Below are 108310 nucleotides of genomic sequence, written 5' to 3'. Positions count from 1 at the left end.
TCTTATGTTGTGAAACAACACTACAGCCCGTGTCATCTGCCAGTGTCATTTCACACATCGCTGAGTGTGAATCAGTTTCATTCCTGGGAACAATTACTCCACATTTCTCTCTCTTTCCCCTCTCCTCTCGCAGTGAGATAGTCTTGTTAGCAGGCCCATAGCCAGCTATGAGTCCAGACCTCTGTAAATGTTTCATGTTCAAAAATAAAATTTTCTCTCTGAATGACTAATTTGCTGTTAAACTCCTCATATGAATGCCTGCATGACATGAATAATTCATTTTAGACAGTTTGCAAGACTGTTTAGCATCCCTGGTATGAAAATGATCGCTGCGAGACGCTGGCAGAGTGAACTGAACAATGCTTCAGAGTGAGGGCGCGAGCGCAGTTTTGCCAGATCCAGCTATTATAAGCGTTTTTGAACTTGTCTTTTCCACTTAATATATTTTTACACTTTTACACTTTAGAAAGTGAATAAAGTAGGAAGTTGCAGTTTTGAGTAAGTGATTATCTTATTTGCAAAACATTGGAAATAATTTCGGTTTATTTTGATTTATTTGTAGTTTTTTTTTTTTTGTAGCAATATTGGCAACACTGCATCGCCGGCACTTAAACTGACAGCAATCAAAAAAGCCCATGGACAGCTTTTAGCTGATAGGACATGACATTCGGTAAGGGAAACGCAAAAACTATCATGATATTATGTCATAAACATTATCAACGTTGTCAAAAGCAGTAGCATTTAACACTAGTACACACAGATCTGTAGAACAAGTAGGTTACAGAATTAAATGAAATACGCAAAAACTAGCCATGAAGAAGTCTATGCTATGTCATTCAGTATAGTTAATTTTTCACAAATCATGCTAAAAACTTTCAGAAGAGCACTAGACAAAGTTATTGGAGCTATGTATTTTTGTATGAATAATGAACAACTGTTAAAATTATCCACCCTTAAATATAGTAAAATATTAACAAATTTTGATGCAATAAATAGGGCACGATTTAAAAATAATCATCCCTCCAAAACAGAGAAAACATCTTTCACAAACATGCACACACCCCACAACCCCCCACCCCCACCCCAACTCACTAACCTCAATAATTTTCAAATCCTGGCTATGGCCATGCTTGTTAGTGCCGCATCGTTGCTTAGACCTACACAGACAAGTCAACAGAGCATTCTTATGGCATGACAGGTCAGACTCAGCCTGCCAAGGTTTGATTTCTTTTCCTCTCTCCATGTATTTGTCCTCTAATCTGAAAAGCTGCAGTGAAAATTTTCACTCTGTTATTTCTTTCGTCTTTCTCCCCCCAGGCTAAACAGCACCAATGACCCCTGTGAACTTCATGAAGAATTTCTTGGGTTTACATAGCAGGAGAAAGTAGGCTAGCTAAACAAGAAAACAGCTGAAGGGATGAGAGCTCTCCAAATGCTAACACTACAACACACATAAAGAATGATAGCCTAGGGGTACGAGAAAGGAAGAGAATGAGAAAGAGAAAGACTGACAGTTACAGCTTTGTCTGTAGTAAAGATGAGGAGTGTCAGGAGTTGCCATGCTTCAACAGCTAAAGAGGTTAATACGAGAAACTGTAAGAGATGCCGAAGACAACAAAGAGAAATATAGAGAAATAAAATATCAGCACAGGCCTGGAACTTGTGGCAACATTCTCGTCTAAACTCTCTTCTTCAGAGAAAACTAAAGTGTTGAGCAAAAACACATCTGTGTGATGAATCGAACGGATCGCAGTCTGAGCGTAGGCGTGTGTCTGTATTTATGCATTTTGAGCTCTGCAATGTTGCAGTACTTGTCTTTAAAACGGCCTTAATTTATTGTGCATCGTGTCACAAGCGCCATATTTCTCTCTATTCTGCTGGGCAGCTTTACAAATAGATGAAGTACAACAACATGACAGTTTTTGTTCCTGAATTAGGCCTACTCTGCTATAGCAGACCACGCGAGTTAAAAAACCAACAAACCATAACTTTTCCTGACGTTTCCCTCCCCCTGGTGACCATTGATGGATTCTTCCTGACAAAGCATTCATTATCGCGCACAGCAGAATGTACCTTTCTCTTTCCCCAGACCACTTCCCCCATTGCTTTCCTCTCTCGCTTTTCACCCAGTTTGTCTAAACTGAGATGATTTCCAGTAGAAAATGCAGTGGATCCTCGTCTGTACCCTATCAGCCAGCAGGATTTGAACTCGATCAAAAATTAGTACCTAATATTTCCACCTTATAATCACTTTCTCCCAAATTTTGCCACAAATTGGGATGTCCAAAGATCAGTGCATGCAATCCTCACCCCTGACCTGTTTACATGGGTCACAGAGGCAGGTGATTTCAGGGGGACCCAGAGGGAGTTGTCTGCAGAAAAATGTAAAAGGTAAAATGACTTTAAATATATATTTTAGGCCAGACAAAGTTAGATTAGGATATAGCACAACAGTCTTAACAGCCTATTCACTGAATTTAAGCATTTCAAATTGTGTTTTAGATATTGGTTGTTGTCAGATTTATCACAATTAGGTTATTTCATTGTATTGACAGCAATAGTTTGTAACAGTAAGACATTAAAACCAAATGTGCATATAGTTTTATGTAAAAGAAAAACTTATTTCTAAGCTTTTTGTTGTATTATTTCAGGGAGTTTTTCCACACCAGTCACCTTTAGCTGCGCAGTGAGGATTTTATGTTAAATAAATGAATGTTTCTCTTCAACCTTAGACATCTAACATACTCTAGTAGTGGAGGGGGAAAAAAGGTCCACTGCCAAAAAAAAAAAAAATTAAATAAATTAATGTTTCTATTAAAAAAAAAAAAAAAAAATTAAAATAAAAAAATAAAATAAATTTTTTTAATATAGTTTGAATTAAATAAAATAAATAAAATAAAACTTTTTATTATTGGTTGGTTTTGTCTGATAGTATAAATAAGACCTTATACATAAATACATAATACAAATATATGAATATATAACTGCCTTTATATATTTTAGGAAGAGGGTCCTTCTCAAGGGGATCATAATATTTGGGGGTCCTTGACATTAAATGGTTTTAACCCCCCTGCAGCAAGGGAATGTGATGAATATGGTAGTTCATACAGCCTTTGAAATATAAGGATGCATATTACTGATAATAATTCTTCAGTGTGAAGAGGCGATCTGCTGTATCTGAGGCAATTCTTCATGCTCAACATTTTCAAGTAAACAAACTGCATTATGAGAAAAGCTTTAAGCTCAAATTCATACATCAACATTCAGAACATCCCTACAAAACTCCTCAGCCTCTGAAGCTTATTTCTGCAGACACTGTTACAGAAAAGAGTTGATTCTCTGGCATACCTTTTCAGCGCACACAGTCATTCTTCCAACCAGTCTATCCCAACCAATTCAGCTCTAGCTGAGAGCTAGCATTAGCATTCTACACTAGCTACCACAGCATGTAGCCATGCTTTAATCACACATCTCTCTGACAGCTCTAATAACGGACACAGGCTGATTTTCCCCTCTAGATAGCTGATGAATAAGCATGTTAACCTATGGCCATATAAAGACCTTAAAAAAGGAACATTTCAGGTGAATTATGAGGCCGAAGATGTTTTTAATAGACTGAGAAATACGGAATAGTTGTGAATAATAGATTAATGTTAGGGAATACATGCCAAAGCAGTTTGCAAACTGACAACTGATTATCGAAAACCTCTCCACTGTTTACTGTAATATTTTGTTTACTACATGGTTTTGACAGCATGATTTGTGTTCCCCACAGTTCACAATTTTCTTGCCATATATAGAAGGTAAAATGTTCTGATATCACAATAACTTCAGCAAGATATCTATGTGATAAGCTCATTTTAGTCTGGATGATGGATGTTATTTGCTCATCTGCAATACTTCTTTCTCATGGTAGAAACTGTATATTGACATTCATAGCATTTTACAAGGCATGCAAATCTGCTTTTAGAAACTGTATATTGACATTCATAGCATTTTAAAAGGCATGAAAATAAAAAATATCTTATAGTTGCTACAATCAGGAATAAATTACATTTTAAAATATGTTAAATAGAAAACAGTTGTTGTAATATTTCAATATTACTGTCTTAATGTATTTTTGATCAAATAAATGCAGCCTTTGTGAGTATAAGAGACTTTTCTCAAAACATAAAATTTTGAAGAGTAGTGTACACAAATGAAACAAAATAGAACACAATGTTCCAGATAATGTTCTCTTTCACAGTCTGGCTGTCGTCATATGCCTTCATCTTTAGCAACACCAAACTTTGTATCACAACAAACCTGTTCTCAAAACTACTGTATGCCTAAACAACGAGACCAGAATACTGAAGAACAACACTATACAAATCCACTATGGCAGAAACAGAAAGAAAGAAAAAAAAACCCACAGGCTAAATGAACAATCATTGAATCACATATTTAAAAATAAATACAGATATAGAAAACAAATAAATAAACAAACAAACACATATAACTCACAATCAAGGAGCAGGCAGAAGTCAAACGCTGAGATAATAATGATCCGAATTACAGAATTAAACATAACAAAAAGCCATCAAGGGTCATCAAATTGCTCTGCATATCTGGTTGGGAATAATTTCAGTCGTAACAAAGTGAGTCGTAATGTAATAATTCACTGTGTAATTATTTTGAGCCAGTGAGCAGAGCAGAAGAGATGCTCTCATTTAGCCGGGGTCCAGTGAGACTGCAATCAGTACAACATTACACAAATATAAACACATTATCTCTCATTACAGACCTCAGACATTCTGACTTCATCATAAACACACACACATGCACTGGATTTAGTCCAGCTTGTTGCCATGGAGTCATCAGGGACGGAGACTGAACGACGGAGAGACTGCACATACTGTAACAGACATAACAGGTGTGTTGTTTGCTCATGTCACACCGCTGTATGTATTCTGTTATATCTGTTTGCATTATGCTCATGTGCCGTTGTCCTTGTTTCTCCTGAGCAGCAACACATGGTTCATGCTCTGTGAGTTTATCTTAGAAGACGGGGGTAATGTTGTCTCTGAGCCCGGGGGGCCACAGACTGACTTCTGTACACATACAGACCCACTCAGTGTACGAGAGTCTTGATGACAAGTGCCCTTCTGTTCAAGGGCACTAATCAGGTCACTGTGATCAAAACGCTCCGGACAGGACCACCATATCAGAAGATCGCAAGCAGAGAGTGGATGTCTGCCCAGTGTTTGTCCAACCCTCAAAACCACATCTGACATCAGGCCCAGAGACACAACATCCAACTGATAACAAATGACAGCTCATGATGTAGTACGCTCAGAAGACAATAACATTATTTGATTTTAATGTAATTAATCATTAGTCTTGAGTTTTGACTCCTTACTATTTCACTACTAAGTACAAATTAAGTAATAACATCATTAGTTATAACTCTTTAGCATCTTATCATTTAAGTCTTTCAGCGCTGCATTGAGGAATAAGGGGACTGAGATTGTCATAATACGAGTATATCTTTATTTTGACATTTAGACCTCTGGAAGGGCTCATACATGTTTCCCTAGAGTGCTCCTTCTGGAGCAAACCAGCTACAATGTGTCTGCCTGCACAGGCTAATCTATTAATTACTGACCCGTTAGGTCTCACATGGGGCTGATTTGAAAGAGCTGTTTGTTTGTCTTTTCAGCTCACAGACTGTCTAAGCAAGCCACTGAGTTCCGGTATGAGACTATGAATATGATCTGATGCATTGATCTGGCTCATTTTTAAATAGAAGTAAATATTTTCTGTGGCACAATACTTCTACCGTTCCTTCGGTACTACCCCATGACCAAATTCTCTAAAATCAGTTCACCAAATGAGTAGTATTCATGAAAAGTAGATGAAAATTGTTGCTGTTCAAAAGTTTTTTTTTTTTTCAGCAAACATGCATTAATTTGATCAAATGTGACATAAAATTATCATTTTATAATATTTATAATGTTACAAAAGAATTTTATTTTAAATAAATGTATTTTGGATGTGATTAATCGCGATTAATCGTTTGACAGCACTAAAATATTAAGTTATACATATTCTAATAAAGGTAATCACTTCAGATTTTGAAAATCATGTTATGCAATTACATTTATCATACAAATAATTCATACAAATAAACATTTTTGGTTTTGGTAAAATGATTGATGGTGGATTTCTTTTTCATTATTTATTTTATTTGTTTATATAAGTATGTTTATTAATGATAATTCTTTCTGATTTATATTTTTTTTTGTAATTTGTATGGGTAACAAAATAAAGGTAACTGATAAGACATTTTATTTTTGGATAAACTATTTTATTCACAACATAATCTCTCTTAAAACACCTTAAAGGGTTATGAGAATCAAAACAGTCCTGAGCTAGATCAAGCTTTGATCTCTGCAAACCAAACTATCACTTTAATGAAATAATATATTTTCTCACTAATAAAAAGATTGTATCAGCTCCACACTGAAGAGCTGCTTTACTATATCTTTATTGAATTGATATATTTTTTAGGTAATGAAAAGATTTTATCAGCTCCAGAGGGTGCTCTCGCACGGGAACTCCAAATACACCTTGCAGAAGAAACCCAGGAAATCCCTATAGCTGTAACTGAATAAACAGAACATTTAACTGCTTTCATTGATTCAGTGTGACTAATAAACACAGGGCTATGACAATATATTATTTATCTGAGTTCTTATTATAATTATTATTATTATAATTTTCATTATAATAAAGTATGTAATAATGCAATACTAATTGACTAATTGAGCCTTTATTACTGCTTAGAATACTGTGAAATATGTTGCGTGCCTTATTCTGTGTAACAAGTAGTGGTCAACCGATATTGGTTTTTGACAGCCGATGCCGATATCTTGGAATGCAGGGGGGTTGATAGCCAATATAAAGCCGATGTAATTTTTTTCAAATTTTAATTAATATTTGAGAAATTTTAAATCATTTTACAATGGATTAAAAAATAAATGTGTAAAATAAACATACTTATACTTTAGATGACAAAGTATTTTTCACAAATAAATAAATATTTATTAAAATTATAATTAAAAAGGAAGTAAACACTGTAACCAACAGGGCACTCGGTATTCTGGGAAGTTTGTGTGCATTGGGAATCATATTTTTCAAATAAAGCCAGGGTAACACTCATTTTACAATCCTCTACATTGCTGGTAAATCACTCGCATATGCGACTAAATCTTCATTCTGGTTGACTAAATTATGTCTAATATTAGCCAATGGCTAATACATTCTCAGATTTTACTCGCCAGTGAGTGAGTTGGAGGCTAAGTATAAGTTTAGCACATATATGTTTTTACTCGCCGAACACACTAACTGAGCGCTTCACTCTCCGTCAAGTGATCTGTGCTGTTTTTCAGTTCATCTGAATGGATGTGCAACGCACTTGTATTTGACGTACCGTGAACTCTAGTGTGAAGTTGCACGACTCGCCGTCGCTTTGTCTCACACACACGCAGAGAGAAAGAGAATTGACGCGCTACATGTAAACGATGTTCTTTTGGAATTCTCCAGCTTTTAAGAACTGCCGGGTTTTCTGGTAATGGGCGGAGCTAATGCGCAAACGACAATCTTATTGGCTGACGCTCACCTATTATTGTCCCTGTTTTGATTTCAGCAAATCAGTTCGTTATTTGCTGAAATATAGGCTACAGGAAGTTGAAGTCGGCCGCGTGCCCCCATCTTGTAGCAGAACTTCACTTGCGTTAGCATCCCATTGACTCCCATTCATTTTTGCGTCACTTTGACAGAGAATAACTTTACATCTGAGGCGTTTAAAGACTCCATTTGTCCTTTATTTATTTCTAAAGATACACGACAATGTATAAAGGGCTCCATTACCTTCTATGTTACATTATGGCCCCGTAGAAACATTTTTTGTAAAAATAGGCTAACGATTGCGTCATAACCACTCGACTCTCTGTCGCACAGTAGAGAAATTACCGTACAGACAGGAGGAGACGCTCGCAGGCAATCGGGGAGACGTCAAGAGATATGGCGTACTTGCGTTACATTTTAAAATACTATACAAAATAATTAATCAGAATACTTACTCCTGCTCACTCAGGCCAAAGAACTCCACGCGCAAGCTCGCCGTCTCTGCAAGATTAACGATGGCAGTTTTCACGCACAGCTACTAGAAGATTTACATCTGTCAGGCAGGTTGCTGACGTCATCAAGCTTGGTTTGAGTCTGCGCGTCAGAAACGGAAGTGCTAAAAATCGCTAAAAATGGGCTTCAACTTGTCTCAATTGAGTTCCAATGGGTTCGCTGTGTCCATTTCTTTTACTGTCTATGTGTGTATTTGTTTTGATTTGGTTAGATGTGGCAGCTCATTAATCTTTAGTGATCCTTAGTGCGTTTTATAGTTCTTGTTAGTAGAATTCGTATCATTATTATCTTATCAGTATTTTTGTTAATATTAATATATATTAGGGGTGTGACGAGACATTTATCCCACGAGACGAGACAAGATTTTTAAACTTTTTTTTAAAGAAATCCTCAATGATGAAATATATAGGGAAAATTTGTCTTTTATTCAACTGAAAAACGCAAAATGCAAAAAAAAAATAATAAAAAAATGTAGGTGCATTCTGAAATCAAATTGTACTTTGTGAAATTAAACATCTACTTTAATTTTATGCAGGTACCTGTATACACAATTTGTAAACACTGCAGAAGGTTTTGCCACAAACTCAACTGACAGGCAAGTAATTGCACAAAATTATATAGTATACGTAAAAATAATAAACAACACAAATATCCCTTTAAAGTAGCAGTCAGTCAAGTTTATTATTTTGTAAACAGTGGCATGGCCTATTTCTCTCAAATGTTGTTCACAAATCTGTCTAAATCTATGTTAGTGAGCACTTCTCCTCTGCAGAGATAATCCATCCACCTCACAGGTGTGGCATATCAAGATGCTGATTAGACAGCATGATTATTGCACAGGTGTGCCTTAGGCTGGCCACAATAAAAGGCCACTCTAAAATATGCAGTTTTACAGTATTGGGGGGTCCGGAAACCAGTCACTATCTGGTGTGTTACATAGAGTTGATCAGGTTGTTGATTGTGGCCTGTGGAATGTTGGTCCACTCCTCTTCAATGGCTGTGTGAAGTTGCTGGATATTGACAGGAACTGGAACATGCTGTCATATACGCCGATCCAGCTCAACATGCTCAATGGGTGACATGTCCGGTGAGTATGCTGGCCATGCAAGAACTGGGATGTTTTCAGCTTCCAGGAATTGTGTACAGATCCTTGCAACATGGGAGGTGATGGTCGTGGATGAATGGCACAACAATAGGCCTCTGGATCATGTCACAGTATCTCTGTGCATTCAAAATGCCATCAATAAAATGCACCTGTGTTCGTTGTCCATAACATACGCCTGCCCATACCATAACCCCACCGCCACCATGGGCCACTCGATCCACAACAGTGACATCAGCAAACTGCTCACCCACACGACGCCATACACACTGTCTGCCATCTGCCCTATACAGTGAAAACCGGGATTCATCTGTGAAGAGAACACCTCTCCAAAGTGCTAGACGGCATCGAATGTGAGCATTTGCCAACTCAAGTCGGTTACGACGACGAACTGCAATCAGGTCGAGACCCCGTTGAGGACGACAAGCATACAGATGAGCTTCCCTGAGACGGTTTCTGACAGTTTGTGTAGAAATTCTTTGGTTATACAAACCAATTGTTGCAGCTGCTGTCTGGGTGGCTGGTCTCAGACGATCTTGGAAGTGAAGATGCTGGATGTGGAGGTCCTGGGCTGGTGTGGTGTGGTTACACGTGGTCTGCGGTTGTTTGGCCGGTTGGATGTACTGCCAAATTCTCTGAAACGCCTTTGGAGACAGCTTATGGTAGAGAAATGAACATTAAATTCACGGGCAACAGCTCTGGTGGACATTTCCTGTAGTCAGCATGCCAATTGCACGCGCCCTCAAAATTTTCAACAGCTGTGGCATTGTGCTGTGTGATAAAACTGCACATTTTAGAGTGGCCTTTTATTGTGGCTGGCCTAAGGCACACCTGTGTAATAATCATGCTGTCTAATCAGCATCTTGACATGCCACACCTGTGAGGAGGATGGATTATCTCGGCAAAGGAGAAGTGATCACTAGCACAGATTTAGACAGATTTGTGAACAATATTTGAGAGAAATAGGCCTTTTGTGTACATAGAAAAAGTCTTAGATATTTGAGTACAGCTCATGAAAATTGGGGGCAAAAACAAAAGTGTTGCATTTATAATTTTGTTTAGTGTATATATATATATACTGTATATATATTGAATTGTATTCAAATAAATGCAGACTTGGTGAACATAAGAGACTTCTTTCAAAAACATAAAACATCTTACTGACCTTAAACTTTTTAACAGTATTTTGTCTATTGAGTATTTTGGCCTGATCACAAAAATCGCCACGATTGTTTCACGATGCCCATCTTTCGTCTGGGACAGCCGGAAATCGTGCAGTGTGTCTCGGGCTTAGAACACACTGCATCCACTGAGATTCTGAAAAGAGCTTCTGAGGAACACTATTCCATGAACAGTCAGATAAAAATCTGTGCTGTAGAGTTCAAGGGATATTGAAATGGAATAAAACAGAACAGTACAAAACAGAACAGAACAGAAACCATCAACAGGGCTGTGTCCCAAAAGCATCATAAACCCAGTTAGGACTGATGATTTTTATAATCTACTTAAGGCAACTGATTTTAAGAAATACAGCCCTGAACAATCAAACAGAACAAAAACCGAACAGAACAGATACTGCAGACTGTCTAAGAAACAAAAGAGCTGTGTGTCTGTAAGTGGGCGATTCCACCTGAATAGTTCTCCAGACAGAGTTTGTTTGGTGATTTTGTGGAAAAGGTCAAAATGAGCCTGGTATTGAAATGCATTGGTTTTTATTTCACAGTCTATTGCCTTCCACTTCCATTACTACTAACTCACGCAGTCTCTCCATCTCATTTAAAGCACAGCAGAACTGACAGGATGCTCCAAATGACTTGTGCTCCGCTCCCAAACAGAACGCACAGAATGCTCACAGCTCCAAACAAAACACAGATAACAAATGAAGCTGTAGCGATAGAGCTATCAATGAACACAATCAAAAAGATAATATACACTGCAAATGCAATTGTGCCACAGATGGGGGAAATATGTATTACTGTGAATAATGAGTGGTGAATAGATTTCTCCAGTCTCTCTTTAATGTTTTGTCTGTGCTCATGGCCAGCGGGCAAACGACGCAATCACATTTCATCAAAACAAGCTCAAAGAAAGGTTTTTTTTTTTTCTGGTTTTAAGGAAACAATGTGCTCGATGAATATTGTTGCTGTGGCTGATTAATACAAAGCACTGCCTTCATTACATTCATGTGCGATATGATGTATTAAACAGCAGCTGATGCAGCATCACCTCTAGTGTTGTATTATGACATATTCCTAACTGTGTTTTCTTTCTCACTTTACCTTATCCAGAATAGCCTCTGGCTTCTCATTTTAGCTCCGGCAACAGCTACACATTTAATGGGTTTTTGAACTGTCAAGGCCTCGGGGTCAACACTCCACAGAATGAGCAAGATATTTGAATGGAGCTTGTTCACTCTCTCTCACACACACACACACACACTTCATCTGCACTGCAGTGTTACATTGAACTGTGTGTGTGTGTGTGTGTGTGTGTGTGTGTGTGTGTGTGTGTGTGTGTGTGTGTGTGTGTGTGTGTGTGTGAAAGAGAGTGAAATGAGCAGATGTTCTCAGCTGTCAGTTCTCAGATCCAGAGGGAAATCAGATGAACTACAGTACATACTATAAAATTAAAGTACTGTCAGAGCAACATGTTCTCATTAACTATGTTTTAGCTACACCAATTCCTGATCTGTTTAAACATACAGTTAAAGTACCACCTCCAATAAAAACTATTTATAAGTTCATATACAAATTTATTATACAATTTAATTCTGTTATTCCATGCTTGATATATATTCAGTGTATCAAACAATTTAATAACCTTTTATTTGTCTGACATTTGCTGTCACATGGTTATGCCTATTGATTGCATTTGACTCATCTCTTCTTTATCTCACTCATCCTGCCTTAGATCAGTGCTGTTGCTCATTAATCTCAATATTTATTCAATTATCAGTGTCAACATTCTATTGGTAAACAGCTTGGGCTCAATATGGGAAGCTGTCTGATTTCTAATGAGATCTGACAAAGACTGACCACTGATAAGGCATATTAAATCAAACAAATATGGTTTACCCTAAATCTCAGGACAAATATTAGATCTGACAAATATTGTTTACTGATAAGGCATATTAAATCAAAATAAATGTTCATTTTGTAATATACAGAAATAAAAAGAAAAAATGTAAAAACCTGCAGACACACTTCAAAATTATATATATATACACACACACACACACACACACACACACACACACACACACACACACACACACACACACACACAGTGTAGTTATCAATTTATCAATATGCATTTGCTGTAGGAACTCTCAAAACTGTCTGTATAAAAGTATGCCCTTTAATTGGGGCTGTGAAATACAAAAGAGTTTAATAAAACAGATTGTTCTCATTGTCTGCCTCTAAAACTTTCTCTTGGCTTCTTTTTATTTAATATCTGTGAGGAGACTGGGGAATGTTGGAATTATTTAGTTTCAACATCTGTAACAGTTAGTGTTCATTTTCACTGCAGAATGTGTAATTTTGATAGCTTCACATACTTACAGTATCTGCTTCAAATTAGTTTGGAAATCAACATTTACACACAGTACTACTGTACCCCCTACCAGGGTGAGTTAACAACAAAATATGGATATAATTTTAATTTTTGCACATTTGTTTATGGTGACAACCTAAATAATTAATGATTGTTCAAATGAATCGTTATGCAATCTGCCTCGTCTTAAATACTTTAATTAAAAACATGAAGAAAACATGTTAGTCATTCTCACCATTCTCAAAATGTGTTATAACCCTCACCATCTGCTCAGAGATATTTCTAGATATTTTTCTAACACATAAGTCTCCCATTTGCTTTTCATCTACAACTTCTACTGTCACCTCAAGAGTATGGTGGTCATGTATGATAGTGAAAGCACCCCGTAGCTCATTTCTAATTGGTTAAACTGATGCCGTTGCAACTCACGCCATGTTACAACACTCCTCGCTTTTCTCTATAGTGGAAATTGGAGAGAATATGAAACACAATGAGACAGACAAGAGCAAGATAGAGAGAACAATCATCTACAGTATGTGATTTACTATTATGATTCAACGTTAGAAAAGACTTATGTCTCAAAGAATCTTAAATCAAATCTTAAACCAACATAGAAAATGTAAACACTGAACGATTAAACAAATTATAATTGTCATTTATAATGTTACAAAAGATTTCTATTTCAAATAAATGCTGTTTTTCTGTTCATCAAAGAATCCTGAATACATGCTTTACAATTCCCACAAAATTATTAATAAGAATCAATATTTCTTAATCACCAAATCAGCATATTAGAATTATTTCTAAAGGATCACATGACACTGAACACTGAAGGAATTGCTGTTAAAATAAATTGCATTTGTAAATATATTAAAATAGAAAACAGTTATTTCGAACTCTTCGAATATAGTATTTCATAATATTACTATTTTTGATCAAATAAATGTAACTTTGGTGAGCATAAAAGACTGCTTTCAAAAGCTTTTTTTGTTGTGTACAGTATATCTTTCCTGCTTCTTCTGTATTGCTTTGGCAAGGCTATATAATGACAACCATGACAGCCAAAGCCTCACTAAGAAAGAGAGAGAGAGAGAGAGAGAGAGAGAGAGAGAGAGAGAGAGAGAGAGAGAGAGAGAGAAGGCATCTGGGTTGATTTTCCCTTGTTATAATATCTTGACTCTTTGACTGCTCTGGTTAATAACACACAGTCCTGTCATCATTCTCCAGCAAACTGGTCTTCTGGATTGACCATTTCTAACCCACCCCCACCTCTGTGGAGCTACAAGCGAAGTAAAGGGTTTTAAAGGATGTAATCCTATTGTAAGGTTGCAATGGTACCATATGAGTAATTTTGGGCAGTGTTTCAGCTGCAGCACTGAAAGGATCTTAAATGCCTCGTGCTAACTGATGCCATTTGTTTCGGAGTAATCTGATATTTAACAGGTGGGTGTGCTATTGCATGGCTATATGATACACTAGGGCTGTTCGACATAATGGAAATCTGACTCGAGTCCAAACTAAAATGCCCTCAAATTCAATCACAGGTAGTTTGGCCTCTGCTCTCTTCCTCTCTCTTCTCAAACAGAGGACAGAGAGAGTTATTTATGATTGGACTCTAATGGTTCTCTCTCCCCCTGAAATGCACCTATTCTCAAAGAGACGAGAGAGACAGTCACATGTCAAAAGCCTCTCCACAAGCAATTTGTCCCCACAATATTCTGGCTTTTGCATCATTTAGCGTAATTGCTTGTGACTAACTGGCCTGCGGGACAAGTACTTGATTTCTTTGAGACGAGAACATGAATGTTGTTCCTCTACATTAAAAATGTAAATATGAAAGAGCACTAATGACGTTGTAGAGTGCTCTCTCCATCTCTCGCTTGCGCTGTCTCTGTCCTCTCCAGTAGAGCAGAGAGGTCTATATTACTTCTACATGCTGATGCTCACCCACCCACTCACCAACACACAAGTTAATGACATTCCTCTCAGATGAGGCTCTGCCAATGCAAAACTCATATTCAAGTGCATACAGAATCATGCACATCGACAAGCAAGTACACAGCCTGGAAATTATATAGAAACATGGTACAGTGAAAGGGAAAGTTCACCCAAAATGAACATTCTGTCATCATTTATTCCCCCTCATAACATTCCAAACTTGTATGACATCCTTTCTGCTGCTGAACACAAAAGATGATATGGTCTCCTTTATTTTAAGGTCCAATTCATTGTCAGGCAAAATACAGTATCCCTTCAAATGAGGATTTGTTAATGAGCTCAAACAGTCGAGCATGGCGTTTGCAACGCCAAGGTCATAGGTTCAAATCCCAGGGAAAGCAAAAACTGAAGAACTCATAAAATGTGTATCTTGAATACACTGCAAGTCGCTTGGGATAAAAGCATCTGCCAAATGCATAAATGTACATGTAAATGAAAATCCTATGAAAGCAATAACCACTTTTCCTAACTGTCTAAATTGTTCTTGTTTCTTAACCATCCAATTCCGTGCCAATCTGGCCTAGCTGGTACAGTTACGGTTTCATTTCCACTGTGGGGCTGATAACAGATCTTGTAATACAAACGCAACAGTCATTGCTTTGGTAAAACAAGTGTTTAAATATGGTATGAGACGTAAATAGTCAGATATTTTAATTTACTTTGCTCAAATAGCACACTTGGCCAGTTACAGATAGAAACTAGTAGCCAGACAACAAACAAGTGACCAATCTCGAGTGGCAATAGCACTAAATGCTTTCTACCAGCATGATGAGAATTTTGGGCCAAGAAAGGTTATTCTGTGCCAAACCAAGCTCAAATGGAAATATAAATGGTACCATTCTTTATGTTTTAGAATGGTTTGGCTAATGGCTAGTATGGATGGGATAGTGTATGTGGTAAATACAGAAATTAACTCTGATGGCATAATAATGTAAATGAACAACATCAGTAGGGTTTATGGCTCAATAAAACAATCAAATAGAGATCCATCTGTTTTTGTGTTGATGAGGTGCAACAATGTATCCCTGACAACTGCATATTCACCCTATAATTACAAAATTACTTGTTCTAGGAAATGCATGCTGTTTCCATGACTCATGTAACTATTGTACTGAAATTACAACTGAGAGAAAGATTGAGGGGTGAGAGAGAGTGATTTGATACTGTTATATGAGCTCTGAGAGGCTTACACAAGGGGGACAAAGTGACATGCTGTGGCCTTCAATGTACCAAAGCTGGAACAACTACTATACACACACACCCAGATACTACTAAACATACACTAAACAAAACTTTCTCACACACACTCAGAGAACTGGAGCTAATAACTCAGGGCCTCCATTGTAATTTTCTACGGACCCCTCATTGTTTAAAAAAAAAATCTAATTATGTTTTATGAATCAATACCCTGAATGACTACATATGCTAAATTATTTTCACTCACTTGATCTTCACATTTTGTATACATTCCACATCTCAAGCTCTCCACAATAACAACACAGCACCACAATACCGCACCAAACAAGTAAAAGCGTTTCATTTGTCAGCAAACTCAGAAATTGCATTAAGGCTAACATCAGTGCTGGCAAATTTGCAGACAAGCTGCTGACACAGTGTAATGGGTTGCTGTTTTTATAACAGTGTACTGTATTTATACATGAAAGTGGAAAATTCGTTTTCAAGGATTTGTAACTATACAACGGTTATTTTAACAACTACAAACCAGCAGCACTGGTTTGGAAAAAAGGGGGCAATGAACACACCCTCAACTAATGCTGTATGTGGCAGAAAATCAAATGATTGATTAAAATACTGCAATGACAGCTTTAATATTATTCATGCACTAGCTAAATTTGAGATTTTGGGCTGTTTTGCATCTTTAACATGTCATCTTTCAGACTAGGGGAAAGAAAACATCCAAAATATACATTTAAGTGTTTATTTTATTACACATTATGTATTTGCATATATTTCTTTTACAATACATATCAAAACAATACATGTACAACATATATCTAAATGAGCTAGAAGTGCCCATAATATTTTTACTGAGGAGTTTGATTATGTATTATTTGCTTTTTATTCCTAAAATAATGTGGAAAAAACTCTAATGTCAACAAAATGAAACAAATTTTGGACCTGGCTTTATCCAATGTTCAGATTACTGTAACTGAAATGTATGTGAATTTATGAATGCTTCTTTTGCATATTTAATATATATATTTATTTCAGAAAACCTGCAATACAAAACAATTTACTGTAATCAATGAGCTGAGCTGGGGAAATATGATGACACATTAGTTACATTTTGCATTAAATCATAAACAAAACAATACTAATACTATTACAAGATCATTTTCATCGGCATCTTCACAGCATATCTTTGCATGCATCAACTCTATTGATTAACTACGTATTCGTAATAGCAAATTAATAAAACTTGACTCTAAAAACAACTAAATAAAGCATCAACGCATCTCTTTTCCACCTCGCACGTCAGTGGACATTGTGGCTAAGAAATCATCAAACATATGCTCTTTAACGTTCTCATAACGAGAAGTTGTTTTAAACACACTATTTGATTCCTCAAAATAATAAAAGTAATCATTCTATGTAAACATAGTGATTCACACCATGCTACATATTAAAAATACTGAAAAGCCTGTTCACCTTTACAAACAATAAAGATGGGGCAAGTGTAGGCCTACTTCTTGTGAGCTGGACCAAACCTGCGCAATATCCCCACTAGCGCTAATAAGTGCTACAGGTCTGTACGACAACATTTTTGAACGCTTTCATTAGTAAACAAACAAAATAACGTATTATAATCAGTGATGCTGTCAGTGAGGCAAGTAGACACCTGAGAGACTTTTAGGCTACAGTTTAAATGTATCTGAGCAGCATAGCATGGGAGAGAGGACACTTAGCCTTTTATGTCCATTTAAAGCTCTGGCAATGTGTTATCCAGGGAATTGGGATCCAGACTGTTTAGGATGAATAAGTAAATAATAATTGTAAAATACAAAAATCTTAGACAAGAGTGAGCAACGATGTATAGTTTTGGGGTTTTACGACTTTGGAGCTCCTCAGTTAATGAGTGTAATTCACTGTCATAAATATACCACTGGTATAGTGGTATATTTATATAGGCTATACATTGGGTAGCTGTACATGTGCATTTGTTGCTGCTGTAAAGCAATCCGCACTTCTCACGTAACATAACGGCTTACCAGACAAGAACACAGAAGACAGACAAGGGAAAAACATTCATTCCTTCTATAAATGAGTAAATAAACAAACAAACTAACTTGACTAATGGGGAGACCATATAGCCTAACAAAGACTGCACCTCTGGATCCAAATCACTTTATTGGTAGCCTATCTGGCGCTAACCCTTAAGAGCTCTATATTGTCCCTCCGATGTCTTTGGTCTTGTTCTTCTTATTATTATGTTTATTTATTTTTTTGTTTTATTAATTGTAATAATCAGTGAGATTTTTGTTTGCACAAGGAGTCTGACAACAGCCAGCAAGATGCAAGATGCTTCACGAAACCCACCTGCAAAGCTACAGTACTGTTTCTTTCAGGTCAGCTCGTGTAAAAGTGCTGTAAAATGAGGATGCTGTCAAAAACAATGTCCTAAATAGATTTTCCTTATCAATTAACTTCTGTTAATTACATTAAATCAACATTTGGTGTGACCATATTTGTGTTTAAAGCAGCTTTTGCTCTAGGTGCACTTGCATATAGTTTTTATGCTTTAGCTTTGCAGGTAGGTTTCTTGAAGCATCTTGGAGATGTTGCCACAGTTCTTCTGGATTTAGTCTGTCTTAGTTTGTACTGTTTTTTTCATGTCATTCAGTCAGTTTTTGATTTATATTATCCATTTTGATTTTAGTTTTATTTTATCTTTAAAAAAAAAAACATATCTGTGTAGATTATCTAGTTATTTTAGTACCTCAAGTTAAACTAAATAAAAATGAGAAATGTTGCCTTGGCAACTATAGCTGATATAAAACACGTTTTTGAATATTTTATCAGTTAAGGTTTATTTTGTTTCAAGTATCAAGAAGGCTTTTAGGGTTTTAGTTTTAATTTATTTATTATATTAATAATAACCATATCACACAGTGCATGATTTGTGAATTCATTCATTTCTACTGTGACGCAGAATGCACTGTCACTACATCAGTAATGCAGAAAATGTGGCCCCCTGAAGCTGTGAGCCTCCGGAATCAGTGCCACCCTTTCACCCCATCACTGATGGCCCAGCACACACACATATACACACACCCTTTATGTGGGCTTCATCTCTTATCAAAATGTGGTATTTTACAGGATTCTCTTGTCCACATTTACAACAAGGGATAGATGATATTTTAAGGTCAGAGTGACATGGTGGCTGAATGAATGACATTTAGAATATGTTTTCCCATTTTTCTCCATTTTCCCTGAAAAGACTTCTCTCTGCCTCAGCTCTGAAAAAAAAAGAAGAAGAAGAAGAAAAAAAAAACTCATCTGGGAGATGAATGGCTACACCTGCCAGGCAGGCATTTTATATACACACACCAACAGCTTTCACATAATTACACTGCAGCTGCCAGAGAGCTGCTTTCACTCTCATTCACCTTGAGACAGAGCAGCACACACTCCACATGTACAGTCAACACACACATGATGCACATACATGGAACCAGCTTCTTTGTCTCACTCACCTTGAAGCAAGACACAGATTAATCATACAAAACTAGCTCTACTATAAACACACTGTATGCACGGAATTATAATTATTATTAATGTGTAGTTAAATTTAACTTTACAGTCTTAATGAGCTAAGTAAATGTATGTGTATACACTCAGTGGACACTTTATCATCACACATTACATCTTCAGATTCAACGTGGTGCTGGAGATGAAGAGATTCTGTCAGGTGACTGTGGAGGCCATTTAAGTACAATGAACTCATTGTGGTGTTGTTGTGTGATGAGCCCAGAATGACGTGTGCATTGCGATGGGTGAGTTGTCCTGATACAAGTGGCCATTTGAAGATGACTGTGTGTGAAATGGATGCACATGGAAAGCAGAACTACCATAGGCTGTGGCATTTAAACAAGGTTTTGAAGAAAAAATCTAGAAAATATCCTAACACGACCATTGATATGAACCATAGAGTACTGCAGTGATGAGTTTTTTTTGTAGGCCAAAACCCGGAAATGAGTCAGCATTTTAGCACTTAGCATTTTAAATGCCTGAAATAAGGTCTGTGGTAAAAACAAGCTTAAAATATTTTCATGTTTTGTCCTACAAAAATAAAATACATCAGCAATCAATTTTTAAAGCCTTTAAAATAAAATACATCAGCAATAAATTTTTAAAGTGCTATTAGTATACTTCTTTTAGACAAAAAAATAGGAAAGTATGCTTTTAGTTTACTTTTTATGTACTTCTCAGAAATGGGCTTTATGTACTTCTCAGAAATATACTTAAAATGACATTTAAGTATACTTGACTTATACTTACAAAAAGTCTAAATATACTTGAACTATACTTAAGTATACTTAATAAAAATAAACTTGAAGTATACTACTTTTTGGTAAGGGTTCCTACAAAAATAAAATACATCAGCAATAAATTTTTAAAGCCTTTACGTGCTAACAAGTGGCTAAATGGGACTACAAAGATATGATCCTATATATTCTGTAGAGTCATTGTTTATAATCACTCTCTTACAAACTATTCCAACTGAAACTTTCAGGGATGTTTTTCAACGTTTCAAATGTTTTCTAAGTAAGGACTGAAAGACTTGTTGGAAGCTTAATGTTGGTGATGTCGAAGTCATGTGACTGTGATGCATTTTGTTTATAGCCTATGTTTAGCTGTTTACTTCTGGTTATTGTATTTAGGCTTCAGAATGCATAAAAGTTGTGTTTGTTTGTGAAGATTATCGTAATGAACAAAACATGTAAGAATCATAAAGTTTGTTGTTCACAGAGCTTATTTTCTGTAATAATCCAAAAGCCAGTGGAAAAATATTATTGGGTTTGTGTTGAGGGAACCGGGATGATGCAAACTTCCAGACTGGCCTACAAAAATACATAATCAGGAAATCCAAATTTGAGATTTATCAAACCAGACGACGTTTTCTAATCTTGTACTCTTTTCATTTTTTTTTCTCATGCATTTCTCATTAACAAAGGCTTTCTGCTTCAAGAATGGTGATAATTTTGCTTTTGGTTTTGGAGTCTATTTCATCATGTATGACTTTTGCGTGTGAAAATCCCATCTGCAGATGCTCTTCCTCATTCTCATGTTTGGTTTGAACAACAAATGAATCTCCTGCCCATCTGCATGCATCATCTGCGTGCTGTTATGCATGCTGCCACATTTAATACGGTTAGATATTTGCATCAACAAGCCGATGTACATGTCTAATCAACTGACTACTGATTGTATATGAAATATTTGAAATAAAGAAGAAGAACCCTGTCAGAGACAATAGTATGTCTCTAACCTCCCAAAAACATCCCAGTATCCTCATTCCTCCAAGACCATCTTGCCTTATTTAACTGATATGAAAAATGGGATATTTTAGGAAAATAGATTTCATTTTGCAGAGGTGTAAATTGAATCATCTCAGATCCAGATGTTGGTCACACTGCATAAAGAATTACCCAGTGAAGCGATATTTCTCCAGCCAATTGTCTGTGACAACAATTAAATTAAACTGATGTCAATCAATGGCTGCACTAGACTACGCTCCCACAGAGGAGTGCGTGTATTAGCATAACATTTCGTTAACATCAATGGATCATTTGGTTTAATGTAACCACAGAGATAATGGGCATTTGAAGCATTCATATTAATTAACTGATAAAGAGAAGATAAGACACCGGCTCACTGCAGGTGTGTTTGCTCTCATCGATACTAAGAGGAAACGGCAGGAGAAACACTCCTTCTTTTCACGCATCGTGTGAAATTAAAAAGCTATTAGGTGCTACATTTTCTTTAAAATGCTTTTCATTTATCTTCTCAAACATTTTATTCATTCACAGTATCCATTTGCGTAATAATAATATTTTGCAGCAATTTCCTGCTGTCTTTCTGATGAGAGTGTGAGACTGGGCTTTACAGAATAGCTTTTCTGTGAGCTCAACCCACTCTGTGCTAATAATCCTAAAACATACATTTCACATTGAATGCTCTCAGCAAGGGGTGGAAGCTGGAGAAAACGCTCATTTCGTTATAGAGCACTTGTGCCCCCTAGTGTTGCCTAGCTGTACGCGTAGTATGGAGTCCGGTTGTGCCTGCATTGTGGGATCAGAATGTAATACTGCAGTAAAACCTAAAATCACTTAGCCTGCATTATGAGAAGCATAACACTCCCCACGAGGAAAACATCTTGAAAACAGTTTTAATAAAAATAAAAAAAATAAAAAATCAAAAAACAGGTTTCTGCTTGGTTTAGTAGCAGCCAGGGGTTGAAAATATAATTAGCTTAGAACAAAAATAATAAATGTCAATGGAAAGTCCCCACTCTGACAAAGGACTTTTAACCAACCACAGTATGTAAAGTAAAATTTTGTTTTAGCATGTATTATTTTTTTAAGGCTTATTATTTTTAACACATTATTGTCCTTTATTTCTTGTTCAGTTAATATAGCTACTACGTAACATCTTTAATTTGTTGACTTTCTTTCTTTATTTTGCATTATATAAATTTTACTTTATTTTGAACTTCTGACATATTATTTATTTGTTGGTTTTATTAATATTACTTGTTTATTAGCACTTGTTATTTTACATTTATATTTAATAATTTAGCAGTTTTAATCTAAAGTGACAAATAAAACCAACAAAAGGGCATCAATAAGTAAGTGCTGTGACATGTCCCAGTCAGTCTAACACAATACTAAACACGTAGCAAGTTTTTATGAATTAATTTACAGTATTTGTTTAGTTGTTTGTTTATTTATTTATTTTGTTAATAACTTTACAATTTCTTATTGTACTTGGTCTCACAAAGGTTCCATTTTTATCAAACGTATCAATGAACCATATTTACATTTACAGTGTTTTTCAACTGCTTACACACATTTTCAAAACTTTTTTTCAAAACTTTACACACAAATCCAAAAATTGCACACACAAACGGCAAAATGCAAAATGCAACACTGCCTTCAAAATATCACAAACACATCTCACAAGCAAACATTCGCAAACACTTTTGCCATAATGTTATTTCCTGTTAGATTTTTGTGTTACATAGAGAATAGTGTGATGTGCTTTGCAAAAAGGCAGAGAATTAGTGTATGGTTTTGCAGATATGGTGTGTGCTTCTGGTGTTTGAGTGTCAGCTTTCAGAAATTGTGTGACAAGTAAAGATTTTGTGTGTAAGCGGTTGAAAAAAAAAACTGTAAATAGACAGAGAGAGGCATCTGCTGGTCTTGGAAGATATTACAGCTAAATTCCAGGGCTCAAGTTTTACATTTTAATGGTATTTATTCTTTCTTTTTCTTTTTTTTGTGCAAAATAAATAATGCATTTTTCATTTCTTAAGAATATTTATTTACATTCTTAAAGAATAGAATCGGCTAATAATATAAGAAAAGATCTGCTAATATCACAATAACAATGAATCTTTAACCTCTGGTCATACAAGGAACCAAAAATACATACAGAAAGAAGGTATTGAAGAAGTTATGATGGACAGAGATGACGTGATGAGATGAGAATATGTGTATATAAATAGACATCATGTAAAGAAACAGGCTGGTGCAGATCTCCTTGCACTCTTCTGGAAACTTCAGCCGATCACAGCTGGACCGAATAGAAATGGCAACTAACAGATAAAAAAATATAAAATCAAATACATGATATAATCACAACAGTTTCTGATCCAAGTCTCTCACTAGAGCAGATAAATAAACTTTTATGCAATATTATAATATAAGCTGATATAAGAAATAGTTTCTATGTGCAACTTACCATAGAAGCTTGAGGAAGGTAACACTAGAAAAAATTTACATTTTCAGCTGTCTTCTGTCTCCACTTCGTTATTCTCTGTGTGTGAGATTTCACTGACATGGTCCTCTTCTTCTTTGTCCGATGAGTCGGCAGATTTGGGTCTGTCTTTAGGTTTTTTGGATGGATCTGTGGCTTGAGTACCTTTACTTGTGTTGCACCCCATAATACAATCCAGAGATTCCTCTATGGGGCCTTCAAAAAAGTTAGCAAAGTATCTCAGTATAAGCAGATGTTGTCCAAAGGCAGTAATGTGCTCTTTAGGAATGCATCAGTAAAATCTCCTGCCTAAGTACGATTCCTATGACACTGTTGTGGAAGTCAGGGCTCTGATTTCTATGACAACACTTTGCACTTCCTGTTGGCATTGGTACAGGTACAGCGAACATACTTCAGCATGGTCACAGTTAGCAAGGTTTTGTTGATTCAGATTTTTGCAGACTTTGTGTGTTTCACCTGCCAGGCAACGTGAGTTAACATTTAACCTGATGGCGTGTCAAGACATGGTTACAGATAAACAGAGCAGTCAAGAGTCTGTCCATAGTAACAAATGACAGGTTGAACATGCAGAAGAGGCCTCTTTCATTAATCTCTGTCCACAGCATGACAGCACTGACCCACTGATTCATTTTCCAGGTTGTAGCACTTCCTGTCAAAAGGTTTGATTTATTAATCACTATTTTATATTCAGATGCCCTATACCTATAGATATAGTCGACTCATTAAGTCAGAGGTTTTCAAATGTTATATGTCAAGAACCATGGTGACACTTCTTAAAATATAAAGACAGCTTTATATCCACTGCCATTTAAAAGTTTGTTAGCATTTTTGTTGTTGTTGTTGTTTTGTTCTTCAAAAGGATGCATTAAATTGACCAAAAGTGACATTAAATAGACTTATATAATGTTACTAAAATAATATTTGACCTTTTTTTATACAAAAAAATATTAATCAGCACAACTTTTAACACTGATAATAATAAGAAAGGCATCTTGAGTTCCGAATCAGCATAGTAGAATGATTTCTGAAGAATCATGTGGCACTGAAGACTGAAGTAATGAAAATTCCGCTTTGTCATCACAGGAATAAATTACTTTTTAAAATATATTAAAATAGAAACAATTATTTTAAATAGTAATAATATTTTGGTATGTTATTTAAATAAATAAATAAATAAATAAAATCTTACTGACCCCAAACTTTTAAATAATGATTTTTTTTCTGCCCACTATGAGAGTAATGTTAGTGTAAAAAAAATATTATTATTTTTTTTCTTCAGCAACATGCAACCAGTATGAATATATATATATATATTTATATATATATATATATATATATATATATATATATATATATATATATATATACACATTGTGTTGTCAGATATGATTTATCTGGTATAAAACAGCGAAGGGAAAAATTAAACAAGTGAGTAAGAATGACAATGCGTCTAATGCCTCATTTATCTGTAGTAGGCTAGCTTATCAACAGCATTGTGTGAATACATATGTGTAACATCGGGTAGGGCTGTTTGTCTTCTGATGGGATTGTCTTCCAGATTACAAACATCCTGAGGTACAGAAACTACTGTGCTGTTACCAGGACCACTTGTGTTTTTCACTAATTTATTTTCTTTGTACCATGTTTCATAAACATGGAAGTAGCCAAATGTCACCATGCTTAAAGTGCCCCTATTATGGGTTATGAAAGGTTCATATTTTGGTTTTGGGAATCCCCAACAACAGGCTGACATGCATGCAAGGTCAAAAAACACTTGCATTGTCTTATAATATGCATTTATGTTTAACTTATTTGCTCAACGACTCCCAAACGATTTGCTCATCGATTCATTTTCCCAAAACCTCTCCTTTGCGTGACGCTAATCTGCTGTGATTGGTCCGATTGGTCTCATTTGCATTTAATCGTTTAATGCCTGACAAAGCAGCTTAGAGAAGGCAGTGCTGCTTTGTGTACTGTGAAACCGCTATTAAATTTACTTCTCTAAATGCTGCACCTAGTGGCAAAGAATGAATTTGCATTTTCATTCAGACCAACTGGAAAAGACCAACAAGTGGGCGGGCAATATGCTAATGTTTCATGTTGACGTCAACATGAAACGGTTTGGGATTCGTTTTAAAAATGACTCGTTTCAATGATTCAGAGTCTCTTTTGAGAGACAATTGTATATATATATACAATTATACAATTACTTATAATATATAATATATACAATTACTTTATACACGGTGCACTTTCAGATTTAAAACTTTGCAGGATGTTTTCATTCACTTAGAGCTGTGTTACACACTGCATGAAAGGTAATTTTCAAAAATTCATAATAGGGGCACTTTAAATCTCACAACACACATCACTGCCTTCTGTAATAAGGCTAGTTTATCATCTTAATGTACTTTCTCATTTCTGGAATATACAGGGGTTGGACAAAATAATGTGAACAGCTGCGAAACAAGCAATATTTCTTTATTAAGATGTGTTTTACCACCATTTGCCTTTAATACTATCTCCAACCTTCTTAGAAGAGACACAACTGATGAATAGTCTTCAGCTGAATGTTGTCTATCAAAACATCTGCCAGCTGCTTTAGAGATTTTGGAGGAGGGAACTGGCCTCTCACTCTTTCTGCAAAAAGGTCTATAGTGGGTCTAGTCACGTGATTTGTCTGGCTAAATATCCCGGCTTTATGATCGTGACACCATCTTATTCACTTTTTAGCATTAGTTTCATTGATCAGTTGCAGCTCTTTCATAGGTGTCATGATTTGTTCTTTTTGGAAGTCTGAGAAGTCGCCCATTTACCATATGGCTTGAAAACGTATACTACAATGATGTACAACCTAGAGAACACTGACAACAAAAAGATAAATGATAATTGCAATGCTACAGTTTTCCACTGTTGCTAACAAAATTTGTATTAACTCCTATAATAAGAGTTAACCTTATTTTGTCCAAGCCCTGTAATGATGTGTGTTATTTTGAGGTGTGTTATTTTGCTTGATGAAAGGCCACAAAAAGAATATATATTGTATTGTTTGTCAATTTTTAGTGCAGTATTACTGTACATCTAGTCAGCCAACATTTTAAATCTGATCATGTCACATTTCTGAATAGGATGCATTTAATGTTATGTAAGAACTCTACTTCTCAATCATTATGTAACATTATTAGTCCATCACTGCAAGCACACAGATTATATCGTTACATTCTGTGCTGCATGTTGTTACCAACAAGTGTGTTTAGCAAGTGTCAAGTGTCATTTGTGCACTGCACTGTCAATGTCAATACCTTAAAATTACAACCGCAATCAAACAAGCTCAGGTTATCATCACAGATTAATAATAATAAAAAACATTTTTAGATTTTAGACAGTTTTAGATTTTAATAACTGGTGCTTCAGCTCAAAACAAACAAATACATTTGACAAATTTCACATGAGACAAGATTTTCTGTAGAGTCAGAATATGTTTAATAAAAATAATTAAACCTCAATTTCTTCTATAGAACTTCATAGAAAGTAATTCAATAAGTTACAAACTTTTTAAGACATGACTCCTGCACTACAAGAAGCATTAACTGACTACACAGGCCACAACTTGCAAGTATCTGAAAACACATTTGAGCCAAAAAAAGAGGGGCTTTAATTTCAAAATATTAAAAATATGAAACAAAATAAGCCATGAAAAAAAATGGTCATTTCAATCATTCACATAATTGAAAACAAATGTTTATTTGCAGTAGTGTATTTCTATTTCATTTGCTGTTGCATGGTGGATGTCATTGTCTTTGTGCCACAACGGCAAGTCTTGCCCTGATTCTGGTTAGTAGTCCAGCGGTTCATAACGCAACATGAAATACAACCAAAGTATTTAATTAATGTACATATGATGAAAAAAAAAAAAAAAGGAAAATCAACATACACGTCCAATTCTGTCAAACCTGTAATTCTTCTCAGAACATCACTCAGTTAAATGAGATGCTAACGCTGCGGATGTCATAAAAAGAGGAACTAGATAGGGTTTGTGTGCGGTTTTGGGAAGAAGTGGAAAGCAGCAATACCTGTACACAGTTTCAAAGTGCGTGGCTCAGCACAAACTGGAAAGAGGAAGATCTGATGCCACAGTGGAGAGGAGACGGCATTCAGAACATATAATGAGGCAGAGTTACACTGAGAGAGATAAGAGAGAGGGCATCTGTGGGAAACAATGATTAATGAAATCAAACATGCTTGGAAAGACCCATTATTATAACTGTGTTCACTAGTGAGACAGGCAAAGAGTTGCATTGTGCAGTGCATCCCGAAGTAAGAAATTTGCATCACAAATGTAAAACTTCAGTAGCCGAACCTGAATATGAACAAACGTGACGCAGCAGAGACTCGCGTGAATCGAATGAGCCTAACAGTCTAGAACAAGCAGATCAGCACACGTAACCGAAAACGAATCACATACACGTCCTGATTCAAAACGCCAATGAGGTTCATCGTGTTGGCCGAGGTGCTGGATTGCGACGAATTGGATTGTGAGGGACAGACACTGAAGTATGGCATAAGGACACTTCTAGATCAGCCATTTACATCTAACAGCAGCGAGGCGACTATGTGGATCTGCATTTTGACAGACTAAAGGACCGTGTGATTTTTGACCTTTGTAAGATTTAACAACCCTACTATCAATTCATGTGCAGTGATAAACTAACTGAAATACTACTGCAAATACTTGAATTCCTCTCAATACTCTCACACGGATTACAAATGTGATGAGCTAATATGACAATACTGTAGCAGTCTGTGGAAAAGAGAGCATATGTGCACTGCTGTTTATCACGAGGGGGTTTGCACGTGAGGCCGACAGGACCTTGGACACATAGATTTTCATGCAAATTGAGGCAACAGTGTTCATATTCACAGAACATCACACACACACACACAGTGCTGTCTGAACGCTAAAAGAAACATGAATGTATGAATGTGAAGGAAGTGGTTTGAAACTGAACGGTTATGTTTGTTGCAAACATATCCATGCACATTGATTTGGGGCATTGTGTGAAATGTGTCCCTAAAAGAATGTCTGGTTCACTGTAGATATCACCGTACAGCATGTTGGCAATGGATTACATGTTCCCATGTACGAAACTCAAATCTTTGGGTAAAATAGCTGTATGAAGGGAATTTGAAAGAAAGCAAGGGATAAAAAAGAAAGAAAAAGTATAGAAAGAACAGACCTTGGGCAGGAGGCAGAGAGTCCGGGGCCAGTAAACAGATGCACAAATCACAAGAGAAGTGAAGAAATAAGAACTTGTGTGATGAATGAATGAATGAACGAACGAACGCAGGGTCTCTACAGCTTCAGTGACATTCATAAGCTGCCTGTGTGTTATTGCTGTGGATCTGTAGGTATGCTCTGTGAAGTCTATGTGTTCAGGATCCTGCTCAAGTATTTACAAATGAAACCCAAACAGTCGATGTGTTCTTTCTCCCAAAACAAAATATATTAATTATACAGCTCTGCAATGAGCAACAGCGTCCTCATCTCTTTAATAAAATTAAATCCCAACATAGCTATAACAATAATGCCTTTTAGTTTTTGCTTCTTGTCTGTTGCAATTGTACATCATGGTGTAATACAATTTCACAAAGTTTTTTTGTTTTCTTGTTTTTCGACATGCAAAACGTCTCTTCGAAACGACACTGTACCTAAACAAACACTGAAATCTCATTTCAGTTTCTCTAGGATCTCCGTTTTCCGTTTTTTTCCTCTTCATTACACAACACTTTAGTTATATTTACATGGAAACAAAAAACATGATGTAGTAAATGCAGGATAATTCCTATATGTGTTTATATGTATACATTTCTAAGAGATGTATATAAATATATAATATTTATTTATACACGTATAAAGACTCAGTCTTCGTCGCTGGAATCGGAATCCTCGGATGACTCGGAGGAGCTGTCGGACTCGGAGGAGGATGACTCCGCCTTCGCCGAGCCCTCTGGACCACTGGTATCCTTCTTTTCGTCGGGCTCCTCCCCCTCATCGCTGTCTTTGTCCTCCGAGCAGCCGGGCAGCTGCGCCGTGGCTTCGGAGACAGCAGGTTGCAGTGGTGGGGTTGGCTGAATGTTTGCAGCTTGCGGCTGGTTGGCCACAGGCAGGTTAAGGCCTGGCGTAAGAAGCATCCCTGGGTAGAGCATACTAGAGAGGAGAAGGGGGTTGAGGGCCAGTGGGTGGCCTGAAGCAGAAGCACTTGTTTGATTGGAGTTGGCGGCCGTCGAGGTGGTGGCTTTGGAGCTTTGACCCTCTGTCCTTTCAGCTTTCCCATCCGGACTCAAAGTCTCAGCCGACCCTTTATGTGTCGCGGACTCACCACCACTCTTCTTTTTCCCATCCTCATCGCTCGTCAAAGCCACACCTGCCGTGTCCTGTTGTCCGAGGATACCGCTCATCCCGAGGAGGTTCGGCAGACCGGTCATTCCAGACAGCATCATTGGAAACATGGTGGCCATGTTGGTGGGATCGTGAGGCAGTCCCATGAGGCCGGTGGTGAGTTGGAGAGACTGGAGGCTCTGGAGGTTGTGCTGAAGAGCTTGAAGACTAGGCAGGTCCAGCCCTGCGAGGAGGCCGTTGGTTAGGAGTGGGTTGAGCCCCAGGGCGGCGTTGGCGTTGGCACTGGCACTGGCCACGTTGGCTGCTTTAGCCAAAGCGTTTTTGGGACGTCGTCCTCTCCGGCTCACTTCTTCAGGAACAATGGGGCCGGTCAGGATGCGTTCAAACATACTTTCAGGAAGGTAACCCTGGAAACACAAACGCATCTGTTATACAAGTAGGAAAATACATCCATAACATTTTAGTTAATACATGGGGTTTTATGGTTTCCTTTTATGGTTTTGGTCAAATAAGAATCATATTTTAGGGCTGTCATTTTCATTACACAATTATTGTGGCCAAAAGAATTCACTGGATTGTTTACAATATTATCGTATGTAAAAAAAAAAATTAATACCATGGTTATCATCATGTCGGTACAGTGCGGCACCTTTAATTTGTGTTAATGTGCTATATTTGGAAGGAATAATGTTTCTCTTTTTACTCACAGACTGTTTAACAACGTCAGCCCACTCTGGTGGGACACCATACTCTGGATTCTCCTGCAGGAACCGGCTTAAATCTTTCAGAGGAGGAGCAAATGCACCACCAATCTGGAACAAAGAAATATAAAACAAGTATTACAAACAACACTCAGTATCAGTAAAGCAAAACTATTACCATCACAAACTCACCTTGCGAGCATTTCGTCTGTTGATGATCTGTACTCGCTCTTCTCCAGTTAGGCTGTTGATGTCAATTTTGTTTGGGTTTCTGCAGCGATGTCTCTTCTGTTTTGGTCTGCCATCTTGAAACTGCAGCTTGTTTGCAGTCTGCGATAGAGGTATGACAAGAAACATATTTGCATATTTTTACAGACAGCCATCTGAAAGAATAACTTGGTTTTTTTTTTAATGCAGGGAATAATCAAAAATCTGCTATTTACAGGAATAAAGGCTCCCACATCTGCCACGAAGCCTGGGTGCTCTTTTAGCCACTGGTCAAGATCTTTCCGTTTTGGAGCGTCCTCTCCGGCTAGTCGCGTCCCATCTTTGAGACTGATGACGGGAACGCGGCATTCCGTATCAAGGGTGCTGGCCCCCTGAGGTGTGCTCAGCCCAGGGGGAGCGGATGTACTGGCGACACTGCTACTCCAGCCAGCAGGAGTCTGCAAATATAGGTCATGCATTCACCTTATTGATACTGAAGCATGCCAACTTTCTAGATTTCTGAATATAAGATGAAAAGTAAAAAAAAAAATGTCATAAGCAAATCAAACCTGCTCTGCCATCACAGGAGGCCTGTTTCTGTTCATGAACAGCAGGTCCAACCCCTCCACATTCTTCCGCCGTCCTCTCCTCTTCTTTATTACGGGCTGTCCGTCCATAACTCCATTCAGTCGCATTTGCTCTGGCAGTACTGCAGCAACACAAAGAACATGTACTTTTAGTGTCATCCAGTACTGTATATTGCAGTGTGGTTTGTGGTCCAGGGTCACATATATGCTTGAACATTACCTTGTGGATAGCTGTTCTGTGTTTTGGTGTAGTCTGCCAGGCTGGTATCAGATGCGTTCTGTAACTCTTGTAGCCGGGCTAAGTACTGCTGCTGGGCAAGAGGTCCCTCCTCACCCTCCAGCGGGCGCTTCAGAGGCAAACCTTGCTTTTGGAAGGTCAGTTTAAGGCTGCCCTCCTGCTGCAGGACACAGGCCAATGGTCAGAACTTAAAGACACTGCTAATAGGGCAGGTCCCTATGAAGCCTATAAAACTGGTTTAACAAATAGAAACACTCATACAAGGTTCATAAATGACATCAGGTTTTATACAGAGAAGAATTTTTAAGCAAATTGTCTCTAGTGGGTTGAGGTAACACAGAAACACAGTCAAGTCATAGGGCTTAAAGGTGATGTGTGTAATGTTTTTGGTGCACAAATACTTTTTCCATTCTCAGTTTAATAAGCAAAAAATAAGTTCATAGGTTTATTCTCACAAGATAGGGTTAGGGTTTTATCAAAACATTGCTCTATCTGTTTGAGCATCCAGACCAGTCGGATATAAGCAACATTAGCTCAGCTAATGAGAAATATTTCAACCATATTTCAAAAATAGAAACTTATACATGTATCTAATGCTCACCCACACAGAATTTTATTTGGTCAAAAATATAGTAAAACAGTAATACTGTAAAATATTAAAACAAAGTATATAAATATTTAAATAAAGTTTAATAATAATGTAATTTATGTAATATTATTAATATTAATTAATGCATTACACACTTCACCTTTAAAGCAAAGGACAGAGTCTAAGACTGATTTTGTGCACTGGGTTTAGTTTAAATGTGCGAATGTCGTAACTTCAGTATAGTAGATCTGATTCGATCCCAGCAAGAGTCACAGTAATATACCGCTGGTCTCCAGACAGATATAGAAAGCAAAAACGCTGAGAATGTAAACTAAAAATTCAACTGAAGCTGCTAAATTTTCAAAGCAAAATCAAATGTAAGAAAGAAAGAAAGAAACATATACCGGAGGAAAAGGGGGAAGACCAAACAATAAAAACAAACAAAACATGCCAAGCGCTGCAATGACACTGCAGATCGGCATTTGTGGGGGAGAACGTAAAATAACATACGTCATTGATTTTGACTGAGAACTCCTTTTCTCTGTCTGCAACATGCTTCTTCACCTTTGAACCCTGAGGGGAGGCTGAAGGGTCTTCTGTGAGCGTGGTTGTGTTGTCCAGGAGTTTGGTGGTGTAGAAAGAAGTCACTGCATTGCCGTCGTATGCACGACGAACCCCTGGCCATTTCCCCTTCAACACTGCCTGACATATACTGTCCAACCGGTTTATCATGACACGGTCCTGCAATGCGTGGACAATATTAATATAAGGACATTAAAAGTAAGTACTGTATTTTAAGCGGGAACATTATGAGTGTGGTGGGGTAGAGAAAAAACAGATTAATGTGTCCATACCTTTATAACTTTTTAATGAATGACACACAATACTGTTCTTACAGTGACAGAGCCACAACTAAAGTACAACACCGATAGAGTGAGACCAGAGAAGAGGAACTGGCCCGTGCTGCTCACCTTTGGCCAGTAGGAGGCAGCAAGCATATAACCTCCCTGGAAAGGGTGGGGAGGGTTAGAGATACCGTTGGTCACATGACTGTCCTGCATGTCATCTTGTGTAGTGTTGAGAGAGGCAACGCTGTCTTCGTCAAAGCCTTTAACACCAGGCACTGCTGACGCTACCAGAATACAGACAGACAACAATGTTAGTTATACTGATCAAACACACTTTAAACATTATCCATTTCACGTTTTACAAAACGCAGATAACCTACTACATGCGCTCAACTTGACCTCCCATTTCCAGTGTGATGAATGAACCAGAAGCAATATCAATCTCTTTCTTGGCTCATTTGACTAGACTGACAGACAGGACATCAAACAACTATTTATTCCTGAGATGATGACAACAGAACTCCTCTTGCTGGATTTAGACATGTAATATCATGAGGACACATATGTAAATTGGTAGCATGTTACATAAAAGCTTTATTCAGTATATAAAAGCAGTATTCCGTATATAGGCTGCACACTGCAGTATGCACTACACAAGCTGTTTCCCATTTTAAACCACACTGACGATATACATTTTGAATGAAGCATTTCTCTCTTAAAATAGTCTGTGGGCATGCTTTAAAACTCATGACCCTCATAACTGATTAATGCATTAGTGAGTCAAGTGAATGGACACCTGAATGCTGTTACTGGGGCTGCCTTCTACCCAAGGAAAACCGCTTAAAATCACTTTTGCATTGGCACACACATTCAGTCATGTATATATATAAAAACACTACCATATACTGTACACTGTTCACCATACACTATCATTCAAAAGTTTGGGGTTGGTAAGATTGTGAAAGAAGGGCTCATCAATGTTATTTGATCAAAAATACAGTACAAAAAAAAAAAAATTGATATTACAACTCAAAATAACCATTTTCTATTTGGATATTTTTGTAATTATTTATTCCTGTAATGGCAAAGCTGAATTTTCAGCAGCCATTACTCCAGTATTCAGTGTCACATGATGCTTCAGAAATCATTCAAATAGTTATTGTTGAAAACAGTTGTGCTTCTAAATAGTTGATAAACAGAAAATTCAAAAGAACAGCATTTACTTGAAACTGAAATCTTTTATAACATTATAAATCTCTTAACTGTCACTTTTAACTGGGCCCTAAATAAAAGTGTTAATTTCTATAATAAAATTACAAATGATACTGACCACAAACTACTGAACGATAGTGTAGCACAACTCAAAGACACAACCAAACATGCTTAACTTACTAGTGTGTTAAAACAGTCCTACAGTTACTGTAGAAAGACTACAACTTACTATTTTAGTTAATCAGATAACTACTCACCGTTCTTTGGTACCTCCTCGCTGTCACTGTCTTCTGAAGACGAGGATGACGATGATGATGAAGACGAAGAGCCTGAAGAACAGGAGGAAGACGAAGTTGAAGAACTGGATCCAGACCGTGATGAAGACGAGGATGAGGAAGAAGATCTTGATGAAGAACTTGATGAAGAGCTGGATGAGGAGCCATCCGAGTCCGAGTCAGATCCTGACCCCCTCCTGGCCTCTCTGCGGCTCCGCTTACTCAGCTTCTTCTGTTTTCGAGTTACTGAGTTTGGCGTGAGCGGTTTTGTTCTGGCCGCCACCATGCGGCTCTCGTTCTCTCCCACTTTGTGGATGTCATCTTTCTCATCCACTCCCGAAGGTGTTGGTGGTCTGATAGAGGGTTCCTCCATCTTGGGATTTTGCTCTCCGCTCTCTTCCTCTCCCTCTGACAGCGGCTCTTCCTTCAGTTCAGTTTGGTTTGGGAGCGGTGAAGCAGAAGCCTCTTTAGCCTGAAAATGCTGGAGAGGGGTTGGGATGTGACACTGTCCCAGTGAAGGCGCCTGATTCTGGGCTTGGACTTGTGCTGCAGTTCCCTTTTTCTGGCTGTAGTTTCTCTGTGCCGCCATAAAGCAGAGCTCCGGGTCACGGAGGATATGGTAGTCTGTTCGGCTGACTCCATGTTTGGCTGCCCCAAGCAGAAGATCCCGATCGTGGGATCCTGTTTCCCACCACACTGGAAGATCCGGTCCTGGCTGGCACAGTGCGAGACGCTCATAAAGCTGTGGATGACGCAACACCTGTTCTCTTATCTTCCGCAGCAACTCCACTCTGTATAAGGTACGTGAGGCACGCTCCTCTGTGATTGGTTGTATAGCAAGAGAAGAGTCCATCGCATCTGAGGGGAGAGCAGACAAAAACTGATGATGAATGAGTACAAGGTAATGTATTGGCAGACTGGTGGAAAACCAAGTTATGCATATGTTGTGCATCGATAGATGTTTGTGGCACTGACCTCCCTCTATAGCAGGCAGGCGGCAGACCCTCCTGCACATGGCAATAAAGGCACACAGGTACTTGTGTAGACTCTCGTCCGTTTTCTTGTGCAGTCGAGCCATGGCTCTGAACTTGGTCCAGTCAAAGCAGCCCAAATCTGGATCAAACACTACCCCAAATGTTGAAACCACGCGATAGAAATCCGCCTCCTCTCTCCGCGTCCACCTATTGAGAAATGGAAAAATCAATTCATAAACAAAGTCACTGGCCACCACAAAAAAAACTTCTGGACATAAAAAAGTGAACTGCAATCATACAAAGATTAATTTTATAAAGTTTCTTAAAGCTTCACATAGTAATTCTGTAGTTTATATTTGCCTCTTCCTCATCTTAAATTCAAGCAGTGGATTCAAGACGTTTCTGTTTATTAACTCCGTTGAATGGCTGATCATGTGGGGAACTGCTCATTTTATGTAAAATAAAACAGCTTTTTCTAGGTCACATCTCATGTTTGTTTACATCATTTGTCAAGTGTTATTCATTTATATTTTTAAAGAAGAAAAACATACTTGTGCATTCTTAGTTCAAATTTAAGCTGGAATACCTTACATTACTAAAACACTACAACACTAGGAATCCTACACTTACAGACTTTTTAAATGGTTACAGAGAAAACTGGGCATCAAACTCTAAACGTCTGAGGATCACAGACCACAAGACTTTAAAGCTTTTCTGAAAACAACAACAAACTCACACAAAAGCAAGCACCTCATTGCTAGGAGGCACATGAAAATGAACAACAACAACAACAAAAAAGTGTTCTAAAATCAGCTCAAAATATCAAACATGTCTGGATGGAATCATAGCCTAAAGCCTAAAAAAAATTACAGACTGTAACCATCATATGCTACAAGATTTTCAGTGAAATCTATCAACTACATAGCTCTTATTTCATGTAACTAGCATTGACTCCTCCACACTTCAAATCAAAGGGCAAAAGTTAGTGTAGTGTATCACAGCCTTTACAGCTGACGTTAAGTCTCTCACCTCTGTTGTCTTTCAATCTTAGCAGCAATTTTGGGATTGAGTGTGTCGCTGATCGTGGGGGGGAGAGGGTAGAGGGCAGGGGTCATGGTCTGCTGTGTCTGGTGGATCTGAAGTATCTGTTTGCTCTTGGTGAAGCGCTGAGAAGCAGTGATCAGACGCCGCAGTCGGGCCGTCAGCACGGAGGGTGAGGGCCAGTACATCCCTGATCCAGCACCCAAAGTCCCACCACCACCATCTAACACAGACCCTCCTTCTGCACCAACATACAAACACACTGCTAAAGACCAACAATAACTTCATATCAACTCAAAAGGGTTTATTTACAATGAGAAACACTATAGTTTGTCAATACCTCCGCCTGTATCAGTGATGACCAGGTCTCCCGGGGAAGAAGCATCATCCTAGAGGTAAGAGCACATGTTAAGTCATAGTTCACCATTACAACACAAAAAACACAAACAATGCCCTTTACAGGTCTTAAATTTGAACTAAATTTGAATTTGAAACGTGCCATAAACACACAGCATACAAGGTATTTTCAAGGAACATTATATATATATATTTTTATATAAATTATTATTGAAAATTAAATGCAAATTCCTGTAGTTGATTTATAAATGATTATAACTTCTGTAAATACTGTACATACACACATGCACGCACACACACACACACACACACACACACACACACACACACACACCTAGTATTTTACATTATTCCAAGTATTCTGAATAGCAGAGAAAACACAGGCAGCTATTTAGTCACAAAATGTGTTAAACTAATAAACACCTCTGTTTTGTGTCTGTGTTTATTGAAAATTCATTCCTCTTTGTGTCGTTCCAATTGAACATAGTATGGGCTGTGGCCTATTCACTTAAAAATTCCAACTCATGAATTGAAAAGGCAACCAGTTCTAAAATTTGCCCATTCCGGAAGTCACTCTAATTGATATTCTTTGAGCTTGTGTGTGTAACAATCTTATCAGGCCCAATTCTCTCTTCTCCACTTGCATACCTCCATATCATCCTTCAGCAAAGCTGGAGCAGGCTTATACTCCGGGTCGTCCACATCTCTGCACACACAGATAACACACACACCCAAACAAACACAGTTACAAACACCTCAGAGAGTTACTGCAGGCGGAAACTGATTAAAGACTTCCTCTGTCTTTATGAATGGAGCACATGTTTGTGTCTCTTACCCATCCATAAAGTCATTTCCTCTTTGTTCAGCAGCGATGGCCTTGTCATCTGGCCGCCCAACCCTTTCTAAGAAACACAGTGCTGGATCTGCACGAATAGTGTTGTACTTCTCATAACCTACAACACATACAAACAACCATTAGATAAAAGTGTGTACCCACTCAGAAAGCCTTAAGCGCTACAGAGCTGATCAGACTCACCGTGCTTAAAGACTCCTAACAGCAGACATTTGTCTGAGAGCATGTCCCACCACAGAGCAGGCATCTCTGAATGATCCGGCTCGGGAACCCAGATCTCTATCTCACTGCGAGACAGCAAAACAAACATTTCAGCCATTGCTTGCAGTTACATGCTATACATCTTAGTCTTATTAGGTTATTTCAGGTTTAGATTTTGGAAAAGACCACAATTTAAGTCTGATATTGTCATTTGCTGAATTTGTTTTGGTGAACTATTCCTTTAAATACAGGAATTTAAATTATATATGTACGTTCTTGAAGTTTCCTCAGCAGTACAGCAGATGGCGCTTTAATGTTCCTCTTACTAAACAAACTGGCTTAAACTGACTAATACCGGAGTTCAATGAAGACCTATTTATAATCTTAATATGCAAAGGGATCTATGATACAGTGAAGTGAATGTCTTTATATTATTAGGTTTTGATCAGTTTTAAAGGCTTAAAATCAAATACATATTTCCAGCATGTAAAAAAATAATAATTTAAAATATTAAGAACTGACTGGTACTGGTACTGCTACTCCTACCACTATTAGTACAACACATTCAGAACACTCTCCTCAGATGTGTTGGTTTTCCCAGACTAGTGAAACTAATAAGGTGAGAGGGTGCATGGCAATGCTTACCTGGCATCTGCCCCATCCAGCACTTTTTGGCACTGCACTCCAATCACCTCTTGTTTCAAATAGTACAGCATTCTAACTCTCAGCAGCACCCTGCCAGACAGAAACAGAGAGATTGAGATCAAATTGTACTATATATATATATATATATATATATATATATATATATATATATATATATATATATATATATATAAATATATATATATATATATATATACATATATACTATTCTATTGTAAAGTTGTAATTATTGTTATATATATATATAACACTGGTAATAATAAGGATATGTAAGATCTTGAACACACACACAACTTTCTATTGTAAAGTTGTAATTGCATATTAGAATGTTTCTTGAACACTAAATCAGCATATTAGAATGATTTCTGAACAATCATATGACACTGGAGACTGGAGGCTGAAAATACAGCCATTGCAGATGTAAATTATATTTTAAAATATTCTGAAATATAACACTTGCATTTTAAATAGTAATGATATTTCACAACATTACTTTTATGTAGTTTTGATCAAATAAATGTAGCCTTAGTTAGCAAGAGACCTCTATCAAAAAAAAAAAAAAAAAAAAAAAAAAAATGAAATCTTATCGTCCCCAAACTTTTGAACAGGACTGTAAATGAGCTTATGTGTATGATCTGATGGAAAATGCACTGCCATATGGCTGGTGTTAATGAGTGCTAACACGTACAGCCTTTTCCAGCTTTTTCATTTTTTGAATGAAAGTTGCTTCAGAGAGCATGCATGAAAGTAAATGTAGGCAATGTTCAAATTTAAAAAACATTAATAAAATAAAAAAAAATCCTATATCGGTTTTTGAACATTTGTATAGGCCTATATAAATAAACACACTTTTTAAGGTAGACTGCAAAGCATGACTTTAAGAACTTTGCTTTCAAGCTTATTCACATCTGTCCATGTTATGATCTTCATGTGAAATGGCAGAGAATTTACAGTCTTTCATACTTAAACTCACACTTTCACCCTAACATTAGTGGCATTTCAGCCCTGAGAAAAAATGCAGACGCATTCAAAGCTGACAGCTGTGTCCCAGGTCATCACTTATGTGTGTGTGTGTGTTAAACAGGACAGCTTTCTAAACAATAGGGAACTTTCTCCAATGGCAGAGAGCCCTGGATGCAGCCAACCATACAGTAATAAACTCTATCAACACACACATCCTGGTCCAGAACAGTTCATTTATCAAAGCACAATCACACAGTCTTGTTTATAGCATGACATGATGCTGCTTTCTAATGCAAGAACTGTTAAGGGTTTGTGACAAACAAACAGACAAAGAGTGGGAACAGCTAGCCAGATTTGACTGTGAGTCTGACAACATTAGTGTCAAGAACTGAAGAGCATGACCTGAAAGCACCTCTCATCTTCCATTCTCTAAGAGAAAAACCCCTAAACAAGTGTGTGAGAGTGGGCCATACCACAAAAAGATCACAGGGCTAAGGTGGGAGATTCCCCCTTTATCATTGCATCACACACTTCCTCCAGAGTGACAGATATCTATCTCATGAGGCATCCACATGTAGCCGAGTGGCTGTGTAGTTGAAAGTGGGTGTTACTGCTGCTTTACGGCTTAATGTTATTAGTGAGCTGCACAACAGGCTGTACTTTTCAAAAATCAGATATAAATGAGATGTACTGAATGTAAACGTTACTAAATGTACTTGAATATAAACAGCAGCAGTGCATAATAACATGACCGACAATATGGATGCTTATAAATGTATGAATCAAACTCACTAAAAAGGTATTTTCTTGGTTCATCTATTTTTTTTTTTTTTTTACATAATTAAAAAAAATTGCTCACAGCAATATTAATACTGCCTTGCTAACACTTGACTACAGTATCTCACCAGAGACGTATCTGTGAGCTTTTGGGTCTTTATGTCTATCGGCAGATTTGCTATCATCGTGAACATCACTGCTCATTTGCCCAAGGCTACATTTTTTCTTAACTTTTTCAAAACCATGGACATGCCTACATTGCATTACCAACAGCTGCTAACAAAAACCGCAAACAAATGACTTCTGGTCACTTTGTCGTTACACAGTGCTGTATGTTTTAAGTTGACACCCATTAACACCAGCCATATGGCAGTGCATTTTACATCAGATCATGCACATACAGTTTGGGGTCAGCGCAACTTTTTTTTTTCCCTGCCATAAATTAATATTTTATTTGAAAAAAGTAACAATAAACATTCATTATGGGGGGGGGGGGGGTTTCAAATAAATACTGTTCTTTTGAACTGAATTCTGAGAATTGAGAATTCTGAAAAAATGTATGTTTTCAACACAGATAATAATAAGAAAGTTAATATCGTGAGCACCAGATCATCACATTAGAATGTTTTCTGTAGTCACACTGAAGACTGGACTAATCAGCTTTGCCATCACAGGAATAAATTACATTTTAGTATTAAAATAGAAAACTTTAGTTCCTTTAAATTGTAGTAATCTTTCACAATTTTACAGTTTTGAATGCATTTATGATCAAATAAATGCAACACTGGTAGACTTAACAGGCCTCTTTCAAAAACACCACTTTATCGACCCCAAATTTTTGGTGTATCTAACAGTAGCGTATATTGTGATGCAATACTCACTTGTTGCAGTGGTGTTTCAGGTGTTTCTTGTACCCATCATCAGACAACATGTGTTCTGGGTTGTGTTTTCGTATCCACTCTGCCTTCTGGATATCAAATGAGCTAGACTGAGTCTTCATCTTCTTTCCTTTTCTGCCTCGTGGCACTGGGGCCGACAAACCTGCACAAGTCACATTAAAAAATCAAAATAATGTTACATGCTTTCTAAACAAACATTAATCCTGACTAGATCAAAAGGCAAAAGATAACTGAAATTCAGTCCTCATACCTAAATGGTTCTGAAGTTCCTTGGTCCTGCCGTCCTCTGTGGGAGCGATCAGATCCCACATGAAGCTCTTGATTTTATCATCTCCACGGTAATGAACGAGGCAGTATGCCAGGAGCGCTCTGCATATACTCTCCACGTCACGCTCACTCAGCTGACGCTTAAAGCGCCCGTGAGCCAGGATGTCCTTCCAGCGGCCCCACCTACGACCACAGAAACAAATTCAATGGTCCATCATTTCATCATCAGTGTCAAGAACTCTGACTGAGGAGAGTCCCACTTCCTAAATTTGCATATTTGGGGCCAATTTTACTAACAGCTTGTGACAGCGCAAACCATCTTTTGGCGTTAAAAGAGTCCTGTCAGGTTTAATAAAAAGTCGCAGTGAAGAATTAGCGCTGAAAAGGCGTGGACAGTTATTTTTGCACCTGGCCTTATTGAATATGCATTTCCAAGAGTTTCCCTTTCAGACACAAAATTTATGGGAGGAGAGTATTCAAATGAATCACGCAACGCATTTTACTAACGTTTGCGCTCGTCAAATAACTGGTATTTGCGCCATTATTTATCACAGCAAAAGAATATGGCTGCAATTTGTTGCTAGGAGGAGGCACTGCAGAGATGAGAGAGAGCGTGGTAGAAGGGAGAGGATTTTTTCCACACGTAATTTATTTGGAATGCAAGAAGAACACGAAAATAGCGTTTGTCAAGCCATGTTATTTTTAATTTGCTTTTCAACGTACTCTTGGTTTCTTTATTTCTTTATTCTTTATTTGCAACTATGCTTATTTGCACTTGGTATACTGAGTTGGTCGATTTGTAAATAAGATGTAGCGTCTGTTTTCTTTCATTTGCGCATTGTTAGTAAATCACCCGCAGAAATTTCCCCTCCCATCGGTGCTGTTTTTGGAATTTCGCTCTCGCGTTAATTTGCCCTGTTTAGTAAAACTGGCCCTTGGTATAAAGTTCATGTAGTCTATTATATGTATATATAAAACACAATGAACTTTTAAACACATTAAACTGAACAAAAGTGATAGTAAAGTCATTTAAAATGTTACTATTTAAAATAAATGCTGTTCTTTTAAACTTTTCATTTAGCAAAAAATGTATCATGGTTTCCACAAAAATATCAAGCTGCACAAGCGTTTGGTCAAGAAACATCTTTCAAAAATAAAAATCTTACTAACTCCAGACTTTTAAACAGTAGTGTATATATAGTTATTGTACTGGCATATAACAAAACTCATATCGGTAGAGCACTAGCCATCACTCACCCGTACACCAACAGATTTTTCTCTACCCGAAAGCACTCTGTGCGGCCATAGCTGTTGACGCGGTCATGTGGCCGGCGGAGTTTGGGTTTGTCATCTCCGCTACTCTCCCCTTCAGAGAGCTCGGCCAGCTCATCCTTCGTAGCGCTGAACGGCCGGGTCTGTTTCCTGACACGAGGGGTGTCGATCACCAGACTGTTCTGTAGAAAAACCACAACAAATAACAACAGTTAAAACAGAACCACTGACCCACCTTTACTGAGAGCAGTGCTATGCATTTAAATAAGGCTAACCGCATTCACTAAAACTGATGTTTGCTTTCAATCGCTCTTTGCTCTCAAGTGCAGCACTTACAACTAAAATACAGAAGAGCCCACAGAAAACAATGATTGAGTTATTTCAGAGAGTACATTACATTAAATACAATCATGTTAGCCAGCATCCTGTCATCTCTTACAGCAATGCCTCTCTGCTCAAAATCTCATTTATGGGGGTTTTCCCATCAGCCACTGACAAACAAAGGAGCTTTCTGTAACTTGTAACGTTTTATTAACACAGATGTCTAGGCAGTTCTCAAAGTCTTCCTGGCACTGGAGAGTCAGGTAGGAGGATGTGGGCTTCTCTGCTACACTGTTAAACGTTGATATGGCAGAGTTTGTGTATAACTTACTCTGCCATTGACTGTATCCATGTCAATCTCTGCTTCCTTAGCCCACTTGTCCCAGAAGTTAGGGTCATCCAGAGAGATGTCTGTTCTGTTCCCTGAAGCAACAAAACTGGCCTGTGAACACAGCAAAAACAAATGAGAACATGTTAAATAATGTCTCTAAAATGACCCTTGCAGGTCAGATATGGAAGGCATAAGCGCAAATACACAAGAATTAGGGCTGCAAATATTGAAAAAATAAAATAAAAATTCCAGTGTTTTTTTTTCTCTCCTATATATATATATATATATATATATATATATTTTTTTTTTTTTTTTTTTTTTTTTTTTTTTTTTTTTTGAGCCAAACCTATTTCAGTAAACAAAGTGAACATTTCTATAAAAAAAAATATATTTCCAAAACTGTAAAATTGTAATAGTAATATTGCATCTTAATTCCTAAAGTGGATATTTTGACAGAAACCACAGGGAGCACTTAAAGCTTCTCCTTCATTGTTTGATTTTATTTCAATGTATTTGCAACCTTAACGAGAATGTTATCTGAAAATTGCTTTTATAAGAGAAACTGTAAGAAAACATTATGATCAATAAAGAGAGAAGCTGACCTTGGCAAAGGTGGAGCCCCGACCCTCAGATTCAATAGTGATGGTCTTGGTTCTGCGTTGCAGGATTTGGTCAATGTCCTCTTCACAAAATTTAGCCCCCTCGTCTTCTTCGTCCATGATGGCACCATAAGCTCCACGCCGCAGGAGATCCTCAATCTCCTTCTTAGAGAGCTGCTGCTGCATCTGCTATACCACACAGAGAGAGAGAGACTAAATTAATATAAATTACACCAGTACAAAAGACATATCCATCAACACCACCATACAAATCTCCATGTACAGAACAACAATGTAATGAGGGCTGGAGAAAAAAAACGTGGTATATACTGTAGGTAACATTTGACGACTTACCCCTCCTCCTCCTAGACTGTTGTCTCGTCCGCTCATGCTCTGAAGCACAGCTTTATCCAATCCCAGCTTTAGACTGGCTCTATCGAACATCTCTCGCTCATATGAGTTACGTGTGATTAGTCGATATACTTTTACTGCTTTATTCTGACCAATCCTGTGGCAGCGAGCCTGAGCCTGTGGATAAAACAAGAAGAAAAACGGAAAATAAGCCAACAGGAACTTTTACAATTTGACTATCACGTTTATGCGTGTGTGTGTGTGTATGTACCTGCAGGTCGTTCTGAGGGTTCCAGTCAGAGTCAAAGATGATACAGGTGTCGGCAGCTGTGAGGTTAATACCGAGCCCTCCCGCTCGTGTACACAGCAGGAAGACGAATCGATCGGAGTCTGGTTTACTGAAACGGTCTATCGCTGCTTGACGGAGGTTCCCACGTACACGGCCGTCTATCCGCTCATAGAGGTATCTGAAAAAGGTCAGTTTGACTTAGAAATTACAGATCGATGTACTTTATTGAGCACTTCCACACAGTCAGTGAACAGACATCACACATACACTACTAGTCAACAGTCTGTGGTCAGTTTTTAATGCTTTTGAAAGAAATTCTTATGGTCAACAAGGCTGCATTTATTTGATCAAAAAAATTAAAAAAATTAGTGAAATATTAAAACATTTCTTATTATTATCAATATTAAAAAAAATGTGCTGCTTTATATATTTGTGTAAACTGTGATTTTTTTTCAGGGTTCTTTGTTTAATAGACGGTTCAAATCAACAGCATTTATTTGAAACGGAAATCTTTTGTAACATAACCATAAATATCGTTACTGCCCCTTTGGATCAATATAATGCATCCTTGCTGAAGTATCAATTTCTTTCTTTCTTTCTTCCTAAAAAAATCTTGCTGACTTTTGAATGGTAGTACTGTATATGCATATATTATACCATCAAAACAGTTTCATCTATAAACATTGACATTACAATACATGCTTTTATTATCATTCATTACCTAATGAATTAAATTTGTTAAAAGAATATTCCGGGGTTACAAGTAAAGCAAGTAAAGTAAAGCTGAATCAGCATCTGCGGCATAATGCTGATTACCCAAGAGCAACGTTGCATTAGTACCTCCCTAGCTCACTCCTAAAACTCTTTCTATCACCTTTTCACTCATTTTTCTTTTCCTTTCTTCCATTCATGTCCTTTGTCTCTTCGTTTCATTTTAGTCACATATTTTTCCATGTTACTTCCTGCTTTCTCTGACCCACTTAGGGCAGAGCTGTGCCTCTGGGACTGTGTGCCTGATGTGAGATCCCTGGAGTGTCTGTGTCCTGCAGCACCCTAACTGCATCAGCCAACATACACAGCACTTACTTCACAAACAGTACGCTGTACACACTGCTCAACAAGAGAAAAATGAATGAGACTTCATTTTTTTTCTTAGGAAAGAAACTAATCCTAACCACTGCATAAAACGGTCATGTGATATCGGTGATGCAAAGGGGTTCAACAGCAGAGAGCTCTGTATAAAGGGCCAGAGAGATAAGGAACATGCGAACACAAAATGTGGCATTGAACTTCTGCCAAAAAAGCTGATTAGATTGCTTGTTAAAACAGCATATATACACTGTAATGTATCTAAAACAAATATAGTAGAGCGGGACATCACAGTTTGCAGTTAAACCTCATGAACTCGGCAGGAACACGGCGAGAGCTATGTTACAGCAATGAAATACACCTTTAGGATGTCGCTGTTCTCAATTCTCACCTTCTCTGGATGAGGTAGTCTTCCAGGATGTCCAGGCAGCGCACCATCTGAGAAAAGATGAGCACTTTGTGTCCACCGGCCTTCATCTTGGGAAGCAGCTTGTCAATGAGAACGAGTTTACCTGCAGACTGAATCATAGCCTGCAGGTGGAAATCTACGGCTGCGGGGCTATACACCTCCTTGAAGTCCTCTAAGATCTTCTCCTCGGCCCCTAGAAGAGAAGAGAAAGCGCCAGACTTCTTAGGACCTTGCCTAATGTAGGCTTGTTGGTTTTGGCAGCAGCTGGGGTTTAAATGGATGTACCTTTGATGAGGTAGGGATGGTTGCAGCATTTCCGCAGTTCCATCATGGTGTTGAGCAGGTTTGGGACGTTGGCTTGGCCAGCTCCCTTAGCCAGGAATGAGAAGTTCTTCTCCAGGATGGCGCGGTAGTATTTCTTCTGGATGTTGGTGAGCTCCACTTCAATGATGGTCTCCTCTTTAGGAGCCAACTTCTTCTCCACGTCTTCCTTAAGACGACGCAGCATCATCGGTTTCAGGATGGCCTGGAGTTTCTGGACCTACATGCACAAACATATACAAATGAAGAAGAGTTAATATATACAGAACATATATGAATTTTAAACACAGTAATATATAACGTATATCCCAATACAGCACCTGCTCCTCAGTCTTGAGGTCTCCGAATTCCTGCATGAAGGTGCTTTCAGAAGGGAAGCGGTTCGGCTCGAGGAAATGCAGCAGACTAAAGAGCTCTTCTACTGTGTTTTGTAGTGGAGTGCCCGTCAACAAAACCTTATGTTCCTAAGAGGTCAACAGATATCAAGTTAAAATAATAGGAAAAGAAAAGACAGCTGTGATGTGTTTTAAATGTAACTATAACAATGTCTTGTTTATACCAGACTCATAAGTTTGAAGCCCTCCAGTAGCTTGCAGTTCTTATTTTTAAGCCGATGGGCTTCATCAATGATGACACAGCGCCAGTCTATTGCGTTAAGTTCTGGACAGCCTCCCAATATCATCTCAAATGTTGTAATGACCGCCTGAAATCGGTAAGCACCTCTTATCACACGACCCTGTAAGAGAGAAAGAGAGATAATAAGTGTCTGCAAACATTTTCCAGTTTTGTTGTCTTCCCTGAGGTTTTGCATACATATATAACAGCATGGGGATTTTTATTTCATCATAACAGTATATATAATGATATGGGTATTTTTGCAGGAACTTCAACAAAAATGCACTTCACACACACACTTTATAAATATATAAATCATAAATTATATGCATTATGCCTATTTTTTTGATAATACAGTGAATTAAAAACTATAAACTATAAAAATGACCTTTTAATAAATGAAAGGTAATTTTTTGATCCCTTTTTTTCAGAACCTGTAGAATGCAAACCACTTGGTAAAACCGATTTTATAAAATGGAATGATGCAAACTAAAAAAAAAAAAAAAAAAAAAAAAGATTATGCATTACAACTTAACTTAAAATGAATTAATACAATTTATATTTAATGTTATTATTTTTAAATATCAGTTTCAGTTATGAAAAAGCCAATATAAAGAAAGCTGACCCAACAATTGAGTTCTGTATTAATGCAACAGGTTGCAATGCTTTTTTTCTCTTATTATTTCTTCATTATATTACTCAATCTTAACTGGTAGTTATGCAAATATATCCACTGTGGCATTAGCGGTATAGGGTATATCAAATTTCATACAAGTTGACACATTTCTACCATTACGATGTATTGATGATGAAATACTACCCAGCCATAACAGTTATGTTTGATTTTTTTTTCATATCAAGCATCACTTTATATGGACTTTCTCAGAGATACACTCTGCCAACTTTACAATTAGATTTAGTTTTGAAAAGGAATAAAATAACCATAATTGAGTTGTGGCTTGCTTTTATCCCTCTATCTTTCTCCTTTACAAAACATGATACTAAAAAGAAACCAATTCAAAAGCCTTGAATTACAGTTATGAGGTCTAGATCAATGCGAGGCTGACCTTCCTCTGCTGTGTGTGTGTGTGTGTGTGGGTGTGAAATCTCACCTGAGCATCTCTGAAGTACATCTCATACTGCTGGAGCATCTGTCTGCTGACCACACTGCCATGGTACACGATGACGTTGAGTTTCGTCCAGGTTCTGAACTCTCTCTCCCAGTTAGCGATGGTAGAGAGAGGGGCGATGATGAGGAAAGGCCCCTTGATCCCTGTGCGACAGATCTCATCCAGAAACGTGATGGACTGGATGGTCTTTCCCAGACCCATCTCATCCGCCAGAATACAGTTACGCCTGCAAATTGAGACAGAGGGGCATCAGAGTTTAATTGCAAATTTGCATAATTGCAAACACAAGACACCAGGCTAAATGACAAGAGTAGGTGTAAAACCAGTTCAAAAATGAAATAAAAAAAATCACATTTAAATGGAAATAAAATAGCAAAAATCACAAAGTTAGACCTTCTTGACACAATGCCTGTTGAAATGTAGTGCTACTCCACACACAGCTATACATAATATATACAACAGAGAGCGCTAGCATATCCAGAGCAAGGACAAAACACAGAAAAGCTTAGAAATTGAGCTAATATATTATAGTAACACTTAAACGATGTTCAAATTAGGTTTGTAAGTTGCTTTTGTACAAAAGCATCAGCCAGATGAGCCGCTGGAATTTAAAGTTATTTCATTCATTCATTATCTCATTGATGCTCTCAATGCTGCCTGAAGTCTGAATGGAAAATTAGATTCCCACAACCCTCAACACACACACACACACACACACACACACACACACACACACACACACACACACACACACACACACACACACACACACACACACAGAGCTCTCTCTCGCCTATCTGCCATTCAACTATCTATCTACACATAAAAAGCAAGCAAAAGAACAAGGACGCAAAGTATATGAGAAAAGCCATGCAGATATTAGCTCAGAGATTAAACGTACACCATTTGATGACGTTCCACTTTTATTACAGACATATATGAGGAAGGTTAAAGAGGAAGGATCCCTGTGTCAGGGCTGAACGTTCACTTACCTGTTATACCAGTTGAAGAGAAGCCAGTTGACCCCCTCCAGCTGGTAATCCCTGAGACAGTTTCCATTACAATACTCTCGTGATTGCTCCCGCTTCTTCCAGTGACTCGCCGGTGGACGCTCCTGAGAGAGAGCACACCAAATTCAGGAAATGGTGTTCAAGCAGCAAAACTTGCATTAAACACACTAACTAACTGCAATATAGTTTTGCTTTGTTAAATCCATTTGGCATGCATATTTAAATACTTGGTAGCGCAAACGTCTCTTTTCTGTATAAATTATAGACACTTCCTAAAAGGGAAGTTTGTGTACAATTTCTAGTGATTATAGCAACAGGAATTCATCAAATGATGGAGAAGTGAGTATAATATATCCAGGTATGCGCACATGTTAAAGAGCTGTTTCAGGTCCCTGAAGCTCAGAGGCAATTACATTGACTATATGGTGAATATATCATTTAAATAATATTATCTTATGCACACCAAGGCTTCATTTATTTGATCAAATGTACTTGTAAAACTGTAATATCGTGGAATATTATTCGAATTTGAAATATCTTTACTATTTCAATATATTTTAAAATGCAAACATTACTCCAGTCTTCAGTGTTCTTTCAGAAATCGTTCTAGTATTCTGATCTGCTCATTTTGCTGCTTCATTTCTTGTTATTATCAATGTTGAAAACAATTGTGTTGCTTAATATTTTTGTGAAAACCCTACAGATTTTTTTTTAGGATGATTAATATGTTTGATGAATAGAAAGTTCAAAAGAACAGCATTTATTTGGAATAGAAATACTAATGGATACTTGTTAGATTAAATTATTAATTAAAAAGAACATGTTTGAATGGTAGTACACTAAACTAAACTGGTATAAGAGGGAGCAAGAGGGAGATGGTCTCACCACTCTGTTGGTGTGTGGTTTTGCTGCCTGCAGCTTTTTAAACTCTTCAATCTTAGTCTGGTCTACATCTTCATTCAGCTCCCATGTGCTGTCCTCATACGGCAATGAGCACCATTTCACCAGGTAATACACCACCGGCTACACGTGCACACAAAAAGAAGGTTTGAGACTTGCACAAAATAATAAACAAAGACAGAGCATCCCTTCATGAACTACACAGAGTGCTGACCGCACATACAAACACAATTCAGTGCAATGGCTACCTCTCCAGTGTCCTTGTCCTCACAGTACGAGACCTCAAGAACTCGGTCCACTTCTACATAGTCGGGATTGAATGGTTCCTCCTCCATTAAACACACACATACACATAATTAATAATTACTAATAAATCTCCTCAGTGATTATTATGATTAAATTAAATCACATTTCACCTGAAATGCATCATACTAATTTTTTTTTTTTTTTTTTTTTGTGAGAAGACAGTGTTCGCTGAAGTTACAAACAAACACGGGCACTCTTACATCAGCAAAGAAGTGTGCTCTCTGCGCCTGTTTGATCTTGAAGCGCTTGATTTTCTGCTGGATCCTCTTGTCTTTCTCTAAATGCTGCTCCGTCGCCCACTCACAGTGAAGATACGAGCTACAACACACACACACGTTTACATAATTACTGAATGCTCCTTACACACGCTAAATTGCTCTCTGAGCTGCTCCTGGTTATTAGCAATATGAAAAACAGAATTTTTTACAGCTTGAAAGCTAAGAGAGAAAACTGTTAAAGCTGATAAAACCAGTGCCTAATTGACTTACTAGTTTTTGTACTTGACATAATACTCTTCGGTTTCTACCACCACCCCAGGAGAAACCTGTTGAATGAATGAAAAATATAATATTATACATATAATAAATATAATATACAATATTATTAAAATAAATAATTAATAATAGCCCCCCCTATTTCTGAATAAAGAAAAATTATTTTACAAGTAATATAAGTAAATAATTATTTTTACCCAATAAAAGCTAAATTAAGTTTCTTATTCACGGCTGATAAATCACATTTACACAGATAACACGCTTGGGATAGAAGCATTTGCTAAATTAATGAACAGATTAGCAGCACACATATTAAAGTTTAATACAGATTAAAACTATGAGCATTCTGCTAGAAATGTCACATTTGTTTCAAGATTTAAATTCCAGCATATTTCAAAACAACTATGCACTGAAATGTCTGTTGTTTTTCCCCTATTTGACAAAATGGGATCACAACTGGTCACAAGAAGTGTAAGTGTCATGTGTAATACCATGTGCAAACAGGGCTATAATTTCCCGAATAAATGAGAATGAGATCTAAAGATGAATAAGAAAAGCACACTTAATAAAACATATTGTGAAACTCTTACCTCGTTTTTCACCACACGAGATGCCATGATTTTATCAACCACAGCAGCGTCTTCCTCAGTCGGGTTCTCCTATAAACCAACATAAACCAGATCAGAGACTCTTCATACCACAACATATACTTAAATACACACAACTTCCCTCTCCCTCACACACACATAAAAGGATGCATTGTCTTTACTCATTCTAAACATAGCATGTTATAATCCAGATCAGAGAACTGCTTGAGCATGCTGGGACACATCATAAGAAACAATTATGTGTGCTGCTAACTGCAGTGAGATTTAATGTACGCACCACAAACAGTTGCACCGAAGGCTGTTTGTGAGCGTTGGAGTTGGTCTTCTTGGCTTTTACGATGACCTTCATTTCTTCATCGGAAAATCGAGCCTCGCCATCATCCTCATACTTCTTCCTCTTGACCTTCCGGTTTGAACGACGCTTCTGTAGACACACAAACAAAAGTGAGCGTATGTTTGAATTATTCTCACAGTTCTTTTTGAAAGAAGTCTCTTATGTTCATCAAGGCTGCATTTATTTGATAAAACAGATACAGGTTTATTGTAAAATATTATATTTTAAAATAACTGTTTTGTATTTGTTGTGCTGGTGCTTTATATTTTTGTTAAAACCATTATAAATTATTTCTTTGATGAATAGAAATTGATGAAAAGAACATCATTTATTTGTCTTTATGTCTGATTATTAATGCATTATTGCTGAATAAAAGTATGAATTTTTGAAATGATTTATATTTAAGTCATTCACCTCTTTTGAATAGTGTGTATAATATATATATGCATTCAGAAATGTAAATATTGATGCATAAATTTTACATTAATGACAGGATTTTCAAAGAAATTTTCTATTTAGTTGTAAATATTTTGCAAAAACCATATTACAGTTGGGATAAATTTACCCCAGGGGGCTTCTTGAGCCATGTAAATGTCACCCCTGCGCATGCACAATTGTATTATTCACTCAGCAAATCAGAGATGCCCATCAGGGGGCCTTTAATAAATTAGTACAGCAGAGAGAAAGAGAGAGAGAGAGAGCGAGAGAGAGAGAGTGTCTGTCCTCCCAAATATAACATGACCTAAATGTGTATGAGTTAAAGTAAATGGAGAGGATGAGAATATATTTTAGGATGACCAAATAAAGACCCACCCGCCCTGCCACAAGACCCCAGTGTTTCTTAAAATGCACATGGCTGTGGTTTTAATTCCGACAGCCTAACTGAGTCATCAAAAGAACAGCGCTTTAATTAACACAGGGGTATTTAAAGAGGATAATTATATATTGAAGGGTAGAGGGGGGTATATCATTGATGGGGGAATGAGAAGTTAGTCATTTCAGAAGAAAGAGATGGAATTCATTTGAGGGTACGACAATCATCTCAGTCTCTTTGGCTCTTGGACTGAACATACTCTACACATGCTGCAGGAAACACCACGGCATTATGCAGTTTAAAGGATGGCCAGCAACAAAGTGCATGCAATTTGTGCCACCTGCTCCAGAAATGATTACTTGCAAATGCTTTTCTTGCTAGATGATTATATAAAACAGCATGAAAGTGTCATCCAGGCATATCAAGAATAGATAAAAAACCCAAAGCTCACCGAATCATCATCTTTAGAGGACCGTCGAGTTGGTCTGTCATCATCAGACAGCTCTTCAGAGGAATCAGTCTTCTTTCGCTTCTTCTTTCCAAGCTTTATAATGATTTTCCTGTCAAAGAGAAGAACAAACAGAGAGACTTATTTTAATACCAATACCCACTGGATTTCAATCAGAAGAAACCAGTATTATTCAAAACATTTTATGGAAACACACCAAATCACCACTTTGTTGATTGCATCAATCCTGGCAAAAGAATCAATTTACTAGTGATTTACTAGCACTAAATTACTAGATTATATGATTTTGCTTCACAAAGGAGACCTTCCACAAGGAAGCTATATTGCCATTCGCAATAATATGATTCTGGATGGTAACGCCTCTGCAATAATTTTGAAACCTGAGGTAATCTCCAGTATGTTTCTAAGAGGCTGTAAAACTGTAAAGCCACTTTTTTCATTTGGTCACAAATAAAACAGACATCACACATAAAAACTGGCACCATAAACACACACACACAAACACACACACACGCACGCACACCCACACACACAAACACACACACACACACACACACACACAAACACACACACACACACGCACACCCACACACACACACACACAAACACACGCACGCACACGCACACACACACAGACAAACACACATACAAACAAACGCACGCAAACACACAAACAAACTAACACACATGCACACACAAACACACACACACGCACGCACACACAAATGACACACACACACACACACTTTCATATCTCTCAGTGTTGTTATTGTCGCCTAAATCTAAAACAAAAATATATTAAAAAACATTTTGGGTAATTGAAATCTTAATTTAAATCCACTTAAATCAGCTTAAAAACCAGAAAAGTTATTTTCGTGATTAAGTAAATCATTAAAACTGAAACTGAAATAAAAATTTAAGTTATGTAGAAAACTACAACAACAAAAAAAACCTATAAAAATATAGAAATCAAAGCTTATTTAAATTAAATAAAATAAAATAAATAAAAAATACATTAATAGAAGTATATAAATAATACTAAACACTGGTTTCTCTTTACTCCACTGTAAATTTCATGTAATAAAGCCAAATCTTCAGCACATATGAAAATGTTCAGTGCAAACAATAAACAGTCAAATGATTTCACAGAATTCCATCTTTCATGCTGGACACCAAAAACAGTCCCACTTTTGCTATCTCCTCAGTGCAGGGCACACATGAACAGGAAATGATTGTCAGGACATCAGCTGTGTGCATCACTCGCTCTTTCACTCTCGCTCTCATTCTGGGTCGCGCTCTGTGGATGATGTTACACTTCACTAGTCTCCGGGACAACGTGACTTCCTGGTTGCCTAGCGACCTGATCAGAGTGAAGCTGGTGGCGTGGGTGGAAGCAGTAATGTTGTATCCTGTGAGTGACACACGAGCTCCACTCAGCAGCTGTGAAATGAGACTGAGAGCTGGTCTTTACTGTGCTGTGTGTGTGTGCAGACAGAGCTGGACTGAGCTAACCTGTGAAAGCATGTGAGGTAAGCCAGTTTAACACCCTAAACATCTTTCTTTTACTCTCCTCTGTCAAGGGACCCAACAACACACACACACACACACACACACACACACACACACACACACACACACACAGGGCCCAGAATCATCCACACACTTTCTGTCATTTTATAAAATAAGTATGATAACATACAAAAATAAAAAAAAAGGCAGACAGGTAGATTTTCTATAAGACAATGCACTGTTTGGATCGTATACTAGTCATGATGAGAAAATATTGATTTTGTGCCTCACATTTTCATGATGGTGTATCAAAAACAGAGCTCTAGCAAGACAAGAAATCAAATATAAGAGTTAAAAAAAGATAAAACTCTGAATGCAAAGCAGAAGTTATGCCACAGTCACTGATCTTTTCTTCAGCAGACCATTTGTGTAGATTCACAAACAGCAGCGGGACTCAGACTGTCATTCTTACACTGCATTCTTAGATTTACACCATGAATTGTGTTAGAATTGCTGAAAAAGGCACCAGTCAACAGGTCAATATGGCCAACATTCTACTCAGAAAAGAATAACGGGGGAAAAAAAGAGTTCAGATTTGATCATTTCACATTATTAAATCTCCAATGTATCAAAAAAACTTCACCAAAACCAACATCACACATCCCAGCTGGTCAATGTTTAGGAATTGATCATGAATTTAAATCATTTTAAGTCATTTTAATGGTTGTCACATAAACTTAAGTGCTCTGAAAATATCTTTATAACAGCTCAAAGTCAACTTACCAACAAACAAAAACATCAAAAATAAATATAAATATAAATATATATATATATATATATATATATATATATATATATATATATATATATATATATATATATATATATATATATATATTTTTTTTTTATTGAGTGTAGTTGCCACTGTATGTTTGACAACTGGAGACTTTAGTTTGTGTGTGTTTATGTTTCTCTTATTTTTTATGATGCATCAGTATTTAAAGGCTATATGAATCAGAGGCAAACACATTTAAATGCATGCTCACATGCTCGATGGATGAGAGTGGAAGGTCTTTGGAGGCAGACACAGAAGGCTGCATTAATATTTCAGGGTTGTAACCTAGGCTACATATACGCACACACTCAGTCTTTCTCAGTCTTTTCCCTAAAAGCTCCTAAAAACACATGTTTGCACAAACATACACATAAAATGAGTTTAAAATCAGCCCTGCGATGAGATGATTAAAAATCATTTTCATCTCTTTCTTTCAATAAAATGTCTAAATAAACATCCAGTATCCATTCATCTCCATCACATGCTCAGCACCTCACAACACAACACTTATCATACATATATCATAACTGAATTAAAACAGTGCTAAACCTGTGACAGACAAACTCGGGGAGAGAGTGAATTTGTGGTGTCAGTCTCAATCCTTCTTGCATGTTCCGCTTCACTTTTGCTTGGCACTGCATCTCTGACCGCACTAAGGAAAGCAAGTTTGCACTTATAACAACCTGATTCTTCTGTAATCGAATGAACGAACACACGAATACATAAAAAAAAATCAATAAAAGTACTGATGCAATAGCAGGAGAGGGAAAAATCTGATACATGACTGTATAAACACAGCCATAACGTGCCTGGCAGACTGTACTGTTATAAATATGGGTGTGTGTGACTGGCTGCAGTCTCTATCTCCATCTCTGAGATCACATGCTCTGCTTTAATGGCAGCTGTTGGCTGTAGTGTGCAGTTTGGTGCAAAGCGGGTCAGTAGGTTTCTGGCTTTGCTCTCCACTGCAGACTCAAAGACACCATCCCTGCTATTTATGAAAGCAAGATCTAAAGGCCCACCTCTGCCTCCATGTCTCCACAGTGATTTGAAAATCAATATCCAGCCCCCAGTTACAACAAATCCTTTCAGATAAGAAAACCTATGAAGAAAACCCATAGTAGTAACAGGTATGGTTATTCTCGATAAGGAATTTCCTGACTTAAGGGGGTTTGTTGCAATGGTCCACAGATTATCACGAAGGGAGTCTTCCCATAGACTTTCTGAATGCATCACATACTCGCTTTTTTATGTTTTTGCTACCTTAACTACAACCTCGAACTTTTCACATTACACGTGACTTGAGTGACATTTGAGATTTGTGAGGCAGCAGTTAAGCAAACAGCTCACTGCAGATGAGTCAATTTCCAATGGCCATGTCCCAAATTACACACTTGATCTGGACTTGTGATCTTGTGGCTTGTTCAAGAGACAGCAGGGGTGTCTCATTGTCATTTTAGGATTCAGAAGGTTTTTTTTTTTTTTTGAGGCGCCCCTATTCTCAGTGCAGCCTTTTGTGTCATCTGAAATGAAGCAATCTCAGCATCAGTACACAATGATACACGCAACATACTGTTCATCTTCACCAGTGAGAGCAGACAGGAGCTATGTGGTGGATAAAAAGAAAAAAAATATGGCAGAGAAGATATTAAAGGGAGGATTTGATTTTGATCCCTGTGCAGCATAGTGTATGGAAATTGTGAGAAAATGAAGCACAAAACTAATCTTGAGGAAGTGTCCCACAACAGGACATAGCAATATTGATACATACTCTCCCTTTAATTTTAAGCCATTTTAATGATTCTAGAACTAATTATTAACATATATAATAATAATAATAAATATTATGTTAATATATTGTTGTTGTGATTGACAGTTATTAGAAATGTGACAGTTTGCTATCATCACAGTATAAAATTTAGCACTAATGTATAATATTTATAATTGGAAAACAGATTTTTCCTTAATCCAAGTTTCCAGAAATTACTTGTTTTTATTTAATATTTTTTCTTGATAAGGTTTTGCCAGCATCAGGTGGATGCTGTCACACCGAACCTTTATTTAAAGATATTTAGAATAATTTTCTATTAAAAATGTAAAAACAAAAAGAAGAAGAAAAGGGCAGAACACTTTCCTGTACAATGTCCTATCTTGCAAAAGTAGGCCTACTTATTTTTAATTAAAAAGCAATGTTCATTCTTACATCACAGAAGCACTGAGCATATAAATAATTCTGCAAGCTATGACCTTGCAGTAACACTTATACACTAGTATACCAGTTCTCACTATTAACTACTTATTAGCATGCCTACTATTAACATATTGGTTGTTTACTAGTAATTTTGGATGTTTTTTTGTGTATTGGCTTTTTATATGTGCTTAATCAATACCTAAACTTAACAACTACCTTACTAACTATTAATAAGCAGCAAATTAGGAGTTTATTGAGCAAAAATTGGACCTTCAAATATTTTATGAAGCCAATAATCCAGCATTTGGGACAGGGACATCTTCCTGATAGTCAAATAACCACTGATCATCAACACTTACACTTGTTATTCCCGACACAGTTTCATTTAATTGTGGTCTTTGCATTTGGTCATAACACCACTAGCTACAGTACAACATAACACTCAACCGTTAATAAATACCAGCCTCTTATAGCAGAGCGTAAACAACGTACATTAGAGGGTCAGCTGAGTAATGCTAGGTGACAAGATCCTGTTCACAACACTAACACAGCAAATCGCGCTCAATAAAAGCTTGCCAAACCAGACAGGTAACTTTGAGTACTTTACAGGGAGAAGGAGACCACTTAGCCTATTACCACGTCGATATGCAAACATGTCCCTGTCATTCTGGAGTATCTGAAAACCAGCATTTAAAAGCCATCAATTTCTGCTTCCTTCTTGTCAGATGTGGTAAATTTTGCATTCTATGCAACATGAGACAATAAACTGTGTTAAACAAGAAAATAAATCACCCAGTGAGGCATTGAGTCTGAACATACACATGTCCTGTTTGTCTTGCCTTTACTGTTGAAGTATTTGGGTCAGTCAGACTGCTAATCCATTAAGCACGATGAACAAGTCACAGAAGAAATTCAACACACTGCTTTTACAAGCACAGAGGGAATGTTAAACATTTTCATGCTAGCTTCGTAATGTCACCAATGGACCATAAGAGAGCACACAGCCTTTCTAAGAAAAAAAGCAGCATCTAGACTGAATCGTAGAGCTTGAGACAATATTTGGGGGCGTAAAGTTTGCAAAGGCCTACACATGACCTAGAAATCACATGTCACGTTCTCCCATTCATTCCTACATTAATGCAGATCAGATGACATCATGATGTATGTTTGATCTGTTCACCTTCACCAGAATAGGCTCTCCGTGTGAGCACTGCTGTTACATGTGAGATACATGAAGCAATCATTAACCACAACAAAAATGGGAGAAAACAGATTACTGTTTAGTGTATGTTTGTTCCTTTGCCATGTTTGTGGGTTACAGAAAAGGCTGATAATTGTCCCATTCAACCTTCAGTGCATGGATTTTCAAACTAAGGTCCAGGGACCCCCAGAAGGCCTCAAGGGGTACCAAGGGGTATTTTAATTTTCAGAGAAAAAACAGTTTTTGATCAGAATTTATTATTGAAATAATAACACTTCTTTTTTCTTATATCCTAGTATAGCCTAATCTTTACATTTTAGAAATGTAGTTCTTTGCATCATTTTGAGGGGATTTGACTTTAAAAAAAAAAATTGGATCATCAAAAATATGACTTTAAAATTGTCCCCATATTACTCTTCAGTACTCAAATCTCCAACATTTCTGGAGAGAACTGCTAGGGCAGTGTTTTTTAATAACCGCAAACAGTATGGGGTTATTAAAGGGTTCATTGGTTCAAAAAAGTTTGCTAGAATGCTCTGTAACTGGTTAAAAAGTGAACACTTCTGCATACTCTGAGCACATTTCTAGATCCAAAGACGTCCTAACAGCTGAGGATAGAATCATCCGAATGTGACTGAACAAAAATGTATCTGTAAATATCTAAAGAAATGCTGACACCTTAATACTTACTGAACAGAGTTACTGTTTTACAGAACATTTTGCTGTGCTTGCCATATTTGCAGTGCTACAATTTCGTATAAAAAAATAAAAAAATAAATAAATGTTATTTTTTTACTTGTCAGAGACTATTGCTGGCAAAAGTTGCACTCAAGAAAACCTGACAGGAAACGCTTGATATGCACATAAACTCTCAACATTTGCATACAAGTTCACGGCTAGCCTGAGGTGAATTTGCTCTTCTTTCATATAAGTCACAATGTGCATTAAGGAAAAAGAATTGGCTGAGATACAATTTTTGCACTGAAATATATTCTTTATCATTTTAGGCTCTTCATAGTTAAAGGTTTAGGCATTTCTGCTTTCGAATATCGAATGTTCACAATTGCTCTTAAAATTGAGAAACTTTATGCCTAACAATAGCCTTTACTCTTGACTATATTCACATTATTGCCTCTTCTTACTTATTGTTTCTTTAAACGCTGTTAACTTGAAGCTGCAGTTTACCATGACAGTCAATGCTCCTCAAGATCAATGAGAACTCATCATCAGATTTAAACTTAATACACAAACACATGTTAAGACTACATCTGTAAGCAGGAAGACCTGCAGTGGCTAACAACATGCAGGTGAAGTCACAGAGATGTTCTTGGATGAATAGAAGTCATCACAGATCAGGACAGAAACAGTTGTACAACACTTTTCCTCACACTCCATGACCAAAACACCAAAGAGACAAAATGTCACTCATCCTTCAGCTTGGGGAGAATGTTACAGTGGTCTTACCCAATTTGAGCCTTTTGTTTGGACTTGGATGAGGTCACAATCCGGGCCTTCTTGGAACTCTTATCCTTGCCTCTGGACTTGGAAGAACCGGCCCTGTGACTGCGGTGCTGCGACGAAGACGACGGGAAGCTTTCTGGACTCATGACACGTGGAATATTTTTCTCTCCCCTCTCTCGTGCTTTGGCGATGGCCTCTGAGATGATTAGATTGGCCTTCTGTTGTTTATCGTCTGAAAGGGACGACTCCATCTGCTGTTGCTGCTGCTGTCGCTTCTGTGCCCGCTTCTCTGACACGGATATGTACGAGGATGATGAAGAGGAAGAAGAGGAGCTGCTCTTCACTGGTGGGCTAAGTACCCGCGGCTGGCTGCTGGGACCATTAGTGTTCTTAGGAGGCTGTGAGAAAAGAGAAAAAGAAAGATATTACCACCCAAACAAGATATTAATGTTCTCCATAGGACTGGCTTCATCTAGAATTGTTGTGTAGGCAGGACTGTACAGGAAGCCAATAGATAGGCTTCTATTTCAGGATTCGGTAATTCCATATGCTAAACCCATGATGAACAATACACTATTTAAGATACCATGACGCCATATAGTCTAGTCTGACGGTGAATGTAAGAGCGCTTTTGGACAAGAAAAATATTGAAGAGCTGAATTCAACAGCCATAACATTTCTCCTCTAGTCATGACCTAGAAAACTTGGACTCAAGCGGATGTAAATACTTTAATAGGTTTCTTATTAAGGGGGACAAAGTCAGTACAGTGAAACAGTTACTCTGCACATATGATTAAATAGGTTCTGTAAGCTAACTTCATGCACAAGAACCTCACTCTAAAACACAGACCTCCAAAGAGATGCCAACAAACCAGAATGTGCAAAATCATTCACAGGCGGGGTATGAAGTTAACAGCCTCACCCAGCCAAATGCTGGTAGTTTTACACATAGTGGCGGCTAATTTTGCTCATCTACGGTGGTTCGCTTATAATGTGCATTGCAAAAGCAAAGCTAATGTCTACATTTTTAAGAAAATGTGCCTACTATTTGTTATCATTAGAGTAATATCTAAACTGGGTGAAACTGGGTAAAACCGGATGACGTAGGACGTATGTTGCACACACGCCTCTGAGACATGCTAGTGTCACGAGTTTGTTTACAGGAACAAAAGAAGCAAAGTTTCCTTACTTTAGCGAAGGAAAACCAGTCTCCTCTTGGTTTATATCGAAATCCTCCAACATTTTTCTTTACGAATCCTCGGTTTGTACTTCTAATTCAGGACCGGCGTTTTGTTTTGTTCTCTCTCTGTGTTCGTCACTAACCACACAATGCCGATGCCCTACATCATCCGCCAGAAGTGCTTCCATGTATGACAAACGGCGGAAGTGATAGAAAAGTGTTTATTACATTTGAAATATGGATATTTTCTTACAAAAACGCAGGGATTCACTACAGGAGGCCTTTATTTACCCCCCGGACCCGTGTGAGGCACATTTTATTACGGATAAATGCACTTTATTTAACGTGTTTTGGACTGTTAAAGAGAAACACCCGCCTACTGCCATGATAGAGCTTGGAATAGCCAGGACAATTTTTAATATAACTCCGATTGGATTCGTCTGAAAGAAGAAAGTCAAATACACCTAGGTTGGCTCGAGGGTGAGTAACAGGCTTTATACTAACCTTTATACTAACCCTTTAAAAAAAAAGACAACAATGAGGATGGAAAGTTAACATGTTAAATTCATAATGTAATGCAAGTAGATACATGCAGATTGTTCATTTTTTTTCTGTTTTGTGATGCACATCCAAGTGAAATTAATTATCATTAAAAAAAAAAAAAACAGAGCGAGTACTTGGTGTTATTCTTTGTTCAGAGGAGTCCATCATGCATCAACAGGGACAACCCTCTACATTGCGAGTAAATCACTCGCACATGCTACTAAATTTTACTCTGGGCGACTAAATGATGTCTATCGTTAGCCATTGGCTAATAAATTCTAAATTTTACTTGCCAGTGTGTGAGTTTGAGGCTATTATAAGTTTAGTACATATATATTTTCACTTGCTGAACACTGACTGAGCACGTTAGGGTTTTGCTCTCCTTCAAGCGATCTGTATTTTTTCAGTACATCTCAATGGATGCGCAGCACACCTGTATTTGATGCACCGTAAACTCTTGTGTGAAGGGATACGACTCGCGCTGCTTTGCTGAGAGCACTGTGTTTCTCACACATACAAAGAGAGAGAGCGAGAGTCTTACATACCACACTGAATCAACATGCTACATGTAAACCTTATTCTTTGTTGTATTCATTTGAGTTAATTTGGAATTATTGAGCTTTTAAAAACAAGCAGAAGATATGCCGATTTCTCCGGTAGTGGGTGGAGCTAATGCGCAAATGCCAATCTCATTGGCTGGGGCTCATCTATTACCGTCCCTGTTTTGATTTTAGCAAATCAGTTTGAGGGAACGCTGACAATGTGATTAATATTCATGATCCCAGCAGCTCATCAATGCTAGTGCGTTGTATATTGTTAGTACAGTAGTAGAACTAGTAGTGGTATTATCTTTTAATAATAATTACTATTATGTATTACTATTATCTTTTATCTTTATTACCAAGTTTTCTATATAATATACCTATATACAGGTGCTGGTCATATAATTAGAATATCATCAAAAAGTTGATTTATTTCACTAATTCCATTCAAAAAGTGAAACTTGTATATTATATTTATTCATTACACACAGACTGATATATTTCAAATGTTTATTTCTTTTAAATGTATTTGTCTTATTGTGCTTGTTATTTTTTTTATTTTGTTAAAGGGATAGTTCACCCAAAAATGAAAAATGTCATAATTTATTAAAGTTTTTCCAAATTCAGTCCTTGATTCAAATTTCTCATAAGCTTAATTGATTTGGTCTAAAGAGAGAATAATTAATGATTGTTTTAGTTTAAAGACTACATATAAACATAGCTACCAAATAAATTTTGCTAACTACAGTTTGCTAAAACTATTGACTAAAAGTAATGACTAAAAGTTGACAAAAATGCAATGACTTTTCTTCTACTAAAACTAGACAAACTATGAAAGACTCAAATGACTAAAATGTGACTAAGTCTATTAAGCATTTTCGTCTCAAGATAAAGACTAAGACTAAATTAAAAATGCCTGCCAAAATTAACACTGGTGTGTGTGTGTAAAATAGTATATCAGTCTGGCGACTAAACAAAAAAATATAGTAGTAGAGGGCTGAGGGATAAGTCTGTCTTTTCACCGGAAGATCCAGTTATTAAAAAAAGAAAAAAAAAGTATGCATGGATGAATGGTTAATATAATAAGATCACTACATTCATTCAGAAAATAGATTTTCATTTCATGCTGATTTTAATTAAAGTTGAACAAAAGAGACCAGAGATTGTGTTCGTGCAAAAAGAAATGCTTTCTGGCTCCACTTAAACTGGTCTTTGTGCATTTTTTTCCCCAAATCACAGTCAGTTATATCATTTATTTGAAATGGGGAAAAAATCTGAGTGGCAGGTTAAATTGGGAATTCTGCCAACCATTTGCCCGGTGGGCAAAAAATTAATTACATACTTTGTTGACAGGCAAAAAAAACATTTCTAACTGGCTAGCTTACTGATTGGTTTAAACATCTTACTCCCATGATTCTTTTTTGCAGTTACGGTAAGTAGTCTAGGGCTGATACTGAGACAGGTGTGATTTCTCATGACAGCTATTTCAATGAAGCTTGTCAGGTTGTAGAGATACTTTTGCTTGCATCAACTCCGTTCAAGTGTTTGGGGCCATTATTTCGCCAGCTCAATACTGGCTGAGAATTTAATAAGCACACTAGTTACTTCATGACCTCGCCAGCAGACTAAATATAAGAAGAGGTCCAAGATAAAAACCCTTGGAGATCCCATCTCATCTGATTGTTGCTCAAGCAGTGCAGCATGGTATGCCTGAGTCCACCCACACATACTGGATGACAACATGGGAAATCCTCCATCTTTGAACTGCTGCATCATCAATGTTTCTAATGCCTGAGTTTCATAATATTCACTGCTATCTATTCACGTGGCCAACCAGCTATAGGGGAAGATAAATGAATGGTTTGGCTGACTGCACAGGCAAAAGCAGCACACCACTGGGGCTGCACACACACACATATATATTCACCATTTTATTACTGGTTTTATCCTCTAAACATCAGAGATATCATTGGTAAACATAAGGTATAGGGGCGTTAATAAGTCACAGTTCATCAGAATGACATCACACATTGATCAAAGGTCAAGAGACAAAATCTTCAACCTGAGAGCCCGTCTATTCAAATTATCCACCCCTCACCCCATGAAATAAAAAGACAGTCATGTATAATTCACAGCACGATCATATAGCAGGCCGAGACATGTCAACTTTTATTATTCATGCCTGTTTCACTGTCATGCATTCTCCCTTTTTCCTCCATTTCTTGCTCTCTTTCTCACCCGGAAAGCAGCTGAAGTGAGTTTGAACCCATAAAGAAAGAGAAAGAGATCTTATCTTTTACTTTATTAGGTTTTACGTTGCATGCTCGCTCTTTATAAATATGACACACGGCCAAAGCAATGTTCCAGTCATGCCAATAAAGCTTTGTTGACTCAAAAAAAGAGAGACATAAAATCGGATCACCCGGCCTGCGCTTTCCTGACGGCTAAATAAAGGGAATTATCTGGAAAGAGTGAAACAAAAGAAAAGAGAGTGGGGGTGGGTTATAAATACTAACTCATTTGGTGGATAAACATGAGCCAGAGAGCAGAGCTCTCGTGAAATATTCACACTAATCCATTTGAGGCGTGAAGGGGTAAATCAGCAGGAATGGAGAAATGGAGAAAATCTATAGGGGGAAGAGCATATGTGAGAAAATGAGTAATAGAGAGAATATGACGTGAGCGAGAGAGAGAGAGAGAGAGAGGGGAAAATGCAGCAAGCCGTGAGCACTGCAGCTATGTAACACATCTATAAATAACTGAAATTACAGGCTGCCAGCACCGCAGCGATTTCAATCCCTCTCCACGCTCAGGTCATCATTGTCTCTGCTTAGAATGAAACTATGTTGAAGCAGAAACGTGCACGCGGCACTGCCACACAATGCCTGCTGCACACATGTGGCAGATCCTACTGTGCCTCGGTGAATGAAAGCAACAAAACAGTAAGAAGAACCAACAGAGCCAGAGAACACAGAGTCTAGAGCTAGATAACACAGCATTCCCTGGTAGCACACAAGCACACGAAAGAATAAGAAATGGAGAGAAGCAGTTAGCACAAGATGGCGGCGATTGTGTAGCCTGCCGCATGAGCCTGTAGCTGTTCAGTTCCTGCCGGCCCCCTCCCCCACCCTTCCCTCCTCCTCCTCCACCTCCACCTCTCTCCACCCCCCACACACAAACACACACGCGCTTGCTCGCTCATTCACTCACCCGTCCTCTCGGCCTGTTCACCGTAGACATGTTTTTTCTTTTCTTCTTTCCCCCCCTTCCCTCTCCAACCGCCAACAAAAGCCTTGCCCTTTCGCCGGTTTTTTTCTCTCTCTCTCTTGCTCCCTCCCTCCTCCCTTCTCTCTCTCTCTCTCTCTCTCGCTCGCTCACTTTCCCTCTCTCCCTCCCTGCCCCGGCAAGTCCGTGGCTGAAGAAGCCCTGTTCACCTCCTCCCCTGGCCGGGCTGCATGGAGCCGCGCTTCACGGAAAACGAGGGAATGAGGAAGAGACAGACGAAGCAGCCACGCTGGTCCAGGATTCTCTCATTCTGCTGCGCTCAGCTGAGCTCGGTCTATTCTTTTCCCTCCCTCTCTCGCTGACTCTTTCTCATCGATTCCCTCCGACCGTCCGTCCGTCCGAGAACAACTGTGCTCGATCTCTCCCGGCCGTCGTTTTCTCGTCCTCTCCTGTGTACACACACACGTATAGACCGACAAGACTTCTTGTTCCTCTTCCTCCTTTCACATCCCAGACGAAGGTAGGATTGCTAACACAAAAGGTTTTTTGTACTGGCTAAGTTGGACACTCTGTAGCTTGTTTTCCTTATTTCCACTTGTTTTTTTTCCTTCCTTTTCCCTCATTCCCCTCCCCTCTCTCAGGCTGGGGTGTGTGCGGCGAGCAGGAGACACGGACGAAGCGGAGAGAAATGAAAGCACAAAGCAGCAAAACGCATCAGCATGAATATTAGAGATGTCGTTAAAATCCGGACTCGTTTTTCTCTCTCTCTCTCCCTTGCTCACTCACTCTCTCGCTCTCTCTTTAGCTCATTGTGAAACAGGAGGTCCAGCAGAGGGTGCTAGCTGTTATTACATTAACTTTCACAACTTAACCCCAAAAATACTGAATTTCTCTACTCGCCAGGCACAAAATGCACAACAGCAAGTGTTTAAGGAAATATAAAACACCTACACATATATTCAACAGCTAATGTGTGTCAAAACAGCATTGTTTTGACCTAAACAAGTAACATAAATCACAATTATAATTTGAAATATGTCATGATCATAATCAGGTTTGCACATACACACACATACAGAAGAGGGGGCAGGTGGCATGAGTTCATGTGCTGCTGCCTGGATAGACTCACAGGAAGTGATAACAGATACTCAAGGGGAAATGAGGTCGTGCCCTGACTTTCCCAAAGTGTGACACATTGGCCATTTGCAACTGTGCACGTGCACTGCAACAAACCTCTGGAGCCCACACATACACATACAGCAAAAATTAAAACAAGTGTCTGCACTATGAAAAAACAGAGAGGAGGAAAAACATGCATTTATGACACCCCAAATAATATGTCAGGCATACAACCACATGGGTGTTATGACTATCTACTGAAATCACGCATAAAACTGGGTCATCTTAACTTAAGAATCTTATGGAGTAGCAGAGAGATTAGCTGTGGTTAGGCCGAGCCTTGAGACTGGAGTAAGATCAACTTTTGCAAGGTTAAAATAAGGCAAGACAATACATGCGAACCGAAACTCATCTAAAACACTCCTTCTCACTAGGTGGCACATAGTGTAGCTATGTCTCTGTTGGTGCATGTGCAAGTTCCTCTTCCGGCAGTATGCTAGCAACAATAAAATGTTTTGCGCAGCACAAACAGGCTTTGTGTGACAGAGAGAGAGATAATAAAACAGACACAGAGAAAAAGAAGAAAAAAAAAGTCAGAGATAAAAAGGCCTTGAAATTTGGACTGGTGGAAACAACTCAAAAACCTCAATAAACACTTTATATGATCATCTACTTACAGACAAATAAATAAATAAATAAATGAAAAATCTGAATATAAAAATAAAACAAATGAACATAAATAATATAATAAAAATAAATTGTGTAGAAATAACATTTTTAAATAAATAAATAGTAATTAAAAACTTTGTCCTTTCTAATCTAAACTAGTGCCATTTCAAGTTATTCAGTCATTGACAGCACTCCTGTCACACACTTTTTTACAACTGTTTTATTACTGTACAACCTGTATTTTCTATCCCCTTATCCTACCCCTACCCCTAAATCTGCCCCCTCACACAAAATGTTCTGCTATTTTAGATATTTAGATAAAAAACAAAAAACATTGCTTATGTATGATTTATGTTTCCTTGTGGGGACCAAAAATGTAAAAAATAACTAGTATTACTAGACTTGAGGGGACCCCAAAATGTAGGGAATACCAGATGCGCACATACTTTAAATATGCTCGCAAGTTGTGAAGAGGAGGTTGTAATGTCAAAATGATATTTCTACATTCCTAAAAGCTTTTTGACAAGGTTATATAGAATTGTTTTCATTCATTACTAATTTTTCTGTGTAACTCGTACGTGTACATGAATATGCCTTCACGAGAGAATAATCTAGAAGATGAAGAACATTATGAGTGACAGAGAAAGCAAAGAAAAGAGTGTGCTTGTATACTGTAAAGAGGAAAACATGGCACAAACCACCCCTACACTATGGCAACCAAACGGTTAATATGTAAATAAGATGAAATAGCAGCACCAAGATATTGGGAGGAGTTCAGCTTGAGAGAGAGAAAGAGAGAAAGAAAGAGAGAGAGAGAGAGAGAGAGAGAGAGAGAGAGAGAGAGAGAGAGAGCGAGAGAGCGAGAGAGAGAGAGAGCGAGAGAGAGAGAGAGCGAGCGCTCTATTCCTTTAAACCCGCCCACTTTCAGACCTCCTATATTAGGTGGATATTTTCAAGGATATTTCAAGCCTGTGTGTGGCAAATGCTTAAGCCACCATGGAAGAAACAGACTGAAATGAATGTGAACTTCTTGATCTGTACAGTGCAATCTTGTGCTCCTTTTAACAAAGTATGAGCTACAGCATCCTGGAACATGACCGAGCCCTTAGTCTTAGTGCCTGTAACTATTCCAGATATCCAAGCAGTCACATGAAGAATAAAATTTCGTTATCTAATCAGTGCATGCAGAAAAGTGGAAACAGCTCAGCAGATTTCTGTGTCATTATTAAAGATTTTGTATTTTTTCCCTAAAAAAAAAAACTACACAAAAACATTATGTTGATGATGTTTTCTCATTTATTTTATCAAAAACACAATAAAATTGTAAAATATTTAAAAAAAATAAGCAATAGCTGGATTTTCAACAGCCATTATTCCAGTCTTCAGTGTCACATTATCCTTCAGAAATTAAATATCCTCATTTGGTTGTCAAAGATATTTCTTCAATAATCTATCAATAAGTTTTTATTATATAGTGTTATATATAAGTTATAATATGTTTATGTATAAATATCTGATTCATCTCACAGTATGCATTTCCTTTGAGTTAAACAAGCTGCTAGCAAAGCACTACAGTTAGTGGTGTTCATTCAGCTCTTCAGCTTCAGGGCGCAGCTTGAACAGCAATGCACAACATTAATAACTATAACTGGGACTGTCATATACATATCATTACAAAAACAACACTACCATAATGAAAAGTTGTGAATTCTTTGGGGCTTATTTGGCATATTTCGAACGCATTGTTAATGGAAGAGCCAAGAGCGCAGAGTTACACATTTGACTAGTGCATGACTTAGTTCATGATTACTCGTGCGTATCTGTCTTTTTGTGCATATATAAGCTGTAATATTATGTTTATGTTCTATAAACATCGAATTCTCATATAGTCTCTTTAACCCTGTAACAAGCGCTTTAGTTTACTGGTATTCATTCAGCTCTTCAGCTACCATGCTTGCAGCTCCAGCAGCAATGCTGCTATATAAAACAGGTATTCATTTTTTGCTTTTTCAAAATCATTGATGCATTATTAATAATAACTACCAGTTTTAGTTTTCTCTTATTGTTTTCAATAACAATATGGTTTAGTAATTAAAATCATTCCATTATTTTCCATGCAATGGCTATTCTGGTGCATGCATTTTGATTCTTTACATGTAAGTAATGATGTTCAATGACTTGTTTGCATTATTTAGGGTATGCATTATTTAGGGCAGGGCGATATGGCCTGAAATCAAAACCTTGATTAATTAAACACTCTACCTTGATTACGATTATTAAAAGATTAATTTTTTTTTTCATATTTTATTTCTCTTTGCCCTCATAGTTCATTAAAGGTTTGTACTATAGATTTAGCTACTCAACTATTAAAAGGTGTTTTTTTTTTCTAATGAAAGAGTGCATCTTTGTGATCTTAAAATAATTGAAGGTGGGATATTTTTTTTGTTTTTTTGTTGTTTATTTTTTATAATTGAAATCAAAGATTGCTTGACAAAGAGCGGGGCAGCATCTCAGTGATCTTGTCCTGTCACTCAATATGCATATTTACTCTGGGTTCTTTCTGGTCATTCACAAAAAACACATATTTGTGTCTAAAACCACGAGATGCACAGGAATGGTTTTAAAAAATAAAGTGCAGCGCAGCGCTACTCTGCCAAGGTGCCATTACTGTACCTGCTACTGTTACCAAAAGCGCTTGCGCTGCTCACGCGCGAGACACTGCAAAACACGCGAGTGCAACGGTCACGTCAGTATAGCGCCGACTACACACGCGGTAGTATGTTTTCAAGGGGAAAGTATTAATAATAATTGAAGCTTATTGAAATTTTTCCAGAAACATTTTTCTCATACTGGTTTAAAGTTTCTTCACATCCTTATAGCAGTCAATAATTACAGTGGTCTATCTTCTGCGGAAATCTCGGGACCATATAATGTTCATCCAATCATTTCATAATTTAGCCAAGGGGACAATTTAATATGGGGTTTTGGTACCCATTATTACCTCAAACCCAGGTAGCAACATGCTAAAAATACTCAGAACACCTTGGCATTTACATAGCAACACCCTAACAAACACCCACAAAACCCTAGCGTCATGGAGGCAACTTTCACACAGTCAAGAAAAATGTACAGATATACCTAACAGCCAGTTCCTTTTGCTATTGATAATGAACACCCTCTGTGTGTTTAACAGTTTCTCAACTAAAGAACTTTCTTTGAAACCTTATTAAATATCACACTTTCACAGACACAAGTTTTCTCACTTTCATCTAGAGCTCTTACAGTCTAACACTGTAATGATATCCCTGCCCACAACCTAAAATCTGTGTCCTGCTTAGGTGAAAATGAATTACACTGTCAGGACCAGAGAGAGAGTTTAGAGTCCATAATTAGGACTAGACTGCAGACTAATGTGGAGTACAGCAGATAGAGCTGGAGGGATGGAGGGAGAGAGAGAGGATTAATGAGGGAAGGCCTAATGTGTAGCATTGGTTTCCTGAACCCATTAAACACGACGGCTATTAATGACCCATACAGAACACACCAAAATCTTCTAAAACACACACATACACCACAAAACACAATGCACACACACTCACAAATGAGCATATACATTCAGTATTGTGGTACAATGATGCAGGCATGCGCAAACACATACTGTATGAATCTTTACATTCACTCGTAAACAACATGAGGGTGAGTAAATGACGGAATTTTCACTTTTGGGTGAACCATCCCTTCAAGGTTACACTAACTATTACATCAACTAAATATTTATGACTAATCATGAAGACTGCTGTGACTTCCCCGACATAACGTACACTGGAATCCAGTGCTTATGTATGTGGGTAGTACAGGTTCAGAGTTTCATTGGGTGACCTAATCTGCCTCAGAGGATTACCATCAACCCCCAGTCTGTCTACACCACTCTCTGCTCACTGCAGGGTTATTGAAAAAAAAAATCATGAATTAGGCCAGATCAATTTATTGCACAAAGTTGAACTATTTTATGATCAGTATCTGAAAATAACAGACCATTTCCTTCAATATGTGTTCAAAATATTAGATAATGATAAACAGAATGACAATTGGAACAATAGATAAAATAGATAGAACAATAGACAGACAGCTAGATGAGGCCATGAGGAACACTCAGGAAAAGAGATATATGCAGGGGAAAGAGAAAACGAGCACACAGCGGGAAACCTCCACTAGACCTTTACACTTATTTCATTATTTAGAGCAAAAGGGAAAGACAGGAGTGACAGAGAACACAAAACATGCTGTCAGACACACATGCAAACATCGCTCAAACACACTGAACACCATACACAAAAATGCAAATCAAATTACACGCACACAAATACAGAGGAGAATCCTGTACGCTTGGCACTCTTGCATGTGACCAAAGAAAAGCCCCCCCCCCCCCCTGTATATTATATATATATATATATATATATATATATATATATATATATATATATATATATATATATATATATATTTTTTTTTTTTTTTTTTTTTTTCCCTCTAATTTTTATTTTAATGGTTAAAATAAATGTTAGCAATTAGTAAAAGTTAGTAAAAATGCATAAACATTAACATTACATAATTTATTACAATTTTTGTTTTTACAATAGTAGTGTCACGAATCCAGTCTATAAACTTCCGTTCACTCACCACCAGAGGTCACCCGCTCTCCACATGGACTCTCACACTACACAGACTGTTACACATCCCCCTGGACTACATTTCCCATGCTCCATTGCACTAATCACAAGCTCACCTGAAACCAATCACACACAGCTGCTATCAATAACACACTCTGTGCGTTCCAAACGGGATGTCTTGCAGTAATTAGTGGATTTTGTGGTGAATGCTTTTTTTGACGGCATACTTAAGGGTCGTTCCAAACCGAAGTGCTCAAAACTGGCCACTTCAAAGGGCCCTTCGGAATGAAGGATTTCGAAGGGTACAACTGATGGACACTTCGGGCTCCCATGATCCTTTGCTCAGATTGTTTGCATGATGATGGCACCTCCGTGTGAGCAAGTAAGGATGATGCAGAGGGGCACTTCAAGAAACATTTGTTTGGTCCCCTACACCCTTCAACCCTTCGAAACTCTCACTCCGGAGGGTAAACCCTTTGAAGGGTTTAGGGCATAGGTATGTGTCCATCAAAATGGAATGCAGGAACTATATAAATCATTCTCACACCACCATTCAACGCGAGTATTGTTTAGCATTTATCACTCTTCTATTGGTAGCTACTTTACGGAGCCAGTTCCCAGTCTAGTTCATAGTTTCTAGGTTAGTCTAGTCTAGTCTAGTCTTGCCTTGCCTGTTTTACTGTGTGAAGATCTTTGCCTGTGTATTTCGGATTACCCTATCTTCTTGCCGTTTAGACTCTGTTTGCCCATGTCTGGATTTGGATTCTGTTTGGAGGTCGAATGCTTGTGCTTGTATTACTCTTTGTCTTGCCTGTATTGTACCTGTTTGCCATTTTTGACCCATGCCTGTTATATGACCACGTCTTGGAAATAAAGCCTTGCATATGGATCTGCACGTCTCACGTCTCGTTCGCCCGGTTACAACTAGAGCCTATGAAATGTTTCATTTTTTCAGAAATTCTATGTTGTCTGTTTTAATTTGTTCTGGAACAGTGGTAACCAAATGAAGGCATAAAACAATTTGATTAATCTTTTAAAATGTAATCAAGTGAAAATTTAATAATTCCTTCTAGTTTCTGAGCAACAGTGTAGCACAACAGATATTTGCTGATAACATTAAAATATGGAAGAATTTTTTTTGATATTCCATAAAGTTTCAATAATTGTATTAGTAGTAGTAGTAGCAGTATTATGACTATTTAGTATTATTATCATTATTATTACTGTGAGAGGTAAATAATAGTAACAGTAACAGCTCTGTCACAATTACTTCGAATTAAGCCAAACTTAATATTTTGATGAGTGTCTGTGTATAGGATAATTTTTTTAATCAAATGAAACAGTGAAATGCTCATGAAATTAAATTTTAAAATAGCTCTAGAGATGTGAGAAGTTAATGTGCAGTGTTCTCATAAGAGATGGCAGACACAGAAAACACAATGAGCATCACATATATGCTTGAGCATGTGAAAACGACAAAACTGCTCCTCTTATTCATGCAGAACATGCAGACTTCATAGTTAAATAGCAGTCTTTTTGCACTTTGATATTAACAGACACTAGTGCATACTGAAATTTGATCATTTTGTGCAGCCTGACTTTTGATTTATTCATCCAAAATTTCCCAAATTCCATGACATACTGCTTATACTGTAAAATTTTATACTGTAGAATTTCTTTTTCAACAACACTGTAATTTAATGAAAGTGAGCAAAAAAATTATAAGTGATTCAAGGAAATGCATTTAATTTCTCTCAGATATATCAGCACTTTGGATTTTTAATGAGAACATGGTTGTGAAACAAAAGACATTTTCTTTCTGTTAACAAAGCCAGGCAACGGTCGCTCAACTGATGAACTGCCATGAATTTTACCTGAGACTCCTGTTTATCTACTGACCAATCAGAAACCTGCAGCCCTAACCTCCAGCCAATCAGAAGCCAACGACCATCTCCAGGCCAAAAACTAATAAACAAACAGTAACCAAATCAAACACTTCTCCAAACTGCAAACACTACCGCTCTAGAAAGCTAAAACAAGCATCTTCCAGCTCAAAGACAACATCCCACACCTGTGAATCTCCTTGCGTGTCCTGTGTGTGTGTGTAAAGGGTTAAAAAGATCCAGCAGGAGATCAAACAGTGTCATCGCCCTGAACTCCTGACATTCCTCTAACCCCCCCTCGCGTGAGCTGAGAAAATGGCCGGCTAGCTCACAGACGCACACACACTCACACAGTTTCTGATCCCAAAGTCCAAGCGTGTTAATCTCCAGACTGAAGTGAACTCCGCACGTACGCCACACACTTACGAACACATGCAAAGTGAAAACAACAAAGTAAAAGAGGGCTTGAGATTGAGACCTACTGTGTAGTTTGGCCTGGCAAACTTCCCACATGCTTTTTTTTTCTTTTGACTCGACTAACCCCTCCCTCTCTCTCAACGTCCTCCCTCTTCCTTTCCTGTCCTCCCTCCCCTTCCGCTACACAGCGCAGACCGCCTATCTATAGAAATGCTACCAAGAACACTTCCTGTTTACCTTTAACCCCTCATGTCCCTCCCCAGATCAGTGAGCCTGACGTCACCCGTCATTCGATGCTGACCTTAGATCAGTGCTCTAGAGAGAAACAGAGCTGTCAGACTGGTTGAATAAGGGAATGTGCGTCTGTGGCAGTCGGCTAGTGGCAGACAATAGAAACGAATGCACATGTTTACTAGACTGAATTAGGTGAAGGAAAATGGGTATGAGACACTTCTACACACAAATGGGAGGCACAAGCACTCAGACGCAGACATACAGCGGGAGGTGATCAGGTGTCAGGTTACAGTGCTGGTTGGAGGCTCTGCCTGACAGACCGGCCCAGTTATATAAACCTCACAGACGCAGGGTCAGGAAGCAACAAAGCAAGTTGGCCACACACAGGCATACACTCACACACAGAGGCAGATGCGCACACACACACACACACACACACACACACACAGACTGGTTTTACTCACACATTCACGCGGCACATGGTAGGAGACCTGCAAGCAAACGCGCACACACACATGCACACAGATACACACACCTTATCACGCAACATTGGTTATTGGGGAGGGGGTAGACAAACGTGTCAACCTGTTTGTTCTGCACGCTTAATAAACAAACTCCAGCTGGTCCAAAATGCAGCAGCTAGAGTTCTTACTAGAACCAGGAAGTATGACCATATTAGCCCGGTTCTGACAACACTGTACTGGCCCCCTATTAAACACTGTATAGATTTTAAAATACTGCTAATTACTTATGAAGCCCTGAATGGTTTAGCACCTCAGTACTTGAGCAAGCTCTTATCATATTATAGTCCTCCACTTCCGCTGCACTCTCAAAACTCTGGCAATTTGATAATACATAGAATATCAAAATCAACTGCGAGCGGCAGATCCTTTTCTTCTTTAGCACCCAAACTCTGGAATAATCTACCTAGCGTTGTACGGGTGGCAGACACACTCTTTTTGGAGAGGGTACAAACAATTATTTTAATTAGAAAGACAGAGACCAAAAACATCAGACACCTTTTGATCAAAAACCTTCTAAAAACTCTAATTTTGTGATATTTTATTACATTTTAAAATAGCTGTTTTCTGTTTGTATATATATTAATATATAATTTATTCCTGTGATGGTGAAGCTGAATTTTGGTAAAGCTGAATTTTCAGCAACCATTAATCCAGTCTAATATGTTATGTCACTAATATACTATTTGGTGCTCAAAACACATTTCTTATAATTATCAATTAACTAATTAATTATCGATTTTAAAACAGTTGATTTTTTTTAGAACCTATTTTTTCTCTGATTCTCTGATGAATCTAAAGTTTTGTAACATGCATATTTTCACTGTCACCTTTGATCAATTATGCATCATTGCTGAATACAAGTATTCGGCTAATTTCTTCCGCTAATGGTACTGATCCTAGACTTTTAAAATGTAGTGTAATGTGATGTAATGCTTTTTGTCCAAACAGACAAATACTTTTTGCAATCAGTGGAGAAAGATACTCTACGCAGCCATATTGTGTAGTTGCAGCATCTACCAGCAGGGGCTAAATGGGCTATGTTAACCTGCTAAACCTTGATTGGGCACAACAACAAACCGGCATTTCATAGTTAGAAGTTATTACTCATTTCACATGTAAAGAAGTCATTTAGATAAAAGATAAAGGTACCACATAAAATAGACTATTTCCAAGAGTGTGAAAGAAGACAGAAAATATAGCCTAGTAAAAAAAACAAAACAAAGAAATGTTATGACCCCTTTAAAAATAGATCCATCATCTGGATCCCATCCAGACAGTAGGTAGGGGGTTTATGTGTGAATATGAGTGATGTGGATTGGTATTTGCATCTATGTTGCTGAATGTTCATTCTGCACAAAGCAGCAGCACAAAGGGGCTCTGTTCATGCCGTCAGCCCGTCTCGCTCGCTCTCTTGGGCCCTCATGCTATCACACCACCCTGTAACACTGTGACCACCACTGCTCTGCCCTGTCATTCATTCCAAACTTTTTTCACATTTTAACTACACCGATTCTTAAACTGTCATATCAAATGCCAGTTTATTTAACCATCTTGAATCATTTAAATCTTGATCAACAGAGCAGCTTACACAAAATTATTTCATATTGATTTATATCACAAGAAGGCTTCATCAGAATGTGAAGGTGTGATATGACATTTCCCATAGACTGTTGTGAAAAATGCCCCCTTTTTAACATAACAGATGTAACCCAAGGAAAATGTATGTGTAAAAGTACAGATACGTGTAGTTTTTGTTGTCATGTATGAGGTCTAATGGGGTTTTATTCTATATTTGGGGGCTCCACCCGCCTCATAAACCCTCACTGATTTGGATTTTACATGCGTTAGGCTACATGATGGAGCGTTGTCTTTGCAGTAGCGTGATTGAATCAAGTTACATACTTGGGAACTTTCTGTCTGAACATGTTCAACCATGATCTTGTACTTTCTACAAACATTTAACCCAAGTAAACCACACACAAATAAAACAGCCATTGCCATCTACTGCAGCTAAAGTGACATATAGGTGAAGTCAAGTTCCAGTATTGAAACACCAACCCCTCGTGGTCCAGAGGCTTGGAAAGACTCAGAACATTAAAGCACAAACTCGCCCACGTGACCCTCAGGGAGAGAGAAGGTCGAGTGCATCTCTCTCTTTTACCCTGGGACTGCCTCGCATTATACATCTGTTGGCTTTCCACAGCCCAGTGCACATGAATGGCTCATGTCTCTCTCTCTCTCTCTCTCTCTCTCGCTCAGACACACACACATAAATGCAGACAGACGCTGCAACACAAACACACTCACTACAGGAAGTCACACGATATGAACTCTGATCCACATCCTGCCTCTGCTTTAATTAAGGATCTGTGAGGACAGACAGATTGGCTGAAGGAGAACATAACAATCCATCTTGTATGTTTTGGCTTTCAATATCTACACAAAGCCTCGTTGACTTGTATTGTAATCTACTCCAATAGATTGATGCACCAAAAGGCTACTAAAATCCAATATTTATTTCCATGTTATGAGCAATAACCAATAAATGGCCAAAGTCAATAATATTTTATCTACAAAAAATAATTAAAACACAAAATATATTGCAACTTAATGGATATTCATTTTGAGATCTGTTAAATCTCCTGTAATTGTTATTAACCTTTTTAAAGATTACTTTAAGTAAGTGTTGAGGGCAAAGGGAATCTAACTTAAAATGGCAAATGATTATGCACAATTAAACATACAATTCTAATCTCTATATATATCCAACATTGAGAATACAGCAAAATAATTCTCCTATAGGCCAATAATCAGTTTGGTAAAATATACTACAACCAAACTCTCTATTGACAAACAAAGAGAAGACTTTCTTTTGCATTTTTCCTTGTGGAAAAACAAGAGCACTGGCAAATCAGAATCTGTATTTGGGTAGGTGTATTTGTGCACACATGTCTGACAACGAGAGCACTCCATGTGCCCGGCAGAACTAGTGGAAAGAGTTAACAATATGCATGTGTGTGTTTGTGTGTGTGTGTGTGTGTGTGGCAGCTGAATCACTGAGCCTCATCTCCCTGTGTCAGCAGCAAAGAGCTGAGGGGAAAGACTGATGCTTCTGCATCACGAGAGAGAGAGAGAGAGAGAGAGAGAGAGAGAGAGAGAGAGAGAGAGAGAGAGAGACAGACAGCAAAAGAGAAAGAGTTGACACTGTCAGGCAGTACTGCTGAAAGCACTGCCTGCTGCTTGCAATCACAGACTAGACAGCACTCCTGCTCTTTTCTCTCTCTCTCTCATTCTCCATTTCCCTCAGTAAACCTTATTATCAACATCTCCCTTCTGCCTGTACTCACACACAGACACTAATCTCACATCAACACACGCAGACAGAAAAACCACAAGCCAGACCCACTCTAGCCAGCCAGAGTGCACCTCCTGCTATCCTACGGTTGGCCTGACCCACATCTTGTTATAGCCTTAAGTACGCTTAGCCCCAGTAAGTCCTAAACACTATTGCAACTCCTATTCGGCTGCTACAGTACCTGTCTGCAGGCCTTGGACAGGCGGAGCTGTGAATTATTTAATGGAGCCTGTCTGTCTCGTCCTTTCTCTTTCAGTATAGTTGAACACTACAATATAGTCTGTTGTCAAAGTAGTCTGTTGTCTGCTTGGCCACATTCCAGCGGTCATTTCATTTATCTCTCATCCATGTCATTAACTTGTATATTTCCCGTTGGAGATAAACCAACAACAACCACAAAGACTCTGTTGCATATCATTCACTTCCCTTCAAAATAAGCTCTTCAGAGATGATAACTGAAACTAAGGGCTCAAAGCTGTAATCTCTGACTATGGTTGGGCCAATAGACAATGCAATCGTCCATCACCAATGGCTGACATCATGACAACCCCCCCCCCCCCACCTCCCGCAATCCGCTGCATCCCAGTTCCGTGTTCGGGAAGGAAATTAAGTGTATTACGGAAACCCTAAAGGGTATAAATAGCCTATGAGATTGGAGGATAAAAAAATTAATAAAGTTTCAATACTTTTTCTCGCAATTATATCATTGGGTAACTATAGGCGACTGTATATAAATTGCGGGCATCAGGGAGCCGCTATTGAAACCGTTTTCGATTGCACGCTCTAATTTTACTTTCACTTTTTAGATTCACGATCACAAGGACTCTATACTAGGGCTGGGTGATATATCGAATATTAGCGATAATATTGTAATAATTGTGAGCTTACATGAGTGCGGTTGCCAGATATCAAGAGTTCAAATCCCCGAATCAGAGCTTCGCTGTTAAAAGGATACATTTTCTGCCCGCTGTTTTGATTATTTTAAGCAATCTGGCAACCATGCGAACACGCTCGCACCTCATTGCGGAAGCGCCGCCGCCGATGATCTGAAAACACTAAGCTGGAGTTTAGCGATCTAAATGAAAGTGTCACCCAACCACTCTGTGTTCTGTCATGAGACCTTGACTGTATTGTTTGCGATTGTGATCGATGTATAAATGCACTTACTCAATCGCTGTTGTGTGAATAGAGAAACATAGGCTATGGCAATTTGGAATTACTAATAGACATTTCACAAATTTTCAAATTTTACAATATCGAGATATTTTTTATATATATCGGCCAGCCCTACTCTATACTATGGAGCAGCAATACTTACCACACATTTGATAGGATTTAATGTTTGTCATAGGTGCTCAGGATCTGCAAATCATTTGCCATCGTTCTATCAGACATTTCTCCTTATTCTGTGTATGTGGTAAGTGAACTTTCATGTACTGTAATGCAACAGGCTACCACTAACGTAGGCTAACCTTTTAGTGGCTCCGTAGAACGCTTTATTTGTTTCACGCCTCGGGCACACTCCTAACCCCACCTACTCCAACCCCACCCCCCGTTGACATCGTCCATCACAATGTTTCATTGTAGACATCATCCAATGCCAATTTGGTAAATAATGCCCAACCCTATCTCTGACTCACTCCAACATCCCAGCACTGAACTTTTAAAGCCATCAAACAATATAAGACACATTTGGAAAAGATTTGAGAACAGATTCCCTCACCTGTGCATTGTAAACCATTGGCACATCCTCCATGCCTTGCTCATCCTTGACATCCTCTTCTTGGTCATTCTCTAGTCCTGCATTTACCCAAGAGTGATTGGAGTTCTCTTCCTGGGCTAGTGCCTCCAGCTGAGGCAAAAGCTCATCCGCTAAAAGGTCAGGAGCATCACCCAGGTCAAGTCTGTGACTGTGTTGCTCTCCAAGCAAGACCTCCTCCAGTGCCTGAAACCCATTACTGCTGCTCTGGTTTGTAACAAAAGGTCCAGCCGCATCATGGTTCCTTTGCTCTGTCGTAGAGAATGAACAGTCTGCAGTGAAGGGGAACAACTTAGAAGAGCTGAAGGGATCCTGGTTTGATTTGGAGCTATTTAAGGGGCACCGTTGTGCCGGACTGCCTGGTATTTGGACTTGTTGCAGCTGATGTTCCATTCCAGAATTAGACAGGAAAGGACAACCAGTATCCAAAAGGTTTGAAGCTGATGATGGGATGGCCGTTGAAGAAGTTGTCATAGAGACTGGGGCAGAGGAGTAAGACTGGGTTGCATTTACTATAGAGGGAGGCTGACCAGTCAGAGTATAATGAGCAGTAGGATAGGATGAAGCCTGGCTAACTGAGTCAGTTGGGAAAGAATGGGTTGCAGGGGAAGACTGGACAGTGAAGGCCAGGTCATTGTCTTCCAACCTTGGACCTGTAGTAAAACCTCGGACCCCTTGGGCTATTTGAAAGCCACTGTGTAGTTGAGAAGACACAGGCATCATTGAGGCCTCAACTGTAGAGTGAAAAGGACTACCCTCCACACTGAGCGAGTTATGGTGGCCGTGCTGGGAATGATTTTGAGGGACGTTGCTCTCATAGTAAAAACCTGTATGTTCCTGATAGGTCTTGCTAATATGATGCAAGCCTTGACGAGCTATTTGTTGGTGAGGGAGCTGCACCTGGTTTGAGATTGGGTGTTGATTGAGGCTGTGCTGTCTATGCTGAAGATGTTGATGACTGTACTGCTGATGCTGAGCTTGATGCTGCTGAAACTGTTGTTGCTGCTGAAATTGTTTATGTTGAAGTTGTTGATGATGAATTTGTTGATGGTGTTGATTGGGCTGATGGTAGTTATTCCCTTTTTGATCATGGTTTCCCCACATGGGGCTGTTGTGAAGAAACAGTCCATTGGTCTGGGGCACTTGGTTCATAGTATGCCCTTGAAATGATTGCTGCTGTGGCAAAAATGTTCTTCTGTTGTTGCCACCTCCTTCTGGACCAGGAAAGGACTGTTCCATTGAGGTCTGTGCCTTCATAGTGTCAAAATGCCTCACAGGTTGGTTGTAGGGTATCCCATGTTGGATGGTAGAAGATCTGGACCCTGCATCCACCTGAAGAGGCTCCAAACTAGGACCCAGGTGAAGTTCATCATCCAAGGACACAGAACCAGGGGTAAAACCTGGATCATCCTGGACTAAGGTGTCAAGCCCTCCCCCAAATATGCTAGAGTCATCAAAGAAGTCCATGATGGGGTCGGTCATTGTTTGAGTTCAGTGCATTAAGTGTCTGCCCCCTCAGCAGCCCCTACGACAGGACTGCTGAAAGCAATAGAGAGCTAAAGACTGTCACAGTTTGTTGAACCGCTGTGTGTCCATCACCAAGAAGGGCTACAGTCTAGAAAAAGAGAAACAAAATAACACATTCATTTAGATATGCAAAACACTTGGGATTCAGAACTATTTTAATAACATTCTGCATACTTTATTGATTAGATAATTAATTAAAACTTATTTTAAAACTTTGAATGTAAAAACAATGTTTCAACATCATTTCATCATTGTTCTCTAAACTTTCCTAATAGCTATAAGCCAAATTTGACTTACAGCATTGAGAGTGTCTTTTGGTATTTAGGTATAAAGTAGGGCTGCACGATTATGACAAAAATCATAATTGTCGATTATTTCTTTGAAATTGTAATTGCGATTATTAATTACGATTATCACAATTTACACTGAATTTTGTTTATACCATTGTTTGATTCAACTCCATGCCGTATTTTTATATGAAAATAAACAAGCTAAAACACTCTAACTGAAAAAACTTTAGTGCTTTTCTATAGTATTAAGCCTCAAATGTCAACTATACATCGGATTGGTTTCTTCTTTAAATGATAAAATATGAAAAATATGAATGGTATTATAATGTTATACTAAAATGAATACAATGGAAAAACCCTTAAGATAACATGTAGAAAGAAAGAAAACGCATCTTAAGCACACAGAATAACATAAGTTGACTTTAAACAATTAATTGCCGCTTTGAACGATTAAGTAATGGTGGCATCCATAATTGTAATCGCGATTAGAAATTTGATTAATTGTGCAGCCCTAGTATAAAGTCTTTAGGTATACTGCTTTTAAAGGGTTAGTTTACCCCAAAATGAAAATTATGTCATTAATTACTCACCCTCAAGCTCCAAACCCATATGAACTTTGCTCATTTTCGAAATACAAATTCGCTTTTTTTTAACCCTGCATAAGCAGCAATGCAACGGACATGTCCAAGGCCCAGAAAGGTAGTAAGGACATCAGTAAAATACTCCATGTGACATAACTGGTTCAACTGTAATGTTATGAAGCTATAAAAATACTTTTTGTGCTCAAAGAAAACAAAAAAAATCTTTATTCCACAACTTCTTTTCTTTCGTGTCAGTCTTCGACATGCATTCACGAGAGTACCACGACACATGCTGTTGCATGGACTACTTTAACGATGTCCTTACCTTTCTGGGCCTTGAACATGGTAGTTGCATTGCTGTCTATGCAGGGTCAGAAAGCTTGCGGATTTCAAAAATATCTTACTTTGTGTCCTGAACATGAACGAAGGTCATGCGGGTTTGGAACGACATGAGGGTGAGTAATTAATAACAGAATTTTCATTTTTGGGCAAATTATCCCTTTAATATAGAACACGAAGTTCAGTTACAAGCAGGACTGGCACAATTCAGTATTTGAAAAATGGCTTCAAATAAATTTCAAGTGTGAATTTACATTCAACTGGCCACACCTAGGGGTGGGCGATATGGAAAGAATATCATATCACGTTTTTTTTTTTTTTTTTAGAAATATCACGATTCGCGATTTTTATCACAATTCTTTGTCATGTTGGTTTTACTATTTTGCAAGTTGTCTGAGCATTACAGCCAAACTACTTTCCCTACTATAAAGACAAAGCCTTTCAAGGTAACAAAAGGAAAGAATGGCAGATATTTAGGCCAAAGAGGGCGAAGATAAAAATCTTTGTTCTTATTTTTAATAACAAAGATAAAAGAATGACAAAGATACACCTTACAACTACACATAATATAAAAATAAAACGCTATATAAACTGATTTCTAAAACAACTGTATTAAATTTCTTCAGTCAAGAGCAGTGAGTGATTTTTCTCTTTGTGTTTTGTTGTTTTATTAACGTTAAAGGAATAGTTCACCCAAAAATAAAAATTCTGTCAGCTGTCTGGCAAATTTTGTCAGTGTTTTATTTTTATACCACCATTTACTCACTCAAAAGTTGTTTTAAACCTGAATAAGTTTCTTTCTTCTGCTGAACATGAATGCTATTCTGAGGAATGTAGAAAACCAAACTGGTCCACAGTGACTTCCATAGTATTTTTTGCTACTATCAAATTCAATGTGGACCAGCAACTGTTTGGTTACCCACACTCTTCAAAATATCTTTCTTTGTGTTTAGCACAAGAAAGAAATTAATACAGGTTTGAGACAACGTGACAATGAGCAAATAATGACAGAAACGAAATTATAGGGTGAACTGTCCCTTTAATGACAGTCGGCTGCATGTTTAATAGGCCTACTGTCCCTTTAAGACCTGCACGCATCTAATATACAGGCACGTATACGTTTTTCTCTCAACTGTTTACTTTCATTTTAGACATAACCAACTGTGTCTACATGTAAACCTTGTGTGTTTTGACAGTATTAGTGAAAAAGATAACTTAGTTCAAAAATCAGGCGCTGTTTGACAGGCTTTAGCGTGCGCGCTTCGGGTGTATGCGGCGCTCAGAAAAAGCACAGGTCAGACCACCGCGTGAATGATACATTTCAAAGCACATGCAAATAATGAGAGGGTGACTCCTGTGAGAGTAACTCTACCGCTGAGTTAATACTGATGTGAATGCATGTGGCGTTGCACAGTATATGACGAAGGCGCCAGAACTGCAGCTGATAGAATGTGTGCTGTAGCACGATACTACGATATTTCTTCAAAAGCAGATCGTGGAGACATTTTTATCGTCCAGGATCAAAAAAAAAAAAAAAAAAAAAAAAAAAAATCACCATATCGCACACCCTTAGCCACACCCACATTATAGGAAATTAAGCGTTCTTCCACCCTTGTCAATAAGTCTGACTGTCTGCGTAAATGGCCTATAAAACCTCAAGCTTCAAGACTTTCAAACAAACCTTTCGTTTTCTTAAAATTGAGTAGGCTAGTTCCTGTTAGGTACCTCAACTATGTACAACCCTGTTTCTAACACATCTCAATGTAATTAAAAAAATATGCTTGTTTAAATGTGTATAAGTGAAATACCTCAACTCTAAGCATAGTTGGATTAACATCTGACATCTTCAAAGAATCAAACAAACAGATTGCCATTTCGTTAGGTGACGTATGCAGTAACAAATTGGCAATGCTAGCGTTTGTTTTGGTAGGTACGATTATCCACACATAGCTAATATAATATACTGTTTTACACTCCATGTTTAATGGAAATGTTTGCTAAGGAAATTTTATCATGATTTATACAAGAATGTTGACTTGATGATTAATTCATTTCTTTAAAAGTGAAGGTTTATCCTCAACTGTACATCTCCTTGGGTTTCACAACAATCATATGATGTCATACACCCACGTCTCCTCAAAGTCAGAGTTTCCAAGTAGGAAGTTCACAATCAAATGTGACCCTGGTCCACAAAACCAGTCTTAAGTCGCTGGGGTATATTTGTAGCAATAGCCAAAAATACATTGTATGGGTCAAAATGATTGATTTTTCTTTTATGCCAAAAATCATTAGGATATTAAGTAAAGATCATGTTCCATGTAAATATATTAAAGCTTAATTTTTGATTAGTAATATACATTGCTAAGAACTTCATTTGGACAAATTTAAACACGAGTTTCTCAACATTTAGATTTTTTTGCACCCTCAGATTCCAGATTTTCAAATAGTTGTATCTCAACCAAATATAGTCCTATACTAACAAACCATACATCAGTGGAAAGCTTATATGTTCAGCTTTCAGATGTATATTTATTTAGAAAAATGACCCTTATGACTGGTTTTGTGTTCCAGGGTCACAAATGGTGTTCTATTTAACCTTTCCTAATAAGAAGCTGAGAATTACAACTTGCCAAAATATAATTGCATGAAGGATAAACTCAGCAGCAAAGTGAAAAGGAGTAGCACTGAGCATGTGGTGTCACACTTTAAATACAAACCCGATGTTACATCACTCCATTACAAGATACAATACCACATTGATGCTCTTCTAACATGCCCATCTCCTTAAGTCAAACTCTGGCAATAAACTCTTCCGGAACACCCTGAGGCTTGAGAGAGGTGAAAGGGAAGGAATGTCTGGGGAACATTTGGCACCATTAGTGGAGCTCAGAAACAGGCATTACAACAAGCACAGCAGCTGAAGAGTTTTCAGCACCAGACAAAAACCAGGTGCTTCATACTCCCCTCAGACTTCCCTCAGCTATGGATAAGAGAGAGTCAGTGGGAACTGCATAATTCTTTGCCAAGACCTGGTCAGGAGGACACCGACAGGAGCGACTCGAGCTGTGTGGGACACACATACAGCTCATTCCATTTCACGCACGCATGCACGCACACGCAAACACACACACACACAGCCGGACAGAAAGGGTGAGAGAGAAACAGACTGTCCTGACCAACACCGGCTGTGGAGGAGGTCAGTCACGACCTGATGACTCACAACACACACAGATAAACAAAATGGCAGTGAACAGAAACCTAGACACGGTCCATTACTACAATACCACTCTGTGGTTTCAACCTTTTCTACTTCTACTACAAACCAACATAGACTACCTATTAGCTAGAGATAGAAACGTAACACTTAAACTAAAGTTGTTGCTCCACATCTAGACTACAAGATCATTTGTAATAGACTTTATTTATATTGATTTTAACTTTTTTTTAAAAATAAAGAAAACACATGAAGCCTGTAGCATTCAAAGATGAAAAAATTACTCCAACATGAGCCTTATCTCATATCAACAGCAAACTAACAGCTCTGTGGGGATTTTGAATCATACGCAGCCATAACTGCGTCTGTCATCAGTGTTCAAAATTATAGGGCACCTCCCATTATCTAGGGCTGGCTTTAGTGAACTGTTTTGCAAGTAGTACACCTGTCTCAAACCAGGAAGCATTTGGGCAGGCACAATGTAATTAAGGCTTACTGTCATGTCAACTCATCTCGATGAAACTGATATGATATCAGACTAGACTCTAAGGGAGACGAGCTTTCTGCGTTTCACTGTTCCTTTGAGATTTTTGAAGTCTTAAGTATAGGGTTGCATAATTAACTGAAAAAAAAAAATAAATAAATAACAGTATGATTCCAGTTGCTTTAAGCAATTCTGAAATGTTGATTCCATTTACTGCATTCGACTGTGGTTTTAAATTGTGTTTAAATGTGTTTAGAACCAAAGTGAAAATGATTAGTGGTAATTTAGAATTAGCTAGAATTCTCCACTCTGTAACATGCTTAAAGCCCAATATGCAATGCGTGCGGACAGTAAGCTGACTTGCGCTGAACTGCAGGGCTCAAACAAAGAGACTGTGTAAACATGCAGTGAGTGTCAGCCTCAGTTATTACAGGATTTCTAGGGCTACGTTCACACTGTCAGTTTTTGGGATTGACAACCACATTTTCTTTACAGGTGTGAGTCTTGAAATGTCCTGCTCACACAGTCGTGTTTAGAATACTGTCTGTATGAACGTGCAATGGGAGTCAAGCCCGTATTCCTTACCAGTAACCATAGCAACAGTAACCAAAGTAAAATAAAAAATGGCGACGTCCATAAAACTGAAGGTCTTATTTCTAATACGACAAGAGTCCAATCGAGCCACGAGTTCTTTCATCAACTTTGCATTTACCGACAGCAGCTTTTATATTTGTGTGGAGAGCAGAGAATTTGAATCGCGCGCAGAGCACAAAACTGACGGAAGTGGATCCGGTGGAAAACTGACAGGATCTAAAACATTCAGACGACTCGCAGGTCATTTCTCCGTCACTGTAAGTTATCAAAAAAATAAATGACAACACGTAATACACATTATACATGCATTTGTGCAGCAGAGCGGCTCTCTCGCACTGTATGACATGACAGACAACTAGTTGTCCACTCCTGTTCCGTTCACACAGCACGTGTGTTCCGAGATTCCGGTTGTGAGTCCTGAAAATTTATGGGTGTGAGTTCGGTTACAGAATGCGGTTCTGCTCTGCCGCACAAATGCGTGTCTAACATGTGTTACATGTTTTCAAGTCTGTTTTCGGTAACTTACAGTGAAGGAGAAATGAGCTGCATGTCATCTGAACGTTTTAGAGCCCATCAGTTTTCCACTGGAGTCGCTCTTGTCAGTTTTGTGTTCTGCACACGAATCAAATACGCTCTCCACCTAAATATAAAAGCTGCTGTCAGTTAATGAAGATCTGACGAATGAACTCACGGCTCGACTGGACTCATGACATTTCAGAAAGTGATAAGTCTTTCGGTTTTATTGATGTCGCCATCTTTTATTTTACTTTGGTCACTGTGGTAACTGGTAAGGAATACGGGCTTGACTCACGTTCCACGTTCATACAGAAAGTATTCTGAACACAACTGTAAGCTGCTGTGTGAACGGGACATTTCGAGACTCACACCTGTAAAGAAAATACGGTTGTCAATCCCAAAAACTGACAGTGTGAACGTTGCCTATCCGAACTGTGTGTGAACTTAACTGTATTTAGGACTCAAAAACTGGACTGACAACCGTATTCTGCTGCTGTGTGAACATGGCATAGTATTGTCACATTGCTTGCCTCCTGTATATTTATTCAAAATCATATCATTTTGTTTGTGAAGTTAACCAATTAGTCACTGACTTGATTTATTGATGCACATCACTGTTCAAGAGTTTGGGGTCATGTATTTTTTTTTTTAAAGAAAGTCAATACTTTAATTCAACAGGAACACATTACAGGTGACAGTAAAATATGTTCTAAATGACGTCCATTTCAAATAAAAGCTTTTCTTTTGAACTTTCTATTCATCAAAGAATCTTGAAATAATGTACAAAGGTTTCTACAAAATATTAAGCTGTTTTCAACATTGATAATGAGGAATGTTTCTTTAGCATCGAACCAGCATATCAAACTGATTTCTGAATTATCATGTGATTTCATAATGGCTGTTGAAAATTCAGCAATGTCATCACAGCAATCAATTACATTTTTAAATGCAATAAAATAGAACTGATTTTTATTGTAATAATAATAATTCATAATATTACTGTTAAATATTTTTTATCAAATAATGCAGCCTTGATATTGGTATAGAATAAGATAAGACTTATTTTTTAAAAAGCCCAAACCTTTGAATGGTATACTGTATAAAACTGCAAAAAATACAGTTCTCATTTCAATTTCGGTGTGAACACTACATTAAGAAAACTGCAGGCAATGACATATAAAACATATATATTTCAATATAAATTCTATTGATCAGGATTCATATTTGTGATTACAATATGAATGAAAAAGAAATCATGAATTTAAAAAAAATAAATAATAAGGAAGCCCTACTGCTGTAGCAATGGATTACCGGTGGCTCTCATGAAACATTGTGGCACAGACACAACAGACCCAAAACAGATTTATGTAAACACTCATTGCCAACCTTCCAAGCCCAGTTAGCCTACCAGTTTTGATCAGCCTGTTTGGCTGTGAGGACTGATTTATATCTACCGGCTTCCAAGGATAAGCATCAGGCCAGAAACATTTCTGTTGAGAAGAGAGGCCAGAGGTGTCTTCCAGAAACTGCGTCAGTCCACAGCTGAAAGACACGCTGATAAGAGCCCTGCCGTCTCAGGCCATTAGCCATGCACTATCTATACAAGCAAAAACACGTGCAACTTCCTACTATTGAAAAACACTGCGACCCCTCCCCCAACACACACTCTTCACAGATTCTATCTTACACAAGTCTCTTTCAAAGAGTAACCTACAATATCCAATTCGATCTGCATTTCTGCAACATGTCCTACATGCCTGGTTAATGAAAGAGTCACTAATATGAGTCAATGATGTGATTCACAAATCTAATCCACTGGCTTTTTTTCATGCCAGTGAGAGTGCATGACTTCAACAAGATGAGGCATAGTTGGGTGTCAGTGTTGCTGGTTTTGGACTGCACACATCAACGTATTTCCGTTGTGAAACTGCCCTGTGACAGAAGCCAAGTCATATATGCTAGAATGTGACTCATCTAAAGAGCAGGTAGAGGTTGCCAGGTGCCAGAGACACGAGACCAGTTTCGGAGCTGTTTCTGACTATGGTCAGGGGTTTTTCTGGACAAGTAAACCTGATCCTGGACCACCCCTATTAAGTAAGCTCTTTTTTTAGTGTTTAATTTTCCCACAGCACAGCCATGCTTTAACCAACACAACAGGTGGTGAGTGAAGTTTCAACGACTTCCACGTCTAAAGTGGAACAACAGAAGGAAGATATGGCTGTCTTGTCTTTTTATGCAAGCTTCAACGTCTTGTGCCATGAGGAGGGATTGATCTCTTTAAGAACAGTACACGTCTGTTCATTAAAATTGTTGACTGATATGATTAAGCTGCTATTTTTCCCCCTATGGCTTACAAACGATAAATTGCAATATTAACTTTGTTTAAATGAATTAAAAATAAAACACTAAACACTAAAAGCTAAAATTGTTTTAAATGCTACAAGTAAATTTAAGCATCATAAAATGTAAAATGTATTTTCATTATGAAATTTGCAAAAGATTACAATATACCAGTGTTACTAAATTAGTGATTTTTTTTTTTTAAGACTAAGTTAAAGTGTTAGTTCACCCAAAAATGAGAATTCTGTCATCAATTACTCACCCTTATGTCATTCCAAACCCATAAGACATTCGTTCATCTTCGGAACACAAATGAAGATATTTTTGATTAAATCTGAGAGCTCTCTTGACCCTCCCATAGACAGCAAGGGTCCTAACACGATCAAGATTCAGAAACAATGAGATTGGTAAAATAATCCATGTGACATCAGGGGTTCAACCGTAATTTTATGAAGCTACAAGGATGCTTTTTGTGAGCAAAAGAAAAAAAAAATTACTTTATTCAAATTTGTCTCCTCTGCCGCCAATTTGGAGATTATCCACTGAACGCAAACAGCATAGTATTTTTTTTTTTTAAGTTTTTCTTTTTTTTCTTTTGCTCACAAAAAGCATCCTTGTAGCTTCGTAAAATTACGGTTGAACCCCTGATGTCACATGGATTATTTTACCGATCTCCTTGCTGGTTTTCTGGAGCTTGATCGTGTAAGGACACTTGCTGTCTATGGGAGGGTCAGAGAGCTCTCAGATTTAATCAAAAATATCTTCATTAATCAAATATCTTGTTCCGAAGATGAACGAAGGTCTTACAGGTTTGGAACAACATGTGGGTGGGTAATTAATGACAGAATTTTCATTTGTGGGTGAATTAACCCTTGCAAGTGTTTCTAATATCTTTTTTTTGTTTAATGGCACCGTAATATAACACAAGCTATAGTGCAAAAATATATATATTAAATCCTTAAAAATAAAAAAATAAAAATGTTTTTTAAACGTTACAATAATATATGAATTCCGCCATCACAGTCTGTGAAAAGAGTCCATTAAATACCCAATATTGGCTAATACATTTTTTTTTTTTTAAGAAACAACCCATCCCCCAACAATAATCAAAAAAATATCTTCCAGCATAAGAACAAGTCAAGTCCTAGAATAACTTTTTTAAAGGACTAACCTTAATCTGCGTGCAAAACAAATTTATGCTAGTAATTACAGTTCATAGCTATTCAAGTCTTGTAGATGCCATTCAAGAGGAGCGTGGTCTCAACAAACCTTTATATATTTTTAGCATACTTCTAAACATAAAGGTGGACCATACATAAGATCTTACATAACAGTGGACAAATAATGAACCTGCTTCCATTGACGAATGACGAAAGCCACTCCTTACAAAGACAAGCCGAAAGAAACAACTGCTTGCTGGTGCACAAAAAGACACAGGGCAAACCACGATAATAAAAAATAGTCCAAAAATACATTAAATAAACTCATTCTGTACCAGCCACTGACAATATACCAGTTACAGTTCTTAGATGATGTATAAATGAATTAATGTAAAGCTAGCTGAACAAGATTTTCTCTTGATCTAATGGAAAAGTACTTTAATTATCTTCTCTCTCATCACGACTCATGATGCTCATGATTTTTTAAGCAGAGGAAAATGTATGTGGGCTCAAATGATCCTGTCCCTGCTGGATCTTCCACTGACTCATCACGGAGCGACAGGGGGAAGTCGTGGAGGGGGAAGTTGTGGCCTAGTGGTTAGAGAGTTTGACTCCTAACCCTAAGGTTGTGGGTTCGAGTCTGAGGTGCCCTTGAGCAAGCCACTAAACCCCTAACTGCTCCCCAGGCGCCGCAGCATAAATGGCTGCCCACTGCTTCCCACTGCTGCCAGACTTTACATACACACACACCGTGAACACCGTTGTGTGTTCACTGCTGTGTGTGTGCACTTTGGATGGGTTAAATGCAGAGCACGAATTCTGAGTATGGGTCACCATACTTGGCTGTATGTCACGTCACTATCACTATCACTATCACATTTTGCTTCCTAATGTAAGTTCAACAGCACTTCAGATAGAGATCGGTGTTTATTGTTTTCGGAGTTGAAGTGCATCTCTTAATTCCAACACTTCCTGCTCACAGCAGTTGATTCTGGTTTACTGCACATCACGCCTTGCCCTAAATGACAAAAAAAAAAAAAAAAAAACACTCCATATACATATAATTCAGTGTTGAATGTTTCCTTTTATGTGAGCAGTGCACTTATAGACACTTTTATCCAAAGTGACTTAGGGGTCATTCACACAGGATGCTTTCTTGTGTCCATCTGTTTTTGAATAGTTTTTTATGTAAACAGCAATACACAGACGTCACAGGCACTGCATTTGGCTTGCCGTGTCAAGTCAAAAGTAGAAACATTAAAAAAAAGTTGTTGTGCACGGTCTGTGTGAACAGCCCAATTCAATGCACTCAAGGCATCTGCACATTTTGAAAGCTAAATGCAAGCAACACTCTCTGGGGTCCCAGCATCTTCCCTGGCCAGACTTTACATGCTCAACCTGTAGTTTGAATCTATGGGCAGAACTGATATACACACAGTCTTATGTCATACATACCTGCACACAATCTATCACATACAGATCTGTATACAGAGCTGCTAACAATGAATATTTGCAGATTATAAACTAGTGGTCCAGTGAAACATAGATGCCGTGTGTTTCTGAAGAAAACCTGTTGGGTTCCCCAGGAAAGCAGAGCACATGATCGCTGCAGTCTACGTAACTAAGGTGAGTTGCGTATAGATAAGTAGGTTTGCCATGTGCCATGCTTCACATCTAACTGACCTCTGAAGTTCCCACAAACAATACAGTACAATGCTACTAGCAGGTTTTCTGTAAATGTACATGAAAATGGTCATATTCAACACAAATACATATGGGGTTATTCCACAGCTAGGAGGGTTTTTTTTTTTCTTTCACCTGGGTTTATTTTGAAAAAAAAAAAATCCTATGATTTATTTTGTTGTATCATTTTAAAGGATGTATTATTAGGTTTTAAACAAAATAATATTCTATAATAAAGTGTTCCCCCATTTTGGACCTGTTGCCTATCAAGACCCTTCAACCTCTCTTTAAAAAAATAAATAAAATTTTCACGTTTTCATTAAGATGCATGTTATTTAAGTGTATTTTTTCATAAGAGAGAAAAAAAAAATGGTGTTATTACCATCAGGCTGAAAGCAACTGGGTTTTTTAAAATGTACAATTTTTCCATCCTGATCTGAGAGTCAATGGCATGTCATTATTTGAAATTTTTACTTTACAAGCTCTCAAAGTAGTTAAAGCGTCTAACTGAAGAATCCCTCATATGACATGATACCATGGTAATACCACAGTACTTTGTGCGTGGGTCAGAAACCTCAGCATGTTTATGACTTAACATTACTTAACCCCATCTTCCAGTGATCACGAGTGTAATCCTACCAGTCTTTACAGCGCACCTGTCTAAAACTACACTCCAGTAACTTACAGATGAAATACCCTTCATCTGCATCTTCCAGAACATCACCTGGCTCGCGCTCTTCAGCCTTGCAAGCACAGCACTTCCAACTTTAAACGCGTGTCCTCTTCATGTTTGGTCACGAGAGCGAAGGAACACGATAATCCTTGAAATACAAACTGTTATTTTCCTGTACCGCTCGTCCTGAGACGGTAATCTGGTCTACTTTCCGAGGTGCGCTCGGTCGCTGTTAGTTCAGAACCACCGTTTGCTGGAAAAACAGTGCTGTCCATGTCGTGCCTTTCACGTGGAGCTCATATCGTGACAGTCTACCTGAGCTCAGGTGCTACGAGTGTTTGTTTCATCCCGACTGGGATTCCCTTCAGTCTCTCTCTCTCTCTCTCTCTCTGTCTCTCTCTCATCAGGACTGACAGCCACCCGAGTTTCAGCACTGTCGCACTCTGTAACCATCTACATTATCATTAGCCTAGGAGAGGAAACAAATAAACGAACTTACCCAAACGAAGCCAAATCCCGCGGTGACAGCGCGATCATTTACGGAGAGCTAAAATAGCGAAGTTTTTGGCGTAGTTGATATCGCGGCTGGGCGACCTCAGCGGTTCCAGCGCTGCTGACGTAGGATGATGATAAACGCACGTTTGCATATGTGTTACGTCCTCTGTGATTGGTCGAAGTTGAATTCGTGTGTTTGGACTAACTGGGACGCCCGTTTTGGGTCCTCAAGTTGAGTTTTAGCAAAGATCCATATCACGTCCTTGAAATGTTACTCGTAATCTGTAACATGAGCGTACTGAACGCAGAACGTGAAGTTAGAGCGTTCAACAAACAAGATGGCCGTGCCGGGGCGTCAGCCAATCAGCGAGGGCTTTACATGGACGGTGAATCCGCCTGTGACAGTGGAGGCAGTGGGAGGAGAGAAGTGGGGGAAGTTGCTGTCGATGCCGCTGATATTTGAGCACCTCTGGTGGATCTTTTGGGAACTGCTTCTTGTAAACACTGACATGACAAATCCAGCAGAAACTGGAGAATGTCAAATAGAAAATGCGTATAAATCAAGAACCAAAATGACTTGTTTTATCCAGCACCAATTTATAATCAGAGTACAATATTAGAAACGCTGAGTGTGTGTGTGTGTTAGGACACAATAAAAGTGACCCTGGAACACAAAACCAATCATATGGGTCTCTCTATATATATATATATATATATATATATATATATATATATATATAAATGAGATTTATCAAAGCAGAATAAATAAGATTTTCATTGATGTATGGTTTGTTATGATAGGACAATATTTGGCCAATATAAATCGATTCTGAAAATCTGGCATCTGAAAATATTGACCAAATGAAGTCCCTAGGCAACGCATATTACTAATCAAATAATTAAGTTCTGACAGGTAGGAAATTTACAAAATATCTTCATGGAACATGACCTTCACTTAATATCCTAATGATTTTTGGCATAAAGGAAAAATTGATAATTTTGACCCATACAATGTATTGTTGGCTATTGCTACAAATACACCCCAGTGACTTTAGACTGGTTGTGTGGTCCAGGGACACACATTTTTTATTTATATATATATATATATATATATATATATATATATATATATATATATATATATTTTAATTATACATATTATACATATACACACACACATATATACACACACACACACACACACTCATAAATACACACAAACATTTTATTGCAAAAATCTATCGACTAAATACAAAAATCAGACCACTTTCATTGTTTATCCATTTATTTGCTTATAACACTTAAAAAAAAAAAAAAATACATTACTTACACAGCTGAGCTCATGTCAGTATTCTTACTGAAACCGTCCAAAATAAACTTAAAAACAAAAAAAGCATTGTAAAACAGCAAAATATCTAAAATTTAAACCATCGTAAATTTCTAGATAAATAAATGAGAGCTACTGTATGGACTCTATAGAGGCCATTCACTTCATTGATCTGCTCCACTATTTACACTTCAAACCCATTTAGATCAAACCGTTAGGACACAATAAAAGTGAATAACATTACTGAACAATGAGGATTAACTTAGTGTCATAATGAATAGTACTTGTCTTGCTCTGTATTTTACATTAAAACTATTTCATACACAGGATATTACACACAAAAAACGACCTCAACCCAAACACGTCAAGAAGCAAAATCAAAGCGTTCTGTCCCAGTCTGCAAATGTATGTTTGAAATTAAAACTTACTAACCGAGTTTGTAGGGAAAGGAAAATAATGGGAAAAACTTATTAAATCCATCAAATTATTAGTTGGAAAACCAAGTTTATCAATTAGAAGAGCATGGCCTACACAAATAAGTGAGGTGGTTTGTTGTGCCTGATTAACATGTGCGAGTAACAGTACTGACTACAACCATCTCTGTGCCGTCTGTGCGTTCAAGCCTCAGCACTGAAATGAACCAGTGGGGTCTTAAAATCTAAACTGGGAACCTGTCTATAATTCTTAAGCCGTTGTAGCAGTTTAAAATGGTTTTCTTTTAAAGCTGAGCGAGGGTTTTGCCAATGAAGATGAAATTCATAGAACTGCATCAGAATTCTATACATGTGGTTTGACGCAGCCACAGTAGCGTAGTGCCCCTCCTGGTGGACAGACTGAAGTGCTGAATGTTCACGTCTGAAGGGGGTTGTCTTCTTTGCTGAAGGGCTGAGTGGAACCAGGTTTCACCCAAGACAGCCCAGACACCGGCAGTCCTTTGTTATAATCCTCTGGCCGCCGCTACAACAAGAGAAGACCATTGGTCACAAGCACCAAGGGTGTAATTACATTTTCACAACAATTCACATTTTAACCAACCCACAAGTATGTAGAGTAGAAAAAGACAACAGGAAATAGAAAAGGAAACCGTGTTCCCCACACACACACACACACACAAGCTCATGCTTTAAAACAAGACATGCATCAGATACCAGGAAGAAGCCAGTTTTTACTTGGTTGCGGGGAGCAGTCAGGGGAGCGTCACACACTCACTTTATGTGCAAACATCTTCTCTTTTGCCTCTTCATGCACCGCTGGATTCCACGGAGAGAAGCTGCAGAGAGAACACACAAACATCAGATGCGGAAAAACAAATGAGCCGAAGTCCAGTCTGATGACTCAACACTGAACTTTTAACCACACTGAACTAAATCTCCTGGTTTCATTTTCACAAATGAATCCAAGTTTCAAATAGTTAGGCTATATTTACACTAAGGTTTATTGCACAAATCCAGTCTTTTGACTGATTTTTGTCTTGCCTGTATTCAATATCGGTTTTTACATTTATTCTGACCAAACTAGAATGATTCCACTAGGACTGTGCGATATGGACAAAAAAAAAAAAAAAAAAAAAAAAAAAAAAACCTATAACGATTTTTTGATCAATTTTGCGATTTCGATTTTAATCACGATTTTGACACACACAGACATGCTTTACAGTCATAAATGCATTCAGTATAAATTTGAAACATTTCCAAAAGAAAACCAATGAGAGCTTTATCAAAAAGTTGTAACATGCCTCTAGAACAGACATAAGTCAAAATAATCACTAAGTAAAAATGTCAAACAAAATGTCCAGACATATGGCACCTTTAAGTCACTGGGGTGTATTTATAGCAATGTGCGTGTCCAGGGCTTTTTTTTTTTGTCATGCATTGGTAATCACTAAGTAATCAGCGGTGCCTCAGGTGCTGAAATATATGTATTGCCCAAGGTTCACACGTACTCCGTCTGCAGTGCGTATACAGTATGTGTATGCGTATGGAATTACATTTGGTTCAATAAAAATGAACGTAACTATAAAACTGAACATAACTTTTTCAGAAACTATCAAAAATGTGCCATTACAAAAGAAGAAAAACACAATGAAAATGAAAAAAAATGAACTCAGTCGCACAAATTTAACAGGCTCTTCAAATATGCTTCATTCTTTGTTGATGTTTTTCAAAGATTCGTTTTCGGTAATCGTGGATTCTGAATGCATTGCCACAGATTTCGCTTACGCTTCGCAGCTTTTCGTTTGGTGTTTTGACACAAACCTCTCGTGGGGGCGGGCTTAACAGGGATTTACTCTGATTGGATAGTGAGCTTTTGATGGACAGGCGCTCTCTGACTGGAAAGTACAGACGCCACTCAGTGGCGCGCATATTGGAAAGAGTTTACTTCAAAAACACTACTGTTATCACCTCATTGATGAAAAATATGAGGTGATAACATTAGATAATAATATTCATGGGCCACTGGCTCATATGCTCCCCAAATGTACACAATATCTTATCTATATAGTTTCCAAAAAAGTTTCCATCTCTGCGAGTTGTGGTAGCTTGGAGTTCAAACTTGTATTCAGATCAGATAGGTATATGATTAAGTGTCTCAAGAGCAGATCCAAAAAAAAAAAAAAAAAAAAAACAATATGCAATCTGTGTCAGATGTGAGTTCAGATATTTTGTCCCAGTGTAAATATAGCATAAGATTTCATAATAGTGGAGGAAAACATTACAATATCTCATACAATATCAATATCAACACAATACAATATCTAAGTGCTGTACTTGCCTTATTGCATAAGGGTCATCTATCTTGGGCTGATCAAACAGGTGACTATTGCATAGCTTGACACTGTCTACCACCTTGCTTTTGAAGAGCTGGATGTCTTTGTCATACCTGCACAGAAAACATGAATACAAGTAAGCAAAAGCAGTCAAGTTTATAGGACTTCAAAACAAGCTCTTAACTACTGGAAGGCACAGCTAAGAGGAAATGAATGTGGTTGGGGGTGGGGGCTAAACAAGCTTTCATCTTCATGTGACTTACACAGGCTATGGACAAGGTCACGTGAGAGATATTGTGTTTACTTCATTTCACCGAAACAGAAGCAACTTCAGTGGTTGACACTTTAGTGTATGTGCTGGGAAGAGTTCAAACTGTGGAGACTGAGGAAAAAAAAAAAAAAAAAAAAAAAAAAAAAACCATTATAGAGTCCATTACTCACAGCACTGCAGCCTCTGGGTTGAGTGGATCCATGGTGTTGATCTTATAGAAGACTGTGCGGGCGTACATAAGGACCTGCCAGATATGATTGTGGTTTCGCCTGCAAATTTATATTAATTTAATTAAATAAAATGCTTTTCCAATAGCCACATTGTAAACAAAAAAAAAAAAAAAAAAAAAAAAAAAAAAAAAAAAAAAAAAAAAGTATTCCCAAAACAACGTTGATGTCAAAAACGTCAATACAGCAGGTTTATATAATTTAAAAAAAAAAAAAAAAAAAAAAAAACACATACAACAGACCTCCATTTGGTGAAAGCTCTCCTCACATCCAGCTCTCCAGAGACCGGGTCCACTAGCGGGTGGAAAACTGGGGTGTCGAAAACAACCCTCTGAAAACACACAAACGCAACAAAGAGGAACAGATCAGCTCTTCTGGTGGCAGCAAACTGAGATGACATGGGCATTGTATAAATGTGTTCCCAGACATTTTGAACAATTAGTCAATCGTGAGCTGTTATTATCATAGCTATTATTATCAATAGACTTTTCCATGACTTAAAGGGATAGTTCACCCAAAAATGAAAATTCTGTAATTACTCACCCTCATGTTGTTAAAAACCTGCAAGACCTTTGTTCATCTTTGGAACACAAATTAAGATATTTCTGATTAAATCCGAGAGCTCTCTGTCCCTCCCATAGACAGCAACAACTGAAATGTTTCCAGACTCAGAGACGTAGTAAGAACATCCGTAAAACAGTCCATGTGACAGTGGCTCAACTTCAGTTTTGTAAAGCTAAGAGAATACTGTTTGTGTGCAAATACATTTATTCAACAATTCTTCTCCCCAACTCGTCTTCCACCATTTAGGAGAATACCACGATGCATGCGTGCGCTTTCCCCTGAACGTACACAATGCTGATTACACTGGGTATCGTGGTTCTCTACAAAATGATAGAAGATGTTAACTAAGAGAGATGAAATGTTGAATAAATTATTTTTTAGTTTTTTTTTTTTTGGTGCACAAGAAGTATTCTCGTAGCTTTGCAAAACTGAAGTTGAGACACGGATGTCACATCATGGACTATTTTACCAATGTCCTTACTACATTTTTGGGTCTGGGAACATTTCAGTTGTCTATGGAGAGTCAGAGAGCTCAAAATTATCTTAATTTGTGTAAAGATGAACTAAGTTCTTATGGGTTTGGAACGACATGAGGGTGAGTAATTAATGACAGTTTTCATTTTGGGGTGAACTAGCCCTTTAAGTGTTTGTTAATTTCTATGACTAAGAAACTATGATGTAAATAAAATGAACATGTCTCTGACTTGATAAATGTTGTCAATAATTTTCTGTTCCTAGACACACCCTGATGTCATCACATCATACAGTTACAGAATTTAGACTGAAGTATTTCAACATTCCATTTGGCATTAAAACAATGAAACCTGTAATGACTATAGCACAGTTTGACTTTACTATGGCTAATTTAAGCAAGAGATTAGCCAGCAGAGGTGAAAATTTGTAGTCTTCGCAGAAATCAAATTCTACTAAAAAAAAAAGTTGTTTATTATCATCGGTCTCCTGTGTCTTTTTTTTTTTTTTTTTTTTTAAACAGACCTTTACATGACATACTCTTCTCTGCACAATCTAACTTGTGTTGTAGTCTGGAATTAAATACACCATGTGCGTTTTGTCTAGCCAGAAGAGAACTGCAGTTAACAGTTTACACTTCCAAACATTCCTTTTGCCATTAATTGTAATAATCCAGTGAGATTCAAGGAATCCAAAGAGTCTGACAACAACCAGTGCTCCACAAAGATCTGATCTCATCATCATCCAGTCTGTCTGGGATTACAAGAAGAAACAGGAAAAAAAAAAAATGAAGACAGACTAAATCCAGAGGAACTGTGGCAACGTCTCAAAGATACTACAAGTAACCCACCTACAAAGCTAGAGCACTGTGAAAAGTTTTAGGCACTTGTGCAAAAATGCTGTAAAGTGAGGGTGCTTTCAAAAACAATGTCATAAATAGATTTTATTTATCAATTAACTAAATCAAATCAACATTTAGTGCAACCACACTTTGCATTTAAAGCAGCTTTTGCCCAAGGTGCACTTGAGCATAGTTTTTCAGGTAGCTTTACAGGAAGGTTTCTTGTAACACCTTGGAGACATTTCCACAGTTCCTCTGGATTTAGTCCGTCCCAGTTTTTCCTGTTTATTCATGTAATGCCTGACAGACTGGATGATGAGATCAGATCTCTGGGTGGAGCACTGGTTGTCAAGACTCCTTCTGTATACAAAAATTTCACTGGATTATTACAATTGCCAAATTGGAATGTTTGGAAAAGTATACATATTTTCTGCTGACACACTAAAGCAAAATATAGAAATAACTGGCTTAAACCATTTTTTTGTTGGTAAAAAAAAAATACTAAAGGCCTACAACTTATGCACAGTACTGTATATATAGTGTGATTATTTTCAGAAGGGAAAAAAAAAAAAAAAAAAAAAAAACCCACACAGAACACATGCACTTAAAGGGATACTCCATCCCAAACTGAAAATTTTGTCATTAATCACTTACCCCCATGTCGTTCCAAACCCGTAAAAGCTCCATTCGTCTTCGGAACACAATTTAAAATATTTTGGATGAAAACCTGGAGGCTTGAGACTGTCCCATAGACTGCCAAGTAAATAACAGTGTCAAGGTCTATAAAAGGTATTAAAGTCGTCGTCAAAATACTCCATCTGCCATCAGAAGTGCAATCTGGGTTATATGAAGCGACGGGAACACTTTTTGTAATTGAAGAAAACAAAAATAAGAACTTTATTCAATAATTCCTTCGTCAACGGTCTCCTCTGTCTCATTACCACATATGCTGTGTATGCTCTTCTGTATCAGCCGCGCCAAAAGGATGTGCGGTTTTATTTCAAATCAAACCTAAATACACGTAGAAACATTGCATTCTTGCGGCACGGAAGACACAGAAGAGCACACACAGCATATGGTGATAATGAGAGACAGAGACACACTGTTATTTACTTGGCACTCTATGGGACAGTCTCAAGCCTCCAGGTTTTCATCCAGAATATCTTAAATTGTGTTCTGAGGACAAACAGAGCTTTTACGGGTTTGGAACGACATGGGGGCAAGTGATTTATGACAAAATTTTCATTTTGGGATGGAGAATCCCTTTAAGTGCATATTCAGTATTTCTGCTGTACCAGTTCCTTGGTTTTAGGTTGCACTAAGGAAATACAAGCTTCACTTTCACCACTAGTTTCGGCAGCCATAACTCCAATAACAGCTCTGGATCAGGGTGCAGTTCTCTCCATTTATCAACAAAATGCCAAGAACATGCAGACACGCTCTTGGTTTGATATTTTTAAAGCCTCAAGTATGCAAGTTTCCTATTCTCCTGCTTCATCATAAAAAATAATGCATAAGGAGCTATGCACAGACATTCTTTTCTACTTGGTCACTTTTCCTTGAATTTTTTTCTTAAAGCAACCAACCATCACCATATTAAACTTAGGCTCATATTTAATGGTCTTACATTTCAAACAGTTCTAATTCATGGTGTGTGTAGCTTCTACAATGACTGTAAATGAGTCTGCAGATAAAAAAAACAAAACAAAAAAAACAAAAACAGCAAACCAACGCAGGTACCCAATACAGCGAGTCATGGATAGAATGAACACGTAGCAAAACCTCTGTTATGTTACAGCACAAAATTCAGAGGAAAAATGTGTGGAAATTGTATACTATACTTACAGGACAGTCTCCATCTGGGTAGTTATCAGGAATGTAGACGGTGAACTTGAACACACCATCTTGGTACAAGCCATGTCGAATGAAAATTACACCAAACCACACTGCAATAGAGACAAGACATTGAGGGATACTTAACAGAGCAAGTCAGCAATATAGCAAATCAATCTAACTCTTCAACTCCGTTATCGAACATTGATCATTTCACAGGTAATCTATTTGATGATTCAAAACAAGCAATACAACACAATGACTAATGCTCTGCTCCATTCAAAAACAGGTGTGGGAGTCTTCTATATGTCTGACTTGTGACCACACTGATTTCTGTGGTCTGATGTTTGATAGATGCATAAAGAAATAAAATGCCAATCCTAGTATATGTTTTGTGTGAGACCATATTACACTCGATTTCATTAATCATGCACATCTCCCTGGACACCAACATATCCACTAGACACTGCAACCCCATTTTGACACAGACACAGAACTCCATACAAGGTTCCAAGTTAATCAACTGCACATTCTGTTGCACATTTCCAAGCAGGAAGTTGGAAATTCTTTTGGAGTTGAATGGAATGCAGCATAAGAGCATACTGTTGGAAAGCGGTTTCACACAGAATGCTCAATCTGTGCATTCTGTGTCCAATCGGTATGTATATTACAAAAGAGAGCAATCAGAATGATTAATAATGTGGGATATCTGGAACAGACAAATGTATTATTTTTAGTCAAATATATTGAAGTTTCTTGATTTGGTTAAATTAAAAAAAAAAATAATAATAATAATAATAATAATAATAATAATAATAATTTATGTTTAAAGCAAGAAATAAGTTACTTCCGGGAAACGGAAGGGTGGGTATAACTTTAGGGATGAGTTAAATTTTAAAAAGATTAATATAAGAACAACTTTAGACAGCATGTGTATCTCGGTTTGTGGGGTGCGGTTTTAGAATGGTTTGGAGCAGGTGTTAAAGCATTGTATAAGTTTAAAACATTGTATAAAAACACTATTAAAAGGATATGTGGATGTATAGAGGTGACTGTGAGGGTTGTGGGGGTTATAATGTTGATTGTATTAGGATGGGTGATTGTGGGGTGACTGGTTGTTTTGGATAAAAACCATTTGGTTGGTGTTTAAGTTATTGTGGATTTGTCATTTTGTAAGTAATATATAAAAACAAAGATAAAAATGTAATCCATTAAAAGATGTACAGAATGATATGGAATTGTATATGGGGTGGGAAAAAAAGTTCATCCCGCTCCTTTTTGGACATTTGGTATAATGTCTTTGGGACGTGGTTTTCTTTGGTGATGCAACATATGTTTTGTTTATATATTTTTGTTTTATATTGTGCTTTGTTTGAAAAAAAAAAAAAAAAAAAAAAAGCAAAAAAAAAAAAAAAAGAAAGCATCTGTGACAGCCGGAATAGAGAGAAAGACATGCTTACTTAGTGCTGATCTGTAAGAAGGCTGTACGTAGATGCCAGGGAGCTTCTGCTTGATCACCAATGTGCTGCAACAGACAGATAGTCATAATTGTACATTTAAAACGTACACCTCAAAATATGCTGCCAAACTTAAGGGTGTTTCTACACAACTCCAAGACAACTGCTGAATAACAAATGTGACACATATTCTTATTTAATTCAGTTACTGTACATGATCATAAAATTATATTCAAGCATGAGAGGTTTTATAATCACAGCTTCATATAGGCTATTCAATACTTCTAAAAACACCAACAAAACTCTTACTGGCCAAAACGTAGTCAAAGCCTGTGGAACCTGGTCTTTTGTACAGTTACCCATGAAAGCCAATAAATAAAAATGGAGCATAACTCACAACTCGGCGAGCAGCGAGTACTCCAGGTAAAAAGGGCCATATGAGGCATGGGTGCCATTGGCAGACTGTGTAGAGGGGGCCGGCGAAGCGGCTTTAGTGATGGGGACGGCATTCTTTGGGATGGAGGGAAGCTGCTTTTTACCAAACGAAGGACGAGCTGGACTGGATTTCTGCTCCCCTTGGCCAACCTGCTCCTCACCATCAGATCTCTGCATAAACAAATGACACTTATTTAATGGTTCTAAAATCTATAGAAACCTTTTATTTGCAATAGTTACTAATGTTTTAATCATTTGAATCCAGGGCCATATCAATGATCATCTAAATACTCAACATACCTGATAATGTCCAACATCATTTCTTCAAGGAAAAACATAAATTTTCAATGCAGTAAATGAAACGAGCAGTGCTTAAATAACTCAAAGTACTTTGTTAACCATACAACAGCAAGATGCTAAATTGATGCAGAATTCCAGAATCATCTAAATCAGCAGAGAGAGAGAAAAGAAAAGCACACAGAATCCAGCAGGGCTTGACTATAATTCAAGAGCGAATGAATGTAAAAAAATCAGTCACCAGAAATTCATAGGCAGTAGAGGCCTAAGCCTGGAGCTTAATGAAAAGAAAAAACTAACACAGCAAATTGATTCAGCAATTCAGCACATAGCCTGTAATATAGCCAATGACAACAAAATACAGCAAAAAAAAAAAAAAAAAAAAAAAAAAAAAAAAAATCACTGAATACAGTCTAAGAAAGAAAAATAAATAACTAACAGCTAGTCCAAGTGTCTATCATAAATCAAACAGAGAGCAGTTGGGTCATGAGTCAGCCTCTATTAAGAAACAGCTGATTTTAACGTCTTTATGACAGCTGTGAGCCCACACCACACCCAAGTCAGGACAACACCTTTGTCGTTTACAACAAACAAACTGTTAGCCAAATCAAAAGCACTAATTGACTGCAATTCTCAGACTTTAGCAAGAGATTAAAAACCTTTTCCAAAACAAATCAGAACTCAGTGAATAGCTTCCATCGTTCTGTACGGAAAAAAGGTAAAAAGTCTTCCTCGACTAAAAAAGCTTGTGACTTTAGAGAGGCTGCTCGGTGCAAAATCACCTTTAGACCCTGAGCCTTCCACGTGATTTCTTAACATTACTCCGTGAACAGTCATTTAGACTTCAGGTAAAGGGCACTGGGATGTTTATATATGCTAACAATGCCAGACAGTATCTCAATCGTTCTTAAAAAATATGCCAGTTCATACATTTGCATTACAAGTACTGCTTTTACAGCACATTGTCTGACAGGAGAGATGGTGAGAACTCGTGTGTCAGTCTCTCAAACTGATCCACCAGCTAGCTTAATAGGTCAGAAATAAGTGATATAGGATATAGAGGTCAAACGTTTTCATGAGAAGACATACAGGTGCACTGCCATAATTCACCTTACGACCAGCGTTTGTCGACATGCTCCAAAATGGGTTCATTACTCATTGAGCTCTCGATGGGTGTATGCTTGCTCACGGTTTGGTGGCATCCGAAGAATTTGCTGTGAGAGAAAGAGACAGAGAGAGAAAGAGGGAAAAAAGTGCTGATGAGAGCCTGGACATTTAGAGAACACAATGGGCAACCTGATGCTTTATGGCAGCTGGTGGCAATCCAATCCCCAACAACCATGTTGTTGCCAGAGCTAGTGAGAACTTCAGTGAGCTACGGTCTTTATTACAGTTAATATTATCATCCTAAGAGACTCCCACTCTAAAACTTAAAAAGACAGCTATATCTATCTATCTATCAAATTTATATTAAATATTAGAAATGTAAATAATTATTAGCAAAATATTTAGTTTCTATTAGGTTTTTTTTCTTCATTTAAATGTATTGTGTTTCTTTATTTTATATTTTTAACCGCTTCTCAAAAGTTTTCCATGGACCCCAAAACCTCTGGCCTACAAGAGCAAACAATCAATTCTTCAGTCATCAATACTTGCCGTTTTGAACAGCCAGATCTAACAGACATTAACCCAAGGCCAGGGAATTCTCCATATAGCTCATATTAAATTATAACCAGGGTGAGGAAAAATCCAGCTGTAACATTATACAGTAACAGATGTCAACGCCTGAGCCTCAGCTAGAAACAAGAGCTCGGACTCCTCGTAAGAGAAATACATTGTCTTTATTTCTACCTGACACCTATTACAGGAAGCTTTGTTTGGTGAACAGTAAAATTTAGCGTATAATGAAGTGTTCTCTGGGTGAAAACACAGTTTTTAAAGCAGAGTTTGCGTCACTGTCACGGTATTTTTAATGTGTCTAGACTAGCCATTATTTAGCACAACCTCCATAACTAACGGGGTTCCACTTACCTTCAAATAATGTCACCTGGCTGAAGACATGTTACACGGTAACTTGTCCAAATGTGAAACACTTTGATTTAAACTATTTTTTAGTTCTATACAGTTAACTAAACCAGCGTCGACCCTGTTATCCGAATAATCTCACGCAAATACCGAACACACCTCTAACTAACTTGACAGGAAAAGGCGGGACATAAACACAAGTGTGAGACGGTGATTGGCTCTCATTGTGAGTGACAAGCGCTTCACCCTATCAAACGTTCAATACAGCATTCCACAAGGTTAAATGTCTTTAGGTTAACGTTTAGAGAGCAAATATTTGGCACACACCGATCATTTTCGATGGAAAATAGTGTGAGAATAACATCAGCCGCAAAGTGAACGGCGAAAGTGGTTTTAAATCAGCTGACAAAAAGACTTGCTTCTTATGTAGTCAGCTCAAGTTATAAGCTGAGCGTTTTAACGGACGTGAGTTGTGGATTGAAGCTTACGGTACGATATACACAGGCATATCTACATTAAACGTTCATAAACCTTTGTAAATCAGAATGGACTTTGAGAAACTTACCGTGCTATACTCAGAACATTTCACGCTTTTTAAAAAAACATGTAGGATCCACCCTCCCGCTGACGGACGGCACAGAAAGAGTTCGCGCGCTGTCATTGGCTTATAGAGACGCAGGCTGCACTCTATTGGTGCATTTCCCTGTTAATCACGTCAGTCCAAGGTAGTCATTTCGGATTGGTCCTTTTAATCATAGTTTTATGTGAATTTATTAAACAGATTCATTGGAAGCTATTCATACATAATGAGGTCAATTTATTACGAGCCTTAGTGTACCTACAGCCAACCATTGTTTTCATTTAAGGCAAATCACTTGTTATAAAAATAGGAATACATGTATGTAATCTGTTTCTTTCATTTTTATATTAGCCTTTATAAAACCAAAACAGCAAAGATACCTAAGCTATAACACCGTTGGAAATAAATCTATCTTCATATACTAAAATGAG

The 108310-nt window shown here is 37.8% G+C and overlaps 2 protein-coding genes and 2 long non-coding RNA genes across 16 annotated transcripts; 1 reads left to right on the top strand and 3 right to left on the bottom strand.

Annotated features, from left to right (window-relative positions):
* Positions 1-23380: 23380 nt before the first annotated feature.
* LOC109084357 lies at positions 23381-24506 on the bottom strand. The gene is made up of 2 exons (XR_002016750.2): positions 23819-24506; positions 23381-23672 (listed from the first exon to the last, which is right to left on the bottom strand). It is a non-coding gene; the product is annotated as an uncharacterized LOC109084357 (long non-coding RNA).
* A 2807-nt stretch (positions 24507-27313) lies between these two features.
* Positions 27314-95103, bottom strand: LOC109084313 (chromodomain-helicase-DNA-binding protein 9-like). Of its 10 annotated transcripts, none has more exons than XM_042727879.1 (39): positions 94789-95103; positions 80853-82503; positions 60772-61166; positions 53554-53662; positions 52232-52378; positions 51937-52005; positions 51341-51396; positions 51053-51170; positions 50795-50881; positions 50532-50669; positions 49629-49750; positions 48619-48862; positions 47451-47627; positions 47212-47355; positions 46856-47111; positions 46553-46763; positions 45055-45250; positions 44787-44960; positions 44436-44618; positions 43834-43944; positions 43167-43363; positions 41893-42092; positions 41625-41784; positions 38983-39072; positions 38320-38423; positions 38119-38236; positions 37932-37989; positions 37267-37315; positions 36915-37167; positions 35887-36092; positions 34894-35769; positions 33548-33708; positions 33087-33317; positions 31970-32147; positions 31732-31871; positions 31399-31620; positions 31148-31285; positions 30962-31066; positions 27314-30661 (listed from the first exon to the last, which is right to left on the bottom strand). In XM_042727879.1, the coding sequence occupies exons 2-39, from the start codon at positions 82368-82370 to the stop codon at positions 29774-29776; spliced, it is 8829 nt and encodes a 2942-aa protein (XP_042583813.1). In that variant the 5' UTR covers positions 82371-82503; positions 94789-95103; the 3' UTR covers positions 27314-29773. The 10 variants fall into 10 exon arrangements, with proteins under 10 accessions (XP_042583813.1, XP_042583808.1, XP_042583812.1 ...); XM_042727874.1 differs by having other exon boundaries at positions 44436-44621; positions 94789-95102; XM_042727878.1 differs by having other exon boundaries at positions 31970-32144; positions 44436-44621; positions 94789-95102.
* On the top strand, positions 66641-67553 carry LOC122137976. Its single transcript, XR_006155192.1, has 2 exons — positions 66641-66778; positions 66900-67553. It is a non-coding gene; the product is annotated as an uncharacterized LOC122137976 (long non-coding RNA).
* Positions 95104-95991: 888 nt separating the features above from the next.
* aktip (akt interacting protein) lies at positions 95992-108016 on the bottom strand. 4 transcript variants are annotated; one of them, XM_019107011.2, is made up of 10 exons: positions 107865-108016; positions 106385-106488; positions 104940-105148; positions 104546-104610; positions 103098-103198; positions 99619-99707; positions 99320-99418; positions 98884-98991; positions 97321-97381; positions 95992-97068 (listed from the first exon to the last, which is right to left on the bottom strand). In XM_019107011.2, the coding sequence occupies exons 2-10, from the start codon at positions 106424-106426 to the stop codon at positions 96961-96963; spliced, it is 882 nt and encodes a 293-aa protein (XP_018962556.1). In that variant the 5' UTR covers positions 106427-106488; positions 107865-108016; the 3' UTR covers positions 95992-96960. The 4 variants fall into 4 exon arrangements, with proteins under 4 accessions (XP_018962556.1, XP_042583806.1, XP_018962555.1 ...); XM_042727872.1 differs by lacking the exon at positions 107865-108016 and adding an exon at positions 107627-107843; XM_019107010.2 differs by lacking the exon at positions 107865-108016 and adding an exon at positions 107306-107541.
* Positions 108017-108310: the final 294 nt, after the last annotated feature.

The sequence above is a fragment of the Cyprinus carpio genome, chromosome B7 (assembly GCF_018340385.1).
Source record: "Cyprinus carpio isolate SPL01 chromosome B7, ASM1834038v1, whole genome shotgun sequence".
NCBI classification, from domain to species: Eukaryota; Metazoa; Chordata; class Actinopteri; order Cypriniformes; family Cyprinidae; genus Cyprinus; species Cyprinus carpio.
This window is presented reverse-complemented; position numbering and strand designations above follow the sequence as displayed.

What these genes read in the sequence shown, in the direction of transcription:
- LOC109084313 (XM_042727874.1), bottom strand. Translation starts at nt 82,370, where the DNA reads ATGACCGACCCCATCATGGACTTCTTTGATGACTCTAGCATATTTGGG. An exon ending in CAATGGTTTACAATGCACAG is followed by an intron (nt 61,167 to 80,852) that starts GTGAGGGAATCT and finishes CTTTTCTCACAG; the next exon opens with CCTCCTAAGAACACTAATGG. An exon ending in AGGACAAGGACACTGGAGAG is followed by an intron (nt 50,670 to 50,794) that starts GTAGCCATTGCA and finishes GTGCACGTGTAG; the next exon opens with CCGGTGGTGTATTACCTGGT.
- aktip (XM_019107011.2), bottom strand. Translation starts at nt 106,426, where the DNA reads ATGAACCCATTTTGGAGCATGTCGACAAACGCTGGTCGTAAG. An exon ending in ACCCAGATGGAGACTGTCCT is followed by an intron (nt 99,708 to 103,097) that starts GTAAGTATAGTA and finishes GTGTGTTTTCAG; the next exon opens with AGGGTTGTTTTCGACACCCC. An exon ending in AGAGCTTTCACCAAATGGAG is followed by an intron (nt 99,419 to 99,618) that starts GTCTGTTGTATG and finishes ATAAATTTGCAG; the next exon opens with GCGAAACCACAATCATATCT.